Source organism: Copadichromis virginalis, linkage group LG3, assembly GCF_057382275.1.
Source record: "Copadichromis virginalis isolate Kocher_CV1m ecotype Utaka linkage group LG3, C_Virginalis_male_GT1.1, whole genome shotgun sequence".
NCBI classification, from domain to species: Eukaryota; Metazoa; Chordata; class Actinopteri; order Cichliformes; family Cichlidae; genus Copadichromis; species Copadichromis virginalis.
In genome coordinates, this window is record NC_140620.1 from 2,220,660 (window position 1) to 2,332,210 (window position 111,551).

At 43.0% G+C, this 111,551-nt stretch overlaps 4 protein-coding genes and 1 long non-coding RNA gene across 5 annotated transcripts; 1 reads left to right on the plus strand and 4 right to left on the minus strand.

Moving 5' to 3' along the window:
* Positions 1 to 28,606: 28,606 nt before the first annotated feature.
* Positions 28,607 to 29,212, minus strand: LOC146712274 (uncharacterized). Its single transcript, XM_085452045.1, has one exon. It carries the CDS (start codon positions 29,210 to 29,212, stop codon positions 28,607 to 28,609), a length of 606 nt encoding a protein of 201 aa, XP_085308171.1.
* Positions 29,213 to 40,768: 11,556 nt separating this feature from the next.
* On the minus strand, positions 40,769 to 41,518 carry LOC146712275 (uncharacterized). The gene is made up of 2 exons (XM_085436121.1): positions 41,285 to 41,518; positions 40,769 to 41,245 (listed from the first exon to the last, which is right to left on the minus strand). The coding sequence occupies exons 1-2, from the start codon at positions 41,516 to 41,518 to the stop codon at positions 40,769 to 40,771; spliced, it is 711 nt and encodes a 236-aa protein (XP_085292247.1).
* A 2,676-nt stretch (positions 41,519 to 44,194) lies between these two features.
* LOC146712276 (alpha-2-macroglobulin-like) lies at positions 44,195 to 110,112 on the plus strand. The gene is made up of 36 exons (XM_085451994.1): positions 44,195 to 44,324; positions 44,404 to 44,584; positions 44,680 to 44,833; positions 54,837 to 54,889; positions 54,995 to 55,015; positions 55,565 to 55,730; positions 55,805 to 55,889; positions 55,985 to 56,135; positions 66,049 to 66,166; positions 66,260 to 66,369; positions 66,466 to 66,633; positions 66,868 to 67,095; positions 68,678 to 68,741; positions 68,836 to 68,981; positions 69,451 to 69,600; positions 88,800 to 88,943; positions 89,050 to 89,164; positions 89,262 to 89,376; positions 89,746 to 89,971; positions 90,232 to 90,358; positions 91,294 to 91,415; positions 91,501 to 91,552; positions 91,776 to 91,859; positions 101,695 to 101,871; positions 102,122 to 102,197; positions 103,106 to 103,262; positions 103,841 to 103,915; positions 107,460 to 107,622; positions 107,693 to 107,880; positions 108,381 to 108,593; positions 109,090 to 109,211; positions 109,322 to 109,412; positions 109,499 to 109,567; positions 109,648 to 109,753; positions 109,899 to 109,943; positions 110,046 to 110,112. The coding sequence occupies exons 1-35, from the start codon at positions 44,245 to 44,247 to the stop codon at positions 109,934 to 109,936; spliced, it is 4,335 nt and encodes a 1,444-aa protein (XP_085308120.1). The 5' UTR covers positions 44,195 to 44,244; the 3' UTR covers positions 109,937 to 109,943; positions 110,046 to 110,112.
* On the minus strand, positions 47,175 to 51,440 carry LOC146712277 (uncharacterized). Its single transcript, XM_085452062.1, has 5 exons — positions 51,200 to 51,440; positions 49,974 to 50,025; positions 48,134 to 48,289; positions 47,804 to 47,905; positions 47,175 to 47,553 (listed from the first exon to the last, which is right to left on the minus strand). Exons 3-5 carry the CDS (start codon positions 48,236 to 48,238, stop codon positions 47,236 to 47,238), a joined length of 525 nt encoding a protein of 174 aa, XP_085308188.1. The 5' UTR covers positions 48,239 to 48,289; positions 49,974 to 50,025; positions 51,200 to 51,440; the 3' UTR covers positions 47,175 to 47,235.
* LOC146712278 (uncharacterized) lies at positions 73,857 to 76,141 on the minus strand. The gene is made up of 6 exons (XR_014919025.1): positions 76,061 to 76,141; positions 75,012 to 75,249; positions 74,803 to 74,914; positions 74,398 to 74,487; positions 74,112 to 74,284; positions 73,857 to 73,948 (listed from the first exon to the last, which is right to left on the minus strand). It is a non-coding gene; the product is annotated as an uncharacterized LOC146712278 (long non-coding RNA).
* Positions 110,113 to 111,551: the final 1,439 nt, after the last annotated feature.

Genomic DNA, 111,551 nt, shown 5'->3' on the forward strand with positions numbered 1-111,551 from the left:
TCTCTGAATGTTTGTAAAGCATTCCTGCGTTAAGCTTAACAAGCGACTGCCTCTTCTTGCTGCTACTTCAATCATGAAACTGCTTAATGATCAGCTGATCGGCTTTTCTGTCGCAAGTCCGTCTCTCTTGTTTGTTTTTGGCCCACTTTGCACCAGAAAGAGGAAACCAGCGGCTGAACAACAACAGCAGCACGTTTAAGCTTGATAAGCTGTTGTTAGAATTTATTTAATATTACTTTCTACACCAGGATCTTTTTCTACAGCTGACGGCTGGTAACTGTGCAGGGGCGGATCTAGCTAAGTTTAGCCAGGGGGGCCGATAGGGCATGAACAGGGAAAAGGGGGCACAAAGACATACTTTTCTTTCTTATTCTCATTTAAAATGTCGAGCTTTTAATAAATAATTATCTGACACCCAAAGTTTTAATTTGATGTAAAATGAATAGAAGTCAATTACTGTATATAGTGACTATTAAGTCTAATATATATACCCTAGTAAGCTATAGTACTTTTTCCTTTGGGAAGGTACCATCTCTGCAGTCTCCAATTTTGTTGAAGAAAGATGTTGAATGTATTTAATATTTCTTGAAAAATAATTGATTTCTGTGCATATTTTTTCACACTGCATCAAATTAAGGTTGATTACGTCGATTAAGCATCATGAGGTGGAGCGTGAGGGGTGGTTCCCTATTTTTTATTTATTTATTTTTGTTGTTGCTGGGAGTTGGAACCCTATTAGTCAAGTTGCTTGATATTTACGCTAAGTACTCTTTAAAATACCAGAAAAGGGAGGATGGTGTAGGTTTAAGTCTATTAGATTGATCAGTATTGCTGAATTATGAAATTTTTCTTTTTGCATACAGGTATAACAGAATAGCTTTAGTGTAGTTGTTGTTTTAAACTTGAGTATGAACTTATACAAAATGCAGCAAGATATTTAAAAAAACAGTTTTATTGATTAAAACACACTATATCGGATTCATATCGGTATCGGCAGATATCCAAATTTATGGATAAATTTATATCGGTATCGGACATAAAAAAGTGGTATCGTGCCATCTCTAGTATTAATCACATATTTAATCACATCTCATTAGTTATAGTAATATCACTTTCTCACTTTACCATAGTGAGAGCACTCCTGTCACTAGTTTACATGCACGTGGAAAGTTACCACAGGGAGGCCGTTGTAATGGGAGACGTTAAACAGATAGTGGGACTCCTGCTTATCAGGGATGTAAATCTTTAGGTGACGGCCAAGCAGAAAACAAGGTCATAATTCTCTGTGTGAGGGAGGAGGTATAGCCCCCTGTGAGAGGGGGGGCTATACCAACATGTGAGAGTCTGTGGATGTTCTTTGTCTGTGTGTCTGTATAGAAGATGTGAGGGCGGTGGCCACAATTCAGAGATGGTCCTGGTGTTTCACTGGGATGCTCTCTCCATATTGCAGTGTGTTTATTAAACCCACTTCAAATCAAGCTCACTGACTGTGTTGCAGGTTATTGTTAAATATTCCACGACAATTTGGCGTTGTCGGCAGGATTCCTCCGGTGAGTTTCACTGAATCACGGGCACGCAGTGACTGGCCATCCTGAGGTAAAATGGCCTCAGTCTCACCGTTGTTTTCAAAAAGGGGGAACCGCGGTGTGTGCTTCAGCGACTCACACATGCAGGAATTTTTAAAAGAACCAAGAGAGGCACTGAAAAGGATCTGCAACGGTGAGATGTTTTGATTTGGGAGCATTTTCAATCGGACCAACAGGGAAAGCCTCGCTTCCTTACTGCTGCAATTATTGGGTGCAGGTTCCTAGAAACTTAGTTTGGGTATTCTAGTGGGTATTCTTGTTGCAGTGGTAAGTGCAGGATCTTAGAAGCTCAACAAGTTCAGCCTTCTAGTGTATGGTTTTTTAGCAGTTTTGCACCAGCAAAAAAGGCAGAAAGGCCGGACAGCAGACGCGCTTGTTCGTACAATGGCAGCTGGGCCCAGCAAATGGGGGCGTCCCTACAGGTGGTCCGGGTGAAAACCCAATTTTTATTTTTTTATCTTGTTTTATTTTAATTCTTTGGCCATAGAGTTTGGTCTGGTTAAAAAAAAAACAAGTGTGAGAAAGAAAGAGCTGTCGACAGAGAAAAGAGTTGTTGTTTTTTTTGTTGTTGTTTTATTTTTTTTTGGACGGACCGCTGGGAGGGAAACCTCAGGAATTCAATGCCTAATCTCAGGACCGTCATGGGAAAGGACTCTGTCCTTAGTTTACGGTGTTTAGCACTTTTGCACCACAAGGAAAAGGCCGGACGGTGAACACGCTTGTCCGCAAAGCTGAGCTCAGCAGTACGGCCATAGGAGGCATCCCTCTGCCTAGTCCGCGCAAATCCAGGTTTTGATTGCATGATTTATCTATTTTTTCTCTTTCAGAAATATGGGAAAGAATACATGCAGTACGAAGTGTGTAGAAACAGGAATGCAGTAAAGAGAAGTGTGTCTGTGTGTAAGAGGTGCTGTGGGTGGTGTATAACCAAGAGTGATGGACAGAGATGTGTTAAAATGTGGACAGAAGAATAAGAGAGGGAAAGTGTTAATAAGTAGTGATGAAAATGATATTAAATCTGTCTTAGTGTGCTTGTACAGGTGGCTACTGTTGTGGAAATTTATTAACAAAGCCTGCAGACACGATGAGCAGTTAAATGGTGATAGCGGCTTGTCCGTCTCTTTTAGTTGAGCTACCTTAATAAAACTATTTATTTGAACCCTTTTGCCTCCTTGACTCCTTTTTCTGACCCGGACACTTTTTGTTACTTCCCCCTCACCACCTAGACCCCTCAGGGGAACGTAACAAGTGTTGCGGGAATTGCCGTCTTGTGTGTGACTGGGTGCAGTAAGGAGTGTATGTGATGTGTGTGTGAGCATGCGCGTGAAGGAAACGCGGGGAGCGGAAGAAGAAAAAAAAGAGAGAGAGAGTGTGTCATGGTTAAAAAAGTTAGCAAGCATCTCCCCTCGCGTCTCCCGACCACGGTCAGGGGACTGACGGCGAGGAATGGTTAACACAAGGATTTAAACTTATTCTACGCTAGATTCGACACAGCGAACAGCATGAGACCGGACAGTGTGCGCACCGCGGATGACGTCAGTGCGCACACTGTGTCTGAGGAGGATGTGTGGATGTGCTTCAGGAAGGTGAACGCGCGCAAAGCTACTGGTCCGGACGGGATTCCCGGCCGCGTCCTCAAGTCATGCGCGGCTCAGCTGACTGGAGTGTTCACACACATCTTCAACCTTTCCCTCTCTCTGTCTGTAGTCCCAGCCTGCTTCAAAATGGCCACCATCGTCCCTGTACCCAAATCCTCCACCATCTCCTCATTGAACGACTGGCGACCTGTAGCCCTGACCCCCATCTTGAGCAAATGCTTCGAGAAGCAGGTCAGGGACTTCATCTGCTCTGCACTACCCGACTCACTGGACTCTCTACAATTCGCATACCGCCACAACAGGTCCACTGATGATGCCACAGCCCTGACACTACATACCGCCCTCTCGCACCTGGAGAAGAGAGACACGTATGTGAGAATGCTGTTTGTAGATTACAGCTCAGCATTCAATACCATTGTCAGGAAATCTGGTGTATCATTGATGTAGCTGGGATGCTTGTTCGGGGTTAGGTAAGAGGCAAGCTAGGTCTTATAAAGCAATTTCCGGTGTACTACCAAATCATGGCCTGGCCACTGTTGCATTTTCCTTCCTTGTGTCACACATGGGTCCATCTTATCCCAGATAGCACATATTCACTGAAACAATGTTAAATCAATATCAGGCAATTCCATTGAATCAACATCAAAATCTGATATTGAATTTACATCACTTTTGCACCCTCCGTTAATATTAAAACAATGTCAGAATTTGATATTGAATCATTGTTTATTTCTTAGCAAAAAACAATTTCAAGTACAAAGTCATGGAAAGACAAAAAAAAAGACCTTTCTGGATCATATTGCACACATATGCAGATGTTTTGAGGCAATTTACTTTGTATACAGCAGCCATAGAGCGAGAGTCAGGGTAAACGGTGGGAAAACCGAATGCAGGGCTAACAAAAGCACCCTTTTAGCTTTATAACGGAAAGACATGAATTTATGACATGAAAATGTTTGTTCAGAGTTGAATGTTTTCCATGAAATTTATACTTTTCTCATTTTGTATAAGCTAGCTTTAGAGATATCATGTATGTTGTAAACCAAATTGACTATGTTGTAGAACTCAAGCTATTAAATTCCAAGACTTGGTGAATCTTGAAACAGCGCAAATAATGTATAAAGTAAGAAATAAATTGCTTCCCAAAGAAATCTGTAAATTGTTCATAGAAAGAGAAGGTGGGTATAACTTAAGAGGGAAATGGAATTTAAAAATACAAAGTGCTAGAACAACTTTAAGAACTATGTCTATCTCAATTGCAGGAGTTAAATTATGGAACGGTCTAACGGAAGAAATAAAAGACAGTAAAAACATAAAACAGTTTAAAGTAAAATATAAAAACCTAATTTTAAATAAGTATAAGAATGAAGAAAACGGGGTTAACCCAGGACGGTAATGTTGCTGGTAATGGTGTTGTGGTTCTTTTTTGTTTTTTTTGTTTTGGTTTGGTTTGTTTGTTTTCCATAACTTGTGTATCTGCAAATATACACATTCTGTATTTTTCATATGAAAGAAACTATACTGTGGTGGGGCTTGCTAATTTCTTGTTTTTGATTTATGTATGTTTTGTTTTGTTTTGCTTTACTTCATATGTTTCATATGTTGTTTGTTTAATTTAAGACAAAAAAAAATTAAATGAATGAGAGGTAAAACTTGAGGGTGTACGGACAAATAAGTGAATACTTCAGCCTACTCCTTTTCAAACAAATAATGGAATGATATTTTGTAATGATTGTGAAGGCACATGTTTGAAATGTTTGAAATAAAAATGAACTGAACTGAACTGAACTCTCTAATAAGCAGAAGATAGTAAGCATGTTTTGTTTTATTGCCCTACCTAGAAAGTTATAACTGATTAAGACCCCCAAACACAGATCAAACACAATCTAATAGAACTAAGATGGCAGAGCGCCCAGAGTCAGCAATTAGAAGGAGGTCATTGAAAACTCTTAGTAGGGCAGTTTCGGTACTGTGACGCGGTTTGAATCCAGACTGGAATTTATCACTTATACCGTTTATCTCTAAATGGGTCTGCAGTTGCTGAAACAATATTTTCTCTAAAATTTTTGACATGAATCGGCCTGTAATTTGCGATTTGTTATAATAATAATACTACTACTACTAATAATAATAATAATACATTCTATTCAAAAATAGCACCTTTCAGAAAACCCAAGAACACTGTACAGCAAATAAAGCAGATATATGTTAAACAAAAACAGAAAAACTGGAAATATACACAACAATAAGAGTAATTTTTTTGAGTAGTTTTGAGGGTGGACTTAAAAAGAAAAGTGACTAAAAGCCCCCCATTGTAATAAGACAAGCGGAAAGAACAGAGAGAGAGAAAGAAAAGATGAAGATCTGAGGCACTGAGATGGGAATTTCATCTGTACTAAATCAGAAAGGTATGGTGGAGAGAGACAGAATGAATAGCCTTAAATGTATAAAGGATTATTTTAAAATAAATGCGAAATTTAACAGGGAACCAGTGAAGCTGCTTCAGGATTGGGGAGATGTGGTGGGTAGAGGAAGTCCTAGTAATAATACGGGCAGCAGAGCTCTGGACACGTTGGAGGTTGTTGATGGATTTTTTTTGTAAGGCCAAATAATAGTGAATTACAGAAAGAAGCCATTTACGTCTACTGTGAGCGACCATCTTTGAACAGAGGCGGTGGTTTACGACACCAACTCTCTGCCATCTATAATCCTGTTTTGAGATCCCTTCCCAGACGCCCTAACGCCCATTTGCATCCTGGGCCATCTGACCTCAGGAAATCACACGATAGGGTGGGGCCAGGTTTCACAATGAGCTCACCCGAAACCCTGGCTGATTAGGACCCACACCCGCTTTCACACCTTGGCTCATGCGATTAGGTAGAGGATCATCAGGGGGTCCTTTTGTCCCTCTTTGGGGGGAAACTCCCACTGGGTTTAAATCTGGGACTCCCCACCAATTGGACCCTTAGAACTGAAGAAGCTTCTCGAATGAGAGGTGAAACGTCTTCAAGCAACTCAAAGAAGTCCAGACGCTTTTCTTTCCAAACTCCTTAGACAACTGAATGGTATATTTACGAAAAATGTGTCAGAGTGGAAGAAGGTAAATGATGAAAAGGAGGGGCCCGAGGACAGATCCCTGGGGCTCCCCAGTCGATAGAGGAGAAGGCTGAGAAGTGAAGGATTTCAATTGAATGAACTGAGTCCGGTCAGACAGGTATGATTTAAACCAGGCTAAGGGAGTATGAGAGAAGCCAATAGAAGCTAATCTGCTAGGAAGAATGGGATGAGAGATGGTGTCAAAGGCTGCACTCAGATCAAGGAGAATAAGGATGGAGAGGAGACCAGAATCAGCTGCCATAAGAAGATTGTTTGTTATCTTTATAAGAGCAGTTTCGGTGCTATGCAGAGGACGGAAACCAGACTGGAACTGTTCGTAAAGGTTATTATCAGTTAGGTGTAGATGGACGTGTGAAACAACCACTTTTCAAGAATTTTTGTGAGAAATGGTCGATTGGAGATAGGACAAAAATTGTTAAAGTTGTTGGGATCTAGACCTGTTTTTTTTTTTTTCCAGGATTAGGGTGATGGTGGCAACTTTGAAGGCGGCAGGAACAGTTCCAGCAGTGAGTGAAGAGTGAATAATAGCAGATATGAGGGGAAGGAGAGGGGGTAGACAGGCTTTGACAAGGACTGTGGGAATAGGATCAAGCTGGCAGGTAGAAGACTTTGATTTGTGGATGAGATCAGCAATATCAGTTAAAGACAGAAGTTGAAAAACAGAAGGGAAGTGAGAAGGGGGTGGAATTAAGACGGAGGAGCTACATTGAGCATCACTGAAAATATTCATAGGATTAGAGAGTCGCAGAAGTTAGATGAATAGATATGAGCGGGCAAAGAGTCAGGTGGCCTGTAAAAGGAGTTGAATAATGAGAATAGGGTCTTGGCCTCAGGAAAAGGGGGAGTATCCCCTTTTCCTGAGGCTGCGAACCAGAATGGTGATGGACTCCTGGAGAGCTCCGTGTTTTGGAAGGCAGGGCTCTAGACTAACTTTTTGCCATGCGCGTACCGGTACGCCTAACTTTTTAAAGTTAGGCGTACCGGCACAAAATTTAGGTGCACACAAATTTTATAATAATTTATATAATATAATGTGTTTTTCTGGATACACTGTGCTTTTCCAGCATTCAAAGATTGATGACACCGTGTCAGAGCACTGGCTATGAATTTCAGAAGGATCAGGCCTTAACTTAACAGAAAAGTTAGCTATAGTTCTTTTCCTATTACAGCTACATCCACTTCTGTCGTGCCTAGGCTGCTCACTAGGGCTGGGTATCATCACTGATTTCTATAATCCATTCGACTCCGGTTTTCAAAGTCCCGATTCGATTCAACTTAGCCTCAGACAGTCAGAAATATTATAATTCTGATCATTTATCAGTACTGACTTCATCAGAATTGTGAACATCACAGCAGATGCCTTTGTGTGAAAGTAACTGAGAATAAAACACAGAAAAACATGAAGGAGATTTTCCTGGTCTGGCTTTTTATAGCAGATGACCTTAAAAATATTCTACAATGTTCTGCATATAAAGTTTAAATTTCTTCAGTATTGAACAACAGAAAAAATAGGCTTTCTTGTCCCAGGTCATTTAAGTGAAAAAAGAAAAAGACAGCAGCCACAGCGCTGTAAACAACGGTAGACTGGTGGGTAATAAGTGAATGAATAATACAGAAAACAGAGATTGGAGACGGGAAACTGTTCTTGAAGTACAGAGAGCGAGAGAGAGAGAGAGCTAGCTGTGCATGAAGTGTGATTTTAATAATAGTGTTACTTGAGTTGTTTGTTATGTTTGTTTAAAAATCACTCTATTGCCTAGTGAGTTGTTTCACTAACGGTTTTCAGTTGTGTTAATAAACCTTGTGTTTTTCTTCTTATCTAACCCCCTGGTCTCTGGGCTCATTTATGTTACGTCCGCTGTCGCCTAGCAGAGCCGGGTCGTAACACCGGTTGTGTGACATGTTTTTAAAAAGTAACTAAGTAACTAATTACTTTTGAAAATAAGTAATCAGTAAAGTAATTGGTTTACTTTCTTGAAGAAGTAATTAATAACTAAGTACTATTTTCAAGTAACTTGACCAAAACTGCTTATGTGCATCTGCCAGTTGCGGTTCTTAATAAGTTGAATCCCGAGCAGGTGATCTTCAGACAGAACAGCAACAACAACAAAAAAGGAAACACAAAACAAAGGCATTGTAAAAATCTCAATCAGGTTCCACAGAATCCCTTCCAAATTTTTCTGTGGTGCGACTAAAAAAAAATATTTGGTTGCACCTGTGCAACCAACTGTTCGGGTAGCAAAAAAAAAAAAAATCTGCAGCCTTCTCTGTGGTCAACAACAGACACACATTTTGCCCCTATCGTGGACTAAACCGATCTGATTGGCCGTGGTCCAGTTGAAAGTGCAGGTGGAAGTGGGAGGTGAGTAGCTTGAATAAAGCGATATCGATTCATTAAATCCTGAATCGACTTTTAAATATAACTGTGTTTTGTCAGAGCCGCCAGATTCTCAGATTAAAGCTCACAAAACCACTTCAACAACAACCAAACAGCAGATGAGAGCAGGTACACGGACTCCACACAAAGACGTAAACACAGAACGGACCCGACGCATCAGAATCAGCTTTGTCTTTCTCGGCTTTCTCACCCGACGGCCCGCAGACGGACATGCTGTCGGAGCTTAGCAATCCTGATGCGTCCGGTCCGCTGTGATTACGTCTTTTTGCGCTGATTCTAAGCTGCAGGTTTTGTCTCTCCAACCAAAATTCGCCGAGCCAGCAGCAGAAGAAGCAGCAAACTGCGCTTCACATTTGATCAATGTTGTCATGAATTCCCTCTGACTTTTGCTGTTTTGCTTCCACCACGATAAAAATCACACTTCCTGCACAGCTCTCTGTGTGTACTTCAAGAACAGTTTCCCATCTCAAATCTCTGTTTTCTGCATCATTCATTCGCTTATTACCCACCAGTCTACCGTTGTTTACAGCGCTGTCTTTTTCTTTTTTCACTTAAATGACCTCGGACAAGAAAGCCTAATTTCTGCTGTTCAATACTGAAGAAATGTAAACTTCTTAAAATTATGCTACATTTCAGAATATTGTAGAATATTTTTAAGGTTATCCGCTACAAAAAGCCAGACCAGGAAAATCTCCTTCATGTTTTTCTGTGTTTTATTCTCAGTTACTTTCACACAAAGGCATCTGCTGTGATGTTCACAATTCTGATGAAGTCTCATGTGTATCAGTACTGATAAATGATCAGAATTATAATATTTCTGACTGTCTGAGGCTAAGTTGAATCGAATCGGGATTTTGAAAACCGGAATCGAATGGATCATAGAAATCAGTGATGATACCCAGCCCTAGTGAGCAGCCTAGCCACGACAGAAGTGGATGTAGCTGTGGGTAATAAGAAAAGATGAAAAGAAGGATTGATAACTTTTTCGTTAAGGCCTGATCCGTCTGAAATTCATAGCCAGCTCTGACACGGTGCCATCAGTCTTTGAATGCTGAAAAAACACAGTGTATACAGGAAACACATTATATGCTGCAATAAATGCACTGCCCAAGTGTCCCCTCTCCCCACTGCCTTTCAGCAGCAGACAGCAGCAAACAGGTCGTCAGAGAAGGCGATGTGATGATTAAGTTCAACATTTTCTACAATATTGACAAAGCACTTTAAGCACAAGTTTGTTAGTTAATAATTTACAAATCAATATTGTCTGTATGGACTTCAATTCCCCCCCCCTAAAAAGTGCAAATGTAAAACTGCGGTGTTAAGCGATGCGGTTGAAAAATTTCGGCGCACCGGTGCAACCCTGGCAAAAAGTTAGTCTAGAGCCCTGATATAGTGGCAGAGAACTGGTGGAGAACAAACAGGTCCTCACTGTCCTGTATGTCCCCCATCACTGATTTCATCCCAGTAGATGTCTTTCTGAAAGTGCAGAGCTGAGTTTAAGGATATAATCTACCCATTGTTGTCATCGTCAACGTCCTGTACAGCTACCTGAATGCGACTCCAACAGAGGTTTTACCTGTTCACTGTGACAGCCAGTGGGCTAGCCTTGCTTTCCTGTCGCCTGTCTCTTTCAGGTGTCTAGTTGGTGGAGCTGACCCAGTTTCAGATGCAGCACACCAGTAGGCCAGTCCCCAGTGTGTTATAAAGAAACTCTGACTGAACATCCAGGTCTCCTTCTTCGCTCCTTATGCTTCCCTGGGTGATCGAGAACTTATCCTGATATGGTGCATTCAGCCATGGATGTCGCACCACTTAATCTGTTTTTAGGTTTCTTTACTTTGTTCCATTAAAATATCTTATAGCATATTAAGCCTTTGTGTGGTCTCTCTCTTCCTTGTCACATCCTTTGAGCCAGGTTGTGCAGTTATTTTGGTCTGATAAGCTTTCTAATGTTTCATTAAGAGCTCTGTACTACCTTGTTAGATTGAAGGCAGTGCTGTCTGTGTTATATTTGTCTGGATAAATTGGTGACTTGTAGACACAAGGTCAACTATGGTGTTCCACAGGGTTCAGTGCTAGGACCAATTCTGTTTACATTATACATGCTTCCCTTAGGCCAGGGGTCTCAAACTTGTGGCCTGCAGGTCACCTGCAGTCCATGTCATCCCCACTTGCGGCTCACATATTGACGTGAAGAAACATTTTTCAAATTATTCAAAAAATGATTTAATATGGATGCAATATGAGCAGAGTTTTACAGGCATAGCGCTAAAGAATGTAGCCTCATGGCTAGGGATGGGTATCGTTTAGGTTTTATCCGATACCGGTGCCAAACCGGTACTTTTGAAACGGTGCCGGTGCTCAAACAGTGCTCAAACCGGTGCTTGAAGAATGGAGAACAAAAACTTTGTCCAAAAACCTCTCATGTTCGGCTGGTTTTTTGTAAAAAGATAACAATGTTAGCCTTTTCTGCAGCTATAGGGCATATATGGTATCACTCTTGGCTGGAAGCAGTGCTTAAACAATGGAAAAAAACACAAACTTTGCCCAAAAACCTCTCATGTTCAGCTGGTTTTTTGTAAAAAGATAACAATGTTAGCCTTTTCTGCAGCTATGGGGCATATATGGCATCACTCTTGGCTGGAAGCAGTGCTTAAACAATGGAAAAAACACAAACTTTGTCCAAAAACCTCTCATGTTTAACTGTTTCCCACTTTTTCTTTGGTCATTTTAGCCTTTTTGGCCAGGGTGAAGGGAGTATCTGCCATCAAACAAGAAGACAGCCGCATGTAGCTATGATGATGTTTGCTAGTTCACCTTACATGCATTAATGTAATAACGTGGTTAGCCTACTCAACGTAAATTACACACGAACAACATTAAGCTACTCACGCAGAGAAGAACGGCTGCTGCTGCATCATCATCCTCATCATTCCTGCTACACTGGCAGGGCTAGGGGCCAGGACTCTCCTCTTCGGGTTTTTGGGGGATGTTGCTAACTCCGATAACAGGCTGATAACAGGCAACCCACCCGCAGTAGATGTGCTCGGTGTGAGGTCTCGCAGCAAGCTATCAAATACGGCGCATTTCTCGGCCTTTAAAAATAAACGCTATGCGTCGCCAGGAGTTTCATCGGATTCGAGGTGTTACCTCCTTTGACAGTATCACAGTATCAGCTTAAAGCACTTGTTGCAGGCTGCTGAGTTTGCATCTTTTGCTGTGAAGTACAGCCAGACTTTGACCGCTTCGCCTTGGGCATTTTTAATCTGTAGCTCTGCTCTAAAAGAACGTACGTACCTGGACCCGCCTACTATCCTCGAAACGTAAAATGATTGGCTAGAATTCAAAGTGTATCACAGCTCAGGAAAAAAAAGCACAGAAATGCTGCTTTTTGGTCTGGTTACTACCGTTTATGACAGAATTATGTGTGTGTGAACGTGAGGTAGGGGGAAAAAGGAGAGTGAAAAGTACAAGGTGCCACCCATGAAAAGCGGAAGAGGGAAGCTTGTAAATACACTGCAGTCATTGAGTCTGTCCATCATAGTCTGGTATGGTGTCTCCCTGCTAAACAGTTGACCTGTCACACTGCTTCACATTGCTAGATATAATTGTACATTATACACTCTGTGGTATTCATTTCTGTAATCCTGTTTTTTATGTATACAGAATTATTATTTTGTTGGTGCCGTTTACATGTTGTGTTTTACACTGTGGTGCTTCAGAGACACCATCAACCGGAACCAAATTCCTTGTATGTGTTTGCACACACACCGATAAACGCGACTCTGAAAGAAACCACTCCAGCCAGCGCAGAGCACCAACACAAGCCCAGATGTAAGTAAGCTATTAAAACTCGACTGTACGCTGCGTTCACTGCCTCCAAAACAGAAAGGTTGGGACAGCCTTTCAACTTTCCAACAGTAGATTTTGACTATACCGCTCTACCACGATAGAGCATGTTGATGGTGTCATCTAGCTGCACCTGTTTTGGTTGAAAGCATTGCAGCGGCTGCAAGCAATATCATATGCAAATTATGTTCATGTTTCGGAACATGAGGAAAGCCAAAAACTGCGCTTCCTCCACTTCTGTACCATTGATTCATTAATGTTAAATTCTCTCACAGCTGCTCTATTCCCATGTTGTTACAGTATATTAATGACTAACCTCGTATTGTGGATGGATTATCTCAGTTGTTCTCCTGACTGAAGTTTGGTCCGTTTACAGCATCCTGCCATGCGATTGCATTTGTCCCTAACCATCGGGAACCCTCATGCTAACTGTTATTGAGTGGAAAAGGGTTAGCGTTCATCCTCAAGCTTCACTGTGTTATGCTAACATAGCTGTGTCGCTAGCGATCAAAAGAACATCATTATATAGTCAAGTCAAAATTTATTTCTACAGCACATTTAAAAGACTAGTGTACATCAAAGTGCTTCACAATAAAACCGCATGCGGCCAGAAAAAGAAACAAATAGTACAATGATACTTAAAATTGCATTTAGTTGGTGTAGTGCAGACCCAATGAAATTCAAAGTGATTCGTTTCAAAAGCTAAGTTAAACAAGTGTGGTTTTAAGCATGATTTGAAGGATTGAATTGATTCCGATGTATGGATTTCGACTGGGAGATTATTCCAGAGTCTAGGAGCGGCAATAGCTAAAGCACGGTCACCTCTGGTTGTTAAATGAGACCTTGGTTGCATTAGGAGCAGTTGGCTGGAGGATCTCAGTGCTCGCCTTGGGTTGTACAGATCAAGGACATCAGTTAGGTAGCTTGGGGCCACGTTAGTTAGAATTTTAAAAGTGAGCAGAAGGATTCTGAAACCAATGCGATATTTGACGGGAAGCCAGTGTAAGTTAGCGAGGACAGGGGTGATGTGCTCATGCCTTCTAGTGCCAGTTAAAGGCCACACGCTTGATCTGGTATTGTCATCCAGTCTGGACGTGTGCATTATGGATGTACGGATGTACGGATGTACGGATGTACAGATGTACGGATCACCAGCTTCTCTGCGGCCTTTACTAACTCTACTTTTTATGATATCTACTGTAATACAGCTATATTGTTTGATGAACTTGCTAACTCCTTTATTTCAACATGCTCCTCGATTTCAGACATTGTGGCTCCATTAATGACTTAACACTGAAGGCCAATTACCAACCATGGCTGAATGAATCTACTCGCGCTCTCTGGCGGGAATGTCGCCGAGCTGAGAGGAGATGGAAAAAAGACAAACTTCAGGTGTCCCTGGACATCCTGCATAACTGCCGATCAAAATATCAGAAGACTGTCCAAACTGCAAAAGCTTCATTTCTGTCAGAAATTATTACTAATATTTAAAATCTTCTAATCCCTGCTCTGCTGCTCAGAGGGATGCTCCCCAGCGCTCTGTGAAAGGTTCTGAAATTACTTTATAGATAAGATCTCAGCACTAAGGGCGCCATATCTGCCGGCAGTCTGAATGCTCTATGGCTTTTCAACAGTTTGAGCCCGTATCCTTTTCAACTTTAAAAGAAATTATTGATCGTTTGAGAAGCTGCAATATGCTGCATGACATTCTTCCTTCCCGCATTATTAAGGAAGCTGACCACTATTGGACCCTGTATCTTACTTTTAATGAACTCTTCCTTGTCATCAGGCTGAGTTCCAACTGCCTTCAAGCACGCAGTTGTGCAACCAGTTATGAAGAAAAGCCACTCTGACCCCAACGCTCTTTCACATTACAGGCCGATTTCTAAACTTCCCTTCATGTCTAAAATTTTAGACATGAAGGGAAGTTTTATATACCAGCTAGCCCAACTTCAGTAACCCTGCAAACGTCACTGCTGTTTAGTTTTCTGTCTTCATTTATGTTGGAAGTGATAACAGAGCTGTGTGTACGCCTTGCAGACGTGTTTCTTCACTGTGACCTCTGACCTCTGACAGGAGCTCAGAGAAACGCTGTCTCACTGCTGTGAACTGGTACTGTGTGAATAAAGCTGAGGTGACTGGTTCCACCCAGAGCACTACCACCCCTCCGTCCTTCCAACAGGCCTTCCACAGAAACTCCATCAGCTCTGTCCAAACACAGCTTGTTCCCCTTCAGAATAATCTAGAACCTTCTATAACACTGGTACCCCCTCAAGGACCAGCTGAAGATCATTTTAACAAGAACGTCTCCTGAGCTCCCTCCTGAAAAATCGCGACCTCACTGTGATCTAACAGCCTGATTCTGGATGTTTTGTCTCCACCCACTATGGTCATGTGACCAGTAGAGTGACTACAACCTCCATCTGAGTCAGTGACATGTTGTACTGTCCCTTTAAGAGTCCTCAGGAGCACACTAACATATCTGCCCGTGTGTGTGTGAGAGAGTGAGTGTGTCTTAATCTGGATTAAGCGGACGAGTTTGATTGGATGGTACTCTGAACACACACACACATTAAAGAATGACCTTCATACAGGACATGGCTGTCAGAGGGCGAGCAAGCATCACTCTCACTCAGAGAGAGAGAGGCTGCCAACATCACTGCTTCAGTATTGGTCGTCATGAGAGCGATCAGAGCTGATCAGGGTTATTGATCAGCTGTGATCAGTTATCAGCCTTCACTGTAACAGAATCAGACAGACGTTCCTCCTGATGTTTGATCACATCGACTATCAGTAACTGAAGTCTGTGACTGTATTGATCTCTGAGTCCACCTGTGACACAGCGAGCTGATTGGACCGTGGAACAGATCACCTGAGGATGGAGCTCTGAGCTCACAGACACACCTGGAAACAGCTGTTTCTGACCTCAAACACACCTCTTCAGGTGCAGCTGACTCAGTCTGAGACAAACCAGATTTAAGCCGAGGTGCTGACCAACAGAGCTTTCATCCAATCAGAAACAGCCTGGGACGATCACCTGGATGCATCCAGGTAAGCAGACGCTCAGGCAGTGTAAGCATGTACAATGAGATTCACAGCACCTCCTCCCCACGTGTGGAGAGACAAAGGAGGCGAGGTGCAGAGTTCTGTGGTGCTATAAACATATGAACGGTCTCATCTTAAACAATGTCAGAAAATAAAGCACTCTGTGTGTGATCTCTGCTGTGAGTGAGCCCAGGAGCAGACAACAGGACGACTGTAGCAACCCACCTGTGACAGGCAGGTACACCTGGACAGGTGCGAGCACCCTGCTGACATCAGGAGCTCAGGTGTGTTAGTGCTGTCCTCAGCAGGTGTTCACAGGTAAGCCCTCTGCTAACAAAGCTCCAATACTCATTGATTATAATCAATACATCAGTTCAGAGCTAAAACATCCTGTCTGCCCCGAGGGTCCCGCCCCACAGTTTGGAAACCACAGCTTTAGTTATCGATTAACCGGCTGCCCTCTGCTCAATCAATGATCAGAGTGTGGCTGATAAATGGACCGTTAGCACGATCGATCCGTGTGATCGATCAGTAATCAATAATCAGCTGTGCGCGTGCACAGATACCGTGAACAGACAAACCGATTCGCGGAGACGCGCACGGATACCGTGGTACTGACCCCAGCTGGCGGCGGTCCGGCCCAGCAGCTCGTGCGTCCTCGGGTTCCAGTAGAATTCCCGCCACTCACTCGAGCCCTTCCAGTTGTCCTCCTTAGAGCCGGACATGATGGAGCTGACGGAGGTGATGGAGGTGATGAAAGACGAGGTGATGATGGAGGCTCTCCAAGTCCCTGATGACAAGGATGCGGCTGACGGAGCGCGCGGACACTCGCTCTCCGGGATAAACCCCTCCCCTTCAGCGCCCGCTGACGTCACCGCCTGGCTCGCCAATCGCGGCGCAAGGAGACCCCGCCCTCTGCGGGATTGACAGACCGTGACATCATAGACCGGACCGTGAGGGGGAACGTGACCGTGACGTCACTCACGTATACCAGAACCAGCAGCTGATCGACTGAGCAGACGTCATCACGCACGGCCAATTTATTAGAAACACCCGAGAACTGTAATCAGAATATTTAGTAATCCCCGAGGAAATGACAGTAACAGTACAAGTACTACAAATACCACAGGTTAGTATATAATTATACTGATATACTACACAAACTGCGTGTACAAATACTACAGGTTCATAAATACATGCATGTGTTAGTTATGATGATGCTGACTACATATTTGTTTGTAAATCACAGAGCAGCTGATTTCGTCAGAAATAATAAACCCAGATTCATCCAAACTGAAATTGTAGTTTTTCTTTTAAACACTACGACTTTACTGAAGTGTGATGTATTTAATGTAGTTACACTGTGACACTGGCTTTACTCAGTTTGTAGATGTTTGCCGTAGACTGTATTCAGTGCAGTCAAAAATTATTAAGAAAAAAGAGAGCTTGTTTGGGGACTGAGACAGCGAAAGATGGCACAGTGTGGCGTGAAGAACATGTGGGGACCCGTCTCCCTTTCACCCCAATTGAAGCGTACGCTGCAGATGGAGAGCCAACGGCTAAGGCCAGGAGAAGTATCTCGAGTCGCCTTCATAGCTTCCTGTGTTTCATCACTCTTGACATGCTTCGTAGCATTCAAGAATGGACTATTCAACATGCACAGCAAACGGAGCATGTTCATTGGTTCATGGACCTCCCTGAACTAATGGCATTTATTGCAATTATCATCTTGCGGGGAGTTTACAGGGTTCCATCTGTAAATGACTGCTGGTCAGCAAACCTGGGAAACCCACAGATAATTGGAACTATGGCACGAAACCGCTTCCAAGACATCATGCAACACCTACGCTTTGATGACAAGTCCACCCGCAGTGATCGAGCAAAGACTGATAAGTTCGCTGCAATTTCCAGTGTGTGGGGATCATTTGTCACCAACTGCATCACGTGCTACAACCCTGGTCTACATATCACCGTTGATGAACAGCTTTTCCCATCAAAGACTCGGTGCTGTTTCCTGCAGTATATTGCAAGTAAACCTGACAAGTTTGGGATCAAGTTTTGGGTGGCTTGCGACCTAAAATCCAAGTACATTTGCAATGTCTTCCCATATCTTGGCAAGGACCCCAATCGTCCCACTGGGGAGAGACCTTCTGAAAATGTAGTAATAAGGCTGATGGAACCATTCCTAGACAAGGGCAGAAATGTTACCACGGACAATTTTTTCACATCGCTTTCACTTGCGCAAAAACTTCTTAGACGGAAAACCACCATCCTCGGCACAGTCAACAAGATTCGCAGGGAAATTCCTCAATCCACTAGACAGACAGATCGCAATGAATTCACCACTCAGGTATGTTGCAGGTCTTTTGTGGTTCTATGTTTATGTGTTTCATTGTGTGTAAAAGGGTTATGGAAATAACAATTTATCTTATTTCTTAGGTGTTTTCAACCTCTGCTGCCACGCTGACGGCGTATGCGGCCAAACGGAAGAAGACAGTCTAGGAGCACAGAACCCAGCAGGCTCTGGCGTTGACCGAGGATGGTACAGTTTCAACATGTTTATGTGACAGACGCGTGTTTTGCGTCTGCGGTCGGGAGTGCAAATTACATAATCTCTCTCCCCTCTCTTTTCACAAACTTTAAAGTGGCCGCTATACCTAGCAGACAAGGCTGAGCCTGGAACAGGCAAGAGCACAAGAACCTGGTCACCCACCTGAAAGGTTCTTTTAACAGAAGCCTTATCATAATGGCGTTTCATCTTTCCCTGTGAAGCGGCAAGGTGCTGTTTAGCCAGAGCGTTGGCTTGGTTCAACCGCTCACAGAAGTGCTTTACATAACTGCTTACATTTATTTCGAAAACTCCATGTGGGCTCAAAAACCCCTCTTTCAGAGCTTTGAGGGGTCCCCGTGGCCTATGGCCAAATACCAGTTCAGAAGGACTAAAACCAAGTGACTCCTGCACAGCGTCACGGGCAGCAAATAACACAAATGGAACTCCCTCATCCCAGCTCTTTTCAGACTTTAGGCAGTATTTGCGTAGCATCGTCTTTAAGGTCTGATGCCACCGCTCTAATGCACCTTGCGATTAAGGATGATAAGCAGAGGACACGACATGCTTGACACCTAGAGTGCTAGCCACTTGTTTGAAAAACTTGGATTGAAAGTTTGAACCCTGGTCGGTCTGTATTACCTTTGGCAAGCCAAACACTGAAAAGAATGTTGTCAACGGCTTAACAACAGATTTTGCTGTAACCTTATGTAACGGGACAGCCTTGGGGAAACGGGTAGCTGCACACATGATCGTGAGAAGGTATTGCTTTTGTCGAGATGAAATATTATTTTACATCCATAATCCTTATTATTACTGTTGCATCATTTATGATTTATCATTGTTATCATTTCATTGACACATTTATTGAAACTGGTGAGGTTATATTAAAGTCTGTATTTCAGGTGTTAGCATAAGCACATAATAATCTTTCATTGCAGGTGCAACTGTAATCATGTTATACACATATTGCATAAGTAAAGGGTTGAAGCTCGGTTAAGTTAATTAATGGTTTGAAGCTACGGGCAGCGCGATGTCTGGCCGATCAATGGAGCAAAGTTCAGCTATTGAAAGGTTGCCTACATGTTTACAGTATAATTTACTACATGTTGCCTGTGTGCATTCAGCAGGCTGCACTGGAGTTTGCCTGGTAACAGATGATGTAGAGGGGGGGGGGGGGGTCGTGCACTTAGATTAACGACACAGACACATAGCCTGTCTGGGTAAACTGACTGCAAGTGTTGTTTAAGTCTGGACAAGTAGAATAACAGGATGCATCTGGAGGAACTGAAAGAGGAACTGTTCTGTTTTAGTGACGCGAGGTACTGGTCATCATAAGTATAAATATTACACCCACCTATTGTAAGGGGGAGATGGAGCCTGATGTTTTGCAGAGCCGATCTTCACCACATATATGTGTTTTAATAAAATAATTTGTGTTGACCCACTCTGGACTTTCAGTCGTATGTCTCTTCCTCAAAACCGGTTTGAGGAGGGACTAATGGGGATTGGCTGAGATGTAGTGGTGTCAAACAGACGGACAGCCACGAGGTCGACTGAGTGATGGGCCCGAAATAGGAGGTAAGCACCACCTGTTGATTGATGTCCAAAGGTGCTGAATTGGAAATTAAGCTAAATTAAATGTTCACTCAGTAGAGCTTCTGATCTGTGTCCGTGGTCACAGGATAAAAGTTTGGGGAATATTTGACTGATAAAATTTATTGTTGTTAATTCTGGGTGAATTCTAAGTTAATGGGTTGTGTGGTTATGTTAATATGTTACGTGTTTAAGTTGATGTGTTATATTTGTTGACTGTGATGCCAGTCAGGCAAGTTTTAGTTTAGGGTATTTGGTCAGATTGACCAGCAGAACTGGGTTCAGGCATCAAGTAATAACTGGAGGGCTGAGAGCCCACAGTGATGCTTTTAAAACATGTAAACAAATTGATTTAGGACCGGAGCGCGGCTCCGATGAATGCAGTTGTGTTCAGCGTTTGGCACCGACCAATAGCCGCGGACGCGTGGTTAATTTTTGCCCGGAGTGGCCTTCCGCGGGGATTCGGACTCCCGTTAACAGGCTAGGCAATCTACGAGTGATTGCCTTTTTATACTGCATTGTTTGGGTGGAGGGTGAGACCCGACCGTGACCATTCAACGTGGCTGGCTTCTGAGTTTTAAGTAAAGCGAAAGGCATGGGTTTGGTACTAGGGCCGGACGTGGAGCTCCCTGGCAGCTGCGGGAAGCGGTTATAAATTAAGTAGGGCCTAGAAATCTGACCGCTCTTGGCGACGGCGTTCCCGAAGCGGGTGTATTGACCAGCAAGGCGCGGCCTGGGCTTAGATGCTTTTAAATTAGTTAAAAAGTTAGGTGTAATGCTACAGAGGTTGTGAAGAAGTATGAGAATACAAGGATAGGAGTAACTTGTTGAGAATAAGGAACCGTTGAATAACTTGTCTTGGCATCTGGTGTCTTTTGTTTGTCATGTTGATGCAGGCCTGAGTATATAAATAAAGTGTGAATCGCCTGTGTAAATTGCTTACATTGATTATAACTGCGTGTGCTGTGAAAATGATTTAACCCTTTAGAGCCGGTTGGAGCGGGCACGCTCTGTTTTGCGTAACTATTTTTAAATCCCGGTAGCTCTGCAACCATATAAGCTAGCGCAATAATCTTTTTTGCATATGAAACCGGAGGAGTTGTACTTACATCTGATGCCATCAGCTTGTCCTAGGTCACAGTTTCCTTCCACATATAGCTTTGCAAAAACTGCATAAAAAGCACTTGAAGCAACAAAAACATAATGTTCCAGAAACACGCTTTGCCGATCCGATCAGCTGTTCATAACACTTCCTACGTTGGAATAGACGTCAGCGCGAACTTTTGCATGTCCGCCATTACCTGCCCGAAGCCGGAAGTGACGTCATTTTCGCGGAAATGTAGTCTTTTTTGCCATCAGGGCCTCAGGGCCTATACTCGTCTTTTTAAAAGTTATCTTTGACTTTATGACTTTCTTTGTCGTTTCTGGGATGCTTAGGACTCATATTGCACTGCTGGAAATAGTTTATTTTGATGCATATGTTAGGGGTTCCGAAAGAGACTCAGGCGCAGGCCAGGGTTTCCCTTTAAGCGAAGAACAGTGCGTTTATTCACAGTGAACACAATCACCAAGTGGCTATGTACAATGTGCAGGGGAAACGGGTCCGGGTCGCCAGGGTCCGTGGGAAACAGGGTTAGGGGAAAAGGTGCTCCACACTTTCTGTACAAAAGCTCCTCCTCAGTCACTCCTCTCAGAATCCGGTTCCAAAAACGATCTAAACACAAAAGGTCAGGTTAGCGGGATAATAACAAAGGGCTTTCAAGATACAGGTTGGCAGATACACAAGTTTGACTGACGCTGATAGTTCAACGATCCAGCGAAGACTAGTGCAGACTCGCCATCTAAGTAGTGCAGTAATCAGCTGGGATCAGCGGCCGGTGTGGTGATGAGCAGGTGTGTGGGCCAGCAGCGGGAGCCCGCAGTGAGCATCGCCGTGGCGAGAGAGAGAGAGAGTGAGAGAGAGAGAGGGCGAGAGAGCAAACAAACCACAAACATATTGCCCAATAGAGGATTGACCAGCAGGGCACAGGGACCATGACAGCATATGCTGCTTTTTTGCAAATTTGCAGTATAATATTTATTTTTGTTTTTCCTGCAGTATATAAAAATTGGTGTATTTCAAAAATAAAACTATGAAGACACTCAAAATAAATTTCCTGTGGTAGGAAACTATTTTGTACAACTTTATTGTATTTACAGTTTTGAGGGATAAGCCTCTTAAATTTCTCTAACTACAAATATATGTTAAAAAAGCAAAAACGATTTTCAATTTTTTTTGTAGTTTATTGCACTTTTTTGCAATTTATGTAATTACTATGCACTTAATGAATACATATTATTAAAATCTGGGCTATAATGGTTGTATTGATGTATAGCAACTTGAAATGCTCCCAAAAATGGCTCCACACCATGTAAAAATATAATATAAGCTCTGGCGGACTTGGTTCTATGGTAGGTCTTAAAGGGTTAATGCAGAAGCTGAGTGTGTGAGGATTGAATAAAAAGTGTGTTTGTGGTGTGTAGAAATCGCGGCAGAAGGATGTGAGAGTTGTTGTAAACAGTGAAGTCAATTGGGGGGTTGTGTTTGGTTTTATATTTTTAAAAAGTAGAGAAACTGCAGTATTGAGTCTGTGGCGCAGTTTGAGAAGTTGTGAAGTGCATGAGAGCCGCGGCCACGCGCTCTGTGTTGGTGAGAGAAAGAAAAGGTGGGGGCTGTGAGTGTGTGTGAGTTCCTGCATGACAGAGAGGAAGGAGAAGGAGGTCAGTTGATTTTCTGTGAAACAATAATGGTTAGAAATCCTAGTGATCAAAGAGGTGATAGTGAACTGAAAAAAAAACTAAAACTAAAACAGTGGTTTAGTGTTCAGGTAATGATAAATAAATAAACTTACTGGTGATCAAGCGGTGATCAAGTACTCAAGGATGAATGGAGGATTTGATTGCTGACTGCATGAGAGCTGTTGGGGTGAAAGGAAAATGAGGTTGGCAGAGTGAATTAACAGGTTAACGTATGCGTGTAAAAAAAAAAAAAAAGGAAAACAAAAAGAGAGAAAGAGAGTGATGAAAGCAAAGAAAATAAAAGTGTGGAAGTGTGAGTGAGAAATTGTCTCCGACTGGGGAAGCAGTGATAGTAGAGGTCACCTTATTCCCCTGCTGGACACACAAAAGAAAACATGATTTGGAGTGTGGTGGATGAGAATAATTAATAACAACATGAAGGAGGTTTTTGTGTTCGCGGTTAAAAACAAATAAAGTTTCACCTTTGGGGTTTAAAGTCAGTAGAGTTCAAAACAAAATGAGCAGAGATGTGTTGCTTTAGGAGTGATGAAAAAATCTAGAGTCACAGTGACTAATGAAAGTCTCTCAGTCTGTCGATTACAGGTGGGGAACGGACCTGGATCAATTCTCCACGGGCAGCAGTCGGAAGAAAATTATAGGTTGAAATCCTTAGAAACAAAATAAAAACACTCAGCCAGAAGTTTTGGCTGAATTGTTTTGCAGCTTCCCGTCCTCATCCTGAACAAGCAAGCTCCAAGGAAGCTAATCTCTCCCTGAAGACACCGAGTGCAGTTTCAGAAGCACGAGCATGAACATCAACAGTGGACAGGAGTCCAAGAGACAATACCAGAGTTCGGAGCAGAGAGGTCCAGCAGCACTGTGGGCAAACGGCATCAGAAAGAGAAGAACCACCATCTAGATTGGATTGATGGAGATAAATGGTAAATGGTAAATGGTCTGTATTTGTATAGCGCTTTACTTGGTCCTAAGTACCCCAAAGCGCTTTACACTATACACAATCATCCACCCATTCACACACTGGTGATAGCAAGCTACAGTGCTACTGGAGATGCGTTTCCAGCAAGCTGCAACCTCACTGTGTGTGAAGGACTTTTGAGAAGACTGTCTGAGTTTGACATTTGCCATGTTTGGAGCGAGATGGCAATGAAAGAGACAGTGGGACAAAGAGAGACACGGGACAAAGCTGAAGAAAACTGACTGCCATTGGACTGAAAAGTGGGAGAGAAAGGAGCAGAAGAGGGCTGAGGCTGCTGTTTTAGTGTGGGGAGTCAAATTAGGTTAAGGAATTCGGGGAGACAAGCGACTGCCTGGAAGTGGAGGATTGACACAGTGTCCAGACCACCACAAAAGGGGGAGGAAGACAAGCACTGAGGTATGCAAGTGTACTGTTAGAAGAATGGAAAGTGACACGACACATGAAAATAATATGGATCAAAGATAACACAAAATTATACATAAAGTGTAACACATTAAAGGAGGGTATTTGTAGAAGGGGTTAACAATACTCAGTGTGGTTGCCGATGGTAACCTGCAAGCATTTGGGGTTTAGCTGTGCCTGACTATGACAGAGTTTTTCATTTAGATGTTTCTGAAACAAAATTTGGGGTTTTGTTTCAGAAAAAGGGGGAAGGTACATAAAAGGACACACAGAAACAGAAGATGTATTAACCCGACTAACACACACACACACACACACACACACACACACACACACACACACACACACACACACACACACACATGTAATGAAGTAATGAAATTCATTAGGATTAGCTCATTAGGATCAAACACAATTTTAAGTAGGCAATACTGTTACCATCATCCTGTCTGGTTTAGTGAGTGGGTTGAGAACTGATACATAGACGACTGAATTAGTATTATTTTGGGGAACATGATAGCAGGGTGAAAAGAATCCTGCAGCCAGAGTTTAAATGAGTGAAACTAGCAGATTTTTGTTTTGTTTTGTTTTGTTTTGGGTTTCTGAAGGATGGGGAAGGTTTTACCATGGCACCAAGTTTTAGAGTTGGTATTTTTTCACTTATAAGAGAAAGAATATTCGGTGACAAGTCCTAAGACCCGGGCTTCTTTTTATTTAATTTTGTTTTAAAGCTTTACTTTTGATTTTTGATTTTATTTTTTGAACAGTGCACTGATTTTTGTTTGTGAATTTCTTTTCTTTAAGCAGATCTGCACACCGGGAATTAAAAGCGCTACACGTCGGCGAGAAAACTGTTGCAAGTGAGTTTCTCCACATTAAAATGGGCTCTGGACAAAGCCACTTATTGGGACAATTAAAAAATGAGAGTCCCTGCCTAAGAAGGATTCAGCGAGGTAATCCAATCTAAAGTTCTTGTTTTTCTTTTTGAAATGACGTCATTTTGCTGAGGGCGGAAATCTAAATGCGGCGATGGTTTCCACTATCAGCAAAGAAAGAAGGAATGAAGGAATGAATGAATGGATGAAAGACTGGAAATAAAAACAAACTGGGAAAAGCTGGGAAAAGCTGACAAGACTTGACCACGACTCAAGGTTAACCTCCACCTAGATAGGACAAAAAGGTGGATGAATTTATGTGTGTTTCTTTTTACAGGAGCAGAAAGATGACAGCGACATCTGAGGTTGCATGACGATTTAACTTTTAAATGCTACTTTCTGTGTTTGTGAATCTACAAGGGGGGTTGTTCAGGGGTTTGTGTTGCTCACAGAGATTACTGTGAGAAAGTGTGTATGCACCTGCGCAGCGTTAACATTTGCATTTTCTTCTCTACAGCATGACAGGGCTGGATGTGCTTTGAATATGTGATTTATAACTGGACAAGTAGTTAATGTTTGCTAATAATGTTTTCCTACTACAGGATTTCTGGGCTTATGTGTGAAGAAACGGTGTTTATAGGTTATGAGTTGGTGATGCGATTAAACTGTTGGAGACACATCCTGTCTTGAAAACAATGTGATTCTTTTTACAGGAAATGTTTTTACAGCACCTCTGGAATGTGGAGGGCTGACGCCGAACCCGAGATGGTCAAATGTGTTTTGCTAATGTTTGTTTTGCTTTTGTTAAGAGTGCATGTGGAGGATTCAGTAGAAAACAGACAAGTGACATGAGAAAACAAATAAGAGATGCAGTTCCTATGGAACAGTTTAATATGGGGCTCATAGTGATAAAACAAGGGGAGTGACATTGCTTAAGGAAAGTCACTGATTAAATTGGGGATAAAATAAATTGTGGCACTAATAGTGATTTAATGATTTGGGAAATCCTGAACATGATACTTGTCTGTTGTGCTGAATACTTTTTCACTCTCATGATCTATAGTTGGTTGTGAATAAGATGTTTGATTTAACAGATTTGTTTTCCAGGATACAGGTTGTAGGTGGAGCTGGGACTTAAATGAGCTTAACATGTAACTGCTGATTAACGTTTTTACACAGGGTTACAGGTTGGCAGGAGATTGTTTTAGAGATCCTTATTATTACTGTTGCATCATTTATGATTTATCATTGTTATCATTTCATTGACACATTTATGGAAACTGGTGAGGTTATATTAAAGTCTGTATTTCAGGTGTTAGCATAAGCACATAATAATCTTTCATTGCAGGTGCAACTGTAATCATGTTATACACATATTGCATAAGTAAAGGGTTGAAGCTCGGTTAAGTTAATTAACCCTCCTGCCATCCTTTAAAAAACTCACACCCATCACCCTAGGGACCATTCTCAGCCACGCCATAAAAAGACCATATATCCATATCTTATTCCACTTTAAATTAGCCAACCTTGTAAAACTACTTCTCCCTGAAATATTCATGTAAAGTTTTAATTATATTTTCGTTGTTTTAACCCTTCAAATCCCAGTGTTATTACATGAGCGCCCTGTGTTATAAGCCCCAAAAACCAAAAAACGAAACTAAATATTTCCACAAAAAACCAGTTGAAGTAATATGTGATTGTCATTATAAGTAGGCCTTTAGATGGACCAAAGATTGGCACCAACATACATTTTGACCTGCCATTATTTTTTTGCATTTTTTTTGCAATTTAAAAATTAAAACTTCAAGGCCCTGAGTCTTCATTGACATCCAAGAAAAGAAGAAAAAATAAAATCATATGATGATAATTTGGGGTTGAAAAATAGCATTTATAATGGAAGTCAATGGGCAGAAAATGGTCCCCAGGGTGATGGGTGTGGGGATTTCTGCTGCTCAGCCATTTTAGGCTGATTTAAGGAATTCACACTGGAATATTAACATTGACAGGTAAAAACTATCCTGTGGCAAGTTTGGTTATATTCCACTGAACACAGTGGAAATGGCAGCCATTTAACACATAGCAGTGGCACAAAAAGGTCCCAAGAAGGCAGGAAGGTTAATGGTTTGAAGCTACGGGCAGCGCGATGTCTGGCCGATCAATGGAGCAAAGTTCAGCTATTGAAAGGTTGCCTACATGTTTACAGTATAATTTACTACATATTGCCTGTGTGCATTCAGCAGGCTGCACTGGAGTTTGCCTGGTAACAGATGATGTAGGGGGGGGGGGGGGGTCGTGCACTTAGATTAACGACACAGACACATAGCCTGTCTGGGTAAACTGACTGCAAGTGTTGTTTAAGTCTGGACAAGTAGAATAACAGGATGCATCTGGAGGAACTGAAAGAGGAACTGTTCTGTTTTAGTGACGCGAGGTACTGGTCATCATAAGTATAAATATTACACCCACCTATTGTAAGGGGGAGATGGAGTCTGATGTTTTGCAGAGCCGATCTTCACCACATATATGTGTTTTAATAAAATAATTTGTGTTGACCCACTATGGACTTTCAGTCGTATGTCTCTTCCTCAAAATTCGAACCGCGACACTTTCCTGATTTTGTTCTAGGTAGTGGACCCACACAGTCTACTATGACATTGACATTGTCCTCTCGCCACTGCTCTACTCCCTCTACACTTCAGACTGTGTGGCCACCCATGGCTCCAACACCATTGTGAAGTTTGCTGACGACACAGTGGTGTTGGGTGCCATCTCCAACAACGATGAGATGGCCTACATGGATGAAGTGAAGAATCTGGCATCGTGGTGCCAGGACAACCACCTCCAGCTGAACGTCAGCAAGACCAAGGAGCTGGTGGTGGACTTCAGAAGGGGTCAGCACAGAGACTACAAGCCCATTATCATCAATGGAGCTCCAGTGGAGAGGGTGCAGTCCTTCAAGTATCTTGGTGTCCACATCTCCTCAGACCTGACATGGGCTGCCCACATTCAGGTCCAGACCAAAAAGGCTAGGCAGCGCCTGTATCACCTACGACAACTGAGGAAGTTCAGGGTCTCTCCAGAGATCCTCAGGATTTTCTATACAGGCGCTGTGGAGAGCATCCTCACACAGAACATGACATCGTGGTTTGGGAACAGCTGGGTGAAGGACCAAAAAGCTCTCCAGAGAGTGATCCGTACAGCAGAACGCTGCTGCAGGATTACTCTCCCCCTGCTTCAGGACACCTACACCAGGAGATGCCGGACTAGAGCAGATACTGAAGGACCCGTCCCATCCTGGCAACAAACTGTTCCAACTTCTGCAATCTGGTAGAAGGTTCTGCATCATCCGGGCAAGGACAGAGAGACTCAAGAGGAGCTTCTATCCCCAAGCCATCCGTGCCCTAAACACACACACCCGCCCTCTCACATCAGAATCAGAATACTTTATTCATCCCGAGGGAAATTAGGTTTACAGCAGGCAGCACCCTAATGGCGCATGCGCACTTACAAAGGAACCTTCTGACCAACTTTACACAAACATCACATTGGGCAGACATGTCAGAAAGGTAGGCTGATAAGAAAAAACAACGAAAATACAGTGTCCTTCGGCCTATCAGGCTAAGTAAACAGTCCTCCAGCCAATCCAGGTGTCCTTGCATGGGATGGAAAGAATAGCCGTAACACAGTCGTTATCAGGGAGTGATTGTTCGGCTCCAGCCTTGGGCCTGCAGCTTGCGCCGTGATGGGGGTCCGCAATCTCAATGTTGATTTTGTAAATTTCCATGCGAGCAGCCCAGGAGAATTTTCAGGCTGCCCTTTAACACTCCGACGCTGGTCTCTCAATCTCCCGTTGGAGAGTCGCGAGCCTCCCCATGATGGTATCAAACTTCTGTTCCATGGTGTTATCATTCTTTTGATTCTGAGATCTCACAACTGCAGTGATCCGTTCCGCGATGTGTTCCAACTGTCGCTCAAGGGTCTCATTTTGAGCAGGCCTCTCTCTGATGTATCCCCCCATACGCTCAACGGTGTTGTTTTGAGCCTTCACAGCAGCTGCAAGCGTCTCCAAGGTGTTGACTATATTACGTTCGTTGTGAGAGGTTGCGCCTCGTTCCATTGCGATTCCAGCGGGCGGCCTTGGGGGGGTTTGAACAGCCAGTTCCGCTCTCTTATTTCTCCGATAAACCAGGGCTAAGCCAACTCCGATCAGCACGAACCCTGTTATCACGGTTCCGAATAGATAGATATCTTCAGCGTCCTCGATCGACAGTCCCGCCAGGCACATGATCCTCCAGTTCTGCCACCCGTCCGTCGTGTATCCGGCAGTGAAAGTCCCTGCAGGGCACTCGGGATCTCCCGAACCCAGGCTTCTCGTTGAGAAAAGGGTGTCAATAGCATTCAGAGACCAGTTGACCAAATCCATAATTCTCTTTTAGGTTTTAGAGAACGACAGTGGGAGGCTATTCCAGGGAAAGTAATGCACACAAGACAAGACAAGGACATAGAGGCTAAGCAGGGAAGATAAGGGTGAGGAGGAGAGGAGAAAAGCACTATAACTGACTGAGACAGGACTCTTCCAGACACTAAACCAAGGATTAATGTACATTTCAATTCCTTTAATTTTAAATATGTTTATATTGTCTATCCTGTAAAATAGTCAGATGTCTATTCATATTAATGTACAGAATTCACCTGCTTGCTGCTACTACTGCACATTCACCCAATGTACAGTGGGGCAAAAAGGTATTTAGTCAGCCACCGATTGTGCAAGTTCCCCCACCTAAAATGATGACAGAGGTCAGTAATTTGCACCAGAGGTACACTTCAACTGTGAGAGACAGAATGTGAAAAAAAAATCCATGAATCCACATGGTAGGATTTGTAAAGAATTTATTCGTAAATCAGGGTGGAAAATAAGTATTTGGTCAATAACAAAAATACAACTCAATACTTTGTAACATAACCTTTGTTGGCAATAACAGAGGTCAAACGTTTACTATAGGTCTTTACCAGGTTTGCACACACAGTAGCTGGTATTTTGGCCCATTCCTCCATGCAGATCTTCTCGAGAGCAGTGATGTTTTGGGGCTGTCGCTGAGCAACACGGACTTTCAACTCCCGCCACAGATTTTCTATGGGGTTGAGGTCTGGAGACTGGCTAGGCCACTCCAGGACTTTCAAATGCTTCTTACGGAGCCACTCCTTTGTTGCCCGGGCGGTGTGTTTTGGATCATTGTCATGTTGGAAGACCCAGCCTCGTTTCATCTTCAAAGTTCTCACTGATGGAAGGAGGTTTTGGCTCAAAATCTCACGATACATGGCCCCATTCATTCTGTCCTTAACACGGATCAGTCGTCCTGTCCCCTTGGCAGAAAAACAGCCCCATAGCATGATGTTTCCACCCCCATGCTTCACAGTAGGTATGGTGTTCTTGGGATGCAACTCAGTATTCTTCTTCCTCCAAACACGACGAGTTGAGTTTATACCAAAAAGTTCTACTTTGGTTTCATCTGACCACATGACATTCTCCCAATCCTCTGCTGTATCATCCATGTGCTCTCTGGCAAACTTCAGACGGGCCTGGACATGCACTGGCTTCAGCAGCGGAACACGTCTGGCACTGCGGGATTTGATTCCCTGCCGTTGTAGTGTGTTACTGATGGTGACCTTTGTTACTTTGGTCCCAGCTCTCTGCAGGTCATTCACCAGGTCCCCCCGTGTGGTTCTGGGATCTTTGCTCACCGTTCTCATGATCATTTTACCCCACGGGATGAGATCTTGCGTGGAGCCCCAGATCGAGGGAGATTATCAGTGGTCTTGTATGTCTTCCATTTTCTGATGATTGCTCCCACAGTTGATTTTTTCACACCAAGCTGCTTGCCTATTGTAGATTCACTCTTCCCAGTCTGGTGCAGGTCTACAATACTTTTCCTGGTGTCCTTCGAAAGCTCTTTGGTCTTGGCCATGGCGGAGTTTGGAGTCTGACTGTTTGAGGCTGTGGACAGGTGTCTTTTATACATCTGATGAGTTCAAACAGGTGCCATTCATACAGGTAACGAGTGGGGGACAGAAAAGCTTCTTTTTTTTTTTTTTTTTTTTTTTTTTTTTCTAAATGACATCAGAAACAGCAGTATGCGACATTACGTGATGGCAGAGCTTCAGTTCATCCTTTGTCATTTTTTTTTTTTTTTTTTTTTTTTTTTTAATAAATAGGACAGGGGGAATGAATGAGAGAGAGAGGGGGAGAGAAAGAAAGAAAACCAAAGGGGAGAAGAGACGGTGAGAAGGGGGGGGAAGAGAGAGAAAAAAAAAAAAGAACTCCTGGGTCACCTGTATGGAGAAAAAAAACAAACAAACAAACAAACAAAAACAAACAGAGGAGACAGCAAACAACAAAGAGCAACATAATAATAGAGAAAACAAAGCACCATCACAATAAACTAGCTAGTCATAGATATCAATATTTACTAAGTAATAAACGATATTGTGCAGCACGCAAGATAGACAGCGCACAGTGTGCTTTGAGGCAGCAGCCAAGAAAGCTTTAGTCCGCGTCTGTGAATACCCATGTGTGCATACCTGTGTGGATCAGCATGCTTGCATTCCAAAGGTTTCTCCATGTAATGATCTGCTAGGGAGTGTGGGGGGGCCACAGCCCCGTCCTCCAGGGTGTGAAGCGGGTATGGAGGAGATCAAAACTCCAGACATCCAGAGGCCCCCAGAACACAAGAGACCATGGAAGACCAACAGAGGGGCAGCCGCGCCACTGTCCCAGTAAGAGCTGAGGAGAGTCCCAGATAAGGTCTCGCCCAGCAGCCGCGGAGCAGAAGTCAGGGGGAGTTGCAGTGACGCGCCCGTGAGCTCCGCCGGCCCCCAGCTGCGCCTGAGTGACCGAGCCCCAGGCCGAGAGGCCGGGGGCACCCCACCTCCAAAGGGGCCCGAGCGAGCCCCAGGCCCCAGGCCCCGACAAGCGGCCGCCAAGGAGTGAGCTGGTGTGTACCCGGACGCCCACCCCTAGACACAAAGAACCACCAACACACCGACACCTGAGGGAGTCCGCCACCGGCAGGGGAAGTGGTGGTGGGTGGAGATAGGCCTCCAAACCTTGGAGGGCCTGAGGTGTCCCCAGAGAGGTGGCGTCTGATACCCAACCTGACATATAGACACAGACATACAGGCACACACAGACACAAACATCCATTCCCACCCTCATGCTCTCATATGCACTCACTCCACACTCAACCAACGTGGAGACAGACATAAAGAGACGCTGTACACACAATCACACTCCCCAAGCGTACTCTACAAACCGGGTCTAGGTACCCTTGCCCCTGGAGGGGGGAATTGCACCCAGACCCAGGTGGTGTTACCCTTTTCCCTGCGGTGGGGAGAGGCAGACCACCCCGACTCCGCAGCAGCAGGGAGGCCCCACACCCCAGACCGCAGTCGGACGGCCAACTCCTCCTACTAGCCCTCCCGCTCCAGCAGGCCGCAGAGAATGGGGGTGGGAGAAGACTCCAAACCTCCCTCCACCCGCTCATTGTAGTGTTGATGCATATGTGTTCTAAGGTGCAATTAAAACCCAGGAGGGCATGGAGCTACCTGCCAAGGAGCAGCAGGTAAGCGCATAGTCCCTCCTGCTAACCCTCAATGACTAAGTGTATTTAAAATTGAGAGGTGGGCAACGACGTCAGGGGTGAGGTATACACCCTGATGGTGATTTGGACTCCGTGATTGTGCCCACCCCCAAGATCCTATATGTATGTGTAATGAGTGTGAATAATGTGAATGTCTAAGTTGTGGGATAAAATTGAGGCAGAGGCAGCCAGAAGGGGACGGGGGGGGGGGGGGGGGTAGCCTCCTCTGCACCCTGGTGACATACCCCCACTCCAAGGCCCTGCATGTGTGGGTGGTTGTGGAGGAGCGGGAAGAGGGAGGCAGCTGGAGATGGGGCGGGAAGGAAGGGAGGGGCAGGGAAGGGGGGCCCAGGCCCATCAGACCGGGGCCCAGTGCAGTAGCGCCCCCCGGCTCCACAGAGCCCTGGACAGTCCACCCAACCCCACCACAGAGAAAACTGCACCCACCCCACCAACCACACATCTTCCAGACTACATAAGACGGTAAACGCCCAGGCTGAGATCTTCCTCCACCTCTCCTGTATCTCCCCCTCCTGCAGAGAGTTCCTGAGAGAAGAAAGCTCCTGCAAGATGTGACCATCCCCCCCACCAGTTGAAGAGCCCCCCAGGCGGCTCGATGCACCGGCGGCACCCTGCTCCAGGGCCGGGCCCCCATGCACCCACCCGCCCACAACCCCGGCAACACACCAACCAGGACCCGAGCCCCCGAGGCCCGGCCCGGGCCCCAGCCCAGAGACGGAGCGCCCCCAGAACCTCACGCCCATCCCGGACCCACCCAGGGGCAGCCAGGTTGCCAGGTCAGTAACCCGCGTCCGTCAGCACAGACCCTCCCCTAGCCCCGCTGCACGCAGCCGCGAGGAAACAGTCACCTGAGAGCCAACAGAGCCCTCAACCGGACGTGACCGCTACCCCGGGTTGAGCCCCCCAAGGAAGATGCCTCCGGGGAACCCCCCGACGCCCTAAGCCTGTCCCTACCCCCTCACCAATCACAACAGTGAAGGCGGGACCAAACTATGACCCCCCACCCCCACTAGGTGATGGAGCTGATAAAAGGGGCCCAGAGCAATTGATCTAATGTGGTGGCAGAGGCTGTGTCAAGACTAATGTAATCTAATAGATAATTTCTATATTGGTTAGAATTAAGATTATTTTTATTTTTCCAGTTCATGAGGACAGTTTTCTTGGCTATGCATAGGGCAGTGAAGATCATATGGGCTATATTCTTTTCTGAAGTGACATTATCTAAGCTGCCCAACAAACACACTAAGGGGGAGGTTGGAATGTTACATTTCAGACATTTTGATAAGTCTTCACATATCTCGCGCCAAAACTTTTGCACTGGTGGACAGAACCAAAGAGCGTGGATGTAATTGTCTGGTGTATTGCCTTGACAGTGTGAGCAGTTGTTGGAAGATGTAAAGCCCATCTTGAACATCCGATGACCTGTATAGTGCACTCTATGAAGTATTTTGTATTGTATTAATTGCAGACTGGGATTTTTAATTAATTTAAAAGTTTTTAAGCAAATCTGAGACCAGAAGTTTTGGTCTAGGTTGACTGATAAATCTGCTTCCCACTTTGCAGTAGGAAGGGATATTGATTCATCTAATTTAGAAAGTGTTCTGTATATTTTAGATAATAATTTGGGGGATTTAAGAGTAAGAAAATGTGCCGCACTTAGTGGTGTTTGTAATTCAACTTGACTGAGGTTAAATTTCTTTTTTACTATGGATTTAATTTGTTGATATTCTAAAAACCTTGTCTTGTTGATCCCATATTGTTCAACTAGTCTGTCAAATGGAATAAATTCTGTTCCCTCTAATATATGTTCTAAGTATTTAATTCCTTTACAACTCCATTCTGGGAAATTAATCATATTATTGTTTTGTAATATGTCAGGGTTATTCCAGATAGGTGTACGTTTGCATGGGATTAATGAAGACTCCGTTATTTTTAGAAACTCCCACCATGCTGTCAGAGAGAAGCTGATGTTGATACTTTTAAAGCATTCATGTCTTTTGATGTTTGAGCTAATAAATGGTAGGTCTGAAATCTCTAGATCCTTGCATAGTGCCTGTTCAACATCTAGCCAGGGCTCAACTAAGAAGGTATGTTTTAACCATTCTGAGATGAACTGAAGCCTGTTGGCTAAGAAGTATTGGTGAAAATTAGGCAGATCTAATCCTCCTCTATCCTTGGTTCTTTGTAGCGTTTTTAAGCTAATACGCGGGGGTTTATCTTTCCAAAGGAATTTGGAAATATATGAATCCAGAGATCTGAACCAATCTTGTGATGGTTTGTTAGGGATCATCAAAAATAAGTAATTTATTTTTGGCAAGATCATCATTTTTATAGTGGCGACCCTTCCCATGAGTGATATGGGTAAAGATTTCCATCTAGTCAGATCGCCTTCTACTTTCTTTAGAAGTGGGATGTGGTTTAGTTTAGTTAAGTCTGAAAGCTTAGGAGAGATATTAATACCTAAATATTTTATATTTCCGGATTGCAGTGGGGCAGAGGAAGAATTATGGAAGGAGCAGTTAATGGGGAGAACTGTAGATTTTGGCCAGTTAATTGAATAATCTGAAACTCTTGAAAACCAGTTTATTAAAGTAATTACCTCAGAGAGGTTGGTTTGTGTGTTTTGCAGAAAAAGCAACACATCATCCGCATAGAGACTGATTTTATGTTCTATGTTCTTACATTTTATGCCCTTAATTGTTGTAGCCTGTCTAAATGCTGCTGCTAGAGGTTCGATAAAAATTGCAAAAAGTGAGGGGGAGAGTGGGCATCCCTGTCTGGTGCCCCTCAGGAGACAGAAGCTGGAGGATGTCTGGTCATTTGTTCTGATACGAGCCGTTGGGGAATTGTATAATATTCTTATCCAGTTTATGAACGAGTTTCCAAAACCAAATTTGTGTAAAGTTGCGAATAAAAATTTCCAATTAACTCTGTCAAATGCTTTTTCTGCATCTAGAGATAATATTATGGCTTCGATGTTTTTATCGTATGAGTAGTCTATTAAATTAAGTAATCTACGAGTGTTTGTTGAGGAGTGCCGACCTTTTATGAAACCAGTTTGGTCAGGATGAATTAAGAGGGGGGTCATTTTCTCTAATCTCTTTGAGAGAGCTTTGCAGATTATTTTAAGGTCTACATTTAAAAGAGAAATTGGACGATAGCTTGAGGGAAATAAAGGGTCTTTGCCTGGTTTTAGCAGGAGACTAATGTTGGCAGAATTCATATTTGGTGGTAGTCTGCCCTTTTCCTCGATTTCCTGCAACATGCTGTGGAATACTGGTGCCAAAATTGTCCAGAATTCTTTGTAGAATTCTGCAGGGAAGCCGTCTGGACCTGGAGCCTTATTATTGGGCATACTTATCAGGGCTTCCTGGAGTTCACTTGGCGTCAGTGGCGAATCGAATTCCATTGCTTGACTGTCTAGTAATTTTGGAAGAGTTACGTTGTCAAGAAACAGATCAATTTCATTTTTAGATGGGTTTATTTGTGGTGAGTATAAAGTTTCATAGAAATCCCTAAAAATGTTGTTTATTCTTCCAGGATCATATATTGTGTTCCCCGATAAATCTTTAGCAGCACATATAGTTATTTTTTCTTTATTTATTTTTAGCTGGTTAGCTAGAAATCGACCTGATTTGTTACTGTGTTCAAAATTCTGCAAGCGAAGTCTTTGTATAAGGAATTGTGTTTTTTTATTAATAGTTTCATTTAATTCTAGTTTTGTTTTGCATATTTTGTTCAATGTTTCCTGATCTTGGTGGGACGCGTAGGCTTCTTCTAGTGATTTGATGTTTTTTTCTAATTCCTGAATATTTTTGTTTTCTTCTTTCTTTTTGTGTGATGAGAAAGAAATTATTTTACCTCTCATCACAGCTTTCCCTGCTTCCCATAGAACAGAAGCAGATATTCCGGGAGTGTCATTAAAGTCTAAATATGAAGTCCATTCCTTTTTAAAGTATTTAATAAAGTCTTCATCTTTAAGTAGTGATATATTAAATCTCCAGTTTTTACTTGGCGTAGTATTATTCTTGTGCATTAGTGTTAAAGATACAGGAGCATGATCGCTGACAGCTATAGGATGAATCTCAGTGTCTGAAATGTCACACAGCAGTGAGCTGCTGACCAAAAAATAATCCAGACGAGAGTAGGAGTGATGAACATGCGAGAAAAAAGTATATTCCTTACTGGTGGGGTGAAGAGAGCGCCATGCATCGCAAAGACCAAAGTCGTTCATATACTGTTTGATTATATTTGTGGACTGCCAATTACGCTGAGTTCCTGTTGTGTTGAGCCTATCCATTTCTTCATTTAGTCCAAGGTTGAGGTCACCGCCAAGAATGAGTGTGCAATCAAGGTGTTCAGAGAGTGCACTAAAAAAACCGTGGAAGAATGAGGGATCATCAACATTTGGACCATATATACTAACAATACATAGTTTTTTGTTCAATATTGATAGTTTAATAATTAGAAATCTACCCTCTGGATCTATAACTGTATCGAGTACTGTAAAATTAACATTTTTATGTATTAAAATTGCTACTCCCCGTTGTCTAGAATTATAACCGGCTGCAAACACGTTAGGAAACTCAGGTGTTTTAAGTTCATTTAAACCTGTGACAGGTTTGTGAGTTTCTTGTAATAAAACAACATCTGCCTGTAGTTTTTTAAGCTGGTTAAATATTTTTAACCTCTTTCCTCTGGTGCCAGCTCCATTTACATTCCATGTGACAAACCTCAGCATGCCCTTAATTGTGCGTGTATGTTTAATGATGTATGCTGGGTGTTTCGTTTAAACGGGTGGAGAGAGTGTGGAAACATCCCTTGTTTGTAAATAGAAAGAGAAAAAGAAGTGTGGTGAGAGACTCCATAAGTCTGACTATGTGTGTGAATATTCACTAATATGAACAAGCGTGGCTTGCTTATGTGTCCTGCAAGTCTGTGCGTGCTGTGAGGCTGTTGTGAATGTGCTGCCGTTGAGCTGATGTGTTTGCGTGATCGTGTTGTGAAAATATGGAGAAATAGAGGGTGTTGTTTGTAGGTGAGTGGGGAAGTAGGTGACCACAGCAGTGAAAGACAAGAGAAAGAAAGAAACCACATGAACTGTGAGCGACAACAAAAAAAAAGAGACGAAACGGAAACATTCCAATTAAAGCAATGACGGAGGGTGACGGTGTTATATCTGCTATGACATCATATTGATATTACTAGGTTAAACACATTTTAAAGGAGAAAGTGTGAATGAATAAGAAAAGAGTGTAGCGGGTTCTTATCTGGAGTGCAGTCAGTATAACCACGGTGTGGTGCCGGGGTCGCGGTAGAGCTGTCCGTCCACGTAGAGCCGGTCCACAGCGATGACAGCACGGGAGCCTTTCTGGATAAAGCTACGTCGAACTGGGAACAGGACCTTGCGTCGTTCCAGGATCTCTTTGGGGAACTGGTCGTTCACGCTGAAGTCCGTTCCTTTCAGCTCTCTGCCGCGACTCTTCACCTGTTCCTTCTGTTTGAATTGACTGAATTTGGCCACAATAGGCCGTGGTCTCCCGGTCCGCGACCGCGCGCCCCCCAAGCGATGTACTCTATCGAAGTCGATGTTCTTTACGGTGTCCTCCGGCAGCTTCAGGTGGATTTTAATGAAGCTTTTCACCGTTGCCTCTGCGTCCTCTCCGGCAGTTTCTGGAATACCAGAAAACACAAGATTATCTCTCATGCTACGGGCTTGTAGATCGATAACGGACTCTTTTATTTTTTTATTTTCAATGTTTAGCTGGGTCACGTTATCGGTGAGAGATTTAACCGACTCCCGTAGCGTGGCATTTTCAGCGGCAAGCGTTTCCACCTGCCGCTGGCTGAATTCCAGGGATTCTCTCAGAGATTTAAATTCCCGGTGTAAGATCTCCACCAGGGACAGCCTCGCATCGAAACTGGACAATCGCTTGTCGATTGACTCCAGGATTTCTGCGATGTCTTTGCCGGCAGGCGATGTTGTACCGGGGGAGTCTGCCTGGCGACTTCTCTTCGATGACGGCGTCTCGATTTTGGCCGGGGAAGATGCACTCTGGGCCTTATGCATTACTAAATCTTGAAAACAGCGGTCGATGTAATCTTGGAGAGCGTCTAAACTCTCCCCGTTGTCCTCCAGGGTGTTAGAGATGATAAAACAGATGTTGTTAGTTATATGACAATTGATTAGTATATTTGGTAATACTGAAGCTTGGAAAACCTTTGTTAAACTCTATGCTACCATTTGCTTTTTCTCCGCCAAAATCTCCGGCGTCTGACGTCACCTACAACATCACTTCCGTCACTTACCTCACTTCCGTCCGTCACTCCGAAAAGCTTCTTACAGAAGACGTTACAGGTCTGTGAGAGCCAGAGATTTTCCATGTTTGAGGTGACCAAATACTTATTTTCCACCCTAATTTACGTATAAATTCTTTACAAATCCTACCATGTGAATTCATGGATTTTTTTTTCACATTCTGTCTCTCACAGTTGAAGTGTACCTCTGGTGCAAATTACTGACCTCTGTCATCATTTTAAGTGGGGGAACTTGCACAATCGGTGGCTGACTAAATACCTTTTTGCCCCACTGTATATATATATGTATATATATATAATGTTCTTCCTCTACACCCCCCCCCCCCCCCAATTTTTTTGCACATGTCGAGGAGCGTGTCAGGCTACATTTCACTGTGTGTTATACTTGTTTAACTATGCATGTGTCAAATAAAGAACCTTGAACCTTGAACCTTGAAAAGGCTGATCCACTACAGGAATGGGACACAACGGAGCTGGGGCTATGACCTGATTAGGTTTACCTGCAATCTGACATACATGGCAACTGTTGCAAAATTTAGAAACATCACGCTTCATACCAGGCCAAAAGAAATGTCTTAATAGTAGCTGGTATGTTTTCGTGATGCCCAAGTGTCCCGACCACTGGCTTTCATGGGCAAGGGCCAGGATTTTCTGTCGGTACACAGAGGGCACGGCAATCTGCTTGACCTTACTCCATTCTGCACCTTCTGCACCTGGTGGAGACCACTGACGCATCAGAACATCCCGTTCTACAAAAAAGGCTTGTTGCTCTTTCTCGACTTGCTCAGCACTTACCGTACGTTAGAAACAGCTCTGTAGTGTTTCATCAGCTAATTGAGCTGCTGATAGCTGGTCTCTAGTCAAGGGCAGCAAAGAGACCTTAGGAAATGGATCAGGCTCCTCAGGTTTCACTGAGTCTGGGGGTGACAGAACATTGTTTCTGTTAGTGGGTACATCATTCTCCTCGGAAAATGAGGACATCAACACAGAATCAGAGAGGGCAATATCAGTATTTTTACGAGCTTGTGCTCGAGTAATTGCACAGGCTGGATACAGCCCAGGGTGCATAGAAACATCAGAGGTTTTCTGATTCAGGGGGTTGTCTAAAACCTCCAGACGAGGGAGCACTACCCCTCCTGCAATATCATTGCCCAACAACATGGCCACGCCCTCTATTGGCAAGGCCGGGCAAACAGCAACAGGGAAAAATCCTGTAGCAATGGTTGATTTGATAAAAACTCTGTGAACTGGTCTGGGAGCGTAACCCATCTCTATCCCCCGTAGAACAGAATTAAAACCACATTCACTTTCAGCAGAAAACGGTAAGACACTTGCGAGGATGACAGTTTTGAGAACCTCCGGTGTCCCTTAAAATACGCACAGGTTTTAACTCAGATGGATTGTCAGTTAGCGATACTGAGCCATCAAAAATGAATGGTTCGAAACAGGGGTCTGGCACCCTACCACCACAACCGTGGACCTCATGACGGGCCTCAGCTTTTACAAAACCCACCCCTTTGGGTTGCTGAGCATTTGATGTTTTGCGTTTTAAGGCTAAACAGTCAGCAATGACATGTCCAGTTTTATGACAGTAAAACATTCACGGTTTTCCCTGGACCCAGACACTTTAGCTGTGTGGGGCTGTTGCACAGGGCTAACCCGTGGCTTCTCACTGCCAGTAAACGAGGCTTTATGAGTGAGCACAAACTCATCAGCAAGAACAGCAGCAGATGCGAGTGACGTCACTTTCTGTTCATTTAAATATAGCACAATACGCTCAGGGACACATTTCTTAAAATCCTTTAACAAAACTAATTCGCGCAGAGCGTCATAGTTACTCGCTTTCGAAGCAACACACCACTTATCAAAGAGAACCCCCTTTTCCCTTGCAAACTCCACATAAGTTTGGGCTGGCAACTTCTTTTGCTGGCGAAACCTCTGCCTATAGGCCTCGGGGACTAGCTCGTACGCCTGCAAAACAGCCGTTTTAATGCACGAGTAATCTAAAAGTCCCTTAAAGAAAGCGCCGCCACCACCTCTTGGGCTTTGCCGGACAGTTTGCACATTAGCAAAAGAGGCCAAATCTCACTAGGCCACTGCAACGTGCCAGCGATACGTTCAAATGCTGCAAAGTATGTATCAACCTCAGTTTCTCTAAACGTGGGCACTAAAGAAATGCACTTATTGATTTTAAAAGCAGAAGTGGACGAGGAGGCGGGACCGGAATTGTCAGCAGAGACAGATGAGGCTTGAGACTGAGACTCCAGCTCAAGCTTTCGGAGCCTAACGGCTTTGTCTGCCTCTATCTCCAGCCATCTTATTTCGAGCTGAACCCGCCTGTTCTGGGCCTTCTCCTCAGCCTCCAATTGGAGACGTGCCAGCCGCACCTTCAGCCGAGCTCCTTCTCTGCCTTCTGAACTCCCAGAAGAGAGTGGGTCATAGCGAGGAAGCGTGCGCGGCGTTTTTCCCCGCTCATCCCCCTCACCATCCCCACCAGAACCATTTTGGCCCTCTTCCACTACGGCAGCTTGGCTTGGCACACCAGAGACCACAGGCAAAACAGGCGCTTGAAGCACACCAGCTCCCACCAACTTGTCCACCACTAAAGCTTTTATATCACACTTACGGAGGGTTTTTGAAACCTGCAGCTGAAAGTGATCCACAATTTGCAGCAAATCAGTTTTGCGACGGCTATTGATAATCTCAAGAGATGGGGCAGCTATAAAGTGCTGTAAACAAAACGCAGCCGACATTTTATTTTATTTTTTTAATTTAACCCCCCTCCCAGGAACAAAGACCCCCCTATGAGGGATCCCGGACGAGCCCCCACTTATGTTACGACCCGGCTCTGCTAGGCGACAGCGGACGTAACATAAATGAGCTCAGAGACCAGGGGGTTAGATAAGAAGAAAAACATAAGGTTTATTAACACAACTGAAAACCGTTAGTGAAACAACTCACTAGGCAAGTCCTTCAATGAATGAAGAATCCTCAGCCTTTTATACTCTCAGGTAATTGCAGGCAGCTGTGTCATTGGTCTGTCGTACTCAAGGCTCCTGCAGCAGCCAATGGTGTGAGTGGTCTGACACGCTCTGATCTGCATGAAGTTGGGGCGGGCATAGGTCCGGGCCAGCCAATCCCCCGTGAGTCCTGGAGCACTTTGATTTCCATAGAGGAAGGCGGGGCCACCTGGAGGCCAGAGGCCGTAACAACCAGAATATGTAATAAAGCAATAGACCTTTCAGCACAATTCTATTTTTTTCTGTGTAATATAAATATAAAATGTAATCAAATGAAAAAGTTTTTTTTAAACTTGTTTTATTAGTTTTAGTCTTTTAACTTTATGCGTCAAGCAAAAATAAAATTATATGCAACAGTCTGACTGGTAGAAATGTGTTTAACATTTAAACCTATTTTCTGCATATTCCAGCATATCAAATGAAATAATTTTTTGTGTTTACACTCACTATTGTGAGTAAAAACACAGTAAAAAATAAATAAAGTCAAAGATTCAGCAACTCTTAAATTTATTGTCACCTGTGTAGCAGGAGTGGGGCTGGTGGAGGTTTGCCTGGTGCCACAGCGGTCATGTCAGTGGGGGGATCCGGGGGTTTCTCTGTGAATTTAATTTTTCGCTGTAGAAAGAAGTTTTCTTCCCATGCAGAGTGTACAGCGGATGCTAATGTTTTTGTCACTTTTTACAGAATCAAACTCAAAGTAATGTCAGCATTTCCAAGATTTAAACGCTGCGTGGTCGGACTCTCTCCGGCACTCCATGTTATCCATTGTTGATCTACACAAGTCTGTCCCCACCGACGTCGCACACTCGTACGTCATTGTCACAAGACACTCTTACAAATTAAATCACAGTTAACGCAGTGTGCTTACGGAAAAGTAACAGTAATCTAATTACTTTTTAATAATCCCTTACAATACTAATTACTGGAAAAAAGTAATCGGATTACTTGTAACATGTTACTGCCCATCTCTGCACATAAGTATGTCATTGTTTTAGTCCAGAGTTACTCATACATGCCTAAGAAATGCTCCAGCTCCTCAAATAAGTGAGGTAATACAGTTGCAGGTGGATGCCAGTAAGGTGGGTGCTAGAGCTGCTCTTCTGCCTAGCAACACCCTTCATGTTTTAATTAACCAATGTGCTCGAAATAAAATTGGTATTTACTGTTTTGAAATTGATTTCATGAAAGTATTTAACTTCATTTGGCATAACGGACTTTACTGCAGAATTCCTTAGTGTAGTCAAATTTATAAGAGAAAATTGTTGAGCTGTTAAAATGGGAGACAATCCAACAGAATGTTCCACCCAGATTTATGAAGTTTGTCACGATTTAAGACATTTAAATATTGACATAAATGAACATGTGGTCCTTGACCACAGGTATCAGCACATTAACCATGAGTGAGCTCATATCATAAATACATGTATCATAATAAATATCTAATAATATCTAATAATATCCTAACAGCAGCAGATATTCAGTATATCAGTAGAATTCAGTCCCTCATAGGTTCAGTGCTCTTAACTGTTTTTTCTGTTATTTTCTGGATTTGTTAATAAGGATGAACACATGTGTGTTTAAACATGCCCCACTGCAGCACATTAGTAAGACGGAACAAACAAAAACCCTTTTCCCGTAAAGGCAAATCAAAGAAGACAAATAGAATGACATGGGGTAATACTGCTGGGTCCAGAATATGACTCATTCGCAGCAGTTTTACATCTCAGTTTAAAAATGAGAAAACATATCCATCCACACTCAGCAGTGTGACTGTCACTGCTGTTATTTCAGTGGGCTGAAGTTTGATCTGTGGTGTTTACCAAAGTGCAAGAAAAGCTGTTAAACATGTTTCATTTTGAATCCTTACAGAAATATTGTTATATTTGTCTTTTAAGCAAATGTAGCAGTCTGTGACATCACTGATGAATCCATCCGTTGTGTTTGAGCCTGTTATCACTACACAAACGTTTGTTTAGTCTTTCCCGAAAAATAAGGTCAAAAACATGGCAGTCAGACATCCCACGCTGGGTAAAGGGCGCTGTTGGTGGCTACACTTACTGTAACGCCCAGTGATTTTAGAGAATATCAGTAGTTACACACTACAGTGAGATATCCCACCACTGACGGTAAGAAAATGCACATTATTAAGTAAAACAGGCACATTCGAAACAGAAATAACTTCTTGTAACAGCCGAATTAAACTCTGAGCTGATTTAGAAACATCACCTCGGAGCACTGTATGTTACTGTAATGTTTTACACTGAATGACAAACTTTACTGTTGTCTATAGTTTAGTGTTCAGTGCTGAAAGCAGGATTGGGATTTTGTAAATGTGTAAGTGATTGACTTTGTGGAGATCAGAGTACATGAGTGCGTTTCAAACACGTGGCTGTTATGTGGGTGGGGACGATCAGCCGATATTTAGCCGAAGCTGACACTGAGAACGATCACAACCAGTCATGGACCGTCTCTGGATCCTGAGCTGCACTCTGTGTGTCCTCCTGAGCTGGATGCATGTGGATCAAGCGGTGGCTGAACCGTGAGTTTGTCTTCAGCGTGTTTTTGTCTGTGTGAGTTGTTCACTGCAGTAACTGCTGTATGTGTGATGCTGTATGCAGCCAGTACCTGGTGGCCATTCCTGCAGTTATTGAAGCTGGAGCTGAGGCCAAATTCTGTGCAACTCTCCGACAGCCCAGTGGGACTCTGGTCATGACTGTCACTTTGATGTCCCGAGAGAAGAACACAACCTTATTCACGCATACGTCAAATGAGGCCTTTCAAACCTGTGTTCAGTTTGAGGTTGGCAACCAGCACTTTCACACACAAAGTGTGTGTTAGTTGTTATCGTAAGCATTATAGGCTTTAATGACTATCTAAATATCCCACTGTCTCAGGCTCCTTTGGTACAAAAGGAGGTGCAAAATTTTCAGGTGGAGGTACGAGGAGACACATTTTACTCCAAACAAGTCAGAAAAGTGATGATCCGAGCGTCTGATCCCGTCACATTCATCCAAACAGACAAACCCATCTACCTCCCTGGACAAAAAGGTAACAATGTGCTGTTATGTTATATAAGACATGTAGTTCATTCAAATTCCAACATCATGAGCAAGCTGCTCCACCATCTCCAATTTGTGTAACAAGTTTTATTGTCCAAAATTTGGACACACATACAGTGATTGATGTGAAATGTTTGCTTCAAATAGCAAAATTTTTTCAAGATATCAATACGGTCGATCGACCGAGATGTTTGTTCGCGCTTTGAAATCTGACTCCATCTTTGAACATAACTACCGTATTTTCCGGATTACAAGGCACACTTAAAATCCTTTCTTTTTCTCAAAAATCAATAGTGTGCCTTATGTATGAATTCTGGTTGTGTTTACTGACCACAAACAGATTTTATGTGGTACACAGTGCTCAAAAATGTGTGAAAAAATGTTTTAGTACGCCTTTGGTAAGGTACGAAGCCGCACCGCTTGATGGATTGTCGGAGCATTACAGCTAGAAGAGTCAGAAGCCTCGCGGACTCGGTCTAATCTGGATCCTAAACGCCGTCTGCTTCAGGTCCTAAAGTCAAACGAACACTGCAGCATCACTGAGAGTTAAAAACTGTCTAAATTCTTTCATCTGTAATAAAATGATCAGCCTTGCTGCTTTACCAGGTGTAACAATTAAGTTTAACATCCAGGCATCCATGCAAACAGAATTTATTAAATGTAACAGAGTTAGAAGTTAGCAGGAAGTTAGCTCGCTGGTTTTGCTAGCTACCTAAGCATGATATAGCATGTTGTGACTGAGAGATTTCTGGATAAAAATAAAATGTAAAGCTCTGCTATCACTTCCAACATTACTGAAGTTGGACTACCTGGTATACAATGTTGTGCTACGTGATCGCTAGCGACACAGCTATGTTAGCATAACATAAACACAGTGAAGCTGGAGGATGAACGCTAACTTTTTTCCACTCAATAAAAGTTTCCGATGGTTTTTGACAAATGCAATCGCATGGAAAAATGCTTTAAATGGACCAAACTTCAGTCAGGAGAACAACTGAGATAATCCATCCACAATACCAGGTTAGTCATTATTATAAGATAAGATCACGTTTATTAGTCCCACACGTCGGAAATTGGTTTTGTTACAGCAGAAAGTGGACAGTGCAAAGTTACATAACAAAAATTATAAGGCGCTTAAAGCAGTGTGCTTAATTTCTCCACACTATAGGCCTATTCATGAGAGAGAAATGCACTGAAAATTACCCTCTAGGGAAGGGCGTAGATTTCGTTTTGGCATTGGTGGGGACGAATGATTCAGATTTTTTTTCCTTTTTGTCTTTGCTTCTTGATAAAAAAGGAGAAATGTACTTGCCTACATACACTCTAAGAACTAAAACTGATAATTACTTAAATATTTTGGTGCAACACTTTTACACTCAAAAATAATGAGTAAATGCAACAACAATCACATCTCTTAAATACAGCTTATTAATTGAGTAAATCCAACTAAAATGGAATAAGTTGTTATGAACAATTAAAGATGTTACAGTAACATACAAAATTGAGTAAATACAATTGAAAATGTAAGTTAAAACAACAGTAACCAAAAGTTCAAACTACATAAAATTTTAATTAGGAAATGCTGAAATGCTTGGCACATTTAACCTACACCATTACAATTATTTGTTTTTAAATAATGGTTCAATTTACTTAATATTTTTAAGTTAACTTAAGCAAAAACGTTAATTACAATTAAGTGTTTATTTTATTTATACACACACACACACACACACACACAGAGGAAAAAAGAACCACGTCAATTCAACATTGTTCACAATGATTTATTTTAAACAGCTTTTTTGTGAATCACACATTTAGCAGATTCCTTCTCTGAACACAGTGAGCTGAAATCTGTTCTACATTCAGTGGATAAAACTTGGATAAAATTTCAGTCACAACAGCCTTATATAATAAAATTGCATCCAAATTGGCATGCTTGATAAAACTCTGTAAAACTGGCATATTGATGCTAACAACAAGAAAAATGTACCTGCCATACAAAGAATAAAAGTGGCTCAAGTGAACGCAGTGCTTTACCTTTTCAGAAAAGGTCAAATGACAAAAATAAAATTAAGATCCCAAAAAAATATAAATCCTGAAAAAAAAAAAAAACATTTGCACTGTGACATAGTTTTTGAACATCTTATTTTGATTCCAAAAAATTGGGAAGATTATAACTAAAGAGTGACCAAAAAACATCCATAATGATACTCTCCCATTTACATCTTAATGTGAATCTGGAAAGTTAATACAAAAACACAGTTTATGGTACAAACATTATTCATGAACAGGAATGTCAAAACAATGTAATGTCGCAACTGAACCTTTTGGTGAGCATTACATGTCACTTAACAAGTCTAACACTTTAAGAACAGCCCTGTGAAATTTTGTCTACAATGAACAGAGGTCATTTTTCAGTCTTTGAACCTTGACAGAAAGGTTTCCTGGATCCAGCTCCATGAACACTTTTCGAAATGCTTCAAATGTGCATTTGAAATTCTTGGGGTATTTCAGATCCAGAGCATAGCACAGTCCCAAAAGATAGCAACAGGCTTTGCTCAGATTCCCAAGTTTGCCCAGAACAGTAACGCCTTCAATAACAATACCCACATCAGTAGGTTCGCCTGACCTGTCTTGATTCTGCAGCAGGTAAATCTTCATCACCTCCTCAGCCAAAGCCTCTTCAACGAAGACAGCATCAGCACCGTCCTTTAAAAAGAGAAACAACTGTTTTAAGCTCACATATTTCCAAACATTGAAACAAAAAGTTTCATTTGTATGACATCACCGGTACTCATAATATGTGGACACTGCTCCAAAATCTTTGAGCAAATGCTATTCTTTTGTATGCTTTGAAGTGTTTGCTTTTTTTCTTTAGAACAGTATCTTAAAACTTTTCTATGATCTCACAAGCTAAAATAAACTACTAATATTCCTAAAACAGATTTATTGCACCAACCTCAAAGGTTTTGATTAAGGCACTTGGATCCTCTCCCAGATGGTCAATGAAACATCTGATGATGACTTCTCGATGGAATTTCCACTCTGTAAAACAGGAAGTCTCAACTGAGGCAAAATTTGCACATTTAAAACATGACTTACCATTTCTAGCTTAAACATAACTATTTTTTTTCTGTTGTTGACCTGTTTTCACACCCACCATCAAGGTAAGAACACCTATGGAGCTAAAATATTGAACAGAAACCTAAGAAAAGCCGTTTTTAGTGGAAGGGCCTCTTCAATGCTGTGTTGGAACATTTTTGTGGTTAGAAAATGCAATCTTCCTTACCTGAAGCAGAAGGTTTAACTGTGCCCTGTGGCGTTGTCCAGCAGCACCTTTCTTGGCTTGAAACAAGGACAGGAGTTTGGATGAATACAAGTCCAACGATGACATGAACTTTGGTTCAAGGTTCAGGGTCGTGATCCTATGAAACGCTGCACTGACCTGGATGGGAGAGGACAAAAAATCTGAAGGCCAAAATTCTGATTCAATCAAAAAAAAAAAAAAATCTACCATTTTTTGCAACCTGGACTTTATTTTCTAAAATGCAAAAGATTAATTTACGCATCCAGACATAAATCCATATAAGTGGATTTGTTCAGTATGCAGACTAAACCCTTAACATAAAGTATTATCTTCCACTAAGCTTCTAAATTTTATGTTATGAAGTGCTTGCACTATTTCCCTGTGAGATTGTATAATCTTAGAGGGAAGAGGCGGAGCCAGGTTGCCCTCTGAACCATCGTCTGCCTGGCAGCGATGCGAGAGGAACACACCTCTGAAGTGGCGCACATATTCAGAATCGCGTCAGCGGCTTTACAGAGAAAGCCTTTCAGCTCCTCTGGCAGCTCTGCTTCCTCCACCTTCCTGGAGATGACAAATGCTAGCAAGGCAGTGTTGTTAGTCACTGCAGCTGACTGAACAGTGCATTGATGTTGCTTGATCAGTGAACCTTGCGATCAGCTGGTCAAGTTTGGCGGGATGGGCCGGTCGCTGTCCAACGACCTTGGTCATTTTGGTGCCGAAAACTGAAGCGAGGCTCGGCTCCAGAGGGGGAACAGGCGGAAAACTCCGGTCTGTGAAGCCCTCTGTGAAGCCCTAGGTAGAGACCGGTGCTCTAATCTTCGCTGGCTCTGCTGCTGCCTCAGAGAGGTTGGTCATCATCCCTGGGAATTGAGGCCAGATGGGATCTGGGCAACGAGAGTGAGCGGAGCCATACCTTCCCGCCAGATCATCAGATGGGGGTGGAGCCGGCTGAGGGACGGGAAGTCCCTTCTCACCAGCTGCCTCCTGGATGATGCCAGGCAGATCCAGGAGCAGCGCACCAACAACTGGGAGCGGCGTCCTTGCCGACATGTGAAGGCCAGTGGTGGATGAGCGTCGGCTCATCCACCCTTCTGTCACCAGGCTGCCCAGCTGGGAGGCAGTGGAGCTGCCACCACTGCTGTTTTCCTCACGGTGGGTGGAATCATCCAATTCCGGCCCACCATCGAAGAACTCGATGGCTTCTTCCAGCGAGTACCTCTCTTAGCGGGAACGCCTCCTCAGCATCAGCCTTGAAAAAGGCTGACCTCCGCTGCTTTTCCTCTGGCAGGAGGATCTAACAGGGGCGGCAATAGGATTAAGGTGTGAGGGCGAGGTCCGCATGGTGAGGACCGAGGCAGCCCACGCAGACGGCATGTCGGTCATACGACATGATGTAGCCGGTCTGGCAGGATGGACACAGACGGATCGTCTCGCTGGACATCTTCTGGCTGGCTGAAGAAAAACGGTAGAGCCGATTTCCTGGTCTCACCGTAACTTATACTAGACCAGGGTGAGGCCCACACAGCAGGTGGGCGTGGACTAAAATACTTCAGTGCTGCGCGCACAAGGGGAATACCCACTTAAAGGGCTGCGCCTATACTCATGGTGACACTGGATGACAGACCATGAACTCATCAATATATTTACCGAACTGAAAAATTCTCAAAATTTAGATTTGGCATTTGTATGACTAAAATAACCCACCACAAAACCAGTATAAATATTTAGGTGGTATCACCATCCACTACTCAGCTTGTATAAAACAATATCATATTCATCACATCAACAAATTTAACACATCAAGTCCTCTGAGTAAAATTACCTGCTTTACTTTGTAGTTGATGCAGATTTTTTTCCTGGTGGTGAAGATGGTGCTGAAAAAATACAAATCAAAACTTTATCATTACAAAACATGTCACTGAGTAATCTGCCATAACATCAATCTCTTATAAGAAAGTTTAGCTTGGATTGAAATAAACATTTATTTATGTAAATTGGGAGTAACTAGGCAAGGCAAGGCAAATTTATTTGTATAGCACAATTCAACAACAAGGTGATTCAAAGTGCTTTACAGAGACATTAGAAACAAAAACAAATAAAAAGCATGATTTAAAATTGATTAAAGCAAGCAAACAAACAAACAAAACAGTATATAAAATCAGAACGGTAGATAAAATCAGTAGTTAGTGTAAGTTTTGAAATTTAAGCTTAAAAGTGTGGATTTGGTGCTTTATTCAAATGCAGATGAGAATAGGCGAGTCTTCAACCTGGATTTAAATAAACTGAGTGTTTCTGGAACTATACTAACTAACTATATACTAACTATACTGGAAATGATGGCACTTTTGGCTTGACCAAAAGGACCAAAGCTTTTTTTTTTTTCATTATTTTCTGGGATCTGAAAGGAAGTAGGGCCCCGAGTCTAAATTTACTTAAGGCCCCATAGTACTTTGGACCGGCCCTGGATGAGGTAATCTGCTGACCCGGGCGGTCCTCTCAGCGTTCTCTCAAAAACTGGCCCTGTTCGGGACAAAGCTGAAAGCAGCGTCTTATATGCTCTGAAAGACCCCACATAGAACAAGAAAGCTAAGCAGCATGGTTGCTGCTATGAACTGTTCCGCGGGCAGGTCTTCTTAGTTACCAAAGCCATTGATGACGTCTGTTCATCTCCTCCTGAACAACCTGACAGAGTGAGTCAGGCCGCGTGACTACCGCAGCTCCCGCACCGCGACTCAACAGGGCCATTTTCTAGAAATGTCTGAGCACACCTGCTTTCACGTGGTTCCTAAAATGCCCCCGATTAAACGGTGAGGTCGCTGGTACCGGGACATTCCGGTCAAATTACCCGGAACGCAGATAGCGACTCAGAACGTAAAAGGATAAAAGGGCGCGGTTTCCGGCCGCCTTGACTGGAAGACGGGTTGAAAACTTAAATTAACGTGCACAAACACGCCACCAAGTGAGCCACCATGACAAACGCTTTCTTCAGAACATGTTATAAAAGAACGGTGTGGATAAAGACAGCTAATGTAAGAATTGGTCACTTACCTGAAAACGTTACCAAGTCTGCAGTGGATGTGTGTCTGTCTCGTTCAACGTGCAGAAAATCTCCCATGAGGCCATGCTCCTCGCGCGCGGTACATGCCAAAGGTCATTAGTCTTACTCAAAGTTTTAAGTTAGTATTGGGGGACAAAATTATATTGATTTTGAACCATTAATAATTAAAGTTAAAGACAATGATAAGTATGAATACCAGTGTCTCAGTTATTATGAGTACTTTCTATGAGATATATTGAGTAGATTTAAATAATGAACCCTGTGTTTCAAATACAGAATTTTTTCTTTTAAATAAACTTGAACAAAAGAGCTCAGTTCAACTCAAAAACTGGTGTTGAAAATTTAAGCATTCTTTTCAGTATTTTCAACTCAAGATAACACTTTTGTGATTTTCAAAGATTTAATTTAAGTTAAGTCATTAAGTCATTTAATTTAAGTCATCTAACTTAGAATTATAATGATATTTACTAAGCCCCTGAATAATTTTTTAGGGTCTATGCTATTCTACATGCTTTTAAATCATTAAAAATTACAATTGAATTACAAAAGTATTTTAGACTTTAGTTTACTTCAGCCTTATTCAATATAAATCAGGTATCATACAAAAAGTTAAAAATAACTTCAAATTCAGCAGGGCTGGACTCGGACAAAATATCGGCATTTTGACTAGATTTTCAATTTTTTTGTAGTTTATTGCACTTTTTTGCAATTTATGTAATTACTATGCACTTAATGCAGACATATTATTAATAATTTGGGCTATAATGGTTGTATTGATGTATAGCAACTTGAAATGCTCCCAAAAATGGCTCTACAACATGTAAAAATATAATATAAGCTCTGGTGTGCTTGGTTCTATGGTAGGTCTTAAAGGGTTAATGCGGCCTATATTCCAGTACGCCTTATGTATAAAAACAGACCCGTTTCAGACACGTTCATCGTCAGTGCGCCTTATGGTCCGAAAAATATGGTATTTTAAAAAACAACAAAAGGAAAAAAAATCCCACAAGTTTCATATTTGAGCTCACACTAATGACGAACTTCACATTGCAAAAGACAGCTACTGACAACGAATGGTATGCAGTTATTTCACAGTGATGAGAAATAAAACATGCAGAATACTCAGAGTGCACAACTTCCCCCAAAGGGCAAAGGCCATATTATATTTTCCATTTTGAGACCTGCTGCTGTGATGGAGAATTAGACAGTAATTCAAATTCAAATTCAAATTCAAATTTTATTTGTCACGTACACAGTCATACACAGTACGATATGTAGTGAAATGCTTGGACAACTGCTCGTGACCTAAAGAAAACAAAAAAGGAAAAGGCTATGAATACGATAGGAAATAAATATGAAAAATTAAAAAGGGTAAATTTAACTAGGAAGGAATAAAATATAAATTAAGGTTAAAAATGAAATAACTGTACAACACAAATTAGAATGAAGGGTAAATTTAACTGGGAAGAATAAGATAAAGATAAATATATAAATTAAAGTTGAAAATAAAATAACTGTACAACACACTGGGAAAGAATAAGATAAAATATATAAATTAAATTGAAAATAAAATAACTGTATAACAAAATACACAATACACAATATAGAACTATATAAGAATGTATGAACAAAATACACAAGAAGTATAAATAAATATGTACACAATAACAGCAGCGTGATTTAAGTGATGAAGTGAAAACAATGTCCAGAATGTCCAGTGTGTGTGTAAGAACTATATGTGTGGGTCAGTACTGTGTGGTGGTGTGATTGAGAGACCGTACCGCCTGCGGGAAGAAGCTCCTCCTCAGTCTCTCTGTGTTGGTCTTCAGGGAGCGGAATCGCTTTCCTGACCTCAGCAGAGAGAACAGTCTGTTGTTGGGATGGCTGAGGTCCTTCACGATCTTCCTGGCCTTGGTCCAGCACCGCCTGCTGTAGATTGAGTGCAGGTCAGGGAGCTCGGAGCGGATGGTGCGCTCAGCTGACCGCACAACCCTCTGTAGAGCTCGTCTGTCCTGCATGGTGCTGTTCCCGAACCAGGTTAAGATGTTTCCCGCCAGGATGCTCTCTATGGTGCACGAGTAAAAGTTCCTGAGCACCTTGGAGGGCAGTTGGAAGTCTCTCAAGCGTCTGAGGTGGTAGAGACGCTGTCGGGCCTTTTTCACCACGGTGTTGATGTGACAGGACCATGACAGGTCCTGCGTGATGTGAACTCCGAGGTATTTGAAGCTGTCCACTCTCTCCACTGGGCACTCGTTGATGACGGGGGTCTGGTAGTTCCTCTCCTGCTTAGTGCTGAAGTCCACTATCAGCTCCTTTGTCTTACTGACGTTTAGAAGGAGGTTGTTCCTCTGGCACCAGTTCTCCAGATTCCTAATCTCCTTCAGGTAGGCCGTCTCGTTGTTATCAGAGATCAGGCCCACCACGACGGTGTCGTCAGCAAACTTGATGATGGTGGTGGAGCTGGTAGTGGCCACACAGTCATATGTGTACAAAGAGTACAGCAGGGGGCTCAGAACACACCCCTGGGGGGCTCCAGTGCTGAGAGTGGTGGAGGCTGAGACATGTCCGCCCATCCTTACTGCCTGTGGTCTGCCAGTTAGGAAGTTGGAGATCCACTGACACATAGATGAGCTGAGTCCCAGATGCTCCAGCTTGGTGGTGAGTGTGGAGGGAATTATGGTGTTAAATGCAGAGCTGTAGTCTATGAAGAGCATTTTAACATAATTCCCCCTTCTAGTGTCCAAGTGAGTGAGTGATGTGTGGAGGAGATGAGAGATGGCATCGTCTGTGGAACGATTTGGACGGTAAGCGAACTGTAGTGGGTCCAGTGTGTCTGGTAGTGAAGAAATGATGAAGTCTCTGACCAGGCGTTCAAAGCACTTCATCACTACTGAGGTGAGGGCTACAGGGCGATAGTCATTGAGAGAAGCAGGGTGGGGTTTCTTCGGGACAGGAACAATGATGGACTCTTTGAAGCATGTGGGGATCACCGACTGAGATAAAGAGATGTTGAATATCTCAGTGAACACAGGAGCTAGCTGGTATGCGCAGTCTCTTAGGATACGACCTGGGATGCCGTCTGGTCCTGCTGCTTTCCTGGTGTTCACTCTCTTGAAGGCTCTCCTTACTTCATGCTCGGAGATGACGAGCACGTTTCCGGTGCGTTTTCAGCTTAACTTTGTAATCGGGGACAGATAGCACAAAATGAATCATGTCTGAGTAATGCCTCTTAGTTTATTTCAGAGTCAAATTCTTTTTATGTGAAAGTTTAACGGTTTTAATTTTTAAAACTTCACAATAAAATAAATATGTTTAAACATGGCTTTGGAATTCAAAGTACAAAAAAATCGTGAGGGAAGAATATGGAGGGCCTCGGGTGCCCAAATGTATTAAATACATAAATAAATAATAAATTAAATGTGTCATTAACTAAAATATAAATTAGCAATATCAGTTCAATTTCAATAAATTCTATACATATGTCTCATACATGTCAGTCCATTATCTGAGATCTGTCTAGGCTTGCTGTGCAGGGTAACCAATCAGATCCATGTTTGATAAGTTGCAGTGACTTTGTTTTAAAGTACAAAGAGAGAAACAGAGGTAACCTCTCAATTCTTCTCAAAGTGAATTTCAGAGTCGTTGCGATGGATAATAAAATGCGACCTGCCAATCAGCTGGTGAGTTTTTGAACAGTATTATTAATAATGCTGTTTGCAATTTGGATGCAGTGATTTACACAACAGTTTCTTAACTCCACCTGTCTTTCTTCCTTTTTCTTTCAGTATGATGTCATTGAACTTCAGGTAAGAGGGCGCCTCTAGAAAAGGCTTTTCCTTCTCTTGCAAATGCATCAACACAACACTGAACACATGCAGTCAGACAGACTTGAAGGTTCCCTGCTCACTGCTTGCATACACACTGCTTCTGCAGTATTACTCCAAGTTACTGACAGTGCAAGCTTTAAAAACTGGACAAAGTGGGTTGCATGTATGTAATACACACCGTGCAGGGGTCTGTTCTGTCACTTGATGCCCCACATGTGAAAATAAAATGACAGTGATTAAATCAAATTAATAATTTTGATTTAATTACTCCACAAACACAGCCACAGCTTCCCTGTCATTACAGCTTAGGTTTCTTTATATCACTTAGTTTTTAAACATTTATAAACAAGTGCTTCACATCTAGAAGAGGACAAAGCTGGCTACAGATGAAGACAGGACATCTTTATGTCCCCCTAAATTTATATTGTCCCGTTTTAGCTCTAATGTTGTTGAAAAGGAAAATAAAGAATCTAGTTGGTACTGTACTTACACCTGTGTAGTAGCTGTCACTGTCACTTGATTTAACAGGATCCTCACAGTAACAGGATTGGACAGTGGCTAAATGAAACATCCAATAGCAGAATACTGCAGCTTTCTTACTCCTTGGACGCTGAGGCCCCTGAGGGACCGTACCAGATCATTGTGTCAGTGGGTGAGAGGAAAATATCTCACAACTTCAAAGTGGAGAAATATGGTAAGTCAGTCTTATTTATTCTTAAATTCTTTGTTGTAATGGAGTGCAAATGCTGACATTCATATTTCCCCCAGTTTTACCCAAATTTGATGTGACAGTAAATATATCTGAAGAAGTGAGTATTGGGCAGGAAGACATTGAAGCTAAAGTGTGTGCAAAGTAAGGAAAAGTTCTTTCAGGACAAATTATGTGTTGTAAATTCTGGAGTTTGGAGAGCAAATGACTCATAATGTTTACTTATTTTTCTTAAACAGGTACACGTATGGACAGCCTGTACCAGGACGTGTTACAGTCAATGTGTGCAGACCTATTAATTTGTATAGAGGTTTTGGTATATTGGTGCACAGTGAGGATGATTTGGCCCTATTGCAGATAAGTGCGCCCTGCCACACAGAGACAAAGCAGGTACAGTTATGGCTTCATTTCTCTTTTTTCCCTGATACTTTGGGTACATTCAGGCCCCTGCATTAGCATTACAGCAAACGGGTTGCCTGCTCTACCCAGCTGAACTGGCGCCGTGTGTCCTCTTTACTTTATTTCCCTACAGTTCATCGTCTCATACTTTCATCCACGGATTTGAATTGTTAGTGATATCTCATCTTTCTTGGACGGACGTGTCAGCTCCAAAGGAGTGAAGTGGTTATTGTTGTGCCTAAAAGGCTGCATAGGTTGTGTTGGTGTTTCTAATATCTGCTAGATGATTAGCTTTACTGGTAGGGCTAAAGCAAGTGGTGTGTCTCATCATGTCTGTCACACAAAAGAATACAACTTCTGTGGGAAATCTAAGAACTTCAAAAATACTCTGATCTGACTGGGACACCTAAACAAACTGAACAAATATACACATATCCAAAGATTCAGCTCCTGTTAAAAGTTTGAACAATTTACTGAGTTACTGCTCAGTGTTGGGAAGGTTAAAGTGTATTCCACTACAGATTACAGAATACATGCCTCAAAATGTATTTTATTCCGTTACGTTACTCAATGAGAGTAACATATTCTGAATACTTTGGATTACTTAATACATTATCATTCTTTTTACTACTACATGAATGAACTATTTCTGTGTATTTTATTACTATTACTGAAGGCTACTCTCCACACCAACACCAACTGGATGTTTAAATCTTAATATAAATGAGTAACAGTAGGTGGACATTAGGTAAGGCTACACTTTTTGCAGTGATCTCGTATAGAAAACTATTCCGCGCGTATATAAAACAGGTCCGCGGCTCCGATAGCTTTACTTTGTTGTCTGGGTCAACTTTTTGAGAGACAGAGAGAGGCGTTGAAAGGCTGCTCCAACGGAGCTTATTGTTTCGGAGGAAAACACGAACACAGTGTAGTCGAGTCTCAATACAGTGGCTTTCAAAAGTATTCGGCCCCCTTGAACTTTCCCACATTTTGTCACATTACAGCCACAAACATGAAACAATTTGATTGGAATTCCACGTGAAAGACCAACACAAAGTGGTGGACATGTGAGAAGTGGAACAAAAATCATACATGATTACAAACATTTGTTACAAATAAATAACTGGAAAGTGGGGGACATAGCTACAGTGGTTTACTGAAACATGCAAACACAAATGGAAATGCAACCTGAACTCTCTCAGGCAAGCTTCCATGAGTTCAAGCCCCGCTGTTGTTGGCGTTTGTTTTAGATTCAAAGAAGGAAATGGGAGTAAAAGATTTGATTTGATTTGATTTGATATACCTTTATTAGTCCCACAAGGGGAAATTTCATAAGGCTGCCGACCTATTGCACGCAATGGCGGCGCCATCTTACCTTCCGACCATACATACATGACACAAAACATCACATGGGGAAGACAGGTCAGAGAGGTATAACAATGGAAAATGCACCACATGAGGAAAGATAAGGAGAAAAAAATAACTCCCCTGGATGGATCGACAATGGGATAAAAGTTCAAACTGGTTCTTTGCTAAGTTGTCTGTTATGTGTAGAAACAATAATCCCTTGAGGCAGGTGTCCTTGTTGTGCTTGGATGGTTCATAGGTCAACATAAAGTGCCTGATCGAACTGAACTGGAAATGAATGTAAAAGCTGCCAAAGTCTCAACACAAACTGCTCAAGCCCATTTTAAAAATTCCCAAGAAAGTTTATTTATTTGGAGGCCAACAAACAAACACACAAAAAGGTAGTGGGTGAAGATTTTTTTCACAGTACTGTATAACATATATATGGTAGTACTGAGATTTTGAGGATGTAAATGAGATGCTGCTGGGAAATTTAAATGATACAGTGGTTTTGTGAGGTGATGCCATCATACTGCTATACAGTCCCAGCTCGACAGGATGTTTGGGATGTTGTGGAGGATACGGCGTCTGTGTTTTCCAAAAAGAATTTCAGATTTCGAATCATCTGAGCACAGAGCATTGTTTGTCGTTTTAAATGAGCTTTTGCCCAGAAAAGAATGCAGCGTTTCCAGTTCGCATTCGCATTTGACTTCTTCTGCACAATGGAGCTTTAACCTGCGTTTGTGGGTGGCATGGTGAACTTTGTGTGCAGATATTGATTTGTGGAAGTGTTCCTGAGGCCATGCAGTGATCTGAGTGGCAGAATGATGACAGTTTTTCATGCATTGCTGCCCGAGGACCTGGAGACTGCAGCCATCTGATAGTGGATTTTAGCCTTATCCTTTGCATGTTTTGATGACATTATGCGCTGCAGATGATGAAATATTCCCCGTCTTGATAATTTTACATTAATGAAATTATTCTGTCATTGTTCTACAATTTGTAGACACAGTCCATTGCAGATTTGTAAACCTCCGCCCATCTGTATTTGTGAGAATCAGAATCAGAATCAGAAAGGGTTTTATTGCCAAATGTTGAGCAGGTTTACAACATTAGGAAATTGCTGCGGTGCTTCAGTGCAAACATACTGTCATAAATTACGCTTAAATAGACATGAAAATAAAATTAAGAATAAGAATTAAAAGTGCTAAGTAGACAGATATATACATGATATATACATGAGTGCAGGTGGTGATCAGTGCCAAACATGGAATGATGCAGTGAACACAGTGTAGGGTCATGTGTTAGTGGTGGGGACAGTCATACGGTTATTGTTCATGAGTCCGACAGCAGAGGGGAAGAAACTGTTCTTATGGCGAGAGGTTCTGGTGCGAATGGACCGGAGCCTCCTGCCTGAGGGGAGCAGGTCAAACAGACTGTGTCCAGGGTGAGAAGGGTCAGCTGAGATCCGAGCTGCACGCCCCAGTGTCCTGGAGGTGTACAGGTCCTGCAGAGATGGGAGTCTGCAGCCAATCACCTTCTCAGCAGAGCGCACAACACGCTGCAGTCTCTGTTTGTCCCTGATAGTGGCTCCAGCGTACCACACGGTGATGGAGGAGGTGAGGATGGACTCGATGATTGCAGTGTAGAATTGCATCATCGTCCGTGTTGGCAGGTTGAATTTCTTCAGCTGCCTCAGGAAGTACATCCTCTGCTGGGCTTTCTTGATGACGGAGGTGATGGTGGGCTCCCACTTCAGGTCCTGGGTGATGGTGGTACCCAGGAAGCGGAATGAGTCCACAGAGGTGATGGGGGTGTCAGTCAGGATGATGGGGGGGAGTGGAGCTGTGTGCTTCCTGAAGTCCACAATAATCTCCACTGTCTTCTGGGCATTCAGCACCAGGTTGTTGTGGCTGCACCAGGACACCAGACGTTCAACCTCCCTCCTGTAGGCAGACTCATCCCCGTCCGAGATGAGCCCAATAACGGTGGTGTCATCTGCAAACTTGATTAGCTTGACAGACTGGTGGGTGGAGGTGCAGCAGTTGGTGTACAGGGAGAAGAGCAGAGGAGAAAGAACACAGCCCTGAGGGGAGCCGGTGCTGATGGTCCGGGAGTCCGAGACATTCTTTCCCAGCTTCACATGCTGCTTCCTGTCCGTCAGGAAGTCAGTGATCCACCGGCAGATGGGATCAGGCACATTCATCTGGGAAAGCTTGCCTCGGAGATGGTCTGGAAGGATGGTGTTGAAGGCAGAGCTGAAGTCCACAAACAGGATCCTGGCGTAGGTTCCTGGGGAGTCCAGATGCTGCAGGATGAAGTGTAGGGCCATGTTGATGGCGTCATCTACAGACCTGTTGGCTCTGTATGCAAACTGCAGGGGGTCCAGGAGGGGGGCCGTGAAGGTCTTGAGATAGGAGAGAACCAGGCGCTCAAATGACTTCATGACCACAGATGTCAGAGCCACGGGTCTGTAGTCATTTAGTCCAGTGATCCTAGGTTTCTTGGGGACAGGGATTATGGTAGAGGACTTGAAGCTGGCAGGCACATGGCCTGCAGTGAGGAGTTGAAAATGCCAGAAAACACTGGGGCCAGCTCGTTTGCACAGTGTCTGAGGGTGGCAGGAGACACACCGTCTGGGCCGGGAGCTTTTCGAGCATTCAGACTCCTAAACTGCTTCCTCACATCTGCTTCATGAATATGAAGAGTTGTGGTCGGAGGAGGTGGTGTGAAATCCTCTTTTGTGTGGGGTGAGGGGGCGGGTGTTGCAGGTGAACAGTTTGAAGGTGGTGATGGCTCTATGGAGGGGGGAGAGGTGGGGGGATGAGTGTCCAAAGTGTCTCTATTGTTGGGGCCGTTGGAGGTGTGAAGGCTGCCTGATGGCTCGTCAAAACGACAGTAGAAGTCGTTAAGGGTGTTGGCTAAGAGCAAGTCGTCAGTGGAGTGGGGGGTTTTAGGCTTGTAGTTGGTGATATTCCTAAAACCTTTCCACACAGAGGCCGAGTCATTCTCTGAGATCTGCTGCTGCATCTTCTCAGAGTGCTGATGTTTAGCAATGTCCACTTCTTTAGTGAACCTGTACTTGGCCTCTCTGTAGCAGTCCCTGTCTCCGCTTCTGAACGCCTTTCTCTTTTCCAGCCACAGCTTTTTGAGTTTAGGAGTAAACCGGGGTTTGTCATTGTTATAACTCACCCTGGTGCGTGATGGCACAATGCTGTCCTCACAGAAGTGGATATAGGAGGTGACAGTGTCCGTAAACTCGTCCAAGCTGTTAGAAGCAGCCTTCATTGTGTCCCAGTCTGTATACTCCAAACACGTGCGAAGCTCCTCCACAGCCTCGTTGCTCCACAGTTTTTTCGTCCTCACGACAGGTTTGGAGAGCTTCAGCCTCTCTCTGTATGCGGGGATCAGGTGGATCATGGCGTGGTAAGAAAGTCCGAGTGAAGCGCGGGGCACCGCGCGATAGACCCCGCTGATCGTGCTGTAACAGTGGTCTAATGTCCTCTCCTCTCTGGTCGGGCATTTAATATAGAAACTCTGAGAAACTCTGAGAAAATGAGAAACTCTGTCTCTCTATGATGATCTTTTAATAAGATAAGATAAGATAAGATAACCTTTATTAGTCCCACACGTGGGAAATTTGTTTTGTCACAGCAGGAAGTGGACAGTGCAAAAGTTATGAGGCAAAAATTAGAATACAATAAGAATAAATACAGTACACAACTGTACAGAATAGAATAAAATAAAATACTATATACAGTAGAATAAAATAAAAATAAATATACAATAAGATAAAAATAGAATACAAATACAAATACTATATACAACTGAGTAAAAATACAACGATGACAGAAAGGATTATTGCACTTAGCATTATTGCATATGTATGGATGTGTGTGCTTGATCAGTTAAAGTCTTTATTATGGAGTCTGACAGCAGTGGGGAGGAAAGACCTGTGAAATCTCTCCGTCCCACACCGTGGGTGCCGCAGTCTCCCACTGAAGGAGCTGCTCAGTGCTGTCACAGTCTGCTGCATGGGGTGGGAGACGTTGTCCAACAGGGATGACAGCTTAGCCGCCGTTCTCCTGTCACTCACCACCTCCACTGGGTCCAGAGGGCATCCTAGAACAGAGCTGGCCCTTCGGATCACCCTGTTCAGTCTCTTCCTGTCCCCAGCAGAGATGCTGCCGCCCCAGCAGACCACACCATAAAAGATAGCAGAAGCCACAACAGAGTCATAGAAGGTCTTCAGGAGTGGGCCCTCCACTCCAAACGACCTGAGTCTCCGCAGCAGGTACAGCCTGCTCTGCCCTTTCCTGTAGAGGGCGTCTGAGTTATGAGTCCAGTCCAGTCTATTGTTCAGATGAACACCAAGGTACCTGTAGCTGTCCACAGCCTCAATGTCCATACCTTGGATCTTCAGTGGTTGCAGTGGAGAATGCTTGTGCCTGCGGAAGTCTACCACCAGTTCCTTGGTTTTACTGGCGTTGATCTGGAGGTAGTTCAGCTGGCACCAGTCCACAAAGTCTTGGGTCAGACCTCTGTACTCCTTGTCGTCCCCATCAGTGATGAGGCCGACTATTGCAGAGTCATCAGAGAACTTCTGCAGGAAGCACTGGGTGGAATTGTGGGAGAAGTCTGCAGTGTAGATGGTGAAGAGGAACGGAGCCAGAACCGTTCCCTGTGGGGCCCCCGTACTGCAGACGACCCTGTCCGACACACAGCCCTGAGTTCTCACATACTGTGGTCGGTCGGTGAGGTAGTCCAAAATCCAGGTAGTGAGGTGATGGTCCACTCCAGAGTTCACCAGCTTGTCCTTTAGAACCAAGGGAAGAATGGTGTTGAAGGCACTGGAGAAATCAAAGAACATGATTCTCACAGTGCTTCCAGCGGTCTCCAGGTGAGCGAGGGAACGATGTAGGAGGTGAATGACGGCATCATCCGCTCCAATGCCAGGCTGGTAGGCAAACTGAAGTGGGTCCAGTGATGAGCTTATTAGGCGCCGAAGCTGAGCCAGGACCAACCGCTCCAGGGTCTTCATCAGGTGGGATGTCAGAGCCACCGGCCTGTAGCTGTTGAGGTCCTTGGGGCGTGAAGTCTTTGGCACTGGTACAACACAGGAGGTTTTCCAGAGCTGTGGGACTCTTCCCAACCTCAGGCTCAGGTTGAAGAGGTGCTCCATCACCCCACACAGTTGGTCCGCGCAGGACCTGATGACCCTCGAGCTGATGCCATCTGGGCCCGCTGCCTTCTTGCCATTAATCCTCCTCAGTTCCCTCCTAACCTGGGTGGTTGAGAGAGACAGGCTGGAGCCTTGTGTTGAGTGTGTATTGGATGCTGCAGTTGGGGGTGGGGGGGAGTGAGCAGGGTGAATAGAGGAGGTGTGAAGTGTCAGAGGTGGAACAGCAGCAGTGGGGGTGGGTGAGCCTGCAGCCGATGTTGTAGACTGCCTCATGGCTGAATCAAATCTGTTGAAGAAATGATTCAGTTCATTTGCCCACGTCACATCCCTCCCAGGCAGAGAGTTCTGCTGTTTGTGGCCCGAGATGGTTCTGAGGCCTCTCCAGACTTCACCAACGTTGTTTTGTTGAAGCTGGTTCTCCATCTTCTGCCTGTAGCTCTCCTTCCCATTCCTTATCAGTCCCCTCAGCTCTCTCTGCACCCTTTTCAACTCCTCTTTGTCTCTGGATTTGAAGGCCCTCCTCTTCTGCTTGAGGACGGTTTTAATTTCTGGGGTAATCCAAGGTTTGTTGTTGGAGAAACACCGTACAGTCCTGGTAGGTACAGTGTTATCCACACAGAAGTTTATATAGTCAGTAATGCATGTAGTAAGGCTGTCGATGTCCTCACCGTGGTCATCACAAATCACCTCCCACACAGTCGACTCAAAACAATCCTTAAGAGCCTCCTCGCTCTCCTCTGACTCTGTACTCTGTATCTCTGTACTGTGCGGGTGGCTGGTGGCTCCCTGCGCACTAAGGGCTCATACACAGGGACAAGGTGCACCAGGTTGTGATCAGATCTGCCCAGGGGAGGGAGAGGTGATGAACTGTATGCCTCTTCTGCATTGGCATACAGTAAGTCCAGTGTTTTATTGACTCTGGTTGGGCAGGTCACATACTGGGTGAAGGTGGGCAGTGTGGAGTCCAGTGAGGCATGATTGAAGTCCCCTGATATTATGAGAAGGGCTCTCGGTGATTGTGTTTGCAGTCTGCTGACCACAGAGTGGAGAGAGTCACAGGCTGCATCCGCGTTGGCCGAGGGGGGGACATACGCTGTTATCGCGATAACTCACGGGGCAGGTAGTACGGACGCATGCTAACGGCTAACAGCTCAATGTCTCTGCTGCAGAGTTGCTCTTTTACAGTGATGTGCCCAGGGTTACACCATCTGTCGTTCACAAAAACTGCCAGTCCCCCTCCTTTCCTCTTACCGCTGTCTCTGGTCCTGTCCGCTCGCAGCAGCTGGAATCCCGGTAGTGTCACGCTTGTGTCCGGAGTTAGCGATGTTAGCCACGACTCCGTTAGCATCATGATGCTACATTGCCGGTACTCCCTCTGTGACCAGGTTAGCGACGTGAGCTCATCCATCTTATTGGGCAAAGATCTTACGTTTCCAATAATTACAGAAGGAAGAGATGGTCGATAACGTCTCCTCCTCGGGCGACGGCGCTCCTTCCCAGCACGACACCCCCGTCTTTTCCTCCTCAGCTCGCTGGGAATATCGGGTCTGTCCGCCGGCAGTACCGCTGCAGGACGCAGCGCTAACAGCTGATCCTTACTGTAAACAAAGGATCTCTGCTCTGGGACCCCAGACACGGGTGAAAAAAGTAGAAATAAACTGAGAAAAACGACCAGGACTAGTACAAAACGGTAGAACATGGTTGCAGAGTCTAATTACTAATACGTTAGTTATAAAAAAAAATTACGAGAAAAAAGATAAGAAAGAAAGAAACTCAGAATGAGCAGAGCTGCTGTAACAGGCTGCCGCACACGGGGGGCGCCGGAAGTAGTATACACATTTATCTGAATGATCTGTTGCCAGGTAACATAATCAGTTGCAAAATGTTCCTTCAGCTGTTTATGTTTAGTACAACTGACCCCTCCAGACTTTTGTCCCCCCACCCTGCATACTATATTGCTTGCATCAAATTCTAAATGACTCATCATAGTTTGAACTAGAGATGGACCGATCCGATATTACGTATCGGTATCGGTCCGATACTGACCTAAATTACTGGATCGGATATCAGTGAGAAATAAAAAATGTAATCCGATCCATTAAATATCAAAAAAGCACCTCACAAAACTTGCGACACGGCGTAACTCGGCTCATAACCGAAGCACGTTGGAGCAGTGTGCTCACGTGATAGAGCGGCTGTGTGTATTTGTAGCCTCACCAGCATTTTATCTCCGGGGAAGTTTTCCCAGAGAGAAGTAAACCAAGTGTGTAAGTTCATCTCTGAATGTTTGTAAAGCATTCCCGCGTTAAGCTTAACAACCGATATATGGAGCGACTCTCTCTCTCTCTCTCTCTCTCTCTCTCTCTCTCCTGCTGCTACTTCAATCATGAAACTGATCAATGATCAGCTGATCGGCTTTTCTGTCGCAAGTCCGTCTCTCTTGTTTGTTTTTGGCCCACTTTGCACCAGAAAGAGGAAACCAGCGGCTGAACAACAGCAGCACATTTAAGCTTGATCAGCTGTTGTTAGAATTTATTTAATATTACTTTCTACACCAGGATCTTTTTCTACGTAGCTGACGGCTGTAACTGTGCAGGGGCGGATCTAGCAAAGTTTAGCCAGGGGGGCCGATAGGGCATTAACAGGGAAAAGGGGGCACAAAGACATACTTTTATTTCTTATTCTCATTTAAAATGTCGAGCTTTTAATAAATAATTATCTGACACCCAAAGTTTTAATTTGATGTAAAATGTATAGAAGTCCATTACTGTATATAGTAACTGTTAAGTCTAATATACCCTAGTAAGCTGTAGTACTTTTTCCTTTGGGAAGGTACCATCTGTGCAGTCTGCAGTTCTGTTGAAGAAAGATGTTGAATCTATTTAATTATTCTTGAAAAATAATTGATTTCTGTGCATTTTCTTTCACACTGCATCAAATTAAGGTTGATTACGTCGATTAAGCATCATGAGGTGTTATTTTAAAGTACTCTTTAAAATACCAGAATAGGGAGGATGTTGTTGAGGATCAGTTTTGCTGAACTATGAAATATTTTGGGTGCAGTGTATTTTTTACATACAGGTATAACAGAATAGCTTTAGTGTTGTTGTTTATTTAAACTTGAGTATGAACTTATACAAAATGCAGCAACACATTAAAAAAAGTTTTATTGATTAAAAACACTATATCGGATTCATATCGGTATCGGCAGATATCCATATTTATGATATCGGTATCGGACATAAAAAAGTGGTATCGTGCTATCTCTAGTTTGAACATTTAATATATTTTATAGATTAGACTGTGAATGAGATTTGATTCTAATTTTGGTTTATTCTTGTATCAGTGATTTTCTTTCTTTATTGTTCTTTCCAGGCAGACAAGACTGGCTGTGCAACTGTTTCCTTCAACATGTCAATTTTTACTAAAATAGACCAAAAGGTGCTTGAAGATGTTCTGGATATCAGGGCCAAAGTTGAAGAAGAGGGAACAGGTAAGGTTTTTTATTTCTTTATAATGACACATTAATGTGTATTTAACCAAAAAGGCATTCACAGGATTGTAACATGAACGTTTTTACATTCAGGTGTTTCACTCCCTCAAGAGAAGAGAGTCACGATTTCTTACGTCCTTGGAAAAGTGTCTTTTATTAACGTGCCCAAGGTTTGGGAACGGGGATCTAATGTGGAAGGAAAAGTAAGCCTAACATGTTGTTTTCAGCTCAGTTTGTCGTACAAAGCACATTTAAATTGTTTGTATTTTCCATTGATAGAGCATTGTGTTCTTCAACAGGTCAGAGCAGTGTACCACAATAATACACCAGTTTGTGACGCACCGGTCTACCTGTTCACGGGAGAAATGTGGCAAGCACGCTCACTACAAAATCTGACAACTGACAGCAACGGTGTGGCCTCATTTTCTTTCAGCACTGATAACTTTGACCAGGATATCCAACTCCATGTGAGCTGACACCCGGAAACAATGTGTAATTTAATGCAGCCATGACAGCAGCCTGAAGCCACAGTTGGTTTGTGATAGGCTGCAAATGTCCAAATACCTCCCACAGTAGGAAGCTGCAATCCTGAAACAGTTTATGACTCATCTTCCTCCACCTTTGCCTTGCTTATAAAGCCTCGTTGTCCAATGTTATTTGTAGATCAAGTTTTTAAATTTTTGTTTCCTATCCCCAACTAGGCAAGCCTGACACCAACACTGGGCTACCCAGGATATAGAACTGCATACTATGACAGGGGATTTCACACATTATTCATGTCCCAGCCGTCTTCTCCTGATATTAAAACAATCAGCTCTCTAGAGGTACAGACGAAGGATAAACCAGCTCCCTGTGATGCAGAAGAAGACGTATCAGTCAACTACACTATAGTGGGAGAGTCTCCGGGGTCTGTGGATGTCATTTATCTGGTGAGTTATCTCTGGGTTTACTACAAAGTTGAACATGACCAGACTTTTTGTGTGTTTGCTAAAAAAGTACTGTTGTAATGCCCATCATGATTGAAGAAGAAACTTTCAGTCCATCATGAGAATCCAGCAGCTTCAATCTATTTCAGCATAAATACTGATCGAGCCCAAACTATATGCTTTAGCAAAAAGGAAAACTAGGGAGGGCGCCTGTCTCCTGAATCCAAAGTGGAAGCTGGTTCCACAGACTTCAGGTCTGGTCCCTGTGCTTTGTCCCTCATCATTTTCTGTCAGCTTAGTAATTAGCCTCAGTGTTTAGTCCTTTGGTCATGATATCCTTAGTTTTCTCTCTCTGTTAAGTATTTAAATTCTTAGGCCTTCTTAGTTTTAGTCATCTGGGTTCTGCTCTCAGTTAAAGTTGTTTGTATTTTAGCCCTCATTATAGTTATTGTGCTTTTCCTGTGTCCCCTGCACTTTTGACTGATTGACTGATGACCTTTATTGATCCAGAAGGAAATTGGGTTAAAGGCTGCCAGCACTGCAGCGCCATCTTACCCTTCCAGCCATACATACATTGCACAAACATCACATGGGGACAACAGGTCAGAAGAGGTAGAACAGTGGAAATACCCAATACACGAGGAAAGACGAGGAGAAAAAAGACCCACCCAGACTGAGCCCTTAAAGGGAGATCGGTTTGAGAACAGAAAAAACACCTCAGCACACGAATCTTCAAATCTCACAACAAAAAAGACATCAGAGGCATCATTAAGAAGAAAAGTCTTGATCCTAATGTTCTTTCTAACTTCAGGCCAGTTTCTAAACTCGCTTTTATGTCCGCAATTTTGGCAAAAGTTGTTCTCAAGCAACGTCCGACCTTTTTAGATGTTTGTGGCATTTGTGAAGCATTCCAGTCTGGTTTTAAATCTTGTCCTGAGACTGCACTTTTACGAGTTTTTAATGATCTTCTTATAACTGTAGACTCAGGTTGTTCTGTTGTTTTAGTCCTTTTAGATCTGACTGCTGCCTTTGACACAGTTGATCACAACATTCTCTTATGGAGACTCAAGCACGTTGTTGGTCTTAAAGGCTCAGTTTTATCATGGTTTAAATCATACCTGTCAGAGAACTCTTGGGTTATGCCCCTCTTCCTCTGCCCCTGTGTGTTGTGGTGTGCCACAGGGCTCTGTTTGGGGTCCAGCTCTGTTCTCCTCATACATGCTGCCTTTTTTATTTTCAGTTCATTTCAGTTCATTTTTATTTCAAACATTTCAAACATGTGCCTTCACAACCATTACAAAATATCATTCCACTATTTGTTTGAAAAGGAGTAGGCAGAAGTATTTACTTATTTGTCCCTACCCCCTCAAGTTTTACCTCTCATTCATTTAATTTTTTTAAAATTATTATTATTTTTATTCCTATATTTAGGAAATACAACATTCCCTTTCATTGTTATGCTGATGACATCCAAATTTGCTTCCCTTGAATCTGGATGTCTCTTAACCTTTTAATTCAAACACATTGATGTCCACAGATATCAGTGCTAGTTCATTCTTGTTTTTAAATGATTTCTGTCTTCCAGGTGTTGTCCAGAGGAGCTGTCACCATGCAAGGACAAAAACAGGTTGAAGTGCGAGACAGATCAGGTAATATTCCCATATTTCCACAAATGCCACAGCCAAGCATTGACGTTGGTCTGTTTTGTTGATCTGTGGATGCATGTTTGGACCTGTGTTTCAGTGAATGAGGGCCAGGTGTCCTTTAAAGTCAGAGTGTCTCCTGAGATGGCTCCAGAGTTCCAGGTTGTGGCTTATGCCGTCCTGCCAAGTGAGGATGTAATTGCCCACAGTGCTGACTTCTCTACTGACAAATGCTTCAGCAACAAGGTGAGTGTAATTCTAGAGGTGTGCTGTGTGTTTGGCGTCTGCAGTCATGCCATGTCGTTCAAATCAAAGTCATCTCCAGGTGGCTAAATCACCTGAGGATTTCTAGCATATACTGGTTGTTGTGGACTGGTTGTTGCACAGCTGTTTCTACTCTACCTGAGGATTTCTAGCATCAGTAAATGGACTGGTTGTTCCACAGCTGTTTCTACTCTACCTGAGGACTCAAATTGCTTCTTTATATGACCTCATGACCCGCTCACTCCCATTTATACAAGCACTTTTTCAATGATGATGCAAGTCCTACCTATCTAACACTGACACAGTGTTCATACAGTGTCCAACGTGGGCTACAGCCATCACATGGGACTCATGATTTGTCACTCACCACAGTGAAGCAGCTCATTTAGCCAGCAGTGAGTGGGGAGTTTTCACAGTCACTAAACTTCTACGGGTGTTTTGTGTGTGTCAGGTGTCAGTGGAGTTTTCACCGTCTTCAGCCGTCCCAGGTGAAGAGACCAACATGCAGGTGACGGCCCTGCCACGTTCTCTGTGTGGTGTGAGCGCCATCGACAAGAGCGTTCTCATCAAGGAGCCTGGGAAGACTCTGGATGCAGATAAGGTAACTGCTGATATTAACACCAGTGAGGTGGACACATCCCTTATTTCCAGAGCCCGTAGTGTCGTGAGTTACCAGCAGCTCACGTCTGGGCAGTCGTACATTGAACTGTTTTAAACAGTCAAATGCTGAGTTTGTCTAAAAACAAACTGGTATAAAAAAATACAAGGTTACAAATGCATGTGTCTGTGATGATAGTCAGGTAAATGCATCACCTGCCAGTCAGTGTCTACAGGGAGTGCAGAATTATTAGGCAAATGAGTATTTTGTCCACATCATCCTCTTCATGCATGTTGTCTTACTCCAAGCTGTATAGGCTCGAAAGCCTACTACCACTTAAGCATATTAGGTGATGTGCATCTCTTTAATGAGAAGGGGTGTGGTCTAATGACATCAACACCCTATATCAGGTGTGCATAATTATTAGGCAACGTCCTTTCCTGTGGCAAAATGGGTCAAAAGAATTCAATTCAATTCAATTCAATTCAATTCAATTTTATTTATATAGCGCCAAATCACAACAAAAGTCGCCTCAAGGCGCTTCATAGATACAGAGAAAAACCCAACAATCATATGACCCCCTATGAGCAGCACTTTGGCGACAGTGGGAAGGAAAAACTCCCTTTTAACAGGAAGAAACCTCCGGCAGAACCAGGCTCAGGGAGGGGCGGGGCCATCTGCTGCGACCATTTGGGGTGAGAGAAGGAAGACAGGATAAAGACATGCTGTGGAAGAGAGACAGAGGTTAATAACAGATATGATTCAATGCAGAGAGGTCTATTAATACATAGTGAGTGAGAAAGGTGACTGGAAAGGAAAAACTCAATGCATCATGGGAATCCCCCGGCAGCCTACATCTATTGCAGCATAAAGATAGTGTCTGTCTCCTGAATCCAAACTGGAAGCTGGTTCCACAGAAGAGGGGCCTGAAAACTGAAGGCTCTGCCTCCCATTCTACTTTTTAATACTCTAGGAACAACAAGTACTGTATTTTCACGACCATAAGACGCACTGTACTAAAAGGCGCAGTCTTAGTTATGTGTGCCATTACTGTATTTAACACACACATAAGGCGCACTGGATCATAGGGCGCATACAAGTACCGTATGCGTATTTAAAAATAAAGCGGGAGCAAACCTGAGTTCGGTACCTTACTTACATTTCTATTACCGGTAATCGTCATCATCAACAACACACAAGCATACAAGTATGCATATTTAAAAATAAAGCAGGAGCAAAACAAAGTTTGGTACTCACATTTTTATCATCAATCAAACCCATCGAAGTCCTCATCCTCTGTGTCTGAATTGAACAGCTGCGCTAAATCTCCATCAAACATTCCAGGTTCACTCCCAGGCCGCTCGCAGCCTTACTTTGAATGGGCGGTTCACACCGATGTCCAGCAGTTGGAGTTCCTTTGTCAGGCCTCCCGGAATGACAGCAAGCTCACAGTTCATTTGTTTCACTAGTTTTTTCACATCGGCTGTGAGGTGGGCACGCATAGAGTCACAGATTAAGAGCGATGGTGATGCGTGGAAAAAACCACCTGGTCTCCTTACATACACCTCCCTCAGCCACTCTTTCATCATTTCCTCATCCATCCAGCCCTTTTCATTTGCCTTAATGATGATTTCTGCTGGAAACTTCTCTTTAGGCAAAGTATTTCGCTTAAAAATCACCATAGGCGGCAGTTTCTGTCCATTAGCATGGCAGCCAAGCACAACAGTAAAAGAAGACTTTTCATACCCCGTTGTGCGTATCGCTACCGTGCTGGTCCCCTTCTTCTCCACAGTGTGACTCACCGGGATGTCAAAAGTGAGCGGGACCTCGTCCATGTCAGTGATGTGGCTGGGCTGGATGTGTTTGCTGCAGTAGGAGCGGAAGATGGCCAGCTTTTCCTTATAATCCGCTGGAAGTTGCTGCGCTACCGTAGTCCTGGTCCGGATGGAAAAATGGCACCGTTTCATAAAACGAAAGCACCAAGACGGACCTCCTTGGAAATGTTCAATGTTCATCTCTTCAGCTAGTGAAACTGCTTTTAGCCGAATGGTGACTGTCGAAACGCTTCTCCCGCTCGTTCTTTGCTCGATGATCCACCGCTCGAGTCTTTCCTCCAACTCGGGCCACCTCGCCTTATGTCCGCGGAAACTCAGCTGCGTTTTCTTGACCTGCCGGAGCTTGTTTTCTAGCTTCCTCCATTTGCGAACCATCGATTCGTTAATCTTAAATTCTCTCCCCGCTGCTTGATTTCCATGTTCTTCCGCATAGCTGATGGCCTTCAGTTTAAACTGTGCTTCATAAGCGTGTCTCTTTGCCATTTTCAGGGTTGTTAAAACAACGATGTTCCACATAATGCACATACCTGTCCTTTTATACAGGTATGTGCGATTGTCCGGTATATACGATCAATGCCCACACTTCACCCTTTAGCGTTCTCATGGTGTTCTCTACTACGTCCTCCTTACAACACACAGGGCGCACTGCGCTATAGGGCGCGCCGTACTTTTTGAAGAAAATCTAAGACTTTTAAGTGTGCCTTATGGTCGTGAAAATACGGTAGGCCTGCAGAGCGAGAGCGAAGTGCTCTAATAGGGTGATATGGTACTACAAGGTCATTAAGATAAGATGGGGCCTGATTATTTAAGACCTTGTATGTGAGGAGCAGGATTTTGAATTCAATTCTGGACTTAACAGGAAGCCAATGAAGGGAAGCCAAAACAGGAGAAATCTGCTCTCTCTTTCTAGTCCCTGTCAGGACTCTTGCTGCAGCATTTTGGATTAGCTGAAGGCTTTTCAGCAAGTTTTTTGGACATCCTGATAATAATGAATTACAGTCGTCCAGCCTGGAAGTAATAAATGCATGAACTAGTTTTTCAGTGTCACTCTGAGACAGGATATTTCTAATTTTAGAGATGTTGCGCAAATGGAAGAACGCAGTCTTACATATTTGTTTAATATGTGCGTTGAAGGACATGTCCTGGTCAAAAATGACTCCAAGGTTCCTCACAGTGTTACTGGAGGCCAAGGTAATGCCATCCAGAGTAAGAATCTGGTTAGATACCATATTTCTAAGATTTTCAGGGCCGAGTACAATAACCTCAGTTTGATCTGAATTAAGAAGCAGAAAGTTAGCGGCCATCCTAGTCTTTATGTCTTTAAGACATTCCTGCAGTTTAACTCATTGGTGTGTGTTATCTGGCTTCATGGACAGATAGAGCTGGGTGTCATCTGCATAGCAGTGTAAATGTATGCTATGTCTTCTAATGATGCTGCCTAAGGGAACCATGTATAATGTACACAGTCGAGCAGGGCGATATGGCCAAAAATATTTATCACGACATATATTTGAAAATTTGCGATAACGATATAACTGACGATATAATTGATGCGAGACAAAATACAACTCCACAACATTACTAGCGCAAAAAGACAACCTTCCATTTATTTTCACTTAAACAAGAAGCTGGTTTTTATGTACATTAAAGCTTTATAAAAATGTAACAGTGCAAATGCAAATTCCTTGCTGAAAGTTTAACCAAAAGGCATTTCCAGTAGAAATGGGCTGACATATCCTGAGCATAACCATGTATAGCATACCCAGATAGCAAGGAAACATTGAAACAATGTTGAGTCAATATCAGGCTGTGTCATTGAACCAACGTTGAAGTGTGACGTTGACCTAACGTCACTCTTGCACCCTTTTTTAATGTTGAAACAACGTCAGGTTTTGATGTTGAATCAATGTTGAAACCTGACGTTGATTCAACGTTATATTTTCTAATACTGCTGACATTGAAACAATGTCAGATTCTGATATTGAAACACTGTTGAGCTATGGTGTTCATTTTCCGCCTCTTTCGCACAGTTGCTTTTTATTAAAACAGTTAAATCATGACTGGAAATCTACCTTTCTTTATAGGTATTTTAACCAATACTAAACTACTGCATGTTTCCATCAATACTTCAACCACCTAAACACATAATTGTACTTATTCCTTAAATTGGACACCCTTTATAAAAAAAAACCCAAATGTCTCACAATGTATCATGTCAATATTAATATCCTAAAATAAGAAAGCATTGCATGTGATGTAACAGAGAAAAAAAATAAACAAAAAAAGGTCAATAGGCATGTTTCGTTTGCTAAATACTTTATTAAAAGACAGTTTCCGATTTACGTTTATATGATTCACAGAAGTTTGTAATTTTTTGCATGATGTGCGTCCTGCACCACCCAAACGATCTGGGGCATATCGGAGCCATTTCTGCACTGCTTGTGCAAAGACTAACTCGGACATAGAGTTTGCCCCTAACTGCTGCGTCAGGCTCCAATCAAGGCAAAGCGTCTCACCTATAGACACATTTTAAGAGATGGAATTAGCGTGTCTCATGTCTTAAATGTGTATGCAAGTGCTTGTGTGTTTAATCAACAGGCCGTTGTTATGTATTTAAATCACATCTGACAGCTATTACACTTTATAGTTACAAAGTGTACATAACCTTTATATACTTACCATTGCCTTATTTGCCTCTTGTGATTGAAGAGCTGGCTCTGCATTGTTTAGCTCCTCAATGTTGTGCAAGGGCAAATCCAGAGCCAGTACCCCAGCATCTACCGATTCATTGCAGCCGGTATTGCGGATGGCTCTGACCTCCTCACGGAGTTCGTTAACAGCTCTCGTCAGGTCTGACAGAAAAATATGCTTTTTTTTAAAGTATTTAAGAATACAGACAACTTGTCAAACGTTTCCTTGTGTCACACACAGATATGTACAAAGACACTAGACAGTATTTTATTACCTGGTATTTTCACTCGAGGGGCCTGGGGAAACCATTTTTTTTGTGGGCTGCTCATCCTCTGAGTCACTATATGTGTACAGGGGATTTGGTCTAAAGAAAAAAAGTTGAAAACGGTCATAAGTAATTACAAATGTGCTTTTGGAATATTTTTTCCTAAAGTTACAGTTTGATTTATAACAACACACACAGGAAACGGAGATGTGCAAGAAGGTACAGTATACAAGGAATTTTTGAATTGCACAAGTGTACACGGCTTTGCATTTATAAAAAGTTTACAAGCTTCCACTTTTTGGACTATATTATGTGGTGATATTGCAGTATGCAAGCACCACAGATATGTACAAAAGACAAGATCATAAATTCTTAGCAATCAAAGATATGTTTGTGAAATAAAAAAAGTTTTACTTGTGCTTTCTTTTATGACTGGTCTGAGTTTCAGCTTCGGACTGAAGGTCAGACGTATCACAGTGTTCACTTAGATATTTCTGAAGACTGCGTTCTGCTTCGTGAAATGTGTCTGGAAGTACAAACACAATGTATGGCCAGACATAAATTAGGACACGAAAAACTTGTTATTGTTACATTTATACAACACCAATCCAGATGATACCCACCATGGCTTATTAGAAGTCGGACTGGTGCATAGGTGAGCCATGTTGCACCAGGATGAACTCTCCTCTTTACTGCGTCGTGGATCCTGAATGTGTCTCACGGAGGATATGGAGGCCATGACAATTTCTCCCCATTTATCCATGATCTAGGGACTATTTCTGTACCACCAGTGCTAAACTGCACAATGCACCAGTCTTTCATTTTTATCTTTTTTTAATTTGGAGTCCTTTTTTGCCCTGTCTAGGATAAACAGGAAACAGATAATTACAATATATTTCATAGTCACTACAAAACTTGATCTATTGATTGAACTAAATAATAAATAATAGCTTAAAATGTATATAGGCAACAATTACAAGCAAACCCGTATATGTAAGCATTTAAACACTGAAGATAATAAAATTAGCAGTATTTTGTCTAAGTCTGCCATTGTAGGAATTCATGGCACCGAGACAAAAACTTGGCGCACAGTGTGGCGTCAAAATAGCCGCACACCTTTGACGCTGCGTTTTCTCCGTCTTCCTCGTCCACACGTAAATGCTAAACGCAGTTTACGTGTGGACAAAAGGTGCAAACGCAAGTTAGGTGAGCGTGCAGCGTAAAGTTTGAATTGAGTGCGAATCGAAGCGGGTGCTCTCCAATCATTAAAAGTAACAAAGTCATTGAACACATTTATACAGTTACCTTTACGTTTATCAATCATATATCACAGATTTACAATTTTTTGTAGTACTATGCTAAAAAGCAACTACAGAGCGAAAGTCTGGGTCAAGCGCCGAGGCGACGGCAAGAACAAAGGAACCCTCGAAGCGTTAAAGCTAGCTTTATAAGGGAATATAACGGAAAAGTATGAAACGAAAATGTTTTCTTTGTTGATAGACTTTGTTTGCAGTGCAATTTATTTGTTGCCGGATTGTAAGATGAAAGTAGACACAATTTCGGGCTCCCACATTTTATCCGAAACTTTACATTAACAAGTTTGTTTTTTTTTTACTGTTATTCAAATGCAACCGTGGAAATAACGAATAGAACAAAAGTCATTCATTCTTACCTTATACTAATCGTGGTGCAGGCCAGTGCAGTGCATGAACTGATGCCTTCTCCGGTCAATTCCGCTGAGAGTAAATCTAATGTCCCGGTCTACTGTACAAGACAATGGTTACCTGGAGGGATGTACCAATGTGATAGGGGTGCTGCGGAATAGTCCAAGTGGTAGCAGCTTTAATTTCCCGCTCAACCATAAATCGATGGTTTTTCAACGTGATTGTTGTCACCTTGTCAACTATAAATAGATCAACAATCAACGATGACAGAACAACAGTGAATCAATGTTATTTCAATGTCAGTGTCAGGTTTCATCAGTATTTCAAGGTTGTTTCAACATTGGTTTTGTGTTGACATTTCAATCCTGACGATTCTGATGGTTCAGATGGAAAATCAACATCTGTTCAATGTCTCCTTGCTATCTGGGTAACCATGTATAATATCCACTGAAGTTAAAAAGAGGTGCTTTGCAACATTAAACTGCAGTGTACAGTACGTAGTTTTCGGTGCACGGGATTATAACGCACATTAAGCGAAACAAAGCAGCCAGATAAATCAAACTTTATTAAACTCATTCTTCTTGCTTCCTCCACTTCTGTACCATTGATTCATTAATGTTGAATTCTCTGGCAGCTGCTCTATTCTATTCCCATGTTGTTGCAGTAAATGGTAAATGGCCTGTATTTATATACCGCTTTACTAGTCCCTAAGGACCCCAAAGCGCTTTACATATCCAGTCATCCACCCATTCACGCACACATTCACACACTGGTGGCAAGCTACATTGTAGCCACAGCCATCCTGGGGCGCACTGACAGAGGCGAGGCTGCCGGACACTGGCGCCACCGGGCCCTCTGACCACCACCAGTAGGCAACGGGTGAAGTGTCTTGCCCAAGGACACAACAACCGACTGTCCAAGCCGGGGCTCGAACCGGCAACCTTCCGATTACAAGGCGAACTCCCAACTCTTGAGCCACGATTGCCCCGATCATATATTAATGACTAACCTCGTATTGTGGATGGATTATCTCAGTTGTTCTCCTGACTGAAGTTTGGTCCGTTTACAGCATCCTGCCATGCGATTGCATTTGTCTCTAACCATGAAGAACCTTCACGTTAACTTTTATAAGTGGAAAAGTGTTAGTGTTCGTCCTCCAGCTTCAGTGTTTATGTTATGCTAACATAGCTGTGTCGCTAGCGATCACGTAGCACATCATTATATACCAGCTAGCCCAACTTCAGTAACCCTACAAACGTCACTGCTGATTAGTTTCCTGTTTTCATTTATGTTGGAAGTGATAGCAGAGCTGTACGTTTTAATTTTTTCAGAAATCTCTCAGTCAGAACATGCTATGTCATGCTTAGGTAACTAGCTAAACTAGCAAGCTAACTTCCGCTAGCTTCCTGCTAACTTCTAACTCCGTTAAATGTAATAAATTTTGTTTTCATGGATGCCTGGAAGTTAAACTTCATAGTTACACCTGGTAAAGCAGCAACGCTGTTCGTTTTATTAAAGATGAAAGAATTTAGACAGTTTTTAACTCTCAGTGATGCTGCAGTGTTTGTTTGACCAGAAGCATACAGAGTTTAGGACCCAGATTACTCCAAGACTTAAGAGCATCTTAGTCCGACAAATACGACAATAACGACGGCCGCTTGCATTTTCTGCAAAAAAATGTGCTTTGTCGTGTATCTGACGGACAAACACCAAACCAGTTCCACATCACTGAAGTTGCACCATTTTTACAAACCAATTCCGGTTCATCTGTTTCACTCAACAATCGGCCATGTGCGTATGAAAACAAAGGCACTGTGCATGCGCGTTTTACTCATATTCTATCACGATATTTCATTTTCCTATCATTGCCTAACATTATACCGGTATTACCGTGAACGGTATAATATGGCCCAGCCCTAGTACACAGAATTGGTCCTAGCACTGAACCCTGTGGAACTCCATAATTAACCTCAGTGTGTGAAGAGGACTCTCCATTTACATGCACAAATTGGAGTCTATTAGATAGCTATGATACAAACCACTGCAGTGCAGTACCTGTAATACCTACAGCATGTTCTAATTGCTCTAATAGGATATTATGGTCAACAGTATCGAATGCTGCACTAAGGTCTAGCAGGACAAGCACAGAGATGAGTCCACTGTCAGAGGCCATAAGAAGATCATTTGTAACCTTCACTAAAGCTGTTTCTGTGCTATGCTGAGCTCTGAAACCTGACTGAAACTGTTTCCTGAGGGTTTTCAGGAAACAGTGTTAAATGTTCAGGTTCTATGCCATATGTTAAAACAAGATCTAGAGTGTGATTAAAGTGGTGGGTGGGTTCTTTTACATTTTGAGAGAAACCAATTGAGTCTAATAACAGATTAAACGCCATGTTGAGGCTGTCATTTTAGCATCTACATGGATGTTAAAATCACCCACCATAATTATTTTATCTGAGCTCAGAACTAAATTAGATATAAAGTCTGAGAAATCAGACAGAAACTCTGTGTAAGGCCCAGGTGGGCGATAGATGATAACAAGTAAGACTGGTTTCTGAGTTTCACAGCTGGGGTGGACAATGTTAAGCATCAGGCTTTCAAATGAATTAAAAGTCTGTCTTGGTCTTTCATTAATTAATAGGCTGGTGTGAAAAATTGCTGCCACACCTCCCCCTCGGCCTGTGCTTCGAGATTTCTGGTAGTTAGAATGACTCAGGGGTGTTGATTCATTTAAACTAACATAATCATCCTGCTGCAACCAGGTTTCTGTAAGGCAGAGTAAATAAATTTGTTGATCAATTATTAAGTCATTTAATACCACCTTATACCTTTCAAATGTACTTAGACTAGAACCTCTGTCTAAGGAGCTTTTAACCTTTATTTGTATTGCTGCAGCTACCAGTGTCTTCCAGTTGGGTGATTCTCAGCTTCTTTCTTCGACCTCCGGGGTTCGACCACTCTTTAGTCATTGCACAGTTCTGGGGATTATTCTGCCCCGATTTCAAACAAAGATCTGTGTGTTTTGGGTTCACCACCGTGTCCCCCTTTTTACCAAGAGTCTCTCGAACCTCATTGGTCTGGTGTTCCTGGTTTTCGCCAACCCCTTCATGGTTATTGCTGTGTTTATGGGATCCATCTTCTCCAGGAGCCCAAACGCCATGACACTTGACCTCAGTTCCTGTCTCGGCAGTCCCTACATCTGTCTCTGCTGTAAAGGATCCGCATCTCCGTGTCCCCGTCTGGTGTCTGTTCCTTTCTCTGCAAGAGACATAAAACCAAAACACCTCTCTCCCTAGCCTTGATAATCTAATGTTGTTATCCATTGTTGTTCTAATGATTCAAATTTGGTTTAAAATATTATGTTCAGGACTCTCTGACCCAGGGACTTATTCTAATCATAATCTATGTGTGTGTAAAAGAAATCAAAAATTAATGAACCATTTCTAAGTCTAACACATTATATGCTTAAGTTTTACCATAGCTAAATTATTAAACACACAAATAAAGTCATAAGATGTTCATAAAACCATTGTTTGATGTTCGGACTCAATTCCCCCCTTTTTTGACACACTCCCATGTGTCAATTCATTGGAGCTAGAAAATTAAGAACTCTGTTCTGTCTCTATGTTTTGGAAAATTTTATGCTTGTTGTCAAAATTTGAAGAATTTTTATCATAAGTAAAAGTTATGGCGTTATCATCCCCCTCAGGGCTTAGCTTTCCCACTTTTAGTAATATTCCTCCCACAAATATTCGCAATTACCCTCCTTTGGTGTGAAAACTGTTGGTGTGGTCAAGTGGGTACTATAGAAACAAAAGCTCAGGACAGAACAGTTATCAGTCATGTACTTCATACAAATTTTGCATATGTTTTATTTCATATTGATCCTCTGAGTGTAATGGTACATTTTAATTTGAATTTATCCAAACTAAACACAATATTTTCTTTATTTACTTTGCTCTTGTTCTTTTTCAGTACCACATCCTATCAAATGTTCCTGTCGGTTATATTCTACTTTTAATAACTTACTATTTCAAGCGAGAACCTAAATCACGTGGACCAATGTTTGTTATTGCATATCTCTATTTCGAATATGGCAAGTCATTCATAGATATTGTTAAGGTTTTGGCGATTTTCCTCTATAAAATTTAATTGACTTTTTTACAGTGGCCTAAGTTAATAGTAACATATTCCAGTCATGAGTGACATCAAAAGTTTTCTCCACTGTAGCATTTGGCATTCCCAATAATATAACATGATACCTTAATCAAAACACAGCTAATATAGCACAGTTTTCTTAATGCAAACATCAGTAACTCAGAATCAGCAACCAAAGTGTTAAGTCTGCAGTTCATACTTATGTGAAGCTACAGTCTCCTCCTCCAGTCTCTCTTATCCTCCTGCTCCTGCAAAAACAAAACAAAACAAAACGAAGCATCCACCCTTCTCTTGCCGGCTGGGTGAATTGTTTGTCAGCATTTACTAATCCTCAAGTTGGTGCAGTCTTTGTCTCAGTCTCAAGTCAGTTAGTTTTAGTCGTCAGTCCATCACAGTCCAGTCACATGCATTCATCCACACACATTCATACCAGATTTTGCTGATAATGGAGTCTCACGCGCAACCTATTCGAGCATCCATCCCCAGCAAGATGACGTCATCATTTTAAAAGGAAAACAATTCTTTGTTCTTTTATTCTGGATTGACTCGCTGCAATCCTTTTAGACTCAGGACTTCTCATGTGATCAGTGTCCCATATAAGTGAATTTCTCTCAAGCCAATTACAATCATGGAGAAGCACACTTTGCAACTGTTTTTGTAAGAATATTTCATAGCGCTTTAAATTTCAATCTTTCAGGCCTGGTTTAAAGAGCTGATTGTTAAATCATGGACTCACAAAATATCAACATATCACCACCGGTGGATCACACCTCTCAGATTTTCTTATCTCAGTGCATTGTAACAAAAACGAAAACAGACATAACCAACAAAATACTACTAAAATAACACAAACTAGGGCCCGTTGCAGACATGTCCAAGCATAAAACTATCCCTCTCTCGCTTACGAGAAAGAACACAAGCCAAAGCTCACTGATAAAATCAAGCTAGCGTTAAGCAAAACCAAAAAATCAACCAGAAATTCACAGGAACTTTTGCTTCCTGCCGGGACAATATTGTGTGGGAATGAGAACCTCAGGTGCCGTAACACCTTTTGTTCCTCCTTGAATTAAAACTCAATCACAGAAAATGCCGTACTCCGACCTAAACCTAACACTATTAATTCATCATCCTCACTCTGTGCCACTGTTCCTCATCAGGGCTGTGTGAAGCACAGCAAAGAATTCAGTCAAGGCCTTGAGCCATAAACAGACATCACGCACAGACATTGTTTTCATAAACAAACCGTTTTAGACCTTATTCCTAAAATCTACATAAATGCCCCCTGGGTGACATATAACACATTCTACGTAATCAATGGTAATCAATGGCTCCTCATAAAATTATGTATTGGGATGTTTGTGTGCAGCATTTTGCATATCAGCATAAGCAAAGCATTCTTCATTGCATCAGCGTGTATGTGTGTGTGAGTGTGTATATGTGTGTGTGCGTGTGGATCACTCTTCATTGCACAAGCGTGTGCATGTGTATGTGTGTGCATCACTTCTCAGTGAATCAGCATTCCCGTGTGTGTGTGTGTGTGTGCGTGTGTGTGTGTGTGTGTGTGTGTGTGTGTGTGTGTGTGTTCATCACTTCCCTGTTCTGCTGTTCTGGGTAAACCACGGCCTGAAGCATGCCCTGGGGTCCTGCCCCCCCCCCCTCCTTTTCAGTTTGTTTGCGACCATTGCTGCTGCTGCTGCTCAAAGTTCTGTCCATCCTGGTTCTGACCCCAATTGGGGCAGTCCTTTCTCCAGTGTCCATGCTCACCGCAGGTGAAACCTGCATCTTCTTCTGTGTTTTTTGTCCATTCTGAGGTGCCTTCTGACCTCAGTTACTCCTCCTGTCTCGGTCACGCCCTTTTCGCCGCCCGATCATCCGTGTTGGTCCATCACTGTCCTGCACAGTGTGAATGCAAAGTTATCAAGGTCAGCATTCTTTTGCTCGGCCTTACTTTCCTTCGGGCTTGGCGGGCGTCTCGTCACAGCTCTGTCAGCTGACGCAGTCTGGGAATTTCCCCCGTGTAGTGAAACGGGCCTTAGGTTTAGTGCTCTCCGTCTCTGCTGCATGAGATCGTTTTCCTGCAGCACTGTTGACTTTTTCAGGTCGTTGTTGTGGGTCCAGCTGTTACAGCATTTGGTCAGGGTCACGTATGGGGGAGGGCAGGAGTCCAGGTCAGCCTCGGCTTTCAGGGCCGGCAAAGCAGCCTGTAATTAAGCATAAAGAGAAAAAACAAAAACAAACGAACAGGAAAATGATGTTGTGTTGGCTGTGTTATTCAGAAAGGGGAGAAACACCGGGACCAGGCCCTGTGTCAGCCTTCTCTCCCCCTTTTTTTGTTTTTTCTCACCATATAATCCACTCATAACCCGCCAAGCTGACAGGACAACACAGGTACATGTTAAAATTCTTAAGATCATGTTTAAAAGCCCAAAAAAGGAATTTTCTTTCATTCAGTAATCACTTGTATTAATCAATCAGCAGAAAACATGTCACAATTTGAATCTTTTAACCACTAAATTTGTCGTGTCTTCACTGGTGGGTCAGACCAGTGTCTTTTTTTTTTAAGTTAAATTGTTGTCGTGCAACCCAGAGAGTTTATTTGTCAGTAATGTATTTATCCTTTAACAACAGGTGTATGTTAAGTTTCGCTGCTTTAACCTTGCTGGAACATCTTCACATGTTCATGAGTGTAAGCTGTTTCTTCATTGCGTGTGTGTGCATTTGTAGGCAGGCAGGTTAATTTTAACTTTTTCTCAAACTAGGCGTTACCTTAAAAGGAGCCTCTCTCTCACATTTCTCTGCTTGTGTGTGTTTTTGTTTCACCTTTTGTTGTGATGCTCCGGACGCCTTCCCAACCTCCACAAGTCCGTTGGCCCCAAAATTCAACCCAATGTCATGTGCTCTTAAAACCTTCATTCCTCCTCTAATTCTCTCCTCGCTGCTGTCTGTTTCACAGCTGCTGATTCGTGCTGGGTGTGGTTCCCATTACCTATAATTTTGCTTTGGCCGCTGTGCTTGTGGGGGCAGTTGGTCCATGTCCGCAGCTTCCTGTATTAACACACTTCATTTTCATCACTGTTAAACAGATGAGCAGGCAACCCGCCTACCTTGACAGCGTAAACTGCACGCCAGTCTCCCAACACATTCCTCTCTCTACTCCTCCATAATTCTCCACTACACACCTCTTACTATCTCTCCTTTTTATTTTTATTTTTAAATGCTTACACCACAGAGTAATACACCCAATTATGCCCGTCTATCTCTATGTGGCTCCAAATTCCCTCTTTATTTAATTTCACACTCGTCAGGGGACAGGCACACAACAATTTCAACCACTGAGACGAGGAATTCAACCTTTTTATATTTCACCTATGATAGAACTCAACCTTAGATGTGAAAGCATTCTCTTGTTCTAGTCCAGAATAAATGTGAACCCGTGGTTACACGGCCGTCCCAGGGTTATTTCTGTAGCTATACGGGAGTCCTCAGTTCCCAAGTTGCCACCTTAGCATCCAGACGCCGCTGGGCCTGGCCACGCGTCCACGACCAGGAGGGTCGCCACACCATGAACAAAATTAGTTTCCACAGGTACACTAGGCGTCAACCTTTGATCTTAAAGCATTCTCTTCGCACTAATGTCCTCCTATTCAGACACATCAACCGTCACTGTCACTGTGTTCCACGCTTCACACACAGACAACATACCCAGAGCGCGCCTTACACACACCCAGAGCGCCTTACACACACACACACACACAGCACTTTTCCTCAGCGGGAGTTTTACACAGAAACCTCTGAGCTCAACTGTTAGAATTCTTTAAAGCACACTGCACCATAGACCAAAATACCCCTTTCTCTGCGCTTATGGCCGCCACAACGGGGCAAAATCGCATCGTAAAGGTGATGCATACGTCCCCTGAAGTTATTACTGATACCATAGGCCAGGTTCTGCTTTATCTTTATTTCATGGCAAGTAAAATTTTACTTATTATTTTATGACCGCAGCCCTCGAGGCTCAACTGATACCATAAACCACCGTCAAACCTCTATTCAATGTACTGAAACCAGCACCAATCACTGCTGTACTCACGGCCGCACCACCGGAACACGGCCGTATCATAAACCAAACCTACAGACGTGTTTCGCTTTTACATGTTGCCAGCGTTCAACTGCACCGTGAGTCAGCATCTGCTTTTCCTCAATTCTATACTAATTTCATGGCCGCATGAACGAGGACTTAACCGACACCATAAACCACTTCAAAACCTCTATTCAATGTACTGGACTGATGGCCGCGTCTCCAAGAGATTCTAATGCATTATTGCTACAGAAGCCAGTCTTCGACAAAATTAAATGTGGAAGGTAAAGTGGGCTGCAACTAGCTCAACGTAGTGTCTTATTAGTATCTCGGTAGAAGCAGTTTACTGCAACTAGCTCAACGTAGTGTATTATTAGTTTCTCGGTAGAAGCAGTTTATCTTACACACTGGAATTCAGCCTCAACTTATGTTGTTAGTATCTTGCACCAAAAACCAGACACCGACAAATTTAATGTGAAAATACGTGTAACTCAGTGAACAGATTAATTTGGAAAGCCCAATATGCACATTTGGTATTTATAATACAACAGGCTGTGCTTACCTTTTTATTTTTGGACCGGTCCTCTGTTCACCTTGCCTCACGATCTCACCAAAGGCCAAATCTGCACCTCCTCAGCACACCAAAGATCCGGGTCACACGGCACCAAGTTGTTGAAATCTCCCAATTCTTTTAATCTTTGGGCTGAAGGAAGGACAATACTCGGTGTATAAATGCTCAATCAACAATCATTTATTTCCATACAATTCAACACAAAGAGCATTTAGAACCATCATGATGGGGAGACATGCATGAAGAGGGTCACAGCAGTCTCAAAATGGTGACGTGTTACTCAGCTTCTTATAGCCGCTAATGGCCCCCACCTAGTCGTAAAAGCCCAAACATTCACATGCTTTCTCTCTTACGGTGCCTAAGTTATAACCTCGGCTCCCTGTCTTCCTACAAAGGTGGGGGTATGGAATGTAGTTTATCTCTTCTGCCCTAGACGCAGAGTCTCCTGAACAATCTTTCTTTTTATGATTCAACTGTAAAGCATGTCAAGAAAACAGTGTAACACATTCACAGCAGATCAAAGATACAGAGTGATGCACACTTATCTAATGAACTAATCTGTGAATATGTTCTGTTAACTCAAAAGTATAATGAGAACTAGACTACATACACAGCACACCATCTAAACTAAAGGATAATATACGTCCTACAGCTGTTATCATAATTCAACTACTTTGATTACATATATAAGGTAACATATGATAACAGAATAATATCACAGTACTAACAGAGACTTGGAGGAGAGAGACCTAATATTTAATAATCCACATTTCACTGTTTTACTCTTAGGTTCAGATGTGGATACTGTATTGTTCTTTCTTTGTGATTGTTTATGTTTAAGTTGTTTGTTGCTGGTTTTTAGTTTGTTTTTTGTCTTTTTGGAAGCTGACACAGTCTCTATGGAGATGGGTTTTTGGGGGGGTAGCAGGAGGAGAGAAGCTGCAGAGAGGCGTGTAAGACTGCAACTCTGCTTCCTGGTCCCAACTCTGGATAGTCATATTTTGGGGGGTTTAATAAATTTGTCCATATTTCTAGAAATGAGAGCTGCTCCATCCAAAGTGGGATGGATGCCGTCTCTCCTAACAAGACCAGGTTTCCTCCAGAAGGTTTGCCAATTATCTATGAAGCCCACATCGTTTGTGGGACACCACTCAGACAGCCAGCAATTTAAGGAGAACATGCGGCTAAACATGTCACTCCTGGTCTGATTGGGGAGGGGACCAAAGAAAACTACAGAGTCCGACAAGTTGCACACTGATTCAATATTGATTTTAGTGACCTCCGATTGGCGTAACCGGGTGTCATTACTGCCGACGTGAATTATGATCTTACTGAATTTACGTTTACCCTTAGCCAGCAGTTTTAAATTTCCTTCAATGTCGCCTGCTCTGGCCCCTGGGAGACAATTGACTATGGTTGCCGGTGTCTCTAGCTTCACATGTCTGAGAACAGAATCACCAATTACCAGAGTTTAACCCCCGGCAGGTGTGTCGCCGAGTGGGGAAAAACGGTTAGACACATGAACGGGTTGGTGGTGTACCTGGGGCTTCTGTTTAGGACTATGCTTCCTCCTCACCGTCACCCAGCCACCCTCTTTCCCCAGCTGCTTGGGGTCTGCCGGGGAACAGCTAGCGGGGCCTACGCTATCTTCGGCTGCACCAGCTACAGGGGCCTGGCTAGCGATGGGTGAATGAAGGGTGCGAAGCCGAGTCTCCAATTCAGTAATCCTGGCCTCCAGAGCTGCAAATATGCTACATTTGTTACAGATATCATTACTGCTAAAGGAGGCCGAGGAGTAACTAAACATCTGACACAATGAGCAAGAAAGTGCAGGAGGGACAGGTGAAGTAGCCATGGTGCTAACCAGTCGGCTACGAGCTAAGCTAAGCTAGCAAAACAGTACAGAGACAGTGAGTGAATACTTTGGCTATAAATTAGGTAGTGAGTACACAGAAAGTGTGCTTCGGATGAAGCACGTGAAGATTATACTATGAAAAAGAATGTATTTAAAAGTTGTTAATTAAATTGCTAAGCAAATAAGCTACTCAGAAACACCACTGTGTTCGAGCAGGAACAGGAAGTGATACTCTACCGCAGAGCGAGCGGACACCAAGTGACAGTGCCACCAAGAGTTGATTAGATGTCAAGAAGGACTTGACAGGCTCAGAAAAGTCAAAAATAGTGAGATATCTTGCAGAGGGATGCAGCAGTCTCAAAATTGCAAAGCTTCTGAAGCGTGATCATCGAACAATCAAGCGTTTCATTCAAAATAGTCAACAGGGTCGCAAGAAGCGTGTGGAAAAACCAAGGCGCAAAATAACTGCCCATGAACTGAGAAAAGTCAAGCGTGCAGCTGCCAAGATGCCACTTGCCACCAGTTTGGCCATATTTCAGAGCTGCAACATCACTGCAGTGCCCAAAAGCACAAGGTGTGCAATACTCAGAGACATGGCCAAGGTAAGAAAGGCTGAAAGACGACCACCACTGAACAAGACACACAAGCTGAAACGTCAAGACTGGGCCAAGAAATATCTCAAGACTGATTTTTCTAAGGTTTTATGGACTGATGAAATGAGAGTGAGTCTTGATGGGCCAGATGGATGGGCCCGTGGCTGGATTGGTAAAGGGCAGAGAGCTCCAGTCCCACTCAGACGCCAGCAAGGTGGAGGTGGAGTACTGGTTTGGGCTGGTATCATCAAAGATGAGCTTGTGGGGCCTTTTCGGGTTGAGGATGCAGTCAAGCTCAACTCCCAGTCCTACTGCCAGTTTCTGGAAGACACCTTCTTCAAGCAGTGGTACAGGAAGAAGTCTGTATCCTTCAAGAAAAACATGATTTTCATGCAGGACAATGCTCCATCACACGCGTCCAAGTACTCCACAGCGTGGCTGGCAAGAAAGGGTATAAAAGAAGAAAAACTAATGACATGGCCTCCTCGTTGACCTGATCTGAACCCCATTGAGAACCTGTGGTCCATCATCAAATGTGAGATTTACAAGGAGGGAAAACAGTACACCTCTCTGAACAGTGTCTGGGAGGCTGTGGTTGCTGCTGCACGCAATGTTGATGGTGAACAGATCAAAACACTGACAGAATCCATGGATGGCAGGCTTTTGAGTGTCCTTGCAAAGAAAGGTGGCTATATTGGTCGCTGATTTGTTTTTGTTTTGTTTTTGAATGTCAGAAATGTATATTTGTGAATGTGGAGATGTTATATTGGTTTCACTGGTAAAAATAAATAATTGAAATGGGTATATATTTGTTTTTTGTTAAGTTGCCTAATAATTCTGCACAGTAATAGTCACCTGCATACACAGATATCCCCCTAAAATAGCTAAAACTAAAAACAAACTAAAAACTACTTCCAAAAACATTCAGCTTTGATATTAATGAGTTTTTTGGGTTCATTGAGAACATGGTTGTTGTTCAATAATAACATTATTCCTCAAAAATACAACTTGCCTAATAATTCTGCACTCCCTGTACTTTATTGAGAAGACTTTAACTTTACATGAAAACTGCTCAAATACACAAGTATTTGTTAATGTTATACATACAGCAAAACCTGGAAAAAGTGAGACTTGGTGAGTTAAAGGAGCTACAGAGACAGCTTCAAATGGAGAACACTTACCATATAAGTCACTAAGAACGAACAGTTTATAGAGAAATTGTACAACTTCTGTAAGATCCCTCAACTACAACACCTCATATCTGTGGAGGCTTACTGCTGACTTCATCATTTTTATTTATTTATTTTTTAAGAACCCTTCTTAGATAATCTAGCAGTTCATTTGAACCTAATTGGTTCTAATATTTACACCAGTACTTCATTTAAGAGTTTACAATTATGTGGACCAAATGTGACCATGATCATGATAGATCAGTCAAAACTTCATAGGACTAAAAATGTTTGGAGGTTTTGCTGAACTGCACTTTTCTTTTCAGATATTTGACTTGCTCCCACTCAAGAAATCCTCAGGTATCCCATATGAGGTTGATGATGCTACAGAATGCCTTAATGTGACACCAAAAAGATATGTTTTGCCGCACCCCAGTCAAGAGCAAAATGACGCCTATGCAGTTTTCCAGGTAAAATACAAGTATACCTGTGAGTCCGTCAAACATAACGTAAATACAATAGTTTTTGTTGTTGCACCAGTTTTTGCTGATCTTTGTGTGCTGCTGAAATATGTAGAAAGTCGGACTGAAGATGGCGACAAACTTGCTTTTTCGATTGCCTTCATGCCTCAAGTTAAAAGGAAAAGTATACCATGATGGCTCAACTGAAATCTATTCCATGTACTACTATGGTGAATCATTTTCTTGTTTGCGTTGTGTTTTTGATACAAATTTTCTTTGTATTCAACAAAAAGAAAACCGGTAATTATTTTCCTTTTTTTTCTTTAGATATGGTTCCTGATCGTAGTGATTCTTCTGGTCGTGGTCTGGGATCTGCTGGGCCAATAGTGACAGCTCGCTCTTTCTTCCCTGAGACGTGGATCTGGGATCTGGTGGAAGTTGGGTAAGTATCTGTTGTGAAGAGATCTGGTGCATTTTACATTTTAAAAAGTTTATACGATCACATTTAGAAACCCATGTGAACTTTCTGCTGTGTCTTTGCACACATGAAAAACATGAAAATAGAATAATTGTGAGTTTTTTCTTGAGCATGTTTTGATGCTTCAGGCTGATGTTTTGTCATATTTAAAGTTTTGTGGGATATATTATTTCACTGTCATCAGCACCGTGGAGCTCTTTTGCTTTGTCAATGCAACATATACAAGTAATTCACACTGCAGGATGTAACTACACTGTTATACAAGTAATTTACAGACATAAAAACATGTTTGATTATGTTACAGAATATGTTTGTGTGTATCTGCTGCTTCAGAGACGATGGAAAAAGGGGCGTGTCCCTGACTGTCCCAGACACCATCACCACCTGGGAGACGGAGGCTTTCTGTTTGTCCTCTCAGGGTTTTGGTTTGGCTCCTCGTAAAGAAATGAAAGTCTTCCAACCTTTCTTCCTTGAACTCACCATGCCCTACTCCATCATCCGGGGGGAGCACTTTGAACTGAGGGCGACTGTCTTTAACTACCTGACCAGCTGCATCATGGTAATGAATGATTAAAGTGTTTAGATACATGTCTGTTCATAGCCAAGGAAAGCCATACTGAAAACATGACTTTCTAAGCAAAATTTATATCATAGTTATTAAAATACAATAGAAAATATCTTTTCTTTGGCAATATAACCATGCAGGATGCAGGCCGTTCTTGAAGGGCCCCTGCTCACCAACACCTGCAAGCTCACCTGTAGGTGTGTTCACATTTGAACTCAGGTTTAAATGTAGCCATGTCTGTGTTCCTCGTACAGGTTACTGTCACTCCTGGGCCGTCCTCAGATTACACCCTCACGCCTCTCTCTGGTGATCTGTACACATCCTGTTTGTGTGCCAACGAGCGCAAGACCCTCAGGTGGACCATGATCCCAACAGCCTTAGGTGAGGATCAGGCTTTGGTCCTCCACACTGCCAGGAAACCGCTGTGTGGCAGGCTGAGTACGACCCAAGTGCAGCACCCAGAAGCAGGAAGTGAACTCTCAGGAAGTGACTTAAAAAGAATCCACATAAGATGGCTAAATAGAATAAATGAGATTAAAACAATAAAGAGCAATTACAAAAACACTATGTGAGAAATACTGCTGAAATATAAGTTATCATAATGAAATGAGAGAATCTGAGCCCCAATAAGCTATATTCATGGAATTTAGAAAGCTGTGTGTGCATTAGACGACAGTGAGTGTGCAGTGTAGAGCTAGGACATGTAGACAGTCAAATGCAGCTGCAAATCCAGGTAAACCAAGAATATAACCCCTGTGTTTGGAAGGCTAAACGTGGGGGTTGTAGGGAGTGGGGCAGAACGTCTATACCTCCAGTCTGAGGGCAGCAGCTGCCTCCATCCTCATGCTTTACTTAATGCAGCTGTCTTAGCCAATTACAAGTCATTTTGAAACCTTTCTTTCAATTCATTATGCATGCTTCCCTTGGTCAGTATCATTAGAACAGACTGTTTGCAGTTGCATTACCATGCAAATGATTTTTTCTTAATCTTAAATGGATCTTATGATTTGCAGTACTTTGGCCTCCAGCAGGACTCAGCAGCAACCCTGACATCATTTTGGACTGTTTTTTTTTTCAGCTCATGTTTTTCATGCCTGATGCAGTAAAATTTCCAATTGTAATTGATCTTACCTTCGATTTAGAACCAACATTAAATCTAGCTTTAGATCTAGATGTAGATCTAGTGTGATCACAGTTAACCGCCTCCTTTTGTCCCAACACATTTCCATCTGGTTTCTACAAAATCTGTAAAACAACCTCGGTAACCTTTATTTTAATGGAGAGATAAAGAAGGTGACCTGTGCTGCTGCTTTTAGGGGCTGTGAATGTGACTGTGTCTGCTGAGGCTGTAGCGTCCCATGTGTCATGCGATAATGAGGTTGTGAGCGTACCAGACAGAGGTCGCATCGACGTGGTCACCAAATCTCTCATAGTGAAGGTCAGTGTCATAAATACGAGACGAGAAAAACATTTTTACTCATAAAATTTAAATTGTTACTCATTTTAAAGATACTTTTCCTCAGGCTGAGGGAAGTGAGACGACAAAGACGTACAACTGGCTTCTTTGTCCAAAAGGTCAGTGTGATGTCCATCAGTCACAAAGTTTAAATAAAGAAATGACCTAAATGCTCAAAGTTAGCAGTGGAGTGCACTGTGTACATAAAATGTGCCAAATTTTCATCTTTTACTTTCACAAAATGTAACGATATGTGCTGAAGATCAGGCCACCTGGTGACTTTGGACAGTAACTGTTGTAGTCGTGACTTCCTGATTGGACGTTTGTTGTGTCTGTACACAGGAAGCCCGCTGACGGAGGAAGCAGAGATACATCTGCCTGAGAATGTAATAGAAGGATCTGCCCGCACTTCTGTATCAGTCCTGGGTAAACCTCATGATTTCATCTCAATTTTGATTCAGCCAAATAAAAATATGGCAGGTCAAAGCTTTGTTAAAAAGGCAAATTACTAAAACAACAGAAAATAAAAGAGACGTCACGTTCAAGTAAAAGTAAAAACCGTATTCAGCTTTTAAAAGATGATTTCATTTATAGATAGACCCACGTCTTCCTGGCCTTGTGTGAAAAAGAAATGGACCCCAAAAAGGCTGTTTGTGCCATTCTGTGCAGGAAGAACTGCAGTCTAGCTTTAGTCATAAGTGTGTTTGAAACGCTGAGTTTTGGCCCAGTCACACCAGAGAGTTTTCCAGCGCAATCGTTCTGGTCATGCAGAATCATGTCAGTAGGATTTAAGTCCAGATTTTGACTCGGCCACTTTCTGGTGTCCTGGATCATTTTCCATCTTAACCCTCTGCGGTCGACGTATGTGCCGACACGTCAAAATCACATGACCAATTTAAGACGACACAGCCACAAGATAGTGATGGGATTTCTTTCTCTTGTTGGAGAACCGGCTCTTTCGGCTCGGCGCATTAAAAAGAGCCGGCTCTTTCAGCTCCCAACCGACTCTTCAGGTTGTTTTGTTGGTCGAAAGTAACGGACTTCAGACTATATACCAGTTCTTGAATTGTGTTGATGGGCCACGTAAAACCAGAGTTATGATAAAAAATACACATAATGTTTTTTTCTGAACAAAACAGCGGCGTTTACAGCAGGAAGAACGGTAAAAACGGCGTTTTCTACAGACAGCGCTAGCAACCACTCTCCGCTTGCGCGTGAAAAAATAAAAATAAAAAACACCCCTTCCCTATTGGTGTTAGAGTTTACCATGTCAGCCAATCAAAAAATGATATGGCAACATGTGACGCTTGGTTATTTAGGGAGAACGGCATTTTTAGTAGTGACGGAAAGCGAGCAAAAGAGAGAGAGAGCGAGTTTTCATATGTCACACATTAGTGACGTTTAGCGTGTTTGGAGGCTGTAGTTAGTGTGTTGTGTAGTTATTGTGTTGTATTGTGTGTCAGTTATACTGCTGAATGTCACATTTGCTCCAAAAACGCTGTCAAAGGCAGAGTCCAGTGTAAACGCTGTTCCCACATGGAAAACTGGACTGATGCTCCTCCTGCTGTCAGACCTGGTTTAGGCCTGTGCTGTTCTCCTCTGTCTTATACTGAACACAAATCATTTGTGTGCCTTCTTATTTGATGCAGTACACCTGATTGTTCTGTAAATAGATTTAAATGGTTATGTAAAAAACGCCTGAGGCCTGGGCTGCATTTTTAGGTAAATAGTACCATATAACTTTGTTGTGTGCAAAATTTGTGCATAATTTTATTCTATCTATTTGCATTTCTTTTTTTTTTTTCTTTTTTTTTAAGTGACATCAGAAACAGCAGCATGTGACATCACGTGATGGCGGAGCTTCAGTTCATCCTTTGTCATTTTTTTTTTTTTTTAATAGGACAGGGGGAAAGAATGAAAGAAAGAGGGGGAGAGAAAGAAAGAAAACCAAAGGGGAGAAGAGACGGTGAGAAGGGGGGGAAGAGAGAAAAAAAAACAAACAACAAAAAAAAAAAACTCCTGGGTCACCTGTATGGAGAAAAAAAAACAAAAACAAACAGAGGAGACAGCAAACAACAAAGAGCAACATAATAATAGAAAAAAAAAAAAGCACCATCACAATAAACTAGCTAGCAGTAGATATCAATAGTTACTAAATAATAGACGATATTGTTCAGCACGCAAGATAGACAGCGCACAGTGTGCTTTGAGGCAGCAGCCAAGAAAGCTGTAGTCCGCGTCTGTGAATACCCATGTGTACACCTGTGTGCATACCTGTGTGGATCAGCATGCTTGTATTCCAAAGGTTTCTCCATGTAATGATCTGCTAGGGAGTGTGGGGAGCCACAGCCCTGTCCTTTATGGTATCAAGCGGGTATGGAGGAGATCAAAACTCCAGACATCCAGAGGCCCCCAGAACACAAGAGACCAAGGAAGACCCACAGAGGGGCAGCTGCGCCACTGTCCCAGTAAGAGCTAAGGAGAGTCCCAGATGAGGGCTCATTCAGCAGCCGCGGAGCAGAAGCCAGGGGGAGTTGCAGTGATGCGCCCGTGAGCTCCGCCGGCAGCCAGCTGTGCCTGAGTGACCGAGCCCCAGGCCGAGAGGCCGGGGGCACCCCACTTCCGAAATGGCCCGAGCGAGCCCCAATAAGCGGCCGCCAAGGAGTGAGCTGGTGTGTACCCGGACGCCCACCCCCAGATACAAAGAACCACCAACGCACCGACACCTGAGGGAGTCCGCCACCGGCAGGGGAAGTGGTGGTGGGTGGAGATAGGCCTCCAAACCTTGGAAGGCCCGAGATGTCCCCAGAGAGGTGGCGTCTGATACCCAACCTGACATATAGACACAGACATACAGGCACACACAGACACAAACATCCATTCCCACCCTCATGCTCTCATATGCACTTACTCCACACTCAACCAACGTGGAGACAAATATAAAGAGATGCTGTACACGCGATCACACTCCCCAAGCGTACTCTACAAACCGGGTCTAGGTACCCCTGCCCCTGGAGGGGGGAACTGCACCCAGACCCAGGTGGTGTTACCCTTTTCCCTGCGGTGGGGAGAGGCAGACCGCCCCGACTCCGCAGCAGCAGGGAGGCCCCACACTCCAGACCGCAGCCGGACGGCCAACTCCTCCTCCTAGCCCCCCTGCTCCAGCAGGCCGCAGAGAACGGGGGTGAGAGAAGACTCCAAACCTCCCTCCACCCGCTCATTGTAGTGTTGATGCATGTGTGTTCTAAGGTGCAATTAAAACCCAGGAGGGCATGGAGCTACCTGCCAGAGAGCAGCAGGTAAGCGCATAGTCCCTCCTGTTAGCCCTCAATGTCTACGTGTATTTAAAATTGAGAGGTGGGCAACGATGCCAGGGGTGAGGTGTACACCCTGATGGTAACTTGGACTCCGTGTATTGTGCCCACCCCCAAGATCCTATATGTATGTGTAATGAGAGTGTGAGTAATGTGAATGTCTAAGTTGTGGGATAAAATTGAGGCAGAGGCAACCAGAAGGGGACGGGGGGGGGGGGGGGGGTAGCCTCCTCTGCATCCTGGTGACATACCCCTACTCCAAGGCCCTGCATGTGTGGGTGGTTGTGGTGGAGCGGGAGGAGGGAGGCAGCTGGAGATGGGGAGGGAAGGAAGGGAGGGGCAGTGACCCCTCCCTGGGGCCAGCTCCCCCGCTGACCCCAGTAGGCACTCCCACACTCCGCGACCCGCCAGGGAAAAGGGGGCCCAGGCCCATCCAGACCGGGGCCCAGCGCAGCTGCGCCCCCCGGCGCCACAGAGCCCGGGACAGTCCACCCAACCCCACCACAGAGAAAACTGCACCCACCCCACCATCCACTCGTCTTCCAGACTACATGAGACAATAGACGCCCAGGCTGAGATCTTCCTCCACCTCTCCTGTATCTCCCCCTCCTGCAGAGAGTTCCTGAGGGGAGGAAAGCTCCTGCAAGGTGTAACAATCTCCCCCACCGGTTGAAGAGCCCCACAGGCGACTCGACACACCGGCGGCACCCTGCGCCAGGGATGGACTCCCATGCACCCACCCGCCCACAACCCCGGCAACACACCAACCAGGACCCAAGGCCTCGAGGCCCAGCCAGGGCCCCGGCCCAGAGATGGAGCGCCCCCAGATACTCACGCCCATCCCGGACCCACCCAGGGGCAGACAGGCTACCAGGTCAGTAACCCACGTCCATCATCACAGACCCTCCCCTAGCCCCGCTGCACGCAGCCATGAGGAAATGGTCAGAAAAGAGCCCCCAACCGGACATGACCGCTACCCCGGGTTGAGCCCCCCAAGGAAGATGCCTCCGGGGAACCCCCCGACGCCCTAAGCCTGTCCCTGCCCCCACACCAATCACAACATTGAAGGCGGGACCAAACTATGACCCCCCACCCCCACTAGGTGATGGAGCCGATCAAAGGAGCCCAGAGCAATTGATCTGATGTGGTGGCAGAGGCTGTATCAAGACTAATGTAATCTAATAGATAATTTCTATATTGGTTAGAATTAAGATTGTTTTTATTTTTCCAGTTCATGAGGACTGTTTTCTTGGCTATGCATAGGGCAGTGAAAACCATATGGGCTATATTCTTTTCTGTAGTGACATTATCTAAGCTGCCCAACAAACACACTAAGGGGGAAGTTGGAATGTTACATTTCAGACACTTTGATAAGTCTTCACATATCTCGTGCCAAAACTTCTGCACTGGTGGACAGAACCAAAGATCGTGAATGTAATTGTCTGGTGTATTGTTTTGACAGTGTGAGCAGTTGTTGGAAGATGTAAAGCCCATCTTGAACATCCGATGACCTGTATAGTGCACTCTATGTAGTATTTTGTATTGTATTAATTGCAGATTGGAATTTTTAATTAATTTAAAGGTTTTTAAGCATACCTGAGACCAGAAGTTTTGGTCTAAACTGACTGATAAATCTGCTTCCCACTTTGCAATAGGAAGGGATATTGATTCATCTAATTTAGAGGATGTTCTATATATTTTAGATAATAATTTGGGGGATTTAAGAGTAAGGAAATGTGCCGCACTTGGTGGTGTTTGTAATTCAACTTGACTGAGGTTAAATTTCTTTTTTATAATGGATTTAATTTGTTGATATTCTAAAAAAATTTTCTTGTTGATCCCATATTGTGCAACTAGTCTGTCAAATGGGATCAATTCTGTTCCCTCCAATATATGTTCTAAGTATTTAATTCCTTTACAACTCCATTCTGGGAAGTTAATCATATTATTGTTTTGTAATATGTCAGGGTTATTCCAGATAGGAGTACGTTTGCATGGGATTAGTGAAGACTCCGTTATTTTTAGAAACTCCCACCATGCTGTCAGAGAGGAGCTGATGTTGATACTTTTAAAGCATTCATGTCTTTTGATGTTTGAGCTAATAAATGGTAGGTCTGAAATCTCTAGATCCTTGCATAGTGCCTGTTCAACATCTAGCCAGGGCTCATCTAGGAAGGTATGTTTTGACCATTCTGAGATGAACTGAAGCCTGTTGGCTAAGTATTGGTGAAAATTAGGCAGATCTAATCCTCCTCTATCCTTGGTTCTTTGTAGCGTTTTTAAGCTAATACGCGGGGGTTTATCTTTCCAAAGGAATTTGGAAATATATGAATCCAGAGATCTGAACCAATCTTGTGATGGTTTGTTAGGGATCATCAAAAATAAGTAATTTATTTTTGGCAAGATCATCATTTTTATAGTGGCGACCCTTCCCATGAGTGATATGGGTAAAGATTTCCATCTAGTCAGATCGCCTTCTACTTTCTTTAGAAGTGGGATGTGATTTAATTTAGTTAAGTCTGAAAGCTTAGGAGAAACATTAATACCTAAATATTTAATATTTCCTGATTGCAGTGGGGCAGAGGAAGAATTATGGAAGGAGCAGTTAATGGGGAGAACTGTAGATTTTGGCCAGTTAATTGAATAATCTGAAACTCTTGAAAACCAGTTTATTAGAGTAATTACCTCAGAGAGGTTGGTTTGTGTGTTTTGCAGAAAAAGCAACACATCATCCGCATAGAGACTGATTTTATGTTCTATGTTCTTACATTTTATGCCCTTAATTGTTGTAGCCTGTCTAAATGCTGCTGCTAGAGGTTCGATAAAAATTGCAAAAAGTGAAGGGGAGAGTGGGCATCCCTGCCTGGTGCCCCTCAGGAGACAGAAGCTGGAGGATGTCTGGTCATTTGTTCTGATACGAGCTGTTGGGGAATTGTATAATATTCTTATCCAGTTTATAAAAGAGTTTCCGAAACCAAATTTGTGTGAAGTTGCGAATAAAAATTTCCAGTTAACTCTGTCAAATGCTTTTTCTGCATCTAGAGATAATATTATGGTTTCAACATTTTTATTGTATGAGTAGTCTATTAAATTAAGTAATCTACGAGTGTTTGTTGAGGAGTGCCGACCTTTTATGAAACCAGTTTGGTCAGGATGAATTAAGAGGGGGGTCATTTTCTCTAATCTCTTTGAGAGAGCTTTGCAGATTATTTTAAGGTCTACATTTAAAAGAGAAATTGGACGATAGCTTGAGGGAAATAAAGGGTCTTTGCCTGGTTTTAGCAGGAGACTAATGTTGGCAGAGTTCATATTTGGTGGTAGTCTGCCATTTTCCTCGATTTCCTGCAACATGCCGTGGAATACTGGTGCCAGAATTGTCCAGAATTCTTTGTAGAATTCTGCAGGGAAGCCGTCTGGACCTGGAGCCTTATTATTGGGCATACTTATCAGGGCTTCCTGGAATTCACTTGGTGTCAGTGGCGAATCCAGTTCCATTGCTTGACTGTCTAGTAATTTTGGGAGATTTACGTTGTCAAGAAACCGATCAATTTCTTTTTTAGATGGGTTTATTTGTGGTAAGTATAAAGTTTCATAGAAATCCCTAAAAATGTTTATTCTTCCAGGGTCATATATTGTGTTCCCCGATAAATCTTTAGCAGCAAATATAGTTGTTTTTTCTTTATTTATTTTTAACTGGTTAGCTAGATATCGACCTGATTTGTTACTGTGTTCAAAATTCTGCAAGCGAAGTCTTTGTATAAGGAATTGTGTTTTTTTATTAATAGTTTCATTTAATTCTAGTTTTGTTTTGCATATTTTGTTCAATGTTTCCTGATCTTGGTGGGACGCGTAGGCTTCTTCTAGTGATTTGATGGTTTTTTCTAATTCCTGAATGTTTTTGTTTTCTTCTTTCTTTTTGTGTGATGAGAAAGAAATTATTTTACCTCTCATCACAGCTTTTCCTGCTTCCCATAGAACAGAAGCAGATATTCCGGGAGTGTCATTAAAGTCTAAGTATGAAGTCCATTCCTTTTTAAAATATTTAATAAAGTCTTCATCTTTAAGCAGTGATGTATTAAATCTCCAGTTTTTACTTGGCGTAGTATTATTCTTGTGCATTAGTTTTAAAGATACAGGAGCATGATCACTGACAGCTATAGGATGAATCTCAGTGTCTGAAATGTCACTCAGCAGTGAGCTGCTGACCAAAAAATAATCCAGACGAGAGTAAGAGTGATGAACATGCGAGAAAAAAGTATATTCCTTACTGTTGGGGTGAAGGGAGCGCCATGCATCGCGAAGGCCAAAGTCGCTCATATACTGTTTGATTATATTTGTGGATTGCCAATTGCGCTGAGTTCCTGTTGTGTTGAGCCTATCCATTTCTTCATTTAGTCCAAGGTTGAGGTCACCGCCAAGAATGAGTATTTGCATTTCAAGTTATGAAAATGATTCGTCAAACATGTTTGTGGGTTTTACAGTAAAAAATTTAACTTTTTTCTACTCGGATTTTGACATTTTTGTCTGAATTTAGATCAACTGTGCTAATATAGTATACCAAAATGAAAAAATAACTCAAGTTTCAGATATTTAAAGCTGTGCTGAAAGTAACGATACCAAACAAGGCAAGATAAACAGTTTTTAAAGGTGAGATATAGAGGTAAAATCAGAAGTAGTCAAAAACGGCCAATTATACCCTGACCCCAGAAGGTTAAATGCCCAAGTTTTAGATTTAAGGCACAAACTGATAACTGGACATTCTCCTGGTAGAGAGTTCTTCCCTCCAGGTCATGGCGAGCTACTGAAACCGCAAAGGCATGATTTAACACTGGGCACCAGCTGCCTTAACCAGACTCCTCCGTCACTAACCACCTGAACCCAATGCCCCACCCCTCCCCTGCAGCTGAGCTGCAGACAAACCTACGCCACACAGCCCCAGAGCATCAAATTCAAATTCAAATTCAAATTCAAATTTTATTTGTCACACACACACAACCATACACAGTATGACATTGGGGGGTGAAATGCTTGTAGCTGTACAATGCCCGACCATTAAATGACAGAAGAAAAGTTTTACAATATTTACAATTTACAGTTTACTACAGAATTTACAAATTAACTTAGGAATTTACAGTAAAGAATGTGCAAATAGCAGAAGAGATTATAAAGGTTATAAAGATTATAAATTACAGGAATTATAGGATTATAGGAAATGTGTGGTGGTGCGTGTGGTGATTTGATGTGTGTGAGAGTCCAGTCTTATAGTGACGTGTGTGGGAGAGTCCAGTCCTACACCTGGTTCAGGGCCCGAATAGCCTGGGGGAAGAAGCTCCTCCTCATTCTCTCTGTTTTGGCCTTAAGGGAGCGGAAGCGCTTCCCAGACCTCAACAGTGAGAAGAGTCCATTGTTGGGATGGGAGAGGTCCATCATAATCTTCCTAGCTTTGGACTTGCACCGCTTGGTGTAGATGGACAGCAGGTCAGGGAGCTCTGATTGAATGATGCGTTTGGCTGAGCGCACCACTCTTTGCAGATCTCGTTTGTCCTGCTTGGTGCTGTTCCCAAACCAGGTGCAGATGTTTGCCGTCAGGATGCTCTCGATGGTGCAGGAGTAGAAGTTCTTGAGCACCTTCAGTGGCAGATGGAAGTCTCTAAGTCTTCTGAGGAAGAAGAGATGCTGACGAGCTTTCTTAACCAGGGAGTTGATGTGGCAGGACCATGACAGGTCCTGAGTGATGTGGACACCCAGGTATCGGAAACTGTCCGATACCTGGCGTGCCACTGATGATGAGGGGTTTGTAATTCCTCGCCTGCTTTGTAGTGAAGTCCACGATCAGCTCCTTAGTCTTGCTGATGTTTAGGAGGAGGTTATTCTCCTGGCACCAGGTCTCCAGGTTCCTAATCTCCTCCAGGTAGGCCGTCTCGATGTTGTCGGAGATCAGGCCCACAACAGCAGTGTCGTCAGCAAACTTGACAATGGAGGTGGTGTCTGATGTGGCTACACAGTCATAAGTGTACAGTGAGTACAGCAGGGGGCTTAAAACACAGCCCTGAGGCACTCCAGTGCTGAGTGAGATGGAGGGGAAGACTTGTCTTCCCACCCTCACTGTTGGGGAGGGTGGGAAGACCCTCCCCAACAGTGATCACACAGTTGGTATGATGTTCTTTCTATGAAATGATGCGTCACTTTTAAGCCAAATGCAACAAAACTCAAAACGTTTTCTCTTCAGTCCATAAAATATTCTCCCAAATATCTTGTGGAGCATGGAGATGTTTTTTGGCAAATGTGAGATAAGCTTTTGTGTTCTTCTTGGTCAGCAGTGGTTTTGTCCATGAATGCTGTTTTTGCCCCGTCTCCTTTGTATTGTTGAATCGTAAACTCTGACCTTTACAGAGGAAGGCAAGGCCTTCAGTTCTGGGTGTTGTTGGGATTCGCTTGACTTTTTCGGTGAGTCGTCGATGTGCTAATGGAGTAATTTCGGCCACATCTTTTCTAGTTTTCTCAGTTTGTGGATAATGGGTTCCAACATGGTGCACTGGCGCTCCAAAGCTGTAGAAATTGTTTTTTAACCCTGTCCAAACTGATAGATCTCAAGACTTCTCGCCTATTTTTGAATTTCTTTTGGTCATGGCAACGACGTGTTTCTTCTGGACGTCTTTTAGCCTGCTTCCCTTTGTCAAACAGATTGTACTTGAGTGATTTCTTGATCCAGAAGGTCTGGCCTTAATCAGGCCTGGGTCTGGTTGGTGAAATGAAACTCAGTCTTCCCAGAAATATTTGGTTAATCACAGTCAATCTACGATTTTCAGTTTGGATGTTTTTTCGCTCACTAAATGAAATCATCATTTAAAATTGCATATTGAAGTATTCAGGTTATCTCTGCCCAATAATACAAAGTTGTTTTACGCTAGTTTTGTTAGTTTTAGTGAATCAGTGTTTTTGATCAGGTGACATCCTCGGCCGGGCTCTGAAGAACCTGGATGGATTGCTGCAGATGCCGTATGGATGTGGGGAGCAGAACATGGCTCTCCTGGCCCCCAACATCTACATCCTCCACTACCTGAAAGGCACACAGCAGCTCACCGCAGCCATCATGGAAAAAGCTACTAACTTCCTCACCAGTGGCAAGTTTTTATTGTTTCCTCTAAGAAGGAAATCATTTGAATCACTTCAACACACACGGTTCAAGAAACAAGCCGACAGGAGGCAGAACATTAGTCACAGCTTTTGGTCAAATGCGTAATTTTCCTCATCTGTCAGCAAGAGTCATTGAATTTCCTAAATCTCGATGTACACATGCAGATCCATAAACAAATGGAGTCCAATCATCACCATAGCAACAATGTCTCGATCATGGTGTCCCTGTTGTTACAGGATACCAAAGACAGCTCAACTACAAAAGTGCTGACGGTGCTTACACCACATTTGGAACAGGACCAGGAAACACTTGGTGAGAACATCACTGATCAAACATGTCACAAACCAGAGAGGTTACACTGGTTTTTAAATATCCCACCAAACAGAAGACGTTTCTTGAAGTTTGACTACCCATTAATAACATAAACATGTCTACCTCTAATACTTTAAATAATTCTCCATTTAATCCTTTGACTAAGCTAACATTAACAATACCTTTTGGTTAATACTGTGTAATTTAGTAGGTAGGAAGGAGTATTAGAGCCACATAAAAATGTTATTGATCATTATTAGAATAAAGTCAAATTTTAAAGCTTAAAGTTATTTTACTTTAAGAAAAAGTCTAAATACTATTTCAATAATAAAGTCTTAATACTGTTTTGTGAAAAAAGTCAAATTCAAATCTAAGAAAACAGTTGAAATGATTACAGTTGTTGCTTCAAACGATTGCTATACCCTGTATAAAATGCCTTGAGTAGATGTAGTGAAATAAATCAGTGGTCTTGTGATACAGCATAGATCCTCTTTATTCCACGAGCGTGGAACCATCGGTATCCTTGCATCTGTACATTAGCAGCCATTTCCTTTTATACAAATTTAACCACATGCAGCTTTCTGCACCACTTTCTGCTTTTCGGTGTACTTATACTTACTGCCACGCTGTTTTTATTGCTACAAGTGACATCAGTTCCTTCCTTGTTACTAAAACTGAGTCTGAAGTACGATTTCACTAATTCAGAGGGGAAAGCAACCGTGGCAGTTTGTCCTGAAATAACTGTGATATCCACATTTCTGCTTTTGTCTCAAAATACATTTTCAAATTTAACCTTGAAATTTCAAGTTTATTTTCAAAATGATCAGTATTTCTTTCTCTTAATGTGACCTCACAGCCAAACATTTCCATCATTGTAAGACGTGTAAGTGTTGTTTTCTTTTTGTCAGGCTGACTGCGTTTGTGGTAAGAAGTTTTGCCAAAGCTCAGTCTTTCGTCTTTATTGATCCCAGAAAGATCGAAGAGTCTAAGACCTGGCTGCAACATAAACAACAAGAAAATGGCTGTTTTGAAAAGTCTGGGAAACTCTTCCATAACGGAATGAAGGTAACCTGCAGTTCTTCGCTGTTAGACTGTGTAAACAGCCTCCAGTCTGGATTTAACAAATTTTATTAATAATGTCATGCATACATGGAAAACACTGTACTACATACTGTAATAGCTCACATCAGTATATTCTATTATTTTATTTAAGAAATAATTTCCATTCATCTTGTTCCATTCACACCAGCACTGCTTTCTATGTAGCATTCACACATATTTATACTAAATACAAAGTATGCACTAGAGACCAACTTGGGATTAGTATATTGCCCACAAATATTTGGCATGCAGGCTGGAGCAGCTGGGAATCAAACCACCAACCTTCTGATTAGTAGATGACTACTCAAACTGTTTATAAGGTTGGGGAAACCCGAGGTGAAGAAACATCCATCTCACTGGAAATACAATGTCCAGATGAACAAAATCAACTTCCCGTTCATCTCTTTAGCTGGATGTTTGAACATGCATCAAGACATTGATGATACTAAAACCACATGCAGCTGAAAATCATTTTCATGACTTCATATCCCTGAATGTTGGTGCACTGATGATAAAGTGTCTATGATGTCTTCTGTTGACAGGGTGGTGTATCTGATGAAGTGACTCTCAGTGCGTACGTTACTGCTGCCTTCTTGGAAATGAATACATCCCAACATGTGAGTAGAGTCAAAGAATATCAAGGTATTCAACAAAAAAAGGAGTAGAGTTTGAGCTGCTGAGCCATGGAGTTAGGTTTAACCAGCAGTCTAGCACCCTGCTGGTATGTGCTGGATTGTCTCAGCATCTTTACACAGCCTGCACCTGGGGTCTTGCCTGGTGTGATAGACCCCAGCCTCTATGGATCTTGTACTCAGAGCTTGTTGCTGTGCTGCTATGATTAGTACCTCTGTGCTGTCTTTCAGTCCAGCTTTTTTCAGCCACTGGTAGGATTTCTGGGTATCATCTACTTCCTCTATCTGCCGGTGGTAACATACTGTGCAGGGGCCTGTCCTTCCATGATGGTTCCTCGCCTTCCTCCTCTTTCTTGGGTTTCTGCTGCCTGAGGTATTCACTGAGCACTCCGTCAGTTGGGGCCATCTTCCTCGTACTCGTGGATATTCGTTGTTTCATCTTGGAATGTGGTGCTGACACTCACCAGTCCCTGGCCTCCTTCCTGCCATTTAGCATGCGGGACTTGGGGTGAAACCCTCCATGCATGGTTAGGAACTTTCTTGTCTTGATGTCAGTGTCTATCTCCTCCTTTTGCCAGCTTATTATTCCAGCAGGGTACCTGATGACGGGCAGGGCATAGGTTTTGATAGGCCGGATCCTGTTCTAACATTCAGCGGACTCCTCAGGATTTGCCTGACCCTCTGCAGGTACTTGGTGGTAGCAGCTTTCCCAGCAGCCTCTTTGTGGTTTCCATTTTCCTGTTGGATCTCCAAGTAGTTGTAGCTGTCCTCTATGTCTGCAATGTTGCCTTAGTTAGATTCCCTAAGTTCCGCCTACGTTTCCTCTCTTTGTTGTCATCCGACTACATTTCTCCAGTCCGAACGATATTCCAATGCCGTTGCTGTATATCCTGGTGGTGTGGATCAGTGAATCGATGTCTCGTTCACTCTTGGCATACAGCTTGATGTCATCCACATATCCACGTATCCACGTATGATGTCATACAGGAGATGGCTGACAGCTGCTTCATCCCGTAGTCAGTATCCGTAGGGACAGAGCATCTCCTTGATAGATGATGATTGTGCTATGGGCTTGAAGTTGGCCTCTAGTGTTGTATGCCACATTCCCATTGAGTTCTTGATGAAGGTTCTTAAAGTCCTGTTGATCTTGTACAGGTCTAGGCATTCCAAGATACAGCTGTGGGGCATTAAGTCATAGACCCTCTTGTAATCAATCCAGGCAGTCTCGGCTGATTGTTACAAGTAGCTGGTGTTTTGCACCTCTGGTATTCTTGCCAATGAGTGGGGCACAGGAACATGTGTCTGTTCATCTTAGCCACTATGATGCCTGACAGGAGCTTCCATGTGGTACTGAGGCAGGTTATTGGTCAGTAGTTGGATTGGACCGATGGGACCGATCCCTTCAGGACTGTCCGCCCTACAGTTAGCCATTCTGGGTGTCTCTCGTCAACTAACAGCTGGTTCATTTGTGCTGCCAGACACTCATGGAGTGCAGTCAGCTTCTTCCACCAGTAGATGTGAGCCATACTAGTGTATGGCAAGGTGCTGGCCAAGGCTGTTAGTCGTTGTTTGGCAGTTTCCATGGACAGCTTGCTAAACTTCTTCTTGGGCACCGTCTTTGTCACACCTTTCTGCAGCTCCGAAAGTTGGTTAACCTCCCTCTTTGATCTTAGCCTCTAGTCTCCTTCTCCTTGTGGCTGTTCAACCTGTTGCCAAGCATCTTTCTGATCACTGCTGCTGTACTGTAGATCAGCTTGTTAGTTTCGATAATCGTGGCTGTATGTATCGCATTTACATCATCTAGCAGATCTTCACATCTTGGTAACCAGCTACGGGGATTCCAGTTTTCTTCAAGTTTTGCCATGATCCTATCTTTCAGGTCACTTCCTCTTGCACTATAGCACTTGGGGCTTGGTACAAATCTCGGGTGGCGGTGATGACATCTCCCCCCCTGGCCTGGCGTCCTGGCTCCCCCTTGCCGTAGCATTTGTGTTGCACTTCGACAATCTCTAGCTGTGAGAGCAATACCCTTCTTTCGAATGTTGGAACACTGAGCTATTAGTTGTTTCGCTGTCAGTGTGGGTGCTGGGAATTCCATAGGTCCCTCATCCTATTCATGTAACCCCTTCTGCCAGGGTTACTTGTATAGTAGCATTCCAACAACGCCTTATTTTCATCTCTTGCCCACCAATGCCTTCTTGTTCCAGTAGTTGATCCGGGCGACGTCTGAGCTGGTATGCATATATAAATACATACACAAAAGTGTATAAACCAACAATATAATATACAATCTAATATATATATTACATATACCCCAAAAAGTTGATTCTGTTCATCTGGATGTTTTCAGTGGGAGAAACGTTTCGTCACTCATCCAGGTGACGTCTTCAGTCTCAGCTGACTGCAGGTTTCAATCTTATAAACAGTACATTTGCATAATGACTGAAACCAGCCCACTGAAGGAACCAGTGGCTGGGAGGTCAGTTCCTTAATCATAATTATGCAAATTCTCATGACCATTGATCAACAACCACTGACCAAAACCCACTGATCAAAGACCACTGATCAATGGCCATCAGTACCATTCACAGAGAGTTGGGGAATAGCTGCAATCACAGCATTGTAAGATAGCAAAAGATGTACCCTTAGGCCCCTCCTCGATTCAGAGATGGTCTTTCCTTTTTCACGTAAATGGCCTCCTTGACCCTACACTCAAACCAGCATCATTGAAAGAGTGTCCACTGGCCTACAGGTGTGAATAGACTGCAGAGTCCTGGCCTGACGAGGTTGCTCCTCTGTGTTGTGCTATCCTCTTAGCCAGAGGTTGTTCGATTTCCCCGATGTATAGATCCTGGCAATCCTCCTGGAACTTAACACCGTACACTATGTTACTCTGTTTGTGTCGGGGTGGACCAATTTTTGGCGCAGCGTGTTTTGGGGTTTAAAAGCCACAGAGACACAGTGTTTAGAAAAAAATGTGCCTCAGCTGCTCCGATACTTCTGACACATACGGGATCACTACAGGTTTTCACTTAGGCAGCAGTTGTCCTTCTCTCCTGGATCGGCTGGAGCTTAGGTTTACGGTACACATCAGCTTTTAAATGTCCTCCATTACTGATGGAAATCTCACAGTCTAAGAAGACTAACCTGACACTTTTCATATCCTCCCTGGTGAATTTGATGTGTCGTTCCACCGAGTTAATGTGATCTGTGAATTGTGGAACGTCCTGAGAATTGATTTTCACCCAGGTGTCATCCACATACCTGAACTCTCACCAGCAAGGACTGGTATCACCACCCAACCTGTACAGTGTTTTTTCAATATGTTCTTTATATTGTAAATACTACTAGCAGATTGCTCCAGTCTTTGCTTGATCTGTACTTTCCTCTAATTGCTGTGTTTTCTATTATCACATTGATGTTTTGAGTGACTGAATCAGGAACTCTGCCTCCTATTCTTCTCACACTGGGTTTAATGAAAGAAGGTTTCTGTTTGTCCATTAAAGTTCTTTGTTGTGATCTTTTAAAGGATCCTGTGATGATCCAGAGCCTGGCTTGTCTCAAGGAGTCTCTCAGTGACCTGAGCAACACCTACACTACAGCTCTGCTGGCCTATGTGTTCACTCTGGCAGGAGACGTGGAGACCCGTGCTCACCTTCTGCAGCACTTAGACACAGTTGCAGTGAGGGAAGGTGAGTCATCCTTTAGCAGGACATCATTCAGGCTTTATTAGCATCACTGTGACTGTTATTGTGTTTGTAGGAGGTTTCCTCTACTGGTCTCAGACAGCAGCAGAAACATCAGCCTCCCTGTCAGTGGAGATCAGTTCTTATGTGCTGTTGGCCAAACTCAGCGCCTCCCCGACTGCTGAGGATCTGGGATATGCCTCTGGTATTATCAGGTGGCTGACTGGGCAGCAGAACTATTACGGAGGCTTCTCCTCCACTCAGGTACGACACCACCCGAACAGTATGAAGCTCATCTTTGAGTACAGTCTTAGACAAAACCAGGGACAGAAGAAATAATACTGAAGCTTTCAGTTTTCTATCAGATATGTAAAACAGATTTGTTTTAGCCAGGCAGAGAAGTTTTTATTCTTTAGTTAGAACATGACAAGTTTTGTCTAAAAATTCATTGTTTTTACAGAATAGCAATGTTACCTCAGACTTCTGTACACCAACTACACGTAACAGCCTGTAAATAACAGATCACCTGCGAGTTTATACCTGTAATTTCTATACTTTGATAATTCTCAGTTAAAGATAATTTAACCTGTTTAACGTTTATTTAACCAGGAAGTGAACTTTGGAAAACTTGAGATTAAGGATCTCTTTTGTGAGAGGGTCTCAAAGTGACACAGGCTGTTTTAACTTAATGTCTATTCCACTTAAGCCCATGAAATATGGAGACACATGCTGTGTGTGTTAACCACAATGAATCCATCCTGTAGGACACGGTGGTGGCTCTTCAGGCTCTGGCTCTCTACTCCACTCTGGTGTTCAGTGCTGAAGGTTGGAGCACAGTGACAGTTCAGGCTCCCAGCAGTCAGCTGACGTTTGATGTAAATCAGGGCAACAAACTGCTCTACCAGGAGGAGGCGCTGCAGGACGTGTCAGGAAAATACAGGCTGGAGGTGAAGGGCACTGCATGTGCTTCAGTGCAGGTCAGTGACAGCATCACGTGAGAAGCTCCTGGTTGATGTCAGAGAAAGGGTTTCTTCTTTTTCTTTTTCCTTATACAACTTCAGAGAGCATTAGCATTGTCACATGTAATAAAGCTCATCTTGCACATGTATTGTCATACACAATAAAGACATTAGACCTGGCAGTAATAACTGTAGAGAGTACAATGCTATTTTAAACTAAATTGGAGAACTGAGCAAAAACAAATGAACTTTCTGTCTGTATCAGAATCAGGGAAACTATTAATCCCAGAGGGAAACTGAGTTGTCATAGCAGCAAATATACAACAAACATCAAGCACTCGTATAAAATGAGTGTAGATATAACAGAGATACTCATATTAAGATGAATATAGACATATAGGTATGACTATAAAAGTATGTGTGCTAATATGTGTCATGGTGTAGAACAGTGACAGCAGGGTGCATTGAGGTGTGATTAGTTCTGTTCCACACGTGACCCAAGTGTGTTTCCCAGATTTCTGCCACCTACAACATCCCAACACCTGCTGATGTCACCACTCTCAGTGTGAAAGTCCATCTAGAGGTCAACACCAGTGAATCTGCTAGACCCAAATTCACTGTGCAAATACAATCACTGTAAGTATGTGACAGGTGAGAGGAGCGCTCTTTACCCGTGTGGAGGAACTGCTGGTAGATGAAAAGCAAGTGTGCACACAGGTCAGTATAATCACACTGTTCAAACACAGGTACAGTGGAAAGGAGGAAACTACAAACATGGTGATCCTGGACATCAAAATGCTCTCTGGATTTTCCCCAGACCCCGAGTCTTTGAAGAGTGTGAGTAATTAGACAGATTCTACCAACGAGTGCATCTCATGTGATAATTGTGAGGATAATAATAAAATGATGTCATCTCCTCACAGCTCAAACGTGGCCTCCTGGTGAGTCGTGTTGAGCAAAAGGAGGATCACGTTCTGGTGTACTTAGAGCAGGTAAGTGAAAGTCACCGTGGGGACACCAGATGATGATCTTTGGTACAAACTGTGTCTGCGATTGTTTCTGTCTCGTCCAGTTATCAAAGGACACAGCCATCAACCACAGCTTAGAGATCATCCAGGAGCTCCCAGTGGCCAACCTGAAGCCAGCCGTGGTCAAGATCTATGACTACTACCAACCAGGTCCAAGTCTAACTAAGCTTTACTCCAACAGCACACTGACACACTTCAGAGGATCCATCAGACTGAACAGTTCATACAAGCTGATGTTTCCATCAGTGACTCAGAGAAATGACACGTTCATGTTTTTCTACCATGTTTCTGTCAGGTGACCAGGCTGAGACCCAATACATGTTTGTCTCGTGAGCTGCAGGTACGAAGCTGTAACAACACACACCTTTCACACACGTTCATGTTCACAGCATCAATGCAAAGAACTTTGAGCTTTTACTAACTTGTATTCTTCGTCTCACAGTTTGAAGAAGCTGTGGCTGGTCCTGAGGTTTAAACCTGCATTTGAATAAAGATACTTTTTCTGCTCACATGTGTGTAAGCGTGTGTGTTAACAGCTCCAGTATTATTAGTGCTTCTTTAATAACAGGCTTCATTATTAATAATCGGCAGAATGGAAAATATAGTGCTGTGAATGCACCGCTGAGACTGGCCTCATGCCACATTTCTGTCTTTGTGCAGGTTTAGACAAAAACAAAAAGGTGCAAGTGGGCAACAAGTGGGCAACAAGTGGGCAACAAGTGGGCAACAAGTGGGCAACAAGTGCGCAACAAGTGGGCAACAAGTGGGCAACAAGTGGGCAACAAGTGGGCAAAACATTAAAAAAGCTAAACGTGCTCGTGGGAGACATTCAGTGACAGCTGGCAAGTGACGTCCACGGAAATACAGACAGAAACATGTGTGTGTGTGTGTGTGTGTGTGTGTGTCCGTGTGTGTGTGTGTCCGTGTGTGTCCGTGTGTGTACGTGTGTGTGTGTGTCCGTGTGTGTGTGTGTGTGTGTGTGTGTATGTGTGTGTGTGTGTGTCCGTGCGTGTGCGTGCGTGTGCGTGTGTGTGTGTGTCTGTGTGTGTGCGTGTGTGTGTGTGTCTGTGTGTGTGTGCGTGTGTGTGTGTGTCCGTGTGTGTCCGTGTGTGTCCGTGTGTGTACGTGTGTGTGTGTCCGTGTGTGTCCGTGTGTGTGTGTCCGTGTGTGTGTGTGTGTGTGTGTGTCTGTGTGTGTCCGTGTGTGTGTGTGTGTATGTGTGTGTGCGTGTGTGTGTGTGTGTGTGTGTCCGTGTGTGTCCGTGTGTGTGCGTGTGTGTGTGTGTGTACTTGTGTGTACTTGTGTGTGTGTGTGTGTATGTGTGTGTGTGCGTGTGTGTGTGTGTGTGTGTCCGTGTGTGTCCATGTGTGTGCGTGTGTGTGTGTGTGTACTTGTGTGTATGTGTGTGTGTGTAATCCAACAAACCCTAACCCCGGTGCAGGTGCAAGGTGTTGCATTCTGAAGAGAAATTTATTTTGAGCAAAGAAAAGCTAAATTTGAGTGAACAAAATTCATTCCTGCGTGCAAAAACTGTATTTCAGTGTTTGCTATTATCCACACACACACACACACACACACACACACACACACACACACACACACACACAATCATGAAACTGATCAATGATCAGCTGATCGACTCTCTTGTTTATTTATCGCCCACTTTGTGCCAGAAAGAGGAAACCAGCGGATGTCGCGCTAAACAACAGCAGCACGTTTAAGCTTGATCAGCTGTTGTTAGAATTTATTTAATATTAATTTCTAGTATCAGCTGATGTTTGCTGGAGCCACAGCTGTAAAAGCTCCTGGTCATGATGTTGGTTTGGTTATCTGGTGAGAGGGAAACATGAAGATGAAACCAGGAGATGTCCTTACTGAATCATCAGAGCTGAACAGGTGATGGAGAAACAGGTTTACCTTTTAGGTGACATGAATGAGTTGAAGTTAT

Coding starts and splice junctions, on each gene's coding strand:
- LOC146712277 (XM_085452062.1), bottom strand. CDS start 48,238: ATGTCATCGTTGGACTTGTATTCATCCAAACTCCTGTCCTTGTTTCAA. Junction 47,906..48,133: donor AGTTAAACCTTCTGCTTCAG/GTAAGGAAGATT, acceptor GCCTCAGTTGAG/ACTTCCTGTTTTACAGAGTG. Junction 47,554..47,803: donor CCTTAATCAAAACCTTTGAG/GTTGGTGCAATA, acceptor CTCTTTTTAAAG/GACGGTGCTGATGCTGTCTT.
- LOC146712275 (XM_085436121.1), bottom strand. CDS start 41,518: ATGTCGGCTGCGTTTTGTTTACAGCACTTTATAGCTGCCCCATCTCTT. Junction 41,246..41,284: donor TGCCAAGCCAAGCTGCCGTA/GTGGAAGAGGGC, acceptor GGGGATGGTGAG/GGGGATGAGCGGGGAAAAAC.
- LOC146712274 (XM_085452045.1), bottom strand. CDS start 29,212: ATGGATTTGGTCAACTGGTCTCTGAATGCTATTGACACCCTTTTCTCA.
- LOC146712276 (XM_085451994.1), top strand. CDS start 44,245: ATGGACCGTCTCTGGATCCTGAGCTGCACTCTGTGTGTCCTCCTGAGC. Junction 90,359..91,293: donor CATGATCCCAACAGCCTTAG/GTGAGGATCAGG, acceptor TGCTGCTTTTAG/GGGCTGTGAATGTGACTGTG. Junction 109,754..109,898: donor CTATGACTACTACCAACCAG/GTCCAAGTCTAA, acceptor TGTTTCTGTCAG/GTGACCAGGCTGAGACCCAA.